The sequence below is a fragment of the Schistocerca americana genome, chromosome 2 (genome assembly GCF_021461395.2).
Source record: "Schistocerca americana isolate TAMUIC-IGC-003095 chromosome 2, iqSchAmer2.1, whole genome shotgun sequence".
NCBI classification, from domain to species: Eukaryota; Metazoa; Arthropoda; class Insecta; order Orthoptera; family Acrididae; genus Schistocerca; species Schistocerca americana.
The window spans coordinates 635,525,265-635,669,443 of NC_060120.1; the positions used below are offsets into that span (position 1 = coordinate 635,525,265).

The window sequence follows — 144,179 nt, forward strand, 5'->3', positions numbered from 1 at the left end:
GAAAGACCCAAGGTGAAACGAAGCTCGAGGTATAGACGACTTTCCATCAGAGCTACTGACATCCTTTGGAGAGCCAGCCATGACAAAACTCTTCCACCTGATGTGCAAGATGTATGAGGCAGGCGAAATATCCTCAGACTTAAAGAAAAAAGTTATAATTCCAATTCCAAAGAAAGTATGTGGTGAATACAGAAACCGAAAAGCTATTTACAAGTTATACAGCTACCAGATAGCAATTATAGGAGTCAAGGGGCATGAAAGGGAAGCAGTGATTGTGAAAGGAGTGTGACAGGGATGTATCCTGTTGCCAATGTTATTCAATCTGTACATTGAGCAAGCAATACAGGAAACCAAGGAAATATTTAGACTATGAATTAAAGTTCAGGGAGAAGAAATAAAAACTTTGAGGCTTGTTGATGACATTTTAATTCTGTCAGAGACAGCAAAGGACTTGGAAGAGCAATTGAATGGAATGGGCAGTGTCTTGAAGGGAGAATATAAGATGAACATAAACAAAAGCAAACCAAGGATAATGGAATGCAGTAAAGTTAAATCAGGTGATGCTGAGGAAATTAGATTACGAACTGAGACACTTAAAGCAGTTGACGAGTTTCCCATTTGGGCAGCAGAATAACTGATGATTCTGAAGTAGAGAGGATATAAAATTTGGACCAGCAACAGCAAGAAAGACGTCTCTGAAGGAAAGAATTTAATTGTTAGGAAGTATTTTCTGAAAGTATTTGTATGGAATGTAGCCATGTTTGTAAGAGAAACATGGATGATGAACAGTGTAGATAAGAAGAGAATAGAAGCTCTTGAAATGTGATGTTACAGAGGAATGTGGGAGACTAAGTGGGTAGATCACGTAACTAATGAGGAGGTACCAAATAGAATTGGGGAGAAAAGAAATTTGTGGCACAACCTGAATAGAAGAAAAGATCAGTTGATAGAACAAATTATGAGATTCTGAGACATCAATGGATGACCATTTTAGTAATGTGGGGGGGGGGGGGGGGGGGGGGGTGTTAAGAATTGTGGAGTGTGAAGGGATACCAACAGATGAATGCAGTAAGCAGATTCAGTAGGATGTAAGCTGCAGTAGTAATCCCGAGGTGAAGAGACTTGCACAGGATAGAGCAGCATGGAGAGCTGCATCAAACCAATATTCACACCGAAGACCATTACCACAGCAACAGCAACAACAACAACAACAACAACAATGCCCACAGCTGCTTACCACTATCTGTTGCACTATTTCCTCTTTCCATCAACTGCAGTTAATATTATCCACTGTAATGAGTCCTATTAGTTCATTTGCTGAATTTACCCACAAGAGCCTTCAATGTAGATGGAATGAAGTTTATTTGTTGAGTATACACAAACTACACAGTTGTAATCAGTTATCATGCTCATCAATATAAATCTTCATTTGCTCTGTCCAAAATGTATCTCAGAAACAGCGCAATTTTAGATGTGGACTGAGTGTGAGCATTAATTAGTTTGCTTTCATCCAAGCACATTTAGAGTTCCAAAGTTGAATCAATGATTTTCAGTAGCATTCAGTATTCAATTATCACTTAACAATTCATTATGCACCATCTTGTTCAGACACAGTAGTAATATTTGGTGAATCTCAGGTAGACAGCATACAAGTTTTCTTACAGAAAAGTAGGTGCCAGAGAGCTTTCGAACACTTGCCATGCCTATTAGTGCTACTGTGTTGTGAAGATGCCATATACTTTTCTTAGCTGTTTGGCAGGGCCACACACCTGTTTCCCTGCATTGAGGGAGTGAGCACCACATGATAGCAAGTGAAACTGCATGATACGTGATTGTGAAAACTGCCAGCCACATGTGAAACGAGTGATGGGCAGCTAGTGCTATTCACATGGTTTCACCATGCAGTGCAGTGGTCTAGCAAGTACATAGAAATTTAACTAGAATAAGGATTGTGAATCTCTTGTACATCTCAAGCTATGAAATGAAGTAACACACACAAAGTTTTAAATGTACGTATTCTGTCTGTCTTCATATATTATAGTGACACAATTTGAACTAAGAATTTGAACAATAGTTTGCTTTCTGTAGCCTCGCAAAATAATTTGACCACCATTCACAACTTCCCACCAAGTCTGTAAATGATGAGGCAGTATGAGGATACCACACAAAGCAGAAGGTTTACACCTTGTAAGAAACTATCACTGATGTGTATTTCGCAAAACTGAATAGAAATGAATATACAAAATTTTCTGATGAAAACTTCAACATTGTTTGAAGACATGGAATATGAATATTTAAGTATACAATAATTAATTTTCAAACAATGGAAAATCCATTATGGAATAACGTCAATATTATGAAAAGGACGGATTTGCTACTCAACATATAGTGGAGATATTGAGTCACAGACACACACAACAAAAAGACTGTCAGACAAGCAAGCTTTCAACCAAAATGGCCTCCATCTGAATCAGACCACACACACACACACACACACACACGGAGAGAGAGAGAGAGAGAGAGAGAGAGAGAGAGAGAGAGAGAGAGAGGGTGTAGATGGTAAAGTGCCGCATGTGGGAGCAGAGGTGCAGTGGTTAGAGGGTGGAGCAGCTAGGTGCAGTCAGGAGGTTAGATGGAGGGCAGGGTAGGGCGGGGCGGGAGGGGGGGGGGGGGGCGGCAGAATACCTCAGAGAGAGGTGGGAAGGTTAGTGGGTAGGACATTCCTCATTTCAGAGCATGACAAGAGGTAGTAGAAACTTGGTCCAACCCCCTGCACCTAGCTGCTTCTCCATCTTGTCTATGTATGCCTCCAAAAGCAGCACTTCACCATCCACCACTCTCACTCTGCTGTCCCTCCCCATCCCAGTCCCTGCCTCCTCCTTACCCCTACCACTCAGATTGCTTCTCCCATCATGAGCTGCAGCTTGCAGTCTGGCCTCAGCAGCTAGAGACTGCAGTTGTGTGTGGCTGTTAATCGAGCATGTGTGTGTGTGTGTGTGTGTGTGTGTGTGTGGTGTTTTTTGTCCAATTCAGATGAAAGCCTTTTAGGCCGAAAGTTTACTTGTTTGACAGCCTTTTTGTTGTGCCTATATGAGACTCAACATCTCCGTTCTACTGTATCAATCTACCATTTTTATAATATTGCAAAATAATTAATTTTAATTGACATAGTTTCTGTAACTAGTTTCCTTTCTGTAAACAAAGAGATCTTTATACACTGATATCGTAGGACTCAATGTGTCTTGGACTTCACTACACTGTAATAATCAGTTGCCATTTGCGGACAGCATTTACAAAATCATATTCAATGACCAGGTTCATCATCATCACTTACATGCAATAACCATGAGATATAAACTTTCCAATTAGCAGCTGTTACAATTCGCCGTACACTTTTACTGCTAATCCACACTTCAAATGCCCATTACATAGCAGACATCTGTGGAGGAGTAACAGACTTTTGCAACACGAGGAGCAGGACTTGTGGTTGTATGTGGTCTTCCAGATCTTCCTTTACCAATATCACAAATTGTTCAAAGAACCTCAAACTTATCAGTAATGTGTTTAATTTTTATGTGGGTTGGGGGTTCTGTTTCAAACTCTCACAACCAGTGACAGTGCACCAGCATTATCAAACTTCATAAAATGCTTCAAAAGGCAATTTCATTACATGAATGTCAAGCATGCTCCAGTCACTTTGTTTCTTCACTATCAGGAAGAAAGTACAAATATCTGTTGAGCAGAAGACCATATTAAACATACTCGCAATTCAAATCAATTGACAATATCGATATCCCAATATAGTCACACATACCAACTTTAAATACTTTTAAAGATTTAAATATGTTTTGGGTTCACTCACTGACATAACTGAATAAATTTTCAGGAATGTGTCTGTTATGGTTAACAATTTCCTGCTATTAGACAAGTAGTAAGTGACCACAAAACAGTTTCCTCATTAAGTTCAACTTTGTATTCCATGGGGGCATACAGTCACACTTAAATTAGGGATTATCTTTTGTTCAGCCTTGTAATTCACCACTTTCTTCACTGGAGAGAGAGAGAGAGAGAGAGAGAGAGAGAGAGAGAGAGAGAGAGAGAGAGAGAGAGAGAGAGGGGGGGGGGGGGAGAGGGGGGGAGGGAGAGAGAGAGGGGTGGAGAGGGGGGGAGGGAGAGAGAGAGGGGGGAGGGGGAGGGGGAGAGGGGGGGGGGAGGAGGAGGAGGAGGAAGAAAAACTTGTAGCCTCTGTTTTCAATAAAGTTGTAGGCCCTACACAATCTGCAGCATCAATGGAAATGTACAAGGGGGAACCCAAAAATAATTGGAATTTCTTTCTAGAAATCATATACTTTATTGTGTTCAAATACAACTTTAATCTCCTTCGAAGTACTCTCCATTAACATTAATACACTTGTCCAAACGTTCATTCTAGTGTTTGAAGCACCTTTCAAATTTGTCCTCTTTGATACCTGCTAGCACTTTCATGACATTGCATTTTACGTCTTCCACATCCGCAAAACGCTTCCCTCTCAAGTCTCTTTTCATCCTCGGGAATAGGAAGAGGTCTGAGGGTGCTAAATCCGGCAAATAGGGCGCGTGGATCAAGGTAGTCGTCTTCGTAGAGGCCAAAAACTGGCGAACGCTGAGAGCCGTGTGTGTGGGAGCGTTGCTGTGATGCAGGAACCACACTCCAGAATCCCACAAAGCCGGATGTTTTTGTGACAAACTTCTGTGAAGTCATTTCATAACCTCCAAATAGAATTGTTGGTATACTGTCTGGTTTTCAGGGACAAATTCAGAATGTACAATCCCTTTGATGTCCAAAAAAACAGATCAACATCGTTTTCACATTTGATTTCACTTGTCGAGCTTTTTTGTTGAGGAGCTCTTTTTTCGTTGAGGTGAAACAGCTGACTTCCATTGTGATGACTGTTGTTTACTTTCTGGATCGTACCCATAGCAGCATGACTCATCACCTGTAATGATTTTGTTGAAAAAATTTGGATCATCTTTGAATGCGTTCTTCATTTTGAGACAGGCTTGAATGTGATGATCCCTTTGATCTCTGGTAAGAAGCTTCGGCACGAATTTTGATGCCACTCTTCGCATCCCCAAATCGATGGTCAAGATGTGCTGAATAGAGCTCCAGGATAACCCGGACAAGTTCTCGAGTTGGTTGATTGTCCTGCGTTGATCTTCACTGATGAGATCACGGATTTTGTCGATGTCTTCGAGCAGTTGAAGGTCGACCAGAAGGGGGCTGATCTTCAACCACCATTTCTACCTTTTTAAACCAAGAAAACCATTCGTACACTTGCGTTTTACTAAGAGCATGGTCTTTGTAGGCTGTCTGAATCATCGCAACAGTTTCTGCTGCGTTCTTGCCGAGCAAGAAACGAAACTTCACTGCTACATGTTGTTCGTAAGAACTAGCCATTTCCTCGTGTCAAGTCTGCACTGTACGCACACTCAAAGAACTGCCAGAGAAACCACACTTCTCACTGTTGGGTGACACCGTGTGGTAGAATGACTCAGCAGAGCTCCTACTACAACCCTCCGGCGGCGCAACCTGCTACTACAAGTACACGATGTGCAGCATTATGATTCTGGTTACTTTTGGGTCCCCCCTCGTATATCGTCCTTAAATGATGAAGCCTTATGGTGTTTGCTTTGGATATTTTTAAATTTTGCTCCCAGTTATCCGGTGACCATGCTTACTGCAGCTAACAATAGATTTTCAATTGTGCCTACTGTGGCACTGAGACATCCTTAAACAGAAGAAATGAAATCCTACAAGGAACCAGTTATCATAAAAAAAACATCTACAAAAAATGCAAGAATGAAATATTGTTCTTTTTTATCTGTTAAAATTATATTGAGCCAGATATTTTGTCCAGGGTATGTATGAAAGTATCTCCACATGGAGATGATTTCTATTATTTCATGTATCCTACAATTGGTAAATATCCCCATAAGATTACTGCAGTACTTATCTTGACTGGCAATGGTGAAACAACAAAATTATGCAAACACATGCAAGAAAACTACAAAGCCTTTGTGGAACATAGAAAGACACATTTTTCTTTAGATGTACAATATGGAAAATATAAAAACTAATGTTCCTCATAACTTCTAATTAATTCCCTTACAGAAATTCATATAAAATGTTTCTAATGTGAGATTTCATGCATCCCAACCACCGAGTCCAAGAAATAATTTTTATCCGTATATATCTTTGCTTTAAATATATTTGTCTCAGTCTCTGTTAATAAAAATGTGTAACATTCAGAACTGCCTTTTGCAAATTAGCTACAGAAAAATTACCTTTTAATTGATGACAGAAAACTTGCAGTAATAAGATTTCCTTACTGCTGAACTATACTTCAGTGCAGAATTACAGTACCACTACCTTTTGTTTACATTTTCACAAAAAGTGAAAAAGTGCTCTCTTAATGAGGAAGTAATGGCAAAATTGAAACTTCATTAGTTCACAGATGTTTGCTGAAATGCTCTTACACACATTTAACACACTGATACACAACATTGACACAGGTTTTACTTTCACCACCATCAATATTTTTCATTATTTATTGGACACAAGAGTAACATGTGAAGCTGTGACAAAGCTTTAAAGAAATTTGTGCTTGAGCCAGCATTGTCGGAAACTTTTGCATAATTTAATACCTAAAACATACATCATTTGGGAAAGACTGGTTACAGCACAACAGCTGCAGTTGTTCATTGAGTTTACTACTTGAACAAAAGAAAGAAAGCTTTTCTTTAAAGCAAATAATATTGTAAAGTTATTTTATCTGGGGTCTATTACAGAGAAAGATTTGCATTACAGAAGATTATTAATAACTTAAGAGAAGGCTCAAAGACTTGTTCAGATTATCTATTGAAGATTTACAGAAAGCAATTTCGTAGGCACACTGGATAAATAATTTATTAAAACAGTTTTCAAATCTTAACTGAACAGTGTAATTACCTATGACCTAAAATTGCACATGTGCTTCCCTCTTACAACACCAAACACTGTAGAAATGAGCTCAACAAGCTCATCTTATGTTCTTCCCAGTGTTGAATACACAATGACCTTCATATATACCACAGAAGGGAGTACTGAGGGGGAAAGGGGTGAGGTCAGGGGAGTGGCCAGTCCAAGGGACTGAATTACGTGGACTGCTCTTCACATGTCTGCTGCAGTACGAGAGAGAGAGAGAGAGAGAGAGAGAGAGAGAGAGAGAGAGAGAGAGTAAAAATCAACTTTGTAAATGTCAACTGGAGATAATGAAGATGACTGATAATATATCAAGTAATAACACAGCTGCACACTGGCGCACAGACTATACAGCCATGATGTGCTTCCTTCAGTCGTCATTACACCCTGCACTTACTTCCTCATTCCACAATACAGTTAACATAGTCAGCTACAATTAACATTATAAGTTTTTTGGCTTAAGTTAGCTGTGCCAGTTTGTCAAGATTCACAGATAATAGTCAGAACATCAAACTGGTAAAGACTATGGAAAAAGAGAGGGACAGTGAAGAATTAGAGAAACAAAATGCCTAAGCAATGATTCTATCAGTTACATAGGTAGTGCGGGAAAAACATGTAGGAAGAATGAGTGACCAGGCTTGATCAAGTTTACAGAGCTATCTGAAAAGATGCACTACAAATAACTTGAGTTTTAAAAATTGTTTTTCATGTTTCATCATAAAAATTCCAAGAACGGTATGCGATCCTCCTAGCTGTGTAGCAGTTACAATAGGCAGATGGATGCATGTGTAATGAAAGTTACTTCAAAAACTGAGATCAAGTTTGGGGATGATTGTATGAATATGAATGCATATAAAATGTGATCATTTATTGCTTCAAATGTTCAATAATTTAGCAAAGTTGCAAGAATGCAGTGACTTGGGGGGAAAGTACGGGTTTATCAATCTATTCAGTTTACTAGACAATCCTACAACAGTATCACACATAGTTCATAATGAGCAAATACTGCCAGATGTTGTGAAGGCAGTAAAGAATGTACGTGTCATGGCCACAACTAAATTTGGGACTGTAAATTTCATGAAACATATTATGACTAATCATTACACAGACAGCAAATGGCGCATTAGCAATTGAGTCCCTTTTATGTAAAATTTCTCCCAGGAATAGCTGGAGAGTAGCTCTTACATTAAGTGCTTCTGTGCTCCATACATCAGTCCTCTATAGGTCAGTGGCTGCCTTCTCCTTATTTTATGAGCTTTACAATTTATCATAGACGGTGGTGCCAACACCTTTAAATCACTGTCCCTCGTAAACTACAGTGCCTGTATAGCTTCATTCACTATCTTAATGTTGTTCTCAGTGCCACCTTTAACCCGAAACTGGTATACTTTAATCTTTATGAAAAGGCTGAATAGGCCATAAAACTAGGTCATCTTATGATTACATTCACAAGATATTCAGAAAATGCCTGAAGGATTCACTCACAAAAGTTCTAGCCATCTCACTGCAAACGTCAAGTGTGTTCAAAGTCTATACTACTTACACGGGAAAGTCTGAATTGTCATTGGAAATGAGTAATTCATCATTAATAGGAAACTAATTCTGATTATTCGTGATGAAATTGTTATAATAAGTATAGTATATTTTACCAGTATATCAAGTATTAAGCTAGGCTGGTCAAATTGAGTTTGCAAAAGTGCTGTTTGACCACACGGGTGATTTAACATGTTGCCAGCCGAGAGGCCACTGGTGGACACAGCGGAGGTTCACACCTGACACTGTGTGCCCACTGGTGGCCACACGCTCTAATCTGTTTAGTACAGTATGTCCTCGGTTGGCATGTAAAGCTAAAAAAAAAAGTTCAAAATGTTGAAAAAGGTTTTATAACTGCCTTCCTGTAAAATGGCATCAGTTTCATCAACAAAAACAAATGAATGCACAACATTGCAGTAGACGGTATATACTGTACTAAATATATTATATGTACTGTATATATAGTATACTGCACTAAACATAGTGGAGCACGTAGCAGCCAATGGGCACACGGCGTCAGCTGTGAGTCTCTGTTGTGTCTGCCAGTGGTCTTGTGACAGTTAATATGTTAAGGACACAAGTAAATTTCATGAAACCAAATGAGAGTAAAGCAGAAATTAGTGAATATGTTCAGGAGTGAAATCACCTAGTTGGCTCTATGCATATGAGTAGCAGACAAAATTCAAGACACACTGTTTCTGAGGGAAGTGAAGTTGCATATGAGAAGACAAATGTTAGTATTCAATTACTTACATCTTATTCAAAGGTGTCAACAGATAGTTACACAAATCATAAGTCTATGAGTGGGGCAACCAATGCGAAATTTCCCAGAAGCAAAAAATCAAAATTCAATGGAAAAAAAGTTCAGTCTTCTTTTTGACTGGTGCCAAGCAAACTTAATTTGATTGTGAGCTTAACAGAACAACAAATTGTTACTGAATTATTCTGTTTCTTGACTGTTTTCTCGGAATCTGACAAAATGGATGCTAAAAGCACCCCAGGTGGTCTGTATATTTGCTAGTTTTGTGAAACATTGAATGCCTTTGGACACTAAAAGGGTTGCAATGATCAACTTTAAATATAAATCCTGATAACTGCTGAGAAAACACTTCGTGGTCACAAAAAGTTGCAGTATTTTTATGGCCACAAATATGGTATCTTAAGATACTGTGCTGACATGGTAGGAGATGAGCAAGGTATTATTTCTTTATTTTTATTCATCCAAGAATTATCTCACAATGATATAGGAATTGCCATGTAATACAATAAAAGAATCAATAGGTCAAAATAATTACACACAGAATATGTCAGTATCCTCTATGAGGATAGGAAAGATGGTCAGTCATGGCCTTGATGAAGGAACCATTCCTGCATCTGCCTGAAGTGATTTACAAAAACTGCAGAAGACCCAAATCAGGACAGCTGGACAGAGCAAACCCCATCCTGTGAATATGAAGTTAGTGTTTTAAAAGCTTCACTACCTCATTGGGTTGGTCCCTATTACACAATATTCTTTGAATTATACACAAGTTGCTCCTAATAACTTACAATGTAAGACACATTATCATCACTGCGAACATTATGGACACCATCCATTAACTTATGGGCCATGACGATACTCCTATGTCCCTTGTACTAACTCCAGTCTTTACAGAAAACTAACTCCAGGGTCACCAAAAATCATCTGTACTCCACGTTTATTTCCCGTCTGGCAATTGTTTTACTACACATTTATCAGCAGATGATGTGTGAACCATCTCTACCTTTTGCACCCCGTTTTCCAGGTAAGACTGAAGCCACTTGTTCACTATTCATCTGGCACCTAGTGCTTGTTTAGCACTATTTTATGTTCAACAGTGTCAGAATCCTTGGACTAACACAGTCATCCTAGTCAGAAGCTTCCAGAACCACTTTTGTATAGGCGACATTGTACTTCTTCCACTTCAGAAACCAAACTGTGCTTTGTTAGAGGGGCTGTAGTATTATCCATGTAATTTATTAGTCTATCCCTCATGATTGATTCACTTATTTTTGAGAATGAAGACAGTGGTGAAACTGCCCTGTCATTTTTGTTACTTTCTGCATTACGTTTCTTCAGTAAGATCACAATTCTTGCATGCTTTCTGTACTCTGAAACAATACTTAACTAAAGGACTCTCATTATGGCTGTTAGTGAGTCTTGTATGCTGTCTACGCCTGCCTTCCGAACAGACTGGAACCTCAGCTACTCCTGCTCAACCCCCCTTTTTTTTTTTAATTTCTGTATTGTCTTCCTAACTTCAATCTCTGTTGTGGAAAACATCTTTGTGCTTGCTGTGTTAAGTCATTGTGGGTGCTACATGTGTTTTAGTTAGATATCTCCACAAATCCTCCACAATACTACAGAAACAGAAATTTACAAAAGTTGCCATTTCCTGAGGATTTTCTATTTTTCTACTCCCATCTTTGATTAGTATGTTGTCATACTTGCACCTATCTTTTCTAGTTGTTGACATCCTGCACTACTTTACTTATGTTTTCTACCTTAAATATTATTTTATCCATTTACTGCAGCAAGTAGTAACTTCCTATATACAGAAACACACACACACACACACACACACACACACACACACACACACACACACACACACACACTTGTGATAGTAATCTAGAAACTGTAGATTAGTATAGTACTTGAGAAATTTAAATGTGTGGGAAGACTTTCTAATACCTGTTGTTATCCATTTATTTCCTTAGCTGCAGCTGTAGAAGAGGTCACTTTTGAAAATGTCTCCTATACCATTAATTTAAGCCATGTGCAGAATATAGAGAACTTAGCACCTACATTTTTTGCACATACACCCCCAGGTTTGATCTGCCAGTGCTCTTGAAAAGTAGGTATTTTATATTCCTTTTTCCACTTTGTCTGAATGGAATAACAACAAACTAAACCATTATTTAACTCTGTGCCAGGTACGCAACATTAGAAAACTGTCAGCTACAATTCCATCTGATGGTAAGGTGGGCAACTTATATATGATCATCTCCAAAATAATCACATTACAATGGACATGACAAATGGCATTGCAGTGACAAGGATGAAAAGGGTGAAATTCAAGCCTACATAAACAGTGGCAGATGAATGTAAACTGCTCTCCTTGGTGCAGAACCCCACAATTTTATTCTTAGAAATATAAACCAGTTTAAGCAACGATTTGAATTTACAAGAACGTCAGTATTTAAACTGGCAGACATTTCCAGAAGAATCATAGGAATTTTAGTCACTTACACTTAATCTGAAAGTGTGTTCACCAGATATGCACATTTAATTTTGGTTAGGCTATTAAGTATAAACCAGTCATATGCTGATCATATCGTTTTTCTGTGAAATATCTCACAAAGAGAAGATCATATATTAAATAATGTAACTGCTGTCACATACTCTACTCTGTTCTGAGCTCACACCACCACCTTACAGGTGTGCAAAAAAAAAAAAAAAAAAAAAACACACACACACACACACACACACACACACACACACACACACACACACACACACACACACACACAATTATACACCATTACAGCTGCTACTTATCAACAGCTGTCACATCCTTCAGGGTCAAGTGTCAATGTTCTCGAACTACTCTGCCCAAATGTGTTTCTGCCAATGTGAATTTAGCTACAGAGTGAACATTAGAACTAAGTAATTGGGTATTCCTATACACAAGTTGTACAGCTCCACAGTCAAATCAATGATCTTCAACACCACTCAACCTTCACTTTTATACTGATTATGCACAATCAGTTTCAGTCACAGTGGTAACACTTTGTGAATTGCTGGGATACAGCATGTACTTTCTCCGTGGAAATCACAGAAATTCCATGCCTGAAAAGGAATCCCAGTCTGAAATTCACTGCAATATCTGCAAGACCCATCAGTTTTGCCATGTTACCTTAACTACATGAAAGGACCAGGCACCTGTTACCTTGCACATAACACTCACACGCATGAAGGTGAGTGTGAGAACTGATGACCTGGTGAAGCTGAGTCATGGAAAAAAAATGAGGGATGGGGAACAATTGCTACTCGTGCAGCTTCTGCATGCATATGCAGTGCATTACCAGGCATTCCCTCCCAATTACTCCCTCTCTATGAACATCAGTGAGATATCCTAAGGACAGCAGTGTGTAGGAAAAATGTCATACTGGTACCACATACTAGCTTACAACTGCAAAAGAATTTTCTCTACAAGTTCAAATACCATGCACAACTTAATCTGTAGTGTCCAAAAATTGCAGTCCCAATTTTAACTGAGAACCACAGCTGGTAATTTCTTATACAGTTAGTGTGTGAATTTTCAACAGCTCATACAAGGGTACTACGGGAGTTAGAAATATGTCCTGTTATGAAACCATGACCCTTCAGTAACCACAAAAAATTCTGGAAATTTGGGGATGGCAACATACTCATAACTGAAGAACTGTCAGAAGTACTGTTTGCATTAAAGCTCAGGCCGTCCCCCAGCTTTAACTGCTCCATTATGGATTTAATTTCTCACCATATAGGAACTGCCAAAGGCTCACGTGACTGACATAAAATCCATGGATCACTGCATGTGTGTTCATTTTTGGATTGGCAGCTCCATGTAACTCTGCAAATTTGAGGGTCTATGTTGTTCTCCTTAAACAGGGTCGATATTTTTCCCCAAGCACAGGTCCTGTTAGCTCTGTCTATGATCAACAGCAGTGAGCATTGGTTTGCTAGGAAGTTGTCTATTGAGGTACTTCTTCAGGCTTGTCCGTAACACAAACGTTGATCAAAAGTTCTGCAAATGTATAACTGCCTTTCACGAAGGCAGACTGTTTTCACAGAAGTTGAAGACAATCTGCAAGTACAGACATGCAGTGAAACAACATGACAAGAAGACAACTGTACACTGACTAAGACACACTAGCCTTCCATCTGCAACAGTAACATACCATGTGACGGAAGGAGAGATAAAATATCTCGCAGCACTACTGATACTCCATTTTTCATTTTTGGTCATGGAAACATGTTCAAAATGTCACCCTCTATAAAACCTCAAGTTCTGAAAACTTCAATCGGTCACATCCAGTACAGTAACTGCAATATAACTTGCAAAGTGAACTTTTAAACTGATTCATTTTCACTGAATTCCTATTCAGTGTTTCAATAACCTTACTGACAGTCTACACTACAAGTACACAACCATGACTTGTTCAGATCAGTGGAACCAGCTTCATACATGCAAGCTGCACATTTAACAAGTCACAACAAACTAAAGACCATGCTGTGTCAAAATACAGAGACCTTATTTAGGCTATATAAGGATATTGATAATAATTGCAGTACACTAAGTGTGGTGCTTTAGTTAGTTGTGGGTAAACAATTATCAAAAAATTTATTTAAATAAGAATATATTAACTGATTTTCTAGACAAACAATGTCAGTCCATATACAACATATTCAATGTCTAGTAAGAGCAGATAGTGCCAGGGGAAATAGTGACCGTTGAAATTATGTTGATCGAGACAGCCACAAATCGCAATCAGTATGTTTTATTTTTACCAGATTCCCTCTATAATCTTACAAGAACATAATCAGAAACTCTGGAATTTAATACAATGAAGCATGATGATACTGAACATATTTCATTTAAAATATGGAAATTTATGTTTAGAATACAGTAGTTGGCTGGTTACATTACAAAATTCACATTGCTACTAGAAATAGCAATTTAAATTTCAATTGCTACTTTTATCACCATATATATAGAAATGTCATTTCTCTACTGGACAGACTTTCACTGTGCTATGATATCTGTCAAAATATATTTACAAATACATCGAGAAAAATAGCCTGTTCAATAATAATACTACATTACCTTTGATACACACTGCTACTGAGATTGCAAGCACGGTTGTACACCAAACTTAATCTCCAGTGCCAGCAATGCAATCAGCCAACTACTGTCTTTTAAAATGTAAGTTACCATGTTGTCCGAGTGGCCAGATATAGTGGTCATTGTGTGTGACGTGTGCTTGCTTGTGTGAATGTGTGTTTTTTTCTTTTCTGAAGAAGGCTTGGGCCAAAAACTTACTGTATAATAGTCTTCTTGCTGTGGCTGTCTGCAACTCAACATGTCACCTTTATGGTAAGTAGCAATTTATCATTTTTATAATTGTTGAAGTTACCGTATTGTAAATGAAATATGTTCTTTAATGTCAATGTAAGATTCCATATTGTCACACACTGTTATATTAAATTCCTGAGTTTCTGATGATGCTCTTGTAAAATTATACAGTGAAACTGGTAAAAATAAAACAAAATGATTGAAACTTGTGGCTGTCCTGATAAATTACATTCAATGCCACTGAGCTATAACTTCACTGTAACCAGAAAACACACACACACACACACACACACACACACACACACACACACACACACACAAAGGTGTAACACACAAGCCTGTATGAATTTATGAGGTAAAAAACTAATTAATAGACATTTAGGAAAGAGGAATAACAAACGACCCTTTTTTTTTTTTTTTTTTTTTTCAATGACGCAGTGATTGCAATGTGAAATCTGTATTTACAAAGCAAGCACATGAAAAATTTATTCACGCTGTACACAAATAACTTCACACAACAAGGAAAGAAATAACAAAATGTATCAAAGCTATAATCTGAAAATTCACAAGAACAGATAAATTATTTCACAAAACTCCTGAAACCAAATTACAGTTAACAGACATTGCTATCAAATAACTTCACAGTTTAATATTTTCAATTATTTCCAAAATCTTGTGAAAATACCACTGCTCACTTTAGGCTACAGAGAAACCCATCATTTTTACAATTAGTTGCACAAATTAATGATACAAAAAAAGTTACCCCACAATTTATAGTGAGTAAATGATAACATCCAATGTGAAGTACATTTCATTAGAGCATACATCATAGGCCACACAAACTAAACTTTGCACACAACAGAAGTAAATTTACACTTCTGATAAAGGTGTAATAATCGAATCACATGTTTCTTCTCTTTCAATGTTTCGTAAGACCTACCCTTTGTAGTCTTACCCTGAAGCCATATCAAGAAGTAGCCAACAAAAAGTACTTACTGCTTCAGATTAATCGCATGAAATGCCGGAAACAACACTGTAATGATGGGGGGAGGTGTGCTGGACAACAACACACACTGGTGAGTAGCTTTTCTACATAAAATATTGAAAGAAGAGGGAAGAATTGAGGGAATAAATCTGCAGCAAAGATATTCAATTTTCTTACAGCATGGGATCAGTAGTCTGTATGCTCTATGAACTCAAGCAGAAGAAAATGTAATGAAGAAAGAGATGAGGTTATTGAGGAGATGGATTGTGTTTTAAATCTTGGGAAACATAAGCAGTCACTGATGTGTACACATATTTGACTTAAATAAGATAAAATGGAAGTATATTACACTGATATTTTTGATTAGAAACCAAATCTTTCAACTACTTGCCCAGACTTATTCCAGATTATATGCACAGACAATTTCCACAGCATTCAAGAACTCAGTAATACACTTCAATGGGTCCACTACCATTACAAAACAACATTACGCACAGGCTTGTCCTTGAATTCTCTAGTCGTCTTCTTCTTCTTCTTCTTTCCTTCACGAACCTTTGACCCATTCAATCTTTCTTGAAATTAAAAATATCTTAATTCTTTGATTGATTTGCTTATTTTTGTGATGCCCCAGTGAACAGGCAAGAGTTGTCACAAAATGACTCAAAGTGTGCACATCTTAGCAACATAATCCACATAATTACAGAATACATAAACCTGTATGGATGAGTGTTATATAACTACAATGACTGTAGCAAAGCAGTGTGCTGTTTAGGCACTTAGTCTAATTTATCTCATAGTCTACATTTTATTTTGGACTTGAGGCGACAGGTCTCACAAGAAGCAATTTGTACTCAGCTGACTAGCTTGGGGCACTCTGGTATAAAACATGCACACACGCACACACATGAGAATATGTACAGCCTCATAATGTGGCAAATAGCAATTCAGTTAGTACACCTTTTCAACTGTCATACCTATGAAAACAAGTACTTACAATTACGGACAAATCAATCTTGCACAGCCAGGTAACATTTGATTGTATTTGTAGATACAAGACTGCAACAATACCATGGTGTTTGTTTATAAATAAAAAAAGAAGAAAAGAATAAGAAAAGAGCACTTTCAAATTTTCAACTCTTCATTAACCCATTCATTCACAACACATTAAAGTCCTACAGGAATTGGTATGGAATTTATGTTACCTTCAATCTCGGCACATATCAATTTCATATCAAAATACAAGTCAGATTTTTTTTTTTTTTTTTTTTTACAATTTTATGTGCAAGAAAACAATGTTTCCATCGAAATGAAATCAAACATAAGCTTTTTTTAACTTTTGCAGTCACAACCAGCACAGTTTTTGTTTTAAAACTTGCAAAAATAGATTAGTTATGCACTCGATGTGTAGGTCCATACAAGCTACTCCTGGCAGCACCATCGATGAAAGAGTTTATATATAAGGCAGTTTATGAGCCATAAGTAATTAAGTGTATAAATAAGTAAAGCTACATAAACTATTAAGCAACAGTGATGTTTTGGAAACATGGTATGTAATAAAAAATATGAAATGATGATGTACTATAGTTTATCTAAAATAATCTTTGGATTAAGCTTCTAATTTTGTCACAGATACAAATATGCAAGCAATTGACAATAAAAAAACTGTATACAAGAGCCTATCATAACAACCTCCACAAAAAACACTGAACAGTCACCGGCATCCTTATACTCTTGCGCAGGTTTGCAGTTTCAAATACGTCAATTGTAAAAAATAAAACACCAAGCATTCAACAAACCATCTTCACCAACATGAACAGTATTGCATTAATTGCTCTCAGTCAGCCACATCACATCTCATTTTTAAAAATTCTGTTATTATTAAATATATATGTATATGTAATTACAAAAGCGATTGTACGTGAAAGTCTTTTTGGCCTTTAAACAAGGGCACAACTCTGCTCATGCGCAATTATCATCACTTCACTAAATTTGTTATAGTTCTATTGAGTGCTTTCAGTCACCAATATAAAAGTAAAAATTATAATTAAGAACTACTTACATCCAAAAAAATGCTGTGCTGCACCTTACCCTTTGGTCCCTGAAGGCATAATCTGCTTCGAATACTGCCTTATCAATTCCAGGTGGCGTACTAATATATTTCATATATTTACAACAGAGCAATAAAAGTAGTTTGGTTAGACAAAACTAACCACCATTTCCTTTGTTACACTCACTGATTCATTAATTACAGTTCATAAAGTCAACACATTCAGGGAAGAAAGGGCAAACAGTTTTTCTTCAATTTAGTTCCCAAAAAACTGGGAACAAATGACCAAACATTAAGCTCCAGACTCATCCTCGTGAGATTCCAGATGCAAAAAATGGCATAACTTAAAAAAAGTGATGTTGTATTTAGTAGGTATAAAAGTATGTTCAACAAAGATCTTTCTCCTGAGAAAAGTCTAGGCACAAGCCCAGTGTTTCACCTCACGTTCTCTTTTGTGCCCACTTAAAGTCATCTGCTCTCGGCTTACAACCAGTCAAGAATTCAATCACACACTCCAACATTTGCCAAAAACGTATCTTCTCTAATGGCCAGTTAAGCCACCCTGTAGTTATGCAAAAATAGGTTTCGTGAGGTGCAACATGGTGAATCCGATGATGTCTTCGTGGGAGTATTATGTGATACTCTTGTAAAAGAACAACCCAACGCGGCAATCCAAAGTATGTATGTGACCACTTGTGGATCTGAAAATAATAATAAATCAATGAAAATACAAATTTAATTCTACATTAGTTTATTTAAAGTTTGAAGTGCAGTCATTGGACTAATATATATAATCTCTGAAGATCCTTAAATACGGTAGGGTGAGCAGGATATTTATAGCTTAATCATTCAGGACAAAGGAGGCATGGGAACTGCATGCTGATCCCCTATTCCCATATCTGTTACAACTGTTTTCATGCAGTCTAGCTTACCTCTCCACGTTTACTACATTCTTCCATAATGGGTCACAATTTCATTTCGATTTTCTCAAGCTGGTCTCTACTACTGCAGATTTACATATTTCTCTATATTTTATGTTCCATATGCAATCATCACAGCATTCAACCACAGTTAGGACTGTCTGGTCAACAGTTCCTTTGTGCAGTTACCCTCTTCTGCTGGTCTGAGACCAAAGTAGTCTTTCAGGGGTCATGACATATTTAATCTCTGGTGGCAGTTATAATCCCAGTTTCAAGACACACGTTTGTAGTATGCGGCCTGCTTTGATGAACGTAGCAACACCGTGTGCAAGATGTACAGAAGGAATCTTGTATGTTCCATTCCATCTGACTATACCCTTCAATTTTAGTACCAGCATCTAAATGAGTTCCAATTTTGTTCAAACTTATTCTTCTGGAAGTATCATATCAAATAATGGGAAATGTAGGATGGAATAATGACAACATTAAGAAAAGGATAGATTGCTATTCACCATGTAGGTTGGTTGTTTGTGGGAAGAGACCAAACTGCGAGGCCATCGATCTCGTCAGATCAGGGAAGGAAGTCTGCCATGCCCTTTCAGAGGAACCATCCCAGCATTTGCCTGGAGCGATTTAGGGAAATCACGGAAAACCTAAATCAGGATGGCCGGACGCGGGATTGAACCGTCATCCTCCCGAATGCGAGTCCAGTGTGCTAACCACTGCGCCACCTCGCTCGGTATATTCACCATATAGTGGGATGCCGAGTCACAGATAGGTACAACAAGAAAGCTGCCGAACACACAAGTTCTCGGCCAAAAAGACCTTCAACAAATAAACAGACGACGTGCAAACGCACAAGTGACCACAGTGTCTGGCATCCTTTTGGTTGAAAACTTAAGTTTTTCATAGTATTTTTTGTTGTGCATCTGTGACTTATCATTTCCACTATATGGTGACTAGCAATATAGCCTTTTCATAATACTGTTTTCTGAACATCTGATTTACGTGCTCAAATTCAGACTCTAGGTTGTCATTATTTAACATCTGTAAAGACAGTTCACTTTTGCACTGGAAGATAAAACACTCCCCCTAAAGGGAAATGAGAAGGGTCACTATGTCATCCTGTGGTGCACTGTAAGCCTAAACACAGACTTGTGAAAAAAGTTTTCACAATCCAGCATAAAACAAAACTGTGTTAACAAATCTATATACACAGTAAAGGCTAGCTTGTGGAGTTCAAACTGGTTTTCCTGAATCATGCGGTCAGAAAAAGCAATTTTAGTAAGATGTCAACTAATGAAGCTTTTAGGAACTAAAATAGATGGAGGAGAGCTCTAATAATGAGAAATCTAAAGAGGCTGGCTGTAATTGTCCCTTACTTGGAAAAAAAATAGATCACACATAATACAGGTAATGACTGAAATTGATATTGTGATTTTTACCAAAGATCAAACATATGGTGCGACCCAGGGAAAACGACTATGTTATCAGATACTAGGAGGGGCCTCTGGATGTTTAAAACTATTTATCATAATTTTGCCTTGTTAAAATTCACACCCATTCATTAAAAAATGCATATCTTAGTAAGTACGAATGTGATCGGAAATCCACGAACTATGACGAAACTAGTAAGAGATACAGACTGCGCGCCAATGTCGGTAGTTGGCATTAAGAGCTCTTCCTACCTTATTCGATGGTAGCCATGCTCTCGGTTACGAGTAGTTTGTGACATGAGTGTTTCATTATTGATCTAATAGGAATAAAAGTGATATTATGGCATTCTGAATGTTAATTTCAAGTAAATAGATACCCCAAAGTTGACCGACAGCAATTTCAGATAATTAGCTTCCACCAACAGACACATCCAATGCGCCAATGAAGAATCTGCATGGGATGACATTTACGAGAGCTGCACCGCGCACAGGTAGGAGGAAATCTGACAACACGGCCCACCAAGGCGGATCAAGGAAGGTCCAACTCACACTCGCAAATTCCGGGTGGAAATGCTGACCAGTCATACTGTACGTCACATATACCACCCTCTACGGACCCACGGCTAAGCTGAGTAATACCCATGTGCTTGTGGTGAAAATTACACAGACAAAACTATTCTAAATGTGGGATGAATAAACAATGAAACAAACGGTGCTTACGTGAGAACTAAATAAGTCTGGAATGGCAATAAAGGGAGGGAGAAATTGTTGAAAAATCCTAGCTCATCATGCTTTGTACTAGAAATATGCAGTTAACAAACGAATGGAAATCCAAATTTGTGACAGTAATAAACAGAAAACGAAATAAGTTTCTGGGTGTAGCCTTGGGGGTAGGGGGGGCGTGTGTGTGTGTGGGGGGGGGGGGGGGCAGATGGGAGGGGAGGGGAGGGTACAAGCACTAGTTATGGAAGGTAAATTTTACAGGACAAAAGTTAAAAGGTATGCTATGTATAATGTAGGGACCTCTGGCTATTAGCACCACACAGGTAATTATTATTTAATGCTGAATTTCACTTTAAGAACTTTTAGGGCGCAAAACTTCTATGGTCATTAGCGCCCAGCCCGTGACGTAGGAAACAGGAAAAAACGAAATTTAAAATCAGCAGCAAGGGGAACAAAGTCATAAAATTTGAGAAACGAAAGGCAGAAGGAATGCTTAAAAATCCACTATAGAAAGGGGTTGGTTGTCCCCCCAAAAAAAAAATCAAATGACTGACGTCATTTCACTGTCACTAATAAACTGTAGAACGCGGTCAGCTGAGCGCGTGTCATCTGCTAAAATCAACGATAGATCAGGCGATAGCTGTAGACGGGAGCGTAACGGATTAAAATAGGGGCATTCAATTAAAAGGTTTCTGACCGTCCACAGCTGAGGGCAGTGGGGACAGAGTGGGGGAGGATCACCGCTTAAAAGATGTCGATGGCTAAAAAGACAGTGCCCTATCCGGAGTCTAGCTAAAATTACCTCCTCCCGACGACGCGTTCGGGAGGAAGAGGTCCAAGCGCAAGGAAGGGCTTTCACTTCCCGCAATTTATTATGGGGAAGTGTTGACCAATGCGAATGCCATAAATGAGCAACTTGGCGACATAAACCGCTCCGTAGATCGGTAAACGGAAGAGACTGAATAGCTGGCCGAGGAAGAGAGACTGCAGCCTTGGCCGCTATATCGGCCGCCTCATTCCCACAGATACCAGCGTGTCCCGGGAGCCAGAGGAACGCCACTGAGACGCCCCCCAGGTGGAGCAAGCGCAGACAGTCCTGAATCCGGTGGACCAGAGGGTGCACAGGGTAAAGAGCTTGGAGACTTAGGAGAGAGCTGAGAGAATCTGAGCAGATTACGTACTGTATCCGCTGATGGCGGCGGATGTAGTGGACAGCCTGGAGAACAGCGTAAAGCTCCGCAGTATAAACCGAACACTGGTCGGGAAGCCGAAAGTGATTTGGGGTGTCGCCAACAATATAGGCACTCCCTACACCTAACGATGTTTTCGAGCCGTCAGTGTAAATAAATGTGGCTTACGTCATTTGTGCACATAGAGCAGCAAATGCCCGACGGTAGACAAGTGTAGGGGTACCATCCTTGGGAAATTGACATAGGTCTCTGAGCAAGTCGATCCGGGGACGGAGCCAAGGCGGTGCTGTACCCCAAGTTGTCAAGAAGGTTTTAGGAAGCGGAGCAGTTGACGGAAGCGGACTCCCGGGGGTAGTAGGGAGGAGGAGCGGCCTGCATACCTGACATCAAAGGAGGTGTCGAAAAAAAGGTCATGGGCTGGATTAGCAGGCATGGAAGACAGATGGCTAGCATAACGACTCAGAAGGACTGCCCGCCGATTGGACAGCAGAGGTTCAGCAGTCTCAGCATAAAGGCTTTCCACAGGGCTGGTGTAAAAAGCTCCAGACACTAAACGTAATCTACGGTGGTGGATAGAGTCGAGACGCCGAAGAATAGACGGCCGAGCAGAGTAGACTATGCTTCCATAATCCAATTTCGAGCGCACTAAGGCGCGATAGAGGCGGAGAAGGACCACTCGGTCCGCTCCCCAGGAGGTACCATTCAGGACACGGAGGGTGTTAAGGGAACGCAGACAGCGAGCCGAAAGATAGGAAACGTGGGAGGACCAGCACAGTTTTCTGTCAAACATAAGACCCAAGAATTTAGCGACGTCGGAAAACGGAAGGTTGACAGGACCCAGATGTAAGGAGGGTGGAAGAAACTCCTTACGTCGCCAAAAATTAACACAAACGGTCTTACTGGGTGAGAAACGGAAGCCGGTTTCGATGCTCCACGAGTGGAGGCGATCGAGACATCCTTGAAGACGTCTTTCAAGCAGGCTGGTCCGTTGAGAGCTGTAGTAGATCGCAAAATCATCCACAAAGAGGGAGCCCGAGACATCAGGAAGGAGACAATCCATAATTGGATTAATGGCGATGGCAAACAGTACAACACTCAGCACGGAGCCCTGGGGTACCCCATTTTCTTGGGAGAAAGTACGGGAGAGAGTAGTGTTCACCCGCACCCTAAATGTGCGCTCTGCCATAAATTCGCGAAGAAAAAGGGGCAGCCGGCCTCGAAAGCCCCAAGAGAACAGTGTGCGGAGGATGCCTGTCCTCCAACAGGTATCGTATGCTCTCTCCAGATCAAAAAATATTGCTACCGTTTGGCGTTTCCGGAGAAAATTGTTCATGATATAAGTGGAGAGAGCAACAAGATGGTCAACGGCAGAACGATGCTTTCGGAATCCGCATTGGGCTGGTGTTAGAAGACTGCGGGATTCCAGCCACCAAGCTAAACGGTAATTCACCATACGCTCCAAAACCTTACAGACACTACTCGTGAGAGAAATGGGGCGATAGCTAGAGGGGAGATGTTTGTCCTTTCCAGGTTTCGGAACGGGAACGACAATAGCTTCCCGCCAGCGCCTGGGAAAGGTACTGTCGGTCCAAATTCGATTGTAAAGGCGAAGGAGGTAACGCAGGCTATGGGTTGATAAATGCAGCAACATTTGGACATGGATACCATCCGGTCCTGGGGCGGAGGAGCAAGAAGAAGAGCGGGCATGTTGGAGTTCCCGCATGGAGAAAACAGTATTGTAGCTTTCGTGATTTTGAGAGGAGAAAGCAAGATGTTGCACTTCCGCTGCACGTTTCTTCAGGAGAAACGCTGGCGGGTAATTTGAAGAGCTCGAAATCTCAGCAAAGTGCTGACCCAATGAGTTAGAAATTGCGACGGGGTCCACTAAGGTATCATGCGCGACAGTGAGCCCAGAGACCGGGGAGAAACTAGGCGCGCCTGAGAACCGTCGAAGCCGACTCCAAACTTCCGAGGAGGGAGTGAAGGTGTTAAATGAGCTAATAAAGAATTTCCAGCTTGCCTTCTTGCTATCGCGGATGACGCGACGGCATCGCGCACGGAGCTGCTTATATCGGATACAGTTTGCCAAAGTTGGATGGTGACGGAAAATGCGAAGAGCACGTCGCCGCTCACGTATTGCGTCACGGCATGCCTCGTTCCACCAAGGAACTGGGGGGCGCCGGGGCAATTCAGAGGTGCGTGGTATTGAACGTTCCGCAGCTGTGAGAATAACGTCGGTAATATGTGTGACCTCATCGTCGACGCTGGGAAAGCGACGGTCATCGAATGTCGCTAGAGACGAAAAAAGTGTCCAATCGGCTTGGGCAAACTTCCAGCGTCGCGAGCGCATATATGGCAGTTGAGGCTGCAGTCTAAGAACACATGGAAAGTGGTCACTCGAGTGTGCATCATCAAGGGCGAACCATTCGAAGCGCCGAGCTAGCGGAACAGTATCGACCGCAAGGTCCAAATGAGATAAATTTGTCGTGGAGGCAGACAAAAATGTGGGGACCCCAGTGTTGAGGCAGACTAGATCCGCTTGGTGGAAGACGTCTAGCAATAGTGAGCCACGTGGACAAGGATGTGGAGATCCCCAAAGCGGGTGGTGGGCATTGAAGTCCCCAACCAGCAAATAGGGGGGTGGAAGCTGATCAAGAAGATGAAGGAGATCAGCTCGTGCCATTGGTGTAGACGATGGAATGTACACCGTACAAAGAGAGAACGTGTATCCAGAAAGGGAAAGACGGACGGCGACAGCTTGGAAGGAACTGTTTAAGGGGATTTGGTGATAATGGAGAGTATCGTGGAGCAGAATCATGAGTCCTCCATGGGCTGGAGTGCCTTCAACAGAGTGGAGGTCATATCGGACGGACTGAAAATGAGGGAGAACAAAGCAGTCATGGGGACGCAGCTTTGTTTCCTGAAGGCAGAAGATGACCGGCGAGTAGGATCGTAAGAGGATCGACAATTCATCCCGATTGGCTCGAATGCCGCGGATATTCCAGTGGATAATGGACACAGGGTGAACAGAAAATGGAGGAACGTGACCAAGGGTGCTGTCAACTCAACGACTGCTCAGAGCTTGCGACCGACAGCATGGAATGGCATTCAGTCGAAGGTAGAAGATCCTGATCCATAGGTTGGTCAGGAGCAGCTCCAGCCACCAACGATCGGCCAGTTGACCGGCCACCAGCAGTGCGCCCCGGCGACACAGAAGACGGCCGAGGGCGATTTCCGCCAGGTTGTGCTGTAGATGGGACACGCCTTGGCGGAGAAGGAGAGGAACTGTGTTTCTTCGTAGCCTTCTTGGAAGTATGTTGTTTAGATGAAGGAGGAACCGATGGTTGTGAAGTTGCGGTACGTAAAAACTCTTCACGAGAATGCTCTTTTTTCGAAGACTTGGCGTCTGACTTTTGGGCTCGAGATTTAGCAGAACCCGACGAAGGGTGAGCCATAGAGTGGGCGGGCGAAAGTGGTGAAGTTGAACGGGGGATCTTTGCGCTGGCCGATCTGACGACCGTGGTACTAAAGGTGAGGTCGCAAGTCTGCGTGGCCGCCTCCTTTGTTGGCCGAGGAGAAGCAAGGACAGAGCTGTATTTTCCTTTCTGAGGCACAGTGGGCTGTCGACTGGCGAGTAACTTTCGAGCAGCAAAGGTCGACACCTTTTCCTTCACTCTTATTTCCTGGATGAGTTTTTCGTCCTTAAAAACGGGGCAATCTCGAGAGGAAGCAGCGTGGTCACCCATACAGTTGATGCAGCGAGGGGATGGAGGTGGACAAGCACCCTCATGGGCACCCTTGCCACACGTAACACATTTGGCCGGATTGGAACAGGACTGGCTGGTGTGATTGAACCGCTGACATCGATAGCAACGCGTAGGGTTTGGGACATAAGGGCGATCGGAAATTATCTCATAGCCTGCTTTGATTTTTGATGGGAGTTGAACTTTGTCAAATGTCAAGAAGACAGTGCGGGTTGGAATGATGTTCGAGTCAACCCTTTTCATAACCCGATGAACAGCTGTGATGCCCTGGTCAGACAGGTAGTGCTGAATTTCTTCGTCAGACAATCCATCGAGGGAGCGTGTATAAACGACTCCACGCGAGGAATTTAAGGTACGGTGCGGTTCCACCCGGACAGGGAAGGTGTGGAGCAGAGAAGTACGCAGCAATTTTTGAGCCTGGAGGGCACTGTGTGTTTCCAACAACAGGGTGCCATTCCGTAATCTGGAACAAGACTTTACAGGACCCGCAATTGCGTCGACACCTTTCTGAATAATGAAAGGGTTGACCGTGGAAAAGTCGTGACCTTCGTCAGACCGAGAAACAACGAGGAACTGTGGCATCGATGGAAGAACCGTCTGTGGCTGAGACTCAGTGAACTTACGTTTGTGAGCAGACATAGTGGAAGGTGAGGAAACCATTGCGGAAGAATCCCCCATGATTACCGGCGTCTCCGATGGCGCGCTCCTCCCTTGTGGGGGCCCTCACCGAGGGCACACCCGCCTTAGGTGATTGTTCACACCTCAGGTCACACCTCCCGACAAACGGACGGAGGGACCAATCGGCACTTGCGGAAGGTATCAGCTCGGGTAATCACCCCTCCCTGGGCCTGGCCGTTACCAGGGGGTACGTACGTGTCCTACCTGTCTACCCGGGGCGGGGAATTACGCGTTACCCCGTCACCGGCTACGCATGGAAGTGCGTGGGTCGGCCTTCAGACACGCACAGGGAGGAAGAAAGAGACAGGGAAAGGAAAGAAGAGAGGTCTCAAACGCCGCAGCGGAGACAAGGGTAAAGAGAAGAGGTAAGGAGAAGAGGTAAGGAAAAGAGAAGGACGAAGAAAGATGAAGACATACAAGCAAGGAAGGCGAAGAGGGCGGTACATTTACAAGCGTCCGTCTCCGGACGTAGGCACAAACCATACTCCCCAGAGGGGGAGAAAGGGAAGGAAAGAGCCAGAGGTGAGGGGGGGGGGGGGGGGGGGGAAGATGGGGGATGGGGAAGGATACGGAAAGGGAAGGTATGCAGCCCGGAAAGGAAGGAAGGCCACATTAGTTCGGGGTCCCGTGCTCGCTACACACGTATCCACAAAAGAGTTGTGGATCCCCTGGGGGGACTTTAAGAACTGTCTTCTGGCTAAGACAGTTAACGAATTACACGAATAAGCAACATGTAATTTTCTAGCAGCTACAGACTTGCTACCCATGTGTCAGATTACAAATTCTACGTTCCAAGGATTTCTTCCTGTCATTTATCATATCTTTGATCTCTCACAATGACTTGTATACATGGAAAATGCCAAGTTGCACTATGCTTTCTATTTACACTGTAGATCCTCTATAGCTGACTGGATAAATCACTTGCAAGGTTAGAGGAAGGCAGTGGCATACTGTCTCAGATACGATCAAGCCTTGTAAAGCACTGTCATCATCAAATCAATCTTTAACTTGATCATAGCTTTAATTTAGCTATAGAAACTTTAAAGCTAAACATACAAGGATATTTAAAGGCATTAATTTATTGCAGCCCAGACAACATATTCTCCTTCCACAAAGATATGGGACTTATAACAGAATGTTAATCAAATAGTAAATAATTTTACATAAAGACAGTGGACTTTGAACAGCAAACAGAAGAAGTCCACTTTACTTTAAAGAGTTAATACAAGAAAATAACACAAAAATGCTGCACATACATTGTGGTAAAAATGACAGTGGCTATGAAACAGAAAATAACAGAAACCATTAGCTATATTAACACATAGAAATACAAACAATACTTACTAATACCTTAATAGATTATGTTACATATATTTATTTATTGGCTTTTTTATCTCTGATAACATGTTACACTACAGATATCAGTCAAGTCAAGTGCACTATTTTTTATGCACAAAGAGAATAATATATAATGTAGACTACATGAACTAAATGTATGATGATGATAAAAGTGTGTGCTGGACTGACACTCTAACCAGGGACCTTACTCATTCACTGGCATGTGCTCTACCAACTTTGCTACCAAGGTGTGACACACAACCAATCCTAAAAAAAAAAAAAAAAAAAAAAAAAAAAAAAAAAAAAAAAAAAAAAAAAAAAAAAATTGACATGTTCCACATCCATGAGGATCTCCTCAGCACGGGTCTATGGAATGAAAACTAATCTAATCTAAGCTTTACTTCAGCTGGTACCTCATCTCCTACCTTCCACACTGCACGGAAGTTCTCCTGTGAAACTTAAAGGACTAGCACTGTTGGAAGAAATAATACTGAAGAGACATGGCTTAACCACACCACGTGGGATATTTTTGCAGAATGAATTTTCTCTCATCAGCAGAGTGTGTGCCAATACGAAACTTCCTGGCAGATTAAAACTGTGTGGCGTACTTAGACTCAAAACTGGGACCTTTGTCTTTTACTGGCAAGTGCTTGGAGCTAGAAGACAAGGTGCCAGCAAAAGTAAAGCTTTGAGGATGGATTGTGAGTCATATTTGGGTTGCTTGTTTGGTAGAGCAATTGCTCACAAAAGGCAAAGTCATAAGTTCAGTGAAAAATTAATTCTGAAACTTCCCCCCAGTCTGTTGCTAAGCCATGTCTCTGCAGTACCCTTTCTTCCTGGAGGGCTAGTCCTACAAGTTTCACATGGCAAGTTCTGTGATGGTTGAAAGGTAGGAGATGTAGTACTGGCTGAAGTAAAGCTGTGACGACAGATTGTGGCTCTTGCTTGGGTAACTCAGTTGGTAGAGCACTTTCCTACAATAGGGAGAGGTCCCTGGTAAAAGTCCTGGTACAGCAAGCAATTTCAATTGCCAGGAAATTTCATTAGCAGTGGATGCTCCACTGCACAACGAAAAATGTATCTATGATAACTTTAGAAGTCAATATGTAAAGCAAATAAATGTGTGACATTGTACACAGTAATTTACGTATCTATGCAATCACTAATTACATAAAAATGTCAAAATGTAAATATGATCAGAAGGTTTGTTTAAAGGACTATATCCTCAATAGCTTTCATTTTTACACAGAGTTTACTGAAAAGTTTCAGTACCATCTAGAATGCACCCCTCTGACAAATTCTGGTGTTTGTATAGGTTGTATAATAGTTTTTGCTGATTCTGGTGTTATGGTCATGGACATACCATTTCATCTGCAAACTTTTGTTACTGTCTATCATGTTTGTTTTGAAAAATAAAATGGTTTCTTTTAAGTATGTGCATGGTAATGGAAGTATGTTAAGTGTTATGAAGCCAGGTTTGCACAGTTCCCTTACTTCACTTGCTGCTATTATTTTAATGGCCTCCTCCTGAATTTTCAATGTTCTGAGTGCTGCTTGAGTGTTTCCCCAGCATGCAATTCCACAGTTCAGATGTGACTAAATGTAAGCATAATATGGCAAACTCCACGATGGAACAAAAACAACAGTAATAGGGAAAGGGTGAAGAGCTACTCACCACAAAGGAGGCACTGTGTGCACAATCAAAATGAATGCTAGAAATATTCAGCTGACTGAGTAAGTCCATCACACATTCACACAACCACAACTAATACACATGGCTACTGTCATCTCCAGGCTCTGAGGTAAGCAGTAATCTTTGCTGAGGTGGGTAGTGGCAATAGGAGGCTTGCAGCCAACGATGAATAATTTGATGGTCAGCACATCTGGGAGCATCACATGAGCAAGGCAACGATGCAGTAACAGTACACAGGACTGGGTCACTATCCAGCTTCAAAGGTGCACCCATATCATTAGCAAGTACAACCGAGGACTGGAGCAACTGAATCACAATCTCTGCCAGAGTTTCAACCATCTCCCATAGAGCCCTGAAATGAAAAATGGGCTCCCACTATCTACCTCATCCCTCCCACAGTGATAGTCCCACCCACTGAGCCTAAGCAATATCATTGTTCGTAGACCTAGATGCAAGATCTGTCCCACACATCCTCACACTACCATATACTCTAGTTCTGTCTCACGAATTTCATACCTCGTCAAAGGCAGAGGCAGCTGTAGAAGCAGCCATCTTCTCCGACAAATTAGCTACAACCACTGTGCTGCATTATACATATTCATGACAAATAACAAGTTGTCTGTCCGCAGGATGGCTACTGACTGGCTAACTGGCAAAGAGAGAGCTGGACCACCCAGTTGCTAAACATACTGCCAAACGTGATATGCTTCACTTTAACAACAGCTTCACAGCCTTTGCCAATTGGATTCTTCCCACCAACATCAGCTTTTCTGAACTCCACAGGTAGGAACTCTGCCTGCAGCATTCCCTTGTTGCCCTAACATCCCCCCTCCCCTCCAACCTTCCCCACCCACAACCCCTTTGCTAGTCCCTGTCCTCCACCTGCCTATCCCCTTCCCTTTCCAACACCAGTACTACATATGCTTTCTATCCCATCAACACACTTACATAGTCTTTTTCCCTTCACTACATCTCTTTGCCTCTCCCCTCCTCCCCTTCCCAGTGCAGCCTCCCCCAACACTGCACCTAACAGCCCTATCCTATTCCCACCACATCCCTGCACACTCCCAGAGGCAACACTATCATCTTCCCACACCCAACCTGCTATCCCTCTCCTTCACAACCCCACACCTCTTCTATTCCCCCACTACCCAGCTCAGCAAAGATTGCTGCTTACCTCAGTTGCACTTGCAGTCAGCTTTTAGCGTCCAGAGGCAACAGTGGTCATGTGTGTGAGTTGTGATTGTGTGATAGTTTTTTTACGTCTGACGAGGGCCTTAGTATGACAGCTGACTGTTTCTACAATTCTTAGTATCTATTTTTAAAAGGATAACAAGGATTATTTATTATTCTTGAATAGAAAGAAGCATCTTAAGGACTCTGGCACAGAGATAAAATTTATAGAACAGATGACAGTAGAGGAAATTTGAGTTAATCCTCTCCCTAGCTGCCATTAAGTGTCAGTCTCTGGATATAAATCAAATATTGTAGCCCTAGGGGACTTTCCTGAATTTAATAACCCTCATTTGAATCTCCAGATTTGGTTATTTTTCTGAACCGCCAATGCAGATCTGTAGCTAAGTAATCCTAAAGTAGCATTAGTTTTTATGTTCATGTTTATCTTATGCACAATATTACTGACTACAAAAAAATTACAAATTATGCTTAGCTTGTCACAGATTTAGTCTGTGTTTTTTGTGTATTATTTGCCTGCTCTGTTGTAGGCTGGTGAGATTCAAAACTGCTTATCTGATGCCTTTTCTTCACTTCTTCACCATCAGTCACAGGTCTTCTATGAGTCTGCTGTTATTCCCTGAGTAATATGTTGGAGGCCTGACTTTAGTTGTTATCCATTACTGTCTACGTTGAATCTTTAAAAGAAATTACCACACTAACACTTCGCTTTGTTGTGCTCCCTGCTTTTATGTTACAGTGTGATACTATATGCTCAAGTGTTTCCTCTCCTCTGGCCATATTTCACACAATCTGAATATGCAGAATCCATGCCATGTCTAATTAATAATTGTCCAGGTCAAACCTAGTCAGGGCACCTTTCACTTCTTAACAGCTTCCTCAATGATGATGAATAGTGAATGTATTCCTTGGCCCATTGCGCTTTGTTCCCTTCACCTTGGTGTTGCCTGGGCACAACTACTGCATCATCATTGCTGTTTGTTGATACTATAGTATGTATTTTGTGAAGTCAGTTTATCAGTTGAGATGTAACTCGGGTAGAAAAAAATGAGATGGTGACATGTCAGCATGACAAGTAGCTGTTTCCACTGCAGTCTTTCACCATCTTTTACAATGATGATCACAGGCCCAGGCTCTTATCAAAATTTTTGTAACCATAGACAGTTGAGAAAGGCACTCAGCAGTACTTTCTACAGTGCACATCACTTCTACAAACAGCAACAAACAAATATGTACAAAATTACCCAAACACTGGATTTAAATTAAGGAAAATACAGACATTCTTAAATTTACTTGCATGTCTGAAAGAACAGACACTGTTGATGATCCACAGTGGTACAAAATAATTCCAAGTTTATTTCCTGACTGCAAATTCTTTGATCTTAGCTGTATTAGGCATAGATTCACTACCTATTAGCGACCTGTGAAAATTTGTGCCATCCGTGCACACTCCCGGTCCACCACAAATTTTCAGGTGTCACTAATAAGCAGCACATCAATATACCTAATACAGCTGTCACAGTATTTGTAGTCAGCAAATAATTCCAAATTCTGAAATTTGTTTGGCCAATTTGTCTCAAGATGTTTACTATGAAGATTGATAATGCACTGCTAATCATTAAAATTTCAACACCACGAAGATGACATGCAACTAATATCAAATTGGCATGAAATGCACTACTTGTTTGGATATGCAAGTGATAAGCATTTCAGCATGATCACACAAAGTAGGTATGAGTAACACTATCGACAATGAGTGATGATAAGATAATGCTCAACTGTCTGTTGTCCACGCTATGTTGACCTACCGCAATACAGACGACATTTTACTGTTACAGCGAGCAGCCTGGTCATTGTATTATGATGTACCCTCATCTGTCATCCAAGCTCAGTTTCACTATGCCCTGCAAGGGTACTAAATTTCACTCCATGTTTAACCACAAATCCCCAACAAATTTCATCATGTGCACTTTCCACTATACTGTATAAGTATAATTCCATTATTAAGTACCCTTCCTGATGTTATAATTTTAATGACCAACAGTGTGCTACAAAAGGGGTGGCCTACAAAAATATTTTTTTCAAATATTAGGAGCCACAGCTTTATTAGGCTGTTGCATCAAGACTTATTTTGTTCTGAAAACATACGAAGCGTTAAAATTTATACATGATTGGTTAAACACTGCAATTTGTGTGTTTCAGCAGTTTGCCCTAATGGAGAAGAAAAGATATGCCCAGAACAAAAACTGAGCATAAAACAGCTGCCTCTGTTTAGATTTACTCTGCTAACTGCAATAACCAACTTAATAAGATTTAAGTACCATTACATAACTGAACATAATTTTGAGTACAAAATTTACAATGAACTAGTTGTAAAAACAAAGATACATTGTATGTCAATGAAACACTTTAAAATCTCAATTATTTCACTATCTCCTCTAAGCAAAAGCCTCCCTCTGAGCCATCAGCCATCCTTCCTGAATCATCCTTCCAACTTCTCACTTATTTTCTTCTCTTGCCCACTCCACCTTGACACAATTCTGCCCAATCTACCTTCCGAACTGGAGGCATTATGTTTTCAGCCAGTACCATGTAGCTTTTTTGTTGTGCCTATCTGCAACTCAACATCTCTGCTACATGGCGAGTAGTAATCTATCCCTTTTTCATAATATTGTTAATGATGGTGACTTGACAGATATGAACAAAATTTCTGATGGTATCATTCTGAAATTTATGGACAACCCATTGCAATGAATATTAAATTATATTTTTAGACAGACCATAAACGTCTAAACCATCTTCATCTGCAGAGTTTTCTGCTACATTTCAGTGTAGCATCCACTTCTTTATACACATTTTTCCCCCATTCTACTGCAAGAATGAGTTAGAAAAGTCTGTTCCAGTTGTTCGAGGATACTGACGCACTGCTTTCTGAATGTCCTCAATTGTCTCACAGCACTGACTTTGCACCTGTTCTTTCATAGAACAGAAAACATGGTAGTATGATGGCGTCCACAATACCGCTAGCAGTTTGAGGCCACATGTTATTGTGATGCAAGATGATCCTCAATGGATGTTTACCATGGAATGCGCAATGATGTGTGTCTGGATACAACAGACAACATTTACTGTCTCTCCAGGGTTTGGAAAATGCGCCAGAATGCAAATCCTCTGCACCCACAATATGCTAGCCATAACTTTCCCAGCAGAACACACTGTCCCCAGTTTCTTTCTTGTGGGTGAATCTGAATAAGTGCTGGGCCACTCCATATTGTGGTGTTATGTTTTGGGCTCATAATGATGGAACCAGCTTTTAATACCTATCACAACACTCATCACAAGGTTGTCTCCATTTTGACATCTCTGAAGACAACATCAGATGGTTATTTTCTTAAGTTGGTAGTCCACAGTCAATGAGCATAAACACAAGGCTTCAGTCATTTCTTGAGTTACACTACATCCTACTGATAGTTTTGTAATGATTTCATTCACAGTGACATGGCTGTCTTCTTTTGATACAAATACTCTCTCCCTCTCGTACTATGAAGGCAGTTCAAGGGTGACTGTTAAAAGGTTCATCTTGGATGCTCATGTTCTCATCTTTGATACACGTCATTCTTCCCTTAGACTCCTGGCACACTTACATGGACACTGAAGAATGAGAAATTTAAGCAGAATACTTTGCATCTTTAATAAGGAATTCAATGATGGCACACTGCCCAAAACAAAATATCAATGTTCACCATAACCTAAATATAGCCTATGCGCAAATAATAAAAGATGATGACACCACAATGTCTCAACACATAGTATGAAGTTTTTAGATTATGATAAAGTAGTGATTTTTCCTACACTGTTGGAATTGCAGCTGTAACAAAGGATTGCTTACTACTTTCAGTTCAAAACCCTTGGCCAGGTAGGTTGGTTGGTTGGTTGGTTTGTTTAAAAGAGGAGGGAAGGGACCAAACTACAGGGTCATCAGACCCTTGTTCCGAATAAAACAATGCCACAAGTGTGAGAATAAAACAAACGAGACTGACAACTCAAAACAGATTGGAAGGAAAAATCACAAAAACAATGGAAGACAACAAACATGTATACAGACAAAAGGGGACAAGAAAACCACAAATGCAAGAAATGGGATGAAGAGATTAAAAACAACAAAGCATATTACCATGGCTGGCTGACCATGAGAATAAGAAAGGAGAAGCCAGCCTCTCTGTAACACACTAAAACCTCCACCCTAGAAGCACAAGGATGGAGGACACAGAGGGACAAAGGACATGCTATAAAACTTAGATCAAATGATAAAACCCACACTCACGAATAAAACATAAAACTAAATCAGCCGATGAGGCATTGTCAGATAAAATTAGCGGCAACAAGTTCAGTAACCCAAGATTTCGTGGCTGAGCAGCCAAAGTGAGACAGTGCACCACAATATGGGCCACTGTCAATCGGCGGCCACACCAACACTCAGGCGGGTCTTCACGGCACAGGAGGTAACCATGCGTCACCCAAGTGTGGCCACTGAGGAGCCGGCAGAGAACCACAGAGTCCCTGAGAGAGGCCCGCGTGGAAGACTTCCACACATTCGTAGTCTCCTTAATGACACACAGTTTGTTGTGTGTACTGTTATGCCATTCTGTCTCCCAAAGCCAAAAAACCCTACAGCATAAGTCAGAACGCAGATCAGGTTCACAGATGCCCATCTCCAGAATTGGTTTCCGCCTAGCCTGTTTGGCCAGCCTGTCGGCAAGTTCGTTGCCTGGGACGCCGACGTGTCCTGGGATGCACACAAACACCACTGAATGAGGAGACCGGTCCAGGGCATCGATGGACTCCTGGATGGACACTACCAAAGGATGGAGAGGGTAGCACTGCTCGATAGCTTATAGTCTACTCCAGGTGTCAGTCCACAGAAAAAACGAGTCTCTGGGGCATTAACGGATATACTGAAGTGCACGAGAGATGGCCACCAGCTCTGCAGTGAATACACTGCAGCTATCAGGCAAGGAATGCTGTTCAAAATGGCCTCTGGACGTAGGTGAAGTCAACATGACCATCAGCCATCGAGCCATCGATGTAAAACACTTCAGAGCCCCGAAACATATCAAGAATTGAGAGGAAGCGACAGCAGAGAGCGGCAGGAGTAACTGAGTCCTTAGGGTCATGCGAAAGGTCCAGATGACACTGCGGCCTAGGTGTACAGCATGGAGTTGGTAAAGGGAAGGACTCCAGTTCAGACAGAAGGGTTCGCACGTGAACCGCAATCAATAGCCCTGACCTGTGCCGCCGATGAGGACGATGAACTTCCACAGGTGGAAAAAGGAGATGGTAATTCGGATGCTCAGGAGAACTACGAATGTGTGCAACATAACCGGAGAGCAGTTGTGCACGTCGGATCTGCAATGGAGGGACTCCAGCCTCCACCAGGACACTGGTCACCAGACTCGTTCTAAAAGCTCCCGTCGCTAGGCGAATGCCACAGTGGTTCATTGGGTCAGGTACACGCAACACTGAGAGCGCCGCCAAACCATAAACCAGACTCCCATAGTCAAGGCGGGATTGAACAAGGACTACACAGAACTGCAGCAGAGTACAGCAATCTGCACCCCAGTTGGTGTTGCTCAGGCAGCGGAGGGTATTGAGGTGCTGCCAGCACTTCCACTTAAGCTAACAAAGCTGAGGTAGCCAAGTCAACTGGGTGTAAAAAACAAGTCCTAAAAATCGATATGTCTCCACTACAGTGAGTGGATCATCATGAAGGAAAAATTCTGGTTCCGGATGAATGGTATGATGCCAACAGAAGTGCACGACACACAACTTAGCAGCCAAAAACTGGAAGCCATGGGCAAGAGCCCATGACTGTGCCTTGTGGATGGCGCCCCGTAGGCACCACTCAGCAATACCAGTAATGGTGAAGCAGTACGAAATGCAGAAGTCCTATGCATACAGAGAGGGTGAGACGGACGGCCCTACAGTGGCTGCTAGATCATTAATGGCCACTAAAAATATTGTCACTCTATACACAGCCCTGCAGGATCCCATTTTCCTGGATATGAGGGGAACTATGGGAGGTGGTGTCATTTGCTTTGCGTAGATCAAATAAGATGGCAACAAGGTGTTGGTGTCTGGAAAAGGCAGTTCGGATGGCAGACTTGAGTGACACAAGATTATCAGTGGTAGAGTGCCCCTGGTGGAAGCTACCCTGACATGGAGCCAGTAGGCCATGTGACTCCAAAACCCAACCCAAGCCAATCCAACCGCCAACACACCATACGTTCCAGCAGCTTACAAAGAATGTTGGTGAGGCTGATGGGCCGATAGCTATCCGCATCAAGCAGTTGTTTACTGGGTCTGAGCACCAGAACTATGGTACTCCCCTGCCATTGAGATGGAAAGATGCCATCGCACCAGATCCGGTTGAAGATCACAAGGAAATGGTACTTATAGTCAGATGAGAGCTGTGTCGGGGCATGTGCAAGTGCACTGAGGAGCTCCCACTCCGTAAATGGGGTGTTATAGGGTTCACTGTGGCATGTAGTGAATGAGAGGACTTTCCTTTCCATTCACAGTGTGAGGGTGCGAAAGGCTGGGGGTAGTTCTCCGACGCCGAGGATCGAGCATAGTTATCAGCAATCACGTTGGCATTGGTACACAGCACGCCTTTGATGGTAATGCCAGGGACACTTGATGAGGGTCTGGTACCCAAAAAGACGTCTGATCTTTATCCAGACTTGGGAAGGTGATGTATGGCACCCTATGGTCGACACATACCTCTCCAAACACCCCTGTTTCCGTCATTTTATAAGCTGGCGTACATGGGCATGGAGCCGCTTAAAGGCTATCAGATGCTCTAGGGAAGAGTGTCATGTATGTTGCTGTAGGGCTCGCTGATGCTCTCTAACTGCCTCAGCGACTTACGGCGACCGCCAAAGGGACTGTCTTTTGCTGGGGGCACCCTAAAGAGCGAGGGATTGCGATGCAAGCTCCACCTGACACTATTATAGCCGCTATGGTTCCTGTAATATTCCTTATAGCCGCGGAGGGCAGGGGTCCGCATTGCCAGGAACCAGGTTTCCTGGAGGACAATGCAGAAAGCAAGTGTACAGCTTAACAGTTGCCGTAGCTCAGCCAGGCAGTGGAAAAACTACTGCAATTGCCTGAGTAGTCTATATCCATTGTGTCTGAGGGTCCGGCGAGATCCAGGTTCTCAGCAGATGTCAGAATCTCCACCCCATCTGCTGACACAGAGTTTGTACGTTGCAGTGGTGTGGGTGCCACTGCAAATTCCTTGCTCTTGGTGGTCTTCTTTTTCGATTTCTCGTACTGTTCCTGGGATTCCCTGGCTGGGAGGACTTCACTGAATCAGTCTCCGGGACTGAGGGTGAGTGTGAAGCCCTACGACCAGCTGCTTTTGGGCTTTTCAGACACTGGTGGCTGTCACCTTTCCCAATAGCAGAAACCTGGGAAGGGAGTGACCCAAGAGACCCCTTCCTAGCAAAAGGAGCCAAAGAAGCCTTATGCTTTTCTGGCTCAGAAGTGGGGACTGAAATCCCCGATGGTTATGGGGGAGAGGGGGGGGGGGGGGGGGGGGGGGGGGGGGGAGGAGGGTTGCTCCTGAAGTAGGTGGTGCCACAAGCGAGTAATGCCTGTGACTAGGCAGAGGATGTTGTTTTGATAAAAACTGACCCAGAGCGCATTTTGGACAAACCCTCCACCTCCCCAAACTTGTCCTCCAAAAGCCCCACAAAAAACTGAGGTTTCATGGACATGAAAGATTCCCCATCAACTCTCACGCATAACTGGTACCGGAGTAAATAAGCTTCACTGCCATCCTTAGTCTGGCGTTCCTCCCACGCTATGGCCTGGGCTCATACTTCTTACCATTAAAGTTAGACTTTGCCCACTTAGAGACTGCTGGCAGCAGACCACGAGCAAGAGATGACATACTACACTTCATTGCGTGTCATCCGCCCTGATGCCACCTACTCTGACCAGGGGAGCTCCCCACAGGTGCCTCTCAGCCGCAGCGAAGGCCACCTGGCAGGATGGCCATTGCCAAGAGTCCCGATGCCACAGGATGACGGGCTCAAATGGCTCTGAGCACTATGCGACTTAACTTCTGAGGTCATCAGTCGCCTAGAACTTAGAAATAATTAAACCTAACTAACCTAAGGACATCACACACATCCATGCCCGAGGCAGGATTCGAACCTGTGACCGTAGCGGTTGCTCGGTTCCAGACTGTAGCGCCTAGAACCGCACGGCCACTCCGGCCGGCGATGACGGGCATCTACTCCTTGGCATATATGGGGAGTTAACGGCACAGGGATCAGCAGAGTGATCCCTGTGTTGTCAGGCGGCTACAACCAACAGGGCACACTGTGGCCCCACCACAACGGACTGGCTACTGTGCTGGATGAGGTGCAAAGAAGTTCATGGTCATCGTCGGCACAGAAAGTGACACTGCAGAGTGCTTGGTGGAAAACGCACACAGGAAGGTGTCCTCGCCCAAGAGATGTACAATGGGCGGGACTGCAATGTGACAACGAGTAAGTGGGCTAAAGATCTTAATGCACGATGGACACAATGCACCATGTAAGGTGCCCTTCCTCAATTGGCTTGCTCTTTGGGAAAATTTTGAAAAATGGAGGTCAAACCTTACAGGGGACCATCGCATAAAGGCCGAAACGTGTGAGACTCCTTTTAGTCACCTCTTACGACAGGCAGGAAAACCTTAGGCAGGTACATATGTGCTCATGGATAATTGCAGTATCAAGTAAACCTTTTTTTATTTGTTTAACAATGAACTAACCGCAATAACAAAGGAATTAAAATATTGGTGCCAGACAGATACTAGTAGAGCTGAGATCAGTGAATACACAACAGCCCAGTTCCATATTCACATTATGGCAAACTGAGTACAACTGAGAAAAAAATAATCCTTGCCATTTTTATGCATATGGCAATAAGGCATGAGCTAGACATGGGGGACTCATTGGGGTCAGCTGCAAATTTTACCCCTGTACAATGACAACTTCTCTTCAACCCACTGACTGGAAAATTACAAAATATCTATCTCATACAAGAGGCCCTAGCAATTTATGAAATTATTTGTTCCTTCTGTAGAAGAGTATATCTTATAACCAATAAATCAAGGAAATATAGTACAAAATTACACATCTTAGATGAATCTAGAAAAGGGAACATCTGGAATTTTTACGCTCATCATAAAATAGACAATACATTAAACAAATAATGGTACTAATATTATGCTGTGTTTTGCCAGTAAGCTGCTGAATTAAAGTATAGTTAGCAGAGGACATATTTCACACAAATACTAGCTTTGTTGGGGAAGTAATGGAAGTCCTGAAAGGGGTGTCAAAAGTCTAAAGAATGAAAATTAGAATAAGTGAAAATCTTCCACCACAAAATAAATGTTCTTGCCTTGTGCTGAAAGAATACAAGAGAAATTTTGATGGTAAGTGCAGACACACACAGTTACAACATAAAATATTGCAACAAAGAAAGTAACTAATAAAATGAAACCTGCAGCAGTTGTGTACTGCCATCACCAAAACACTGGCATTGACTTTTCCTACCAGCATCTGCAGTAAAGCTACAGGCTTATAAAATAAAGAAGTGATAGAGTTGAAGATCTGCATAACAGAATTATAAAGAGGTAACTTCCTACAGTAAACTTCATTCAGAAAATACATACAGGCTTGGAGCTGGCTGCTGTGGAGTCAACAACGGATTTTCCAAATGTACCAGCAAAAGTAGCTCAGCTATTAGAAACACACTTCTGTTACACTATTACCACTGAACTATGGAAGAAAAAGGACAAACTTATATATTATTATAAGGGCAATCGTAGAAGGGGAGAAGCAGATAAATCAGCTTTGTGAAACATGCTCTGCAGCCAGGAGACCATTATATTTGATTTGTTAAGACTCAGGTCCTAGCTGTCAAAAGCAAATACTACCATAATCTACGCTGAGAGGTGATAAAGATTATTAAATGTGACAAGTTTAATTTGGAGGAGGAGGATATGAAACAGAGTATCCGGATTCTGCAGGTAAGGGTAAAACATATGGTTTCCCAAGAAATTCGTTTAACCATAGTATAATAGCCCAGAATATTCTAATAAGCACGAACGCTTCGTCTGTACAAACTGATCAATGTACACTACTCCAACAGGCACGAAAATGGAAACATAGAAGTCTCCACTACAGAATAACAAAATGCTAGTTAAACACATGACCAAAATGACAGCAACTATTCTTAAACATTAAAAAAAGATAATACATGAAAGAAAAAGAAAAATATGCAAGGACCAGATCTACACTTCTTGGCATAAAATGATTCTTGAGCTAATTTCTACCAACTTTAAACATTATAATATGTTTGTGTAGGGTTAGGTGGTTAACTACTACAACAACAACAACAACCACCGCCACCACCACCACCATGCAAACAAAATCCATCTGCACATCAACAAGCCCAGTTACATTCAGTCTACTTTATTGCAGATGTTTACAAACTCTAGAAGCCATCATACATTGTGAAAATAAGCTAAAAACTGTTGCATACAATTTGATTATACAGCAATCTGCAGTAGTATATGTAGTGAAACTGTCTAACAATTAGGCTGACATACAGACTGTAGCAAATTAATAAGAAATTAGGTTCTAAGAAATTTTGACACCAGTAACACAATAATGATTTCACTGCTCCTTTCTGAAAAATGACAGAAATGAAGTTTAAAACATTCAGTACTCACCTGATTAGTCATAGCTACAAAAATAGCCAACAAAAACAAATAACAGCACCACGAAAATTTCTTCTGTACCTCTTCTTCTGTAAGCGTAATGAACTCCCATGTCATAAAAGCCAAGAAAGGAATTGTCAGCATGAAGTTATCTCCATTAGTTTCAATAAAATCATGCCTTGTAATTGAAGTTGGATCGATGTGATGTTCACGAAAAGGCCTCAGAAAATTCTGCAATAATAATAACAATAATAATAATAATCCTTTGATCATTTTGGACAATGATAGTTACATTTTACTTCAGCATAAAAATGTTGATTTGCAACAATTAAAATTAAAAAACGTTGCCCTATAAATATGCTAATGAAGATAATTTGTTAAAAACGTAAATATATGCATATATTGAAGGACTGCGGCTGTTTTATACATCAGATATGCCCTGTTTATGGAAGTGTCCCTAATTCTTCTGGCAAACAGAATTTTGCAACATATTTATCCATTCAATTTGGTATTAAAGAACAAAAAAGAATAACTTGACAATTAACTGTAACGATATATAGAACAAAAACTTGGAATGTAACAGTATTATGAGAAGGAAAGTTGCTACTCACCATATAGCGTAGATGTTTTAACAAATGGGAAATTTTTTTCCATGTGTGACCCCCCCCCCCCCCCCCAAAGAAACACACCAACACTAACAGAAAGTGAAGCATAACATTCATAAATGACCAGAGTCAATTAAGATAATGCTCGCTAATGCAAAGGTGCAATTAATAGTGAGAAGTAGGTACGTTGCAGTGTTGATGTGTTGACTGAATGGCAAAATATCAACTGGCTATTCAAGATGTGTACACCACATGCCAGCAAAGGATTTTAGTTTTCCAATTAATTCCATATTTGTAAGAATCCAAAGCAATGCAAACATTATACTGCACAAATACTTATCATAAATAATAGTTATCCACACAACAGACATATTTCATAACAGATCAAAGTAAGATAAATGGAAGCCACTTTTATTCGGATCACATTCATGACGGCAATACATGATTCACAATATTTCCAACACTTACTGCTACAGATTGGCACTGATTACTTTGATGGAGATATGGAAATAAATTTTTGCAGACTGTGTTAAAATATTTATTTATACTTTTAGAGTGTAACGTAAAGTCAATTTAAAAGCAATGACATGTAAATTGCGCTATTTTTCTTCTCGTCCAAAAAAATCAAGCAGTTTTATGGCTTTTGTAACAGATGATAGCAACAAGGCTGGCAGGTAAACAACAACAGGAGTAAAACTGCCAGATAAGTGCTAAGGGAGAATCTGTTATTCATGGTAGTAAAACAGCTAAGCTTTTGGGACACTGGGTTGTTTACATGAGTTAATGTAAAATACTCATATTATCCATGTAAATGATAAAAGTTCATTTATCATTGTCAAGCTAAGCATATTACTATGACAAAAAAGAAAGACTACTTACAACATTTGGAACTATTTGTTGAGATGTATTCATGAACTATTATTTTTAACCATGAACTATGCCCACATAATGTGGCAATTTTCATCAAAACAGGTCATTTCAATGCACTGGGCAAACAGTTTATTACAAATGTCTTCCTGAGCTCTTGTTTGGAAGCAAAAATGGTTTAGCTCCTCTGTAAATGCATAGAAAATAACAAAGAAATGTTTTCAACAGTAAAAGGAATAACTGCAGATGCCTGTAGACCCAAATCAGTCCTAGTCTGAAGGTGACCACAATTATTTTGGCAACTACACAACTGTATCGCATGTCATGGCACCTTCTGGAGAAAAACACCAAAACGCACTAAATATGGTTTGACAAAGGTGTCACAACAATCACAAAACTGCATTTGCGCAGTAGAGAGTTTGGAAATGATTGTGAATGGTCATGATATCTTTAATCAAATGAACCTAGTTACTCCCATCAGCCATCACACCAAGTAGTGCTTGGCAGCAGTGGGAGATACAGCACGAATTGTTCCAACTTTTTACACATGTACCAGTTCAAATCCGTTGAGTAGTGTTCCCTGATGTCAAGAAACTTAACCACGTAATATTTTAAACACTACTGAATGGACAATATGCCAGCATAATTTTTTTTCTTGCCGAATATTTTTTCGTAAAGCGGAAATCGCAGGAAAATTATAAATATGTTGATGCAAATTCAGGTTCAAACTAACATTGTGGACATGTAAATTTGACGAGAATGATAAAAAAGTCCTAAATGGCAGGAAAACGTCAAGTCCAGGAATGTAAAAGTGGGGCTACACTGTATATGGTTCCAGAGACCTTTTCAAGTTTCAAACATCTATGATGTATAAATGCAGACTGAAGCGACAAATGAAAATTTGTACCAAGGCCAGAATTCGAACCCAGTCTCCTGCTCACTAGGCAGATGAGCTAACCATGGGCACAGCAGCTTTGCACAACTACATGGTCTACCACAGCATGCCACCTCCTTGATACAAATTCTCATTCACGCTTCAGCCCTCTTGGTATTTCCCCTAAACTTGCACAGCATTGCAGAGGCTCGCCAACTGTATTGGAATAGCACCTAAGCATCAAATGAAATGGGGAATCTTGTCACTTGATCTGATCACTTCAGTCTGCATACATACACTGAAGAGCCAAAGAAACTGGTACACCTGCCTAATATCATGTATGAACCCCCATGAGCACACAAAAAAGTGATGCAACACGACGTGGCATGGACTCGACTAATGACTGAATTGGTGCTGGGGGGAACTGACACCATGAATCCTGCAGGGCCATCCATAAATCTGTAAGACTACGAGGGGGTCTAGATCTCTTCTGAACAGAACGTTGCAAGGCATCCAGATATGCTCAATAATGTTCATATCTGTGGAGTTTGGTAGCTGACAGAAGTGTTTAAACTCAGAAGAGTGTTCCTGGAGCCACTCTGTAGCAATTCTGGACCTGTGGGGGTGCCGCATTCTCCTGCTGGGATTGCCCAAGTCTTTCTGAATACACAATGGACATGAATGGATGCAAGTGATCAGACAGTATTCTTACATATGTGCTATCTGTCAGAGACATATTTAGATGTATCAGGGGTTCCATATCACTCCAACTGCACATGCCCCACGCCACTACTGAGCCTCCACCAGCTTGAACAATCTCCTGTTGACATGCAGGGTCCATGGGTTCATGAGGTTGTCTCCATACCCGTACACGTCCATCCACTTGTACAATTTGTCACACAACCAGGCAACATGTTTCCGGTCATCAATAGTCCAATGTCTGTGTTGATGGGCCCAGGCAAGCCAAAAGCTTTGTGCTGTGCAGTCATCAAGGGCACAAGTGGGCCTGTGACTCCGAAAGCCCGAATCGATGATGTTTCTTTGAATGGTTCACACACTGACACTTGCTGATGGCCCAGAACTGAAATCTGCAGCAATCTGCTGCAAGGTTGCACTTCTAGGTCTTTTTCCAGCCACAGCGATGTCAGAGAATTTGATATTTTACCATATTCCGGATATTCATGGTACACTTGTGAAATTGTTGTATGGGAAAATCCCCACTTCATTGCTACCTTGAAGATGCTGTGTCCCATCATTCGTGCGCAGACAACATTCAAACTCACTTAAATTTTGATACACTGCCATTGTAGCAGCAGTAACCAATCTAGCAACTGCGCTAGACACGTGCCATCTTACATAGGTGTTGCTGACCGTGGCACCATATTTTGCCTGTTTACACATCTCTGCATTTGAGTATGTATGTCTATGCCAGTTTCTGTGAGACTTGAAGAGATCTCTAGAACCATAAAGGTTCATTTGACTGAAGCATCTATGCCTGGATTTCAGGCAGGATCCCCCATTTTGTTTGATGCTGGGGTGCCATTCCAATGCAGTTGGAGAGCCTCTGCAATGTTGTTTGAGTTTCTGGAGAATATCAAGTGGACTGTGGTGTGAATTCAGATCAAGGAGGGAGGTGAGCTACGGTAGTACGTACAATTGTGCAAAGCCAATGTGGCAGGGTGGCACAATGGTTAGCATGTCTGCCTATTGCACAGGAGATCCATATATGAATCCTGTCTTTTGTACAAATTTTCATTCACCACTTCAGCCTGCACATATACACACAAATGTTCTGAAAGTGCCAGAAATTATATAGAAAGAAGTTTTATTAAGTGATTCGTGTATTGCACTTATTTCATCATGAAGAGCTTACAATCCTGTTGCCTATAATTGTCAGCTGCCCACAAGCTTCCTACTCTATGAGTCTCGTATACTTCTATATGAGCACTCCTCTAAGTTCCCATATGACCTTATACCTAGCAGAATGTTACCACTTTCCTTTGCTTCTGTAACTGGTAGAGGGTGTCACTGAAGTTACAGACATTTCTCTCTATTTCTTACAAGTGCTGCATGGACTCACTTGCAGTTCAGTACACATATCCAGAATCCAAACAGGAAGTGACTGACAGTTCTTTTTTTTCTGAAACCCAGACAAGAAAGCTGTTGATCATCACTGAAGAGTATTTTCTCTCACAGATGGTAGGAAAGAACTGCCTACATGGAGCTCTTCCCATGACCTATTTTTTTTACTTTCATTAAATGTTTGCTGACCCCCCGGTAATTGCTATTCAAAAAGCTTTTAGATTTTTAATGTTTCTAAATGTTGACCATTATAAAGCCATCAAATTGCATTTAATGGCTGAGTGACATGTCACCCACAGCTAGGGATGGGGTGGCTCTTACAGTCCACATAACACTCACCGTGGACACCTATCACGAACTGCTCTTTCTAAAAGGTGTAACCAGACTGGGGAGTTGTCCCTCAAGTGGACACACCTAACACTGACTGAGTGACTGAGCAACACCTGTGAGTGGGCATGGGAAAGGTGAAAGATCTTCTCAGAAGGGGGACCAAATGCTGAACTGAGGACATCACTTGGGCTATATTTACTACATCAATTTCTTCCTACAGCATGAGACTGGAGTTCTCTGCAGCTGCAGTAGATGATTGGAGAGCCCCAGAGACAGCAATCATATCACTGTCTGTTAAAATGCAGGTTATAACTGCATATCAACTAACTTCTCCCCATTCATCTGAATATACAACAGTCCTTTAAAATGTGACTTACTGAAATCTGTATGACACAAATATGTGGTAAACTGAAATCTGTACATCACAAACACAGAACACTGGAGGGTCCTCTTGCCTATAATGTCTACTGTATGCAGGAAGCAATCATATGACTGTGTCCTACCTGTTCATGTGTTACGTCCTCATCTCAGTTGAATGTTTAGGAGTGAGCCACTACTGAACAATGGGTTTTACTACCTTATTACCAGTCAATTCTAGCCCATTTTCTTTTTGCTGACGCACAACTTCATGCCTCAGTAGTGAGGAGACAGTGCAAAAGGGAACAGCATGCTGAACCACAGAATTTTCAATGCATGCTTTCTTAGTTGCTAGGAGGGAGTCAGTGGAAGTTGCAACCAATGAGAAGTGAGTGCAACAAGAAGTTGTGGGTTAGTGTTGAATAGGGGGAACTGCGTTTGCAAACGCTGAAGTATTGAATCCGGTTTGTCAAAGTCAGTTAAGAACTTGCATTTAGGTTACAGGACAGTGAAGACATGTTAAACTCAGTTTTCTGGGCAACATGTAGCCGCATGTGTGTACAACTTTGATACTTAGAAATTATGTAAATGTAGCTCAGTTACGAACTTAGCAAAATTTAGCTACCTTGGTGATAGACTGACGCATATTTTTCATTGAACTTTAATAAAGAGTAGTTGTAGGATCGCATTTTCGCCCTTGCTTACCAATTGCAAGTACTGGTCGCAAAACCCAGTTATTTATTTGTACTGCAAAATATGAGTGTTTTGATTAACATACAATTTTATTTAAAATTAAGCTCTGGTTGTCATGTAATAGTTCTTCCAAATCATTAAAACTATAATTGAATAATTTTATGCAGGCAATATTCTGCTGGAAACTTTAAAAAATGCATGGGTGGGCCACAGAGTTATGGAAAACCAGTGTGCATTTAATTTCACACCTGCAAGTTTGCAAGTAAGCACATGCTTAAAGAGGGTTTAAAGATCACAAAGTGCCAACTCTCTCATTACTTGAAAGGCTCTGAGGCTTTCCATGGTCGGTCAGCATTTAAACTGTAACTAATCAAAATGGCATGCTACCTCCTAAATGTTGCTATGATTTGGGAAAGTAGTAGTCAGCTGCATAGCACATCTTGCTTATAGTGAGATCCGTAAAGTCCTAGACATTATCTTGATGGAGAAAAATCCACTAATTAACTTATGGAATGCAGTTTGCTCTGCTGATTTCCTATTTTGGTAGCATCATTTTGGGGGCTGCACCATGTCATGGATGGATCAAGAGTGTAAATTTGTCTCTGTAATGAAAGTAAAAAGAAATTTTCCATTGAGCCAAAGCTGTGAGGGCTGGAGAGCAGAATGAGAGAGCTATGAGTGGAAGTATACAGATTCAGAGATGACTAATCTCAATAACACGTCATTCCTGGAGGAAATACAAGATGAGCCTCACAGCATAATAAAGTTTACCATTAGCAGAAATGGTCAGGGGAATTGTATTATGAAGCTTGCAGATCCTCTTTGTCTAATATCTTCTGAAGCAATAAATACACAGAACACAAAATTATCCAGTGTGACACAACAAGCAACAGCATCAGCTTGGATGCCTGCAATCCTTGGGACTGCAGAGTGGTGGTATCTGTCCCTGCCAACACAAAGCCACTTTGGGCCTGTCAACAGTAAATTCATCCTTGTGGTAGATGGTATAATCCCTTAAACAAATGTCAACATCCTTGAAATGTAATTTCTGCAAACACAAACACAGGAATCCAGGTGCACCCAGAACCCATTCATGTTCCACTACAGTGTGATACTTTTCTTATTGGTAATGTTTTTCTTTGTCTTTACCCCTTTTTTCTGGTGTGTTGGAGAGTTAATAATGGTTAAAAAACCAATAGCAGGGTTTCTGATTAGCCTAAGGAAAGTTGCATTTCCACAGGTCATGCAAGAATGTCATCAAATAATCCATCAGACAGACAGTATGGCGGGGTCAACAGTTTACGCCTGTTAAGCTTTGTGAGCCTAGCATTGGGTCACCTGCCTTAAGTGTCACAAAAAACGTCATGTTGCAGTAGTCTGTCACTCTACTACACAGAACACAGCATCAGAAAACATGGGTATAGATATATGGGAAGTGTCATAACAGGACTGGTTCCCAATCAGAAGTCCAACAAGCCTTTTATTGAGGTTTTGGTCCTCACGCTACATAGGCACTGGTGCAGCAGTTTCTATTTATAATGAACAAACATATTTCGGCCTCAGCTCTCTGCTGCTATTGCTAGTAAACAGGCACCTTTGGGAATATGGTAAACTGCAAATACCCTTGCTAGACCAATTCGAGATCGACTTTACCTACGGATCAGTGACTTGGCCCATTACCTTTATTGTTATCCACAATGGTAATTCAGCAAACCTTTTAGAGTCTGATGCCCTTCAAGCCTTTCATTTTTCAGTCACGGACTCCATACAGTTGGTACGTCCCACAGTCTTCTGTCACTCATTGGAATCTCTGTGCTCATAATTTCAGAATATCTTTGTGGAAGGCCTAAGTTGCACCACAGACTTTCAAGCCCATATAACCTTTAAGCAATCAGCTTCTCCTATATTTTTTCATATACAGATTCCTTAAACCCTATGCTCACAAGTCAAAGCAGAGCTGTACCACCTCACATCTCTTGGGACTGTGTTTCCCATTTCCTCTAGTGAATGGGCCACATCCCTTGTCATCATGATGAAGCCCTCTGGTAACTTATGACTTTGCAGTGGTTTTAAGATCACCATGAATTCAAAGTCTGTGGTCAACACATAACAATTACTATGTCCGGACAAGCTGTTCATGTGCTTAGTAGGGGTCAACACTTCTCTAAACTTGACCTTTATGAAGCATATCACCAGTTATCCTTGAATGAGGGGTCCAGCATATCATGGTTTGTAACACTCCTTTTGGCCTGTATAAAAATTAATGGTTCATTTTGGCATGGCAAGTGCCCCTACAGTTTTTCAATGCTATCTTCAACAGGTCACGTCCACTATTCTGCACTGTTTCAACTATCTGGATAACATTGTCATTAATGGACATACTATGAGTGAACACCTGCATGATCTCTAGGCCCTTTTTGAAAAACTCCAGACTGTGAGTCTGTGTTGCAATCTGCAGTAGTCTAAGCTTTTCCAACCCTTTCATGAGTATCTGGGCCACACCATATCAGAGCAGGGCATCCAACTCCTGGCAAGTCTGGCCATTATGGACCTGTCGAATCCCTCGTTATTGTACGAGCTGCAGGTTTTCCTGGATAAAACTGCTTTTCCCCCCACATTCATTCTTGGACATTCATCACTACATGTCCTCTCTACCTTATCTGCAAGGCTGCTTCCTTTATTCAGTCTCCAATGTGTGACTTGGCCTTCTCCGCACTAAAGGACCATCTCAGGTCAGCACAATGTGTAGCTACTTTTGATCTCAACAAACCACTGGTTTTGGCTCGGAAGCTCACAGTATAGTATGTTTCAGTCTTCACCCATCACAATGCAGATGGCTCAGAGCAGCCACGGGCATTTGCATCCTAAACTTACAACCCAGCACAGCTCCACTATTCTCAGGTCGAGGCGAGAGTTCCAGTCACCAAATTCCATGCTTTCTTGTATGGCACCAAATTTCAACTCATTATGGACTACAAGCCATTAGTTTCATTATTTAGTCCATCCACTCGGGTCCCTGATAAGATGGCCCACAGGCTGCAGCAGTGGGCCTTTTTCCTCTCCACATACAACTTTGACACTAATTTTCAGTCCACTGGGCACCATGATTATGCAGATGCCTTATTCTGATTGCCCACTGGCCTGAAACCCAAGTTTGAGCAAGAGAAGCTTATGCGTTTTCATACGGATACTGTCTCCCGCGAAGCAGTACACAAGTTTCCGATCACTAGTACCTTGCTTGCCAAGTCCACAGCATCTGACCCCATCTTCAAGCAGGTCGTCCACCTTGTCCAGCAGGGTTGGTCATCTCATCCTCTGGGCCGCACTTCTGATCAGCTTCGTAACTACTTGTGCTATTGTCTCTCCATCTTAGATGGGGTCCTCCTCCTCACCATTGGCAACTCCCAGGGCGGTTATTCCTGGGAGTTTGTGGTGGCATGTCTTACAACTGTTACATGAGAGTTGTTGGGGTGTTCCACAGTCTTGGCTCATAGCCATGTGTAATGGCCCGGCATTGACTGGGAGCTTGAGTATTTGGTTGCTGCATGTCCCCAATGCACTAGTAAACAGGTGGCTCACAATACTTAGTTCTTCCCATAGCCTCCAGCAGCCCAGCACAGGGAACGCATCCATGTGGATTTTGCACGTCTATTTCGGAAAGTGTTTTGGCTGACTCCTTGTTACATTTTCACATTTTCCATACATGGTCTGGTGCTCCTCTGGCACTACTGAAGCTACTGCTTACGCGCTCTCAAAAATTTTTTGTGGAAGGTCTCCCAGTTACTCTCATATCTAACAACGGGCCTCAGTTCTTATCTCAGGCATTTTGTGATTTCTATATGAAGTCGGGCATTCACCATGTTTGGCCCCTCCCCCTTTTATCCCCAGTCTAATGGAGAGGCCGAGCACATGGTTTGTACCTCTAAGTCGCAGATGAAAAAGTATCTGCAAGACTTTCCGCACCAAGGAGGCATTACAGTTTTTTTGTGTGTGTGTGTGTGTGTGTGTGTGTGTGTGTGTGTGCATGCATGCGTGCGTGTAGCCTACCAGACCATTCCTATTGGTTCCCTGGCCCTGCCAATCTTCTCAAAAAGCACCAGCTGTAGACGCTGCTCCTTCTCCTTCATCACGGTTCTTGCCCACTGTTGTGTTTCACATACCACTGTTCCCCACCAGGGATGGCAATCTGAGTGTGTGATTTTGGTCAGCACCCCAACAGTTACCGGCAATGATCATGCGTCAGAATGGCTGCTAAGCTTACACGCTCCGAGACTGGAGTCCAGCATCGTCAAAATCCACTCCGAGTCCAGGGAGGCACCAAACACACCCCCCCCCCCCCCCCCCAATCCCAGCCACACGGGTTGCCTTCGCTGGTGCCCCAATTGCTAGTTGCTGCCTAGCCGCTGGTGTTCAAGCCTCCTCCGCTGTCCATGTCAGCACCTCTGCACAATGAGTCTGCACCTTCACAGTCACTAGCAGCAGCTCTGGTGCCCCTCCGGCCAGTGGACATGCTGATTACTGGTTCGATGTCCCCCATGTCACCTCAGCCTGCAGCAGAGTCATCTCCACCTTCCACACCACCACCAAACATCACCATGGATTTCAGCTTGGACTAATCATCTCTGGTGCTGTCATCTCGTGCTCCGACAAGGGGGTGTCAGGGCAGTCAACAGCTTATGTAGTTTGGCCTGGCCAGCCTTGCTCTCAGCCATGTGTTGACATTCGGCCTATGTGTATCAGACTAGTTATGCAGGCACTTCATGTCAAGTGTCTTCTTGCACAAATATTCTAGAAATAATAAAGTGTTGTGTCTGTTACTATCTGTGTGTTCTTGTGGTGAGAACACAAACAAATAAAAGACAATCCCCCAGATTTCACGACAGGTTATGGACCCAGTGATGATGGAGATCAGAGTAAGTACAAAAAGTGTGAATTTATGATTTTAGAAAGACTACGCTTTTCCTGTAAGAAGACTGGTGTATCATGTGTCAAATATGGCTTCGTCAGCAAAAGATGTAGCATCAACCAGTGCAACGAAACTGAAAGGTGCTACACGTTTCTTATTATGGGATCTGGAAATAAATGTGACATTCATGGCAAAGGGCCTTGGTTGGTTGGTTGGTTTAAAAAAGGGGGTAAGGAACCAAACTGCTAGGTCATCAGTCCCTTGATCCCAATAAAACAATGCCACAAGGGTGAGAATAAAACAATGAAGACTGACAACACAAAATGGAGGGAAAGAACAAACCACAAGAACGATGGAAGGGCAACAAACACTTAAATGGAAAATGGGAGAAGAAAACCACAGAAACGTGAGAAACAGATAGAAGTGATTAAAACGCGAAAACAGATTACTATGGCTGACTGACCATGAGAATAAAAAGGAGAAAGGGGGGCAGGGGGGAGGAGACGGTAATTCGGATGCACAGGAGAACTACGAACACGTGCAATGTAACTGGCGAGCAGTCGTGCACATCTGACCTGCAATGGAGGAACGCCAGCCTCCACAAGGACACTGTTCAACGGACTCATTCTAAAAGCTCCCATCACTAGGCGAACGCCACAGTGGTGCACTGGTAGAGTGAACGCAATGCTGAGGACGCCACCGAACCATAAACCAGACTCCCATAGTCAAGGTGGGATTGAACAAGAGCTCTGTATAGCTGCAGCAGCATAGAGTGAACTGCACCCCAGTTGGTGTTGCTCAGACAGCAGAGGGTATTGAGGTGCTGCCAGCACTTCCACGGAAGCTGACAAAGGTGAGGAAGCCAAGTCAATTGGGTGTCAAAAACCAGTCCTAAAAATCAATATGTCTCCACTACAGAGAGGGGATCATCAGTAAGGTAAAGTTCTGGTTCCGGATGAACGGTACAATGCCAACAGAAGTGCACGACACACGACTTAGCGGCTGAAAACTGGAAGCCATGGGCCAGAGCCCATGACTGCGCCTTGTGGGTGGCTCCCTGTAGGTGCCACTCAGCAACATCAGTACTGGTGGAGCAGTACGAAATGCATAAGTCATCTGCATACAGAGAGGGTGAGACGGATGGCCCTAAAGTGGCTGCTAGACCATTAATGGCCACTAAAAATAGAGAGAGACTCAATACAGAGGCTTTGTGGAACCCCTTTCTCCTGGATATGGGGGGAGGGGGGCAGGGGGGTGGGTTGGTTGGTTGGTTTGTTTGGGGAAGGAGACCAGACAGCGTGGTCATCGGTCTCATCGGATTAGGGAAGGACAGGGAAGGAAGTCGGCCGTGCCCTTTGAAAGGAACCATCCCGGCATTTGCCTGGAGCGATTTAGGGAAATCACGGAAAACCTAAATCAGGATGGCCAGACGCGGGATGGGCAGGGGGGAAGGGGACTTTGGGACTTTGGGACTATGGGAGACACCAACTTGGGTACACAAAGTAAGAAGAGACAAGAAATTCTGGATAAAAATTGGGAACGAGCCTCTTACAATGTGGCAAGGATATGACGTTGTGAGGTGGTGTCATACTCTTTTCGTAAATCAAATAAGATGGCAACAAGGTGTTTGCTTCTGGAAAATGCTGTTTGTATGTCAGACTCGAGGGACACAAGATTATCAGTGGTAGAGTGCCCCTGGCGGAAGCCCTCGTGACATGGAGCGAGTAGGCCAAGTGACTCCAGGGCCCAACCCAACCACCAACACACCATACATTCCAGCAGCTTACAAAGAACGTTGGTGAGGCTGATGGACCGATAGCTACCCACACCAAGTGGGTTTTTGCTGTGTTTGAGCATTGGTAAGACGGTGCTCTCCTGCCACTGCATTGGAAAGACGCCATCGCACCAGATCCAGTTGAAGATCACGAGGAGATGTCGCTTGTTGCAGGCGAGAGATGTTTAATCATCTGACTGGTGGAGCCGAATGGGCCCAGGAGCTGTGTCGGGGCAATGTGCAAGGGCACTGTGGAGCTCCCATTCTGTAAATGGGGTGTTATAGGGTTCACTGTGGCACGTAGTGAACGAGAGGACTTTCCTTTCCATCCACCATTTGAGAGTGTGAAAGGCCCAGTAATTCTCCAATGCAGAAGTGCGAGCGCAGTGCTCAGCAAAGTGCTTGGCAATCACATTTGTGTCAGCAGATAGCATGCCATTTACATTAACACCGGGTATACCTGTTGGGGTCTGGTACCCAAAAACTCGTTTGATCCTTGCCCAGAATTGGGAAGATGACATATGACACACAATGGTCGACACATACCTCTCCCAACACTCCTGTTTCCACCTTTTGATAAGCTTGCCAACATGGGCATGGAGCCATTTAAACACTATGAGGTGCTCCAGGGAAGGGTTCCACTTATGCCTCTGTAAAGCTTGCCAACACTCCTTAATTGCCTCAGTGACTCGCAACGACCACCAAGAGACTGTCTTTGGCTGGGGCACCCTATAGAATGAGGGATTGTGTTTTCTGCTGCAGTAACAATGGTTGTAGTTACCTGCTCAACCACCACATCGATGTTACCATGTGGACGAGATTCAATGGTGACAGCAGAGGTGAAGGCTTCCCAGTCTAGGTTGTCACGTGCTCTCCAGTGGATAGATGGGAGAAGGCCAGGACTGCAAACCGAGATCAATGGCTGAATATGTGCCATGTGCCACACTGAAATGTGTAGCGGCCCCAGTATTTAAGAGGCAGAGGTCGAGTTGTGACAGTAATTTTTTGACATCTCTGCCTCGTCCAGTAAGAACTGTGCCACCCCACACGGGATTATGAGCATTAAAATCTCCCAAAAGTAGGAAAGGTTGAGGGAGTAAATCAATCAGTGCAGACAATGCGTTCAGGGGTACTGCACTATCTGGAAGAAGATATACGTTAAGGACAGTTATTTCCTGTGTCATTGTTACCCTAGCAGCCACAGCTTCAAGAGGGGGTTTGAAGGGGCACAGGTTCACTGCATACTGAGTTCAGGACATAGATGCAAACTCCACATGACACAGTTCCCGTAATATCCCTTACAGCCATGGAGCGCAGGGTTCCGCATTGCTGGGAACCAGGTTTCCTGGAGGGCAATGCAGGAAGAAGGTGTAAAGCTTAATAGTTGCCATAGCTCAGCCAGGTGGTGGAAAAAACTGCCGCACTTCCACTGGAGGATGACATAGTGAGGCTGGAAAGGCACGAAGCGAGCAAGGAGGCAGGTTATGCCTCAGGGTCACCTGCTGCCTCCGACTGAGTATTTGTGGCCATTTCTATGGTGGATGAGGCATCAGTGAGATCCAGGTCCACAGGGGATGCTAAGATCTCCTCTGCATCCTCAGATGCAGAACTGATAGGGAGTGGTGGTGTTGGGGCCACCAGAGGGTCCTGTTTCTTAGCAGACTACTACTAAGTTTGCTTGCTCTCTCGCTTCTCCTTAGGTGCTTGCTGGGAAGATTTCTCTGAAGCAGCTTCAAACATGGATGAAGACTGAAGCTCTTCATCCAGCAGCTTCTGGCTCCTCGAGGCACTGGCGAGTGTCCACCATTGCATTAGTGGAGACCTTAGGAGAGAGGGCCCCAAGAGACCCGTTCCACACAAGAGGTGCCGGAGGAGACTGTTGCTTCTCCAGCATGGGGTAGGGGACCAATGTCCCCTGCATTTCGGGGGTGGGGGGTGGGGGTCTCACTCCCGAAATAGGTGCTTTGGAGCAAGATTTGCCCCCTACCACCAAGGGTGCAGATGTATTCTGGTGGCCCGGACGGCCCACTGTTCGTGCCACAGATGGAGGAACCACTGACACTTGGGACAGCGATGATGATGTAGCTGCAGCATATGTCGACGTCAACCGAATGGAGTGTAATCTTTCAAATTTACGTTTTAACCTCTGTGTAAGTCAACTGGTCCAGGGTCTTGTACTCCATGATTTTCTGCTCCTTTTGGAGTACTGGGCTGTCTGGCGAGCAGCTGATGCAAGTGGGTGGTGGTGCACATGGAGTATCTGGGTGCAGTGGACATCCGCAGTCTTGACATATGGTGCTGAAAGTGCAGCGGGAAGACATGTGCCCAAACTTCCAGTTTGTAAAGCACTGCAAAGGGGGAGGGATGTATGGTTTAATGTCACAGCGGTAAACCAACACCTTGACCTTTTCAGGCAATGAATCACCCTCAAAAGGCCAAGACGAAGGCATCTGTAGTAACCCTGTTGTCTTTGGGTCCTCTGTAAATGTGCCAGATGAAATGAACACCCCGCTGTTCTAAATTGGCGTGGAGTTCGTCGTCAGACTGCAAGAGGAGGTCATGATGGAAAATAATCCCCTGGACCATGTTGAGGCGTTTATGGGGAGTGACGGAAACAGGAATATCACCCAGCTTGTCACAGGCGAATAACGCTTGGGGTTGGGCTGGGGATGCTGTCTGAATCAAGACTGCGCCGTTTCGCATATTGCACAGCGCTGTCACTTCTCCAAACTTATCCTCAAGGTGTTCGACGAAAAATTGAGGCTTTTTAGGTAGAAGAGAGTCGCCATCAGTTCTGGTACAGACTAAAAACCGAGGCGAATATGGCTCCCTTCATTCTGTAGCTCTACATTCCACGGTGAAGCGAGGGAGGGAAACTATTTGGCATCATACCTGTCAACACTGTTATCTATCTTGCCCTTCTTAGGGACTGCTGGTGCCGTACGGTCACCAGTAAGAGATGACTTAGTCCACTTCATTGCGTATCATCTGTGCTGATGCCACCCACTCCAAGCAGGGGCTCTCCCCACGGATGCCACCCAGCCACAGCAAAGGCCAACTGGCATTATGGCTGTTGCCGGGAGTCCTGATGCCCCAGGAAGACAGGCATCTACTCGTTGGCATACCTGGGGAGTTTAAAGCTCAAGGCATCAGCAGTGCGATCCCTATGTCATCACAGGGCTACCACCAAATGGGTACATGACAGCACCACCACAACGGACTGGCTACTGTGATGGATATTGGGTGCAGAGAAATCCAATATTGTCATGGGGCAAAAGAGGACAGGAGACAATGACAGAAGATGACATACTCCAGAAAGTGTCCTCGCCCAAATAGTTGAATCGCAGTTGAGATGCAAAGCCATGACAAGAGGTTCAGGAGATTGAATCTAAGGGCACTATGGATAACTCATGCACAACATAAGGCATCCTTCCCCATATGGCCCGCACTTCTGTAGAATTTTGAAAGCGGCAGGTCAAACCACAGAATGGGACCTGAACGAATAGGGCAAAAAGTGTGAGACACCTTTTAGTCACCTCTTACAACAGGCAGGAATACCTCTGGCCTATTCCAACCCCTGGAACTGCAGGGGGCGGCAAAGGGCCTTGGCAGATATGTTACTAGTAATAACAAGAAACCTGAAAATGAATCCAACTGGGTAAAAAAAGATTCACTTGCAAACTACTGTATTTTGAGGACCATAGATATTAATGTTAAAACACATGTCCTTACTTCTGAAACATTTAAAGAAATGTACAATACACTTACATAGATATATAGAACACAAATCACCAGGAGACTCAGTCACTTTTGACAAAAATTGAAATATGACCCCCAATAATGATTGAGTGCAAACCCTAACATTAAGACTGTATCATTTTGAGGGAGAATATTGATGAAACAGCACTGATATAAAAAATAACAACAAAGTTGCCAATGAACATAAATATTTTGGAAGTGCTTGGGACTACTACTAGTAAGGAGGATAAAATGATGGAAAACCTGAAATCAAGACTTCACTCTGAAGAAGACAAAAATGAAGAAGAAATATGTATTCCATTCAAAGAAGCAGCCTATAGGAAGAGATATCAGAGTAGGAAGTTGAGACATTGGTGAACTGTTTTGGATGTGGAGGTTCATGTCACAATGTGAGTCAGTGTAAAAAGAAATGTAGTGCTACCAAGAACACAACACGTAGTTCTACATGTGGTAAATATTGTTTGGGTGAGTTGGGCGATAAGGAACTCCCTCCAAGCAAATGGTGCAAAAACACACATTGTGCAGCTGAGAAATATTACCACAAAGAGAAATATGAGAAGATGAAGAAAGTGCCAAAGACAGTTCTTCTTTCAGAGATACTTGTGACAGAAAACCAAGACAAGGCAACTAATAAAATATATACTAAGTCTGTTATAGATAGTGGAAGTAATGAGCAAATGTCACATAAAAGGAAACTTATGTCAGATGTGAAGATACAAAAATTAAGATTGCAAATGGGCATTTCATGTGTTCTAATCTTGTTGGTGAATCACAAAAGGTGTTTTTGACAAATGTGTCGCATGCTGCTGAAAAAATGTATTGCCAATAAATGCCATTGCTGAAAAATGAGGCAGTGGCAATATTTGACATGAAAAAGGTGCAGACTATAAAAGACGGACATATCATTTTGGAACGCAAGAAATCACAAAATGCACTGCACATAAAAGCAGACTGTAAAACAAAAATGGAAGTGACTACACAAAAGAAGAAAGCTATTCAGTGGCATAAAAGGCTACGAAATCTGAATTTCAATTATCTGAAGAAAATACCAGAACTGTGTGATGGTGTTAACAAAATTGTCTCAGAAGAGGACATGCCTTGTTGTGAGACATGTATCATGGCAAAGTAAGTAAGAAAACCACTCCAAACTGTACTGGACAGAGCAATGTGATCTCTTGAGATTATTCACACTAATGTACACAAACTTATCACAATGAAAAATATTTTTAACATGTCTTTATTATTATACATATTTCTTGAAACTGTACCTTTTCCACAAAGATGAAACATGACTATATAAGGAATATGTAAGCAAAGGTGAAGATCATTTCTCACTCTGAAGACAGAGAAACATAAGTTGTGACAGAGGAGGAAAGTACAGAAGTACTTACTTTATAGAATGGAATGAAAATTAAGGTGTAGTGAGTGTTAAACAAAGTGTCTCTCAACTTAATTGTAAGACAGAATAAATCGTATTACTCTCATGAAAAAAGTAAGGGCCATGTTGTTTGATTCGAAAGTTGGAAACAAAATATGGAGCCACACAGACTTGCCTACAGCTTATCTCTTGAACAGCTCAGCCCTACTACAGCTGTCTGTGTGACCCCAGCTCAAATGTGGTAAGGAAGAACAAATTTGTGAAGATTGGGCATTATTGGATCCATGGTGTTCACAAAACAATTTGGGAATTTAGAAAAAACTCAATGTAAGAGCTGAAAGAGGTGTTTCTTGTAGGGTATACAGACAATGGCTACGTCATCCTATGTCTGAAAATTATCTGAATTAAGAAATGTTGCGTTTATTCATTAATATGAAGACAAAATGGAAAAGAAAACCTAAGAGAAGCAATAAATCTAGCTGTAGAAAACTATTTCTCAAGGAGGTGGAGGAGGAGGAGGAGGAGGAGGAGGAGGAGGAGGAGCCAGAAGAAGAAAGATGATTCAGAAGAAAGAAGAGAAACTCCATAAGATAAAACACACATAAAGAACCAAGACATGAAATATTTATTACGTTGATGTCATGCTTACATACAAGGAATGCATTGAACATGAAAACAAGGAAAATTGGATGAGGGCTACAAATGAAAAGAATGAGTCATTGAGGAAAAATGAAACACAGACTCTGAGGAATAAAGAAACTGCTCACGGAAAGAAATAATTATGGGAAGACAGATTTCCAAGAAAAAGGATAATTGAAAGTCCAAAGCTAGACTAGTTGCAAGAGGATGTCAACAGGATCAACTAAAATTGGGTTTTAAAGGTATTTTTCGTTTTGTTTTCCCTCATATTCCTATTTGCACTTGCTGCATAAAAACATTCGATAATTATGACATCTGATGTCAGAGCAGGCTTTCTTACTGTCAGCTGATGTCCCTGACATACAAAGCACCTGGGAAAATATGCCTGTTCAAAAAGGCACTGTATGGATTGAAACAAGCTCCTTTGCAATGGAACATGAGACTGAGCAAGTTTTGTAAGAGTGAAAACCTTATCCAACTGAAATCTGACCACTTTGTTTACAAATCAGGTACTGAGAAAAAAATGTATCTTGTTGTACATGTACATTCTGTTTGGAGAACACATCTGTCAAATGAAAATTCCCTGCAAAAACTGAAGAAAAATTTTAATATAGCAATTGATAAAGAACCAACAATTTATCTGGGACTTGAATTAAAAAGAACATAACAGTATTCAATAAGAAAAATAATATGCTAAAGAAATGGTAAAAACATACAGATAGGAGAAATCAAAAACTGTAACAACTCCCATTTCAACCCAAGGGGAAATTGAAGAAATCAATGCACCAAAGTCAGACTTTCCATATCATGAAGCAATAGACAGTTTATTTTATTTAGCACATAAAACAAGATTGGATATTGCATATGCAGATCAATGAGTAATCCAAATCAGACAGACAATCAAAATCTGAAGGGAACTTTAAGATACCTGAATTCAATGACTGGGAGTGGAATAATATACTCATCAGAAGAACAAGAAATAGTGGCTTCTTGTGATGGGGATTTTGCAGTTGATAGGAAAGAGATAAAAGTACAATAGGATACATATTTCTGTACAATTATTCTACAATCAGTTGGCATCGCAAGAAACGTCGTGTTGCTGCACTATCTACTACTGAAGCAGAATACATATTTGCTTCTCAATGCTGTCAAGAGATGGAAGTTTTGAAGCCTTTCATAGAAAAATTGCTGGATAAAAACATGAAAATGGAACTTAGTGTTGATAACTAAAATCACATCAAACCTGCAAAAGAAGCAAGTACAGGGTAGCGCATGAAATGTGTTACCATTTTGTTTTTGAATATAAACTTTATTGTCTATACAATCTGAAAGGAACATATACTACAATGAAGAGCCGTCCATGGACATTTGTTCTAACTCAACACATGCTCAATATGTCCACCATTTCGTTTCCTAACTTGCTTCAAACGAACACAGAAGTTAGTGATTACCCTACGGCACATGTCTTCCGTAATTTCACTGCAAGCTTGAAGAATAAGTCTTCTGAGTTCCATTAAATCACGTGGACGTTTTGGGAAAATTTTTTCCTTTAGGTACCCCCAAAGAAAAAAGTCACATGGATTGAGGTCTGGACTATTGGGGGGCCAATTTTGTCCATCATTGAAGCGACCTGGATATCTGAGTGAAATGATCTGCATGTCAAAATGCTCGTGTAAAAACTCCAACACAGTGTTTGCAGTATGTGGCCTTGCTCCATCTTGCATGAACCACTGCGCGTTGAAGGGCAAGGCAGTAGCAAGAAGCTGTGGAATTTAATGGGGCTCAGAAGACTTATTCTTCAAGTTTGCAATGAAATTACGGAAGACATGTGCCATAGGGTAATCACTAACTTCAGTGTTCATTTGAAGGAAGTTAGGAAACGAAATGATGGACATATTGAGCATGTGTTGAGTTAGAACAAATCTCCATGGACAGCTCTTCATTGTAGTATATGTTCATTTCAGATTGTATTGATAATAAAGTTTATATTCAAAACCAAAATGGTAACATTTCGTGTGCCACCCTGTACATTCATGTTAAGTATCATTTGATCAGTGATGAGCTAAATCATGGCTGGTTCAACATAAAATACTATCAAACTCGAAAACAACTAGCTGACTTTCTAACTAAACTTCTCCATTGTATTGCTTTTGAGAAAACTGAAAGAAAAGATTATGTTTGATTGCAATTACAATCTTTTGTTTGTTTAAAAGGTACATTTTCAGGGACTATGGTTGCAAAGGTTTTGAGAGACAACACATTGTTTTGTTTAAGGGAGTGTGCTGAGAGTTAAAGCAGAAAGATGATATGCATAGAACTTCATAACACAGACAGCCACAGCCATTAAACTTCATAATGAATGGAAGTAAAACGAACCACAAGACAGCTGTAACTGGTGATTTCTTTATTGTCACAACCAGTTTCGTTGAATTAAAATAGCATCCTCAGGTGGAAATAGTATCACATTAGTGCCTCAAGATGCCCCTAACATTCATACTCAAAAACCAAACACCTGAAGAAGGGAAGTCATAAAAATAAATTGGGGCAAACAGTGTGGTGGCTCAATTGCGATGATTGCACGAGGAACAGCACAGAAGGTGGTCACGTGTGTACCCGGTTTTGACAATAAAGAAATCGTCAATAGTAGCTGTCTTGCTGCTCACTTTATTACCATTCATTAAAGATATTGTTGTAAACAAAAGCAATACATGTCTGCTAATGTAAGGCCATATCTAGTATGGTGCACTGTTTCTGTCATGTGGTATCAATGCACTGTTTCTGTAATAAGCTGGCAACACAGTTGGTTGCTATTTGAATAATAAATGTAATCAGTCATTCCCTGTAGCCTCGTGTTTCAATGTATTTAAAAAAAAAGTACATGGTACATTTGAAAGCACAATAGACAATATGCTCAGACTAACCCTTACAAAATTAAGGGATAGCACATTGTGTTTTCTCTGACCACCAGCCCCCCAATATTACACTACTGGCCATTAAAATTGCTACACCATGAAGATGACGTGCTATAGTCGCGAAATTTAACCAACAGGAAGGTGATGCTGTCATATGTAAATGATTAGCTTTTCAGAGCACTCACACAAGGTTGGCGCCAGTGGCGACACCTACAACGTGCTGACATGAGGAACGTTTCCAACCGATTTCTCACACACAAACAGCAGTTGACCGGCGTTGCCTGGTGAAACGTTGTTGTGATGCCTATTATAAGGAGGAGAAATGTGTACCATCATGTTACCGACTCTGATAAAGGTCGGATTGTAGCCTATCGCGATTGCGGTTTATCGTATCGCGATATTGCTGCTCGTGTTGGTCGAGATCCAATGACTGTTAGCAGAATATGGGATCGGTGGGTTCAAGAGGGTAATACAGAACGCCATGCTGGATACCAGCGGCCTCATATCACTAGCAGTCGAGATGACAGGCATCTTATCCGCACAGCTGTAATGGATCGTGCAGCCACGTCTCGATCCCTGAGTCAACAGATGGGGACGTTTGCAAGACAACAACCATCTGCACGAACAGTTCGACGATGTTTGCAGCAGCATGGACTATCAGCTCTGAGACCATGGCTGCGGTTACCCTTGATGCTGCATCACAGACAGGAGCGCCTGCAATGGTGTACTCAATGATGAACCTAGGTGCATGAATAGCAAAACGTCATATTTTCGGATGAACCCAGGTTCTGTTTACAGCATCATGATGGTCGCATCCGTGTTTGTCGACATTGCGGTGAACGCACATTGGAAGCGTGTATTCATCATCGTCATACTGGCGTATCATTCTGTGTGATGGTATGGGGTACCACTGGTTACACGTCTCTATCACCTATTGTTCGCATTGACGGCACTTTGAACAGTGGACGTTACATTTCAGATGTGTTACGACCCGTGGCTCTACCCTTCATTCGATCTCTGCAAAACCCTACATTTCAGCAGGATAATGCATGACCACAAGTTGCAGGTCCTGTACAGGCCTTTCTGGACACAGAAAATGTTTGACTGCTGCCCTGGCGAGCACATTCTCCAGATCTCTCACCTACTGAAAAGTCTGATCAATGGTGGCCGAGCAACTGGCTCGTCACAATACGCCCATCACTACTGTTGATGAACTGTGGTATCGTGTTGAAGCTGCATGGAGAGGTGTACCTGTACACGCCATCCAAGCTCTGTTTGACTCAATGCCCAAGCATATCAAGGCCGTTATTACGGCCAGTGGTGGTGGTTCTGGGTACTGATTTTTCAGGATCTATGCACCCAAATTGCGTGAGAATGTAATCACATGTCAGTTCTAGTATAATACAGGGTGTTACAAAAAGGTACGGCCAAACTTTCAGGAAACATTCCTCACACACAAAGAAAGAAAATATGTTATGTGGACATGTGTCCGGAAACGCTTACTTTCCATGTTAGAGCTCATTTTATTACTTCTCTTCAAATCACATTAATCATGGAATGGAAACACTCGGCAACAGAACGTACCAGCGTGACTTCAAACACTTTGTTACAGGAAATGTTCAAAATGTCCTCCGTTAGCGAGGATACATGGATCCACCCTCCGTCGCATGGAATCCCTGATGCGCTGATGCAGCCCTGGAAAATGGCGTATCGTATCACAGCCGTCCATAATACGAGCACGAAGAGTCTCTACATTTGGTACTGGGGTTGCATAGACAAGAGCTTTCAAATGCCCCCATAAATGAAAGTCAAGAGGGTTGAGGTCAGGAGAGCGTGGAGGCCATGGAATTGGTCTGCCTCTACCAATCCATCGGTCACCGAATCTGTTGTTGAGAAGCGTACGAACACTTCGACTGAAATGTGCAGGAGCTCCCTCGTGCATGAGCCACATGTTGTGTCGTACTTGTAAAGGCACATGTTCTACCAGCACAGGTAGAGTACCCCGTGTGAAATCATGAAAACGTGATCCACTGAGCGTACGTGGAAGAACATGGGGCCCAATCAAGACATCACCAACAATGCCTGCCCAAACGTTCACAGAAAATGTGTGTTGATGATGTGATTGCACAATTGCGTGCGGATTCTCGTCAGCCCACACATGTTGATTGTGAAAATTTACAATTTGATCACGTTGGAATGAAGCCTCATCCGTAAAGAGAACATTTGCACTGAAATGAGGATTGACACATTGTTGGATGAACCATTCGCAGAAGTGTACCTGTGGAGGCCAATCAGCTGCTGATAGTGCCGGCACACGCTGTACATGGTACGGAAACAACTGGTTCTTCCGTAGCACTCTCCATACAGAGACGTGGTCAACGTTACCTTGTACACCAGCAACTTCTCTGACGCTCACATTAGGGTTATCGTCAACTGCACGAAGAATTGCCTCATCTATTGCAGGTGACCTCATCGTTCTAGGTCTTCCCCAGTCACGAGTCATAGGCTGGAATGTTCCATGCTCCCTAAGATGCCGATCAATTGCTTCGAATGTCTTCCTGTCGGGACACCTTAGTTCTGGAAATCTGTCTCGATACAAACATACCGCATCACGGCTATTGCCCCGTGCTAATCCATACATCAAATGGGCATCTGCCAACTCCGCATCTGTAAACATTGCACTGGCTGCAAAACCACGTTCGTGATGAACACTAACCTGTTGATGCTATGTACTGATTTGCTTGATGCTAGTACTGTAGAGCAATGAGTCGCCTGTCAACACAAGCACCAAAGTCAACATTACCTTCCTTCAATTAGGCCAACTGGCGGTGAATCGAGGAAGTACAGTACATACTGGCGAAACTAAAATGAGCTCTAACATGGAAATTAAGCGTTTCCGGACACATGTCCACATAACATCTTTTCTTTATTTGTGTGTGAGGAATGTTTCCTGAAAGTTTGGCCGTATCTTTTTGTAACACCCTGTATATTTGTCCAATGAATACCCGTTTATCATCTGCATTTCTTCTTGGTGTAGTAATTTTAATGGCCAGTAGTGTATCTCCATCAGGACCACATTAAGTACAGCACGGTAGTATCAGCACTAAACTGTAAGGTTATCACTTTGCTAACTATTCTCTAATGTAAGTATAAATATTCGCTAATTTTTACCTTTCCAATGATGGGAAGTTCCACTGATCCCCATGTGTCAGCTCCCCAGTGCACCAAACCAGACCCCAGATCGGCAGTAACAATACCACATAATGCTGCTGTAAGTATCGTGCTGAGATTTTCCAGTCGAAAATGGATTACAATGAATATGAAGTTCACCAGCATTAAAGTAATACAAATTCCCACGCAGATACATTCCTGCGTTCTTTTACCTGCAAAATAGGCAATATAAACACCCTTTAAGCATACAGTTTTGAGAAGTGAGATGTTAACAGCAATTCTACATACATGCATAAATCTGAGAAAAGACAACAACTCATTATATAGAGAAACAATCTAAGTTAGCACAACTGATGTTCATTAAACTGAGCTAGAACGTTCACCACATTAACTTGTTCATGTTGTTCTTGACAGCAATATGAGTTTTCTATATGCCAAGTAAGCTCTTTTTATCATTACTATACACACATCAAAATACAGACACCATCGACTCAGTATGCCAGAAATCAAACTCTACTAACACAGGCATTATGTATTATGTGAACATTGTCTGCACAAGTTCTACCATTTAAAACACTTATTTATTTATTTTGAATGAAAGACAACAAATCATGGGCATTACTATCACACCAGTTGCTGCTGTCAATTTTTCCCTTTGTTTATATTGAACACTGGTAAATGTGTACTGTCAACCAAAGACTATTAATGTACTTAAAAAAAAAAAAAGGAGGAAGAAAGATATAGGGATACACAAAGTTAATCTGGACATTCATTAACAGTTTCACCTAGCTTGATTTTCAAAACAAATTTAAATAAGAAGAAATTTCTGTTACAGGTTCCATTCTTTTACAAGAATTTCATATCTATTTTCCCCTAAGTCTATGACTGAATTCATACACTTAGAAATGTGTAAATTTCGAAAGGCACTTAAAAACACAGAACTAACGTGTAAGAGACTGACATTTAGGGATAAGAGTGAAGTTCCATAACTGTACCAGTCCAAAGACCAGTTTTTATGCCTCAAACTTCAGTCAATGACCAAATTCACTATCGCTCCATGTCACAGGATGTGTCCCATCAACTGATCCCTTCTTTTAGTTAAGTTATGTCACGAGGCTTTTTGCTCCCCAATTAGAATCAGATCTTCATTACTTACTCTATCTATCCATCTACGCTTCAGTATTGTACTGTAGCCCCACATTTCCAAGGCTTCTCTTTTTTTCTTGCTTTAACTGTTTACTGTCTGTTTCATTTTCATACAAAGCTACACTCCACACAAACACCTCCAGAAAAGATTTGTTAACAGTTAAATTTATATCTGATACTAACAAATTTCTCTTTCAATGATACTTTTCTTACTACTGCCAATCTGCATTTTATATCCTCTCTACTCTGGCCATTGTCAAGTATGCTACTTTGCTATCCAAACACTTTCAGTGTCATTTCCTAACTTAATTCTCCTCCGCATCACCTGATTTAAGCTCCATCAGTAAGAGTTAGTTTATTTAAGTTCATCTTACAAACTTTTTCCAGACTATGCATTTCTTTCACCTGATCTTCCAAGATCTTTGCCACAACAAATCGAGTTACAATACCATCTGCAACCTGTAGTTTAACTTGTTCTCCCCAAACTGCAATTCCATTTCCAAAATTCTCATTGGTTTCCTTTACTGTACGCTGAGTTAACTGATTGAATAACATCTGGAATAGGCAACAACTATTACTACTTTTTCAATTTGTGCTTCCCTTTCATGCAATCTGAATCTTACAAGTGCAGCTTTGTTTCTGTACGAGTTGATCCCTGTGGTTTATCCCTGCTACTTTCACAATTGCTATGAGTGTACTAAAGTCAAAATTGTCAAGATTTTTCTTAATATGCAAATGCTATCAATATGTCAGTTTGGCTTTATCAATATTTCTCCACAGCTACATTGATATTTCCCACAAGTTGGCTTCTACCGGTCTTTCCATTCATGTACAAACAAAATGTGTTACTATTTTGCAATCGTAGCTAATCATGTTGTTGATTTAGTAATATTCACTCCTGTCACCACCCGCCTTCTTTGGAACTGGAATTATTACATTCTTCTTCATATCCATGGATATTTTTTCTACTGCATGTCTTGCATAACACATGGGATGGTTCTGTCTTGGTTGGTTCTTTCAAGGACCTCAATAATTCTGAAGGAATGTTATCTACTTCTGGTTTCCCTACTTTATTTGCTGAATTTTTATAATGTCTCCTTTCATCAATCCAATATCTTTTATTTTATCACATTTCTACTGGACTTCGTGTTTTGGCCAGGTTGATCCTTTGCTTCCTTAACTATTTTATCTCATCTACATCTACATTTATACTCCGCAAGCCACCCAACGGTGTGTGGCGGAGGGCACTTTACATGCCACTGACATTACCTCCCTTTCCTGTTCCAGTCGCGTATGGTTCGCGGGAAGAACGACCATCCAAAAGCCTCTGTGCACGCTCTAATCTCTCTAATTTTACATTCGTGATCTCCTCGGGAGGTATAAGTAGGGGGAAGCAATATATTCGATACCTCATCCAGAAACGCACCCTCTCGAAACCTGGCGAGCAAGCTACACCACGATGCAGAGCGCCTCTCTTGCAGAGTCTGCCACTTGATTTTGTTAAACATCTCCGTAACGCTATGACTGTTACCAAATAACCCTGTGACGAAACGTGCCGCTCTTCTTTGGATCTTCTCTATCTCCTCCGTCAACCCGATCTGGTACGGATCCCACACTGATGAGCAATACTCAAGTACACGTCGAACGAGTGTTTTGTAAGCCACCTCCTTTGTTGATGGACTACATTTTCTAAGGGCTCTCCCAATGAATCTCAACCTGGTACCCGCCTTACCAACAATTAATTTTATATGATCATTCCACTTCAAATCGTTCCGCACGCATACTCCCAGATATTTTACAGAAGTAACTGCTACCAGTGTTTGTTCCGCTATCATATAATCATACAATAAAGGATCCTTCTTTCTATGTATTCGCAATACATTACATTTGTCTATGTTAAGGGACAGTTGCCACTCCCTGCACCAAGTGCCTATCCGCTGCAGATCTTCCTGCATTTCGTTACAATTTTCTAATGCTGCAACTTCTCTGTATACTACAGCATCATCCGCGAAAAGCGGCATGGAACTTCCGACACTATCTACTAGGTCATTTATATATATTGTGAAAAGCAATGGTCCCATAACACTCCCCTGTGGCATGCCAGAGGTTACTTTAACGTCTGTAGACGTCTCTCCATTGATAACAACATGCTGAGTTCTGTTTGCTAAAAACTCTTCAATCCAGCCACACAGCTGGTCTGATATTCCGTAGGCTCTTACTTTGTTTATCAGGCGACAGTGCGGAACTGCATCAAACGCCTTCCGGAATTCAAGAAAAATAGCATCTACCTGGGAGCCTGTATCTAATATTTTCTGGGTCTCATGAACAAATAAAGCGAGTTGGGTCTCGCACGATCGCTGTTTCCAGAATCCATGTTGATTCCTACATAGTAGATTCTGGGTTTCCAAAAACGACACGATACTCGAGCAAAAAACATGTTCTAAAATTCTACAACAGATCGACGTCAGAGATATAGGTCTATAGTTTTGCGCATCTGCTCGACGACCCTTCTTGAAGACTGGGACTACCTGTGCTCTTTTCCAATCATTTGGAACCTACCGTTCCTCTAGAGACTTGCGGTACACGGCTGTTAGAAGGGGGGCAAGTTCTTTCGCGTACTCTGTGTAGAATCGAATTGGTATCCCGTCAGGTCCAGTGGACTTTCCTCTGTTGAGTGATTCCAGTTGCTTTTCTATTCCTTGGACACTTATTTCGATGTCAGCCATTTTTTCGTTTGTGCGAGGATTTAGAGAAGGAACTGCAGTTCGGTCTTCCTCTGTGAAACAGCTTTGGAAAAAGGTGTTTAGTATTTCAGCTTTACGTGTGTCATCCTCTGTTTCAATGCCATCATCATCCCGGAGTGTCTGGATATGCTGTTTCGAGCCACTTACTGATTTAACGTAAGACCAGAACTTCCTAGGATTTTTCTGTCAAGTCGGTACATAGGATTTTACTTTTGAATTCACTGAACGCTTCACGCATAGCCCTCCTTACGCTAACTTTGACATCGTTTAGCTTCTGTTTGTCTGAGAGGTTTTGGCTGCGTTTAAACTTGGAGTGAAGCTCTCCTTGCTTTCGCAGTAGTTTCCTAACTTTGTTGTTGTACCAAGGTGGGTTTTTCCCGTCCCTCACAGTTTTACTCGGCACGTACCTGTCTAAAACGCATTTTACGATTGCCTTGAACTTTTTCCATAAACACTCAACATTGTCAGTGTCGGAACAGAAATTTTCATTTTGATCTGTTACGTAGTCTGAAATCTGCCTTCTATTACTCTTGCTAAACAGATAAACCTTCCTCCCTTTTTTTATATTCCTATTAACTTCCACATTCAGGGATGCTGCAACGGCCTTATGATCACTGATTCCCTGTTCTGCACATACAGAGTCGAAAAGTTCGGGTCTGTTTGTTATCAGTAGGTCCAAGATGTTATCTCCACGAGTCGGTTCTCTGTTTAATTGCTCGAGGTAATTTTCGGATAGTGCACTCAGTATAATGTCACTCGATGCTCTGTCCCTACCACCCGTCCTAAACATCTGAGTGTCCCAGTCTATATCTGGTAAATTGAAATCTCCACCTAAGACTATAACATGCTGAGAAAATTTATGTGAAATTTATTCCAAATTTTCTCTCAGTTGTTCTGCCACTAATGCTGCTGAGTCGGGAGGTCGGTAAAAGGAGCCAATTATTAACGTAGCTCGGTTGTTGAGTGTAACCTCCACCCATAATAATTCACAGGAACTATCCACTTCCACTACACTACAGGATAAACTACTACTAACAGCGACGAACACTCCATCACCGGTTGCATGCAATCTATCCTTTCTAAACACCGTCTGTACCTTTGTAAAAATTTCGGCAGAATTTATCTCTGGCTTCAGCCAGCTTTCTGTACCTATAACGATGTCAGCTTCGGTGCTTTCTATCAGCACTTGAAGTTCCGGTACTTTACCAACGCAGCTTCAACAGTTTACAATTACAATACCGATTGCTGCTTGGTCCCCGCATGTCCTGACTTTGCCCTGCACCCGTTGAGGCTGTTGCCCTGTCTGTACTTGCCCAAGGCCATCTAACCTAAAAAACCGCCCAGCCCACGCCACACAACCCCTGCTACCCATGTAGCCGCTTGTTGCGTGTAGTGGACTCCTGACCTATCCAGCGGAACCCGAAACCCCACCACCTATGGTGCAAGTCGAGGAATCTGCAGCCCACATGGTCGCAGAACCGTCTCAGCCTCTGATTCAGACCCTCCACTCGGCTCTGTACCAAAGGTTCGCAGTCAGTCCTGTCGACGATGCTGCAGATGGTGAGCTCTGCTTTCATCCCGCTAGCGAGACTGGCAGTCTTCACCAAATCAGATAGCCGCCGGAAGCCAGAGAGGATTTCCTCCGATCCATAGCGACACACATCATTGGTGCCGACATGAGCAACCACCTGCAGATGGGTGCACCCTGTACCCTTCATGGCATCCGGAAGGACCCTTTCCACATCTGGAATGACTCCCCCCGGTATGCACACGGAGTGCACATTGGTTTTCTACCCCTCTCTTGCTGCCATATCCCTAAGGGGCCCCATTACGCGCCTGACGTTGGAGCTCCCAACTACCAGTAAGCCCACCCTCTGCGACCGCCCGGATCTTGCAGACTGAGGGGCAACCTCTGGAACAGGACAAGCAGTCATGTCAGGCCGAAGATCAGTATCAGCCTGAGGCAGAGCCCGAAACCGGTTCGTCAGACAAACTGGAGAGGCCTTCCGTTCAGCCCTCCAGAATGTCTTTCGCCCCCTGCCACACCTTGAGACGACCTCCCACTCTACCACAGGTGAGGGATCAGACTCAATGCGGGCAGTATACCGGGCAACCACAGTCGTAGTCCGATCGGGGGATGCGTGGGACGAGCTGGCCGTCCCCGACAAACCCCCATCCGGACCCCCACAGTGATGCCCATTGGCAACAGCCTCAAGCTGTGTGACCGAAGCCAACACTGCCTGAAGCTGGGAGCGAAGGGATGCCAACTCAGCCTGCATCCGAACACAGCAGTTGCAGTCCCTATCCATGCTAAAAACTGTTGTGCAAAGAACATCTGAACTAATCTACAGAGAGCACAAACAATCGACACAAAATTTAAACGGTTATTAAAATACAAGATTGCCTAGTAAATGCAGTAATGCTGCTACTTGCACACTGCTGACACACTGCTCGGCGGCGGAAGGAGACTACGCGATTTTACACTATTCAGGTACTAAAACGCGATGCTACAACTCTCAAATACTATAATACGCCCAAAATTTATGAATTAAACCATGCAAGTACCAAAAACACGCAAAGAAATTAAGAATTAAACTATGTAACAAATGAGTGAGCTACGAGTATACGACTTGCTGCTGCTCTTGAAAGTTTCCATTCATTTTCTACTGTATTCCTTTCCCGTTGCAGTGAATCTTTGCCTAATGGTCCTTTTAAAACTCTCCATAGCCCCTGGTACTTTCAATTTATCCGGAGTTCACCTCTTTGATTTCCTACTTACAGAGTTTTAGGGCTTTTTAAAGTTGACAGAGGTAGCAAATCATAATTGGCAGACCCTTTGCTTTGTCTTCACTTTAATGTTTATGAAATCTAAAGACAACATTAAAGATATGCTAAAACAGTCATTACCAGCTCATTTTTGACACTCAAAGAACTCTCAATGGATAAAATAATTCATTAAATACTCAAGAATACAACATCAACAGTGAAATTACCAGATGGAACCTCTGGTACTTTTAAAGCAAATACACCACATACACCAACACAACAAGAAGACTGCCTCTCCTCGACTCATTTTTAACATGTGTATTACGTTTGCTGTGTTATCAGCAAATAGGAAAGGGATATCAAAGATATAAAAGTACAAATGTTACAAAAACTAAATCATTGTTAAATTAGTAGTGTTTGCAGATGGCCAATTAATTAGGGCTGATGCTAAAGGAAAAATTAAGTATGATGTATGAAAAAATAAAATAAAAATAAAACTTTAAAAAACAGTATCATCTAAGACAGGTCTCCAGATATCACATGAGATAATGTATTACTTAAAAATTTTATGTCAATATAGTTCAGAAGTTCAAACTAAAAGAATTTCAGTCTTCACTGACCAACATTTCCAACCACTAGCCAGAAATCTAATCTATCATATTAAAGATATCAACCACTTTCTTCACCAACTCACCACCACACCCATCCCTTCACCTCATGGATTCCTACTCATCATTGTTGATGCCACTTCCCTGTACACTAACAACCTTCATGTCCATGGTCTTTCCACAACTGAACTATGTTATTCCTCATACACTTACTGACTATTTCCTAGTACACAACTAGTTCTCCTTTGAAAGGAGGCTATACAAACAAATCTGCAGTTCAGCCATGGTTGCCCACAAGGCAACCCCGCCCCCCCCCCCCCCCCCCCAATTTGACTTGTTTATGGGATGTCTAGAAGAAACCTTCCTAGCCTCCCAAAACACCAAATTTCCTGCCTGTTCAGGTTCATTCAAGATATCTTCATGATCTGGACTAAGGCCCAAGAAAACCTATCCCGACTCCTTCACAACCGCAACACCTACTCTCCTATTCACATCACCTGGTCCTCCTCAACCCAGTGTGCCACCTTCCTGGACATTGACCACCTCCTCTGATGGCTCCAGCCATACCTCTCCCTATTAATCCCATCAACCACCAACCGTACCTGCATTTTAACAGCTGTCATCCCTTCCACACCGAAAACCCTCCCATACAGCCTGGCCACTGGGGACAGCATATCTACAGTGACAAGAACTCCCTTGCCCAGTGTCCTGAAGGTCCCACCAAAGCCTTAACAGACAGGCAATATCCACCAAACATAGTCTGCAAACGGATCTCCAGTGTTGTGTCCCCCCACCCCCCACACGCACCCAATCCTCCCACCGCCTCCAAGAACCAGCTAGAGAGTGACCCCTTCATAATTCAATACCACCCAGACTGAAATAACTTAACATCATTCTTCATGTCTTTATCTATCATCATGCTTTGAAATGAGGGACATCCTAACCAAGATCCTTCTCACCCCTCCTACAGTGGTGTTCCATCACCCACCCAACCTCCTCCACAGCCTATGCCACTCCCAAACCCAATCCCTTGTGACAAGGATCATATCCCTCTGGAAGACCCACGTGCAAGACCTACCCAATACACCCACCCACTACTTCCTATTCCAGTCATGTTACAGGCTTATCCTACTTCATCAGAGACTGGGCCACCTGTGAAAGTGCCAAGTCATGTATCAGATCTACTGCAATCATTGCACAGTTTTTATACTGGTTTGGCTACCAACCAGCTGTCCACCAGGATCAACAGCCACTGCCAAACTGTGGCCATGAGCAAAGTAGACCACTCTGTGGCACAACATCCTGCCGAATATAACATGCTTGATTTCAATGGTTGCTTCGTTACCTGTACTATCTAGATCCTCCCCTCCACTGCCAGTTTTTCTGAATTTTGCATATGGGAGTCAACCTACAACACAATCTCTTATCCCAAAATTATCTCAACCTCAACTTACAGTTATCTACTGTCTCCCACATACTCCACCCTCATTGTGTGCTGCCCTCTGCCAATGCACCATCTCATCTTTCCCCCTCCCGGCTACTCTCCTTTTTTCATTTCCCACCCCACCTTCCTCCCCCCCCCCCCCCCCTCCCCTATCCACCTACCTGCCCCACAGCCAGCTAACACTTTGCCTGGCAGTCTTCATGCCTCCACCTAGTCCCTGGATGTTTTGCCATTCAGCACTCTTCACTCTGCTATCACTGCCCCTCCCCCACCCCCTCCATAATGCTGCTTTTCTTCAGTGGGACTGTGGTCCGAGCTGCTCGAGATGGCAGTCATCAGTGCGTGAGGTGTGCTTGCTTGTAAGAATGTATGTGTGTGTGACACAGGCTTATCCTACTTCATCAGAGACTGGGCCACCTGTGAAAGTGCCATATATAATAGAGGGAAACATTCCACGTGGGAAAAATTTATCAAAAAACAAAGATGATGTGACTTACCAAACGAAAGCGCTGGCAGGTCAAAAGACACACAAACAAACACAAACATACACACAAAATTCAAGCTTTCGCAACAAACTGTTGCCTCATCAGGAAAGAGGGAAGGAGAGGGAAAGACGAAAGGATGTGGGTTTTAAGGGAGAGGGTAAGGAGTCATTCCAATCCTGGGAGCGGAAAGACTTTTTTTGATTTTTATATATATATATATATATATATATATATATATATATATATATATATATATATACACACACACACACACACACACACACACACACACACACACACACACACACACACACACACACACACAGGGTGTTACAAAAAGGTACGGCCAAACTTTCAGGAAACATTCATTACACACAAAGAAAGAAAATACGTTATGTGGACACGTGTCCGCAAACGCTTACTTTCCATGTTAGAGCTCATTTTATTACTTCTCTTCAAATCACATTAATCATGAAATGGAAATACACAGCAACAGAACGTACCAGCATGACTTCTAGCACTTTGTTACAGGAAATGTTCAAAATGTCCTCCGCTAGCAAGGATACATGGATCCACCCTCCGTCGCGTGGAATCCCTGATGCGCTGATGCAGCCCTGGAGAATTGCATATTGTATCACAGCCGTCCACAATACGAGCACGAAGAGTCTCTACATTTGGTACAGGGGTTGCGTAGACAAGAGCTTTCAAATGCCCCCATAAATGAAAGTCAAGAGGGTTGAGGTCAGGAGAGCGTGGAGGCCATATAATTGGTCCGCCTCTACCAATCCATCCGTTACCAAATCTGTTGTTGAGAAACGTACGAACACTTCGACTGAAATGCGCAGGAGCTCCATCATGCATGAACCACATGTTGTGTCGTACTTGTAAAGGTACATGTTCTAAAGTTTGGCCGTACCTTTTTGTAACACCCTTTTGTCTTTCCCTCTCCTTCCCTCTTTCCTGACGAAGCAACCGTTTGTTGCGAAAGCCAGAATTTTGTGTGTATGTTTGTGTTTGTTTGTGTCTATCGACCTGCCAGCGCTTTCGTTCGGTAAGTCACATCATCTTTGTTTTTAGATATATATTACGCATATCTGGAACCCAACATGTCATGTTTACACTAGTAAAAATGTTCACTAGAAATAAATAGGACACAGAACAATTTCAGAGGTACAGTACTCCAAACAACTTGAAGAGATAATACTAGCTTCAGGACTGGACATCATGGTCAACAAAGGAAGACTTATCAATCTTCAAAAAGCATATACATTAACATGAAATCACTACAACAAAAAAGTAAAATGAGAAATTGCAACAGTGCAAGAAAATAGATGCGTGGGAAGTTTTATATGGAATAGGAATAATGTATATCAAAGATAACACTATAGTTTCAGAAATTGAAAAACAAGAGAAGAAAATTCTTTGAAAAACATATGGCTCCAAATAAGAAAAATTAAACTTGTAGCGAAGGATAAGTGCAATCCTCTACACCCTAAGAGAAAAGTTCGCCGACACCGTACAAGAAAGAAACATTGAAAACCTACTAACAGGTTTATAAAATGAACAACAAAAGACTTGTCAAAATTAAATATAGACAAAATTAACTAACTAGTAAAAAATTTAAAAAATGAAGGGCAGAGACATCGTGTTTAAAATCCTGAAGTCACCACACATATTTGAAAAGTGATAACATTTGGCCAGAAGAAAAGAAAAAGCAACGCAGTGAACTGATGAAGAGAATCTGGGAGGTTGGGAAGACAAAAGCCACCAGGTCTAATAATAAGTTTCCTGTATATGCCTTTAATGGGGGAATGGAAAAAAATAATGGCTAGATGGATGGACACTTTCCAAAAATATCTTTTTTCAGATCAGTCATGAAAACCACTCCCAAATTATACTCAAAACTAAGAATAAAAACAATGGGATTAACGAACACTGAACGTAATTTTGAAAAGGGGGAGGGAGGGGTATGGCAATGTGTAAATGAGGTTATTCCATCACTGTGTAATGTTTGTCCAAAAGTGCACCATAATAATTTTTGTGTAACATTCTGACTTCTTGTTGACCAATACAAAACTGAATTCAATAATAGCAGTTAACAAATTCACCATTTAGCAAATATATTTTCATAAACCAGGAGGTAAACTGATAATCAGCAATAACAAGGAAATCAATGCAATATGAAATAAAACATACATTACTTTTCCAGAATCAAGTATGATGAAACATTGTTCTCTTAATCTCCATCTTTCTCTGTGTTTTTCATAGCACCTGACCATTTACGTGTCCCATGGTGACCTCTGGCATCCAAAAGTACATGTGCTACTGTGACCCATTGCAGGTTTAATGGCACAGATTAAGCAAGAGTGCTTGACGCCATAAAGAGGGTCACTTGCAGTAACATACTGGCACAGCATTGCCCCATAGCACCCTTTGGGCACCATTGATCAGCACTTTGCTAGTTACTAAAACCATGGACACTTCAGCAAATGGTAAATGTGACGTTTGCAGGAGCAACACAACAACGAACCCACTATGGCATTTACAAATGCTGGCCATCTCTTTAGGCAAGTCATCGTATCACATGTTACTGATTAAGTATCCAATGCAGTGTGCTCCCACTTGAGGCTGCTCTGCTCTATCATCTTGCCAGGTCCACCTGCCACAGGTTTCAGCTGGGCCTAAGGTCCAAGGCTTGAACGGAGGCCTTCCTAGCCACTAAAACAGCCCGTTATCCAGCAGTCCCATACTCTGAGCCATATTATGCTGCCGCATCAGTCCTGATGTAGCTAGACTGCCAGTGCAGGATGCTGACTATGCCGGATCACACCAAGCCTATGCCTAGCTGAGCAGTGCAGCTGCCCATGACCACCTACAACTCTTCGCAGCCTGGTGTGTGGGTCAAGAGATTATACTGTCTTCGAGTGGCTTCCGACTCATCCCGATCCACTATCCAACGATCCTCCAGTACAGCACACCCACACCCTCTGGAAAAGCCAGACTAACTTGTGGTTCCCGAAGAGTTAGTTACAGGGGTAACAGTCTGTACAACTGTAACTTTGTAACATTAGTGAACATGATGTTACTATGCTGGTGCTGTGGACAGCTGAAAGCGAGGGGAATCTACAGAATTTTTTTTTTCACCCACACTGCCATTTGGTTCTATTATTGTTTAATTAATTACGACCCAGGTTTTGGCCTTTTATGCCATTTTCCAGTGATTGGGTTTATATTTTTACTAAATATGACGTGCTCCCACTATTATTTACTGATCTTTTACAAGATAATTATCTTACATCTGGCATTTCGTGAGAAGCCAATATTTTTCTTAATTTATGGCCAATTTTGAGCTTGATGTCGTGCAATGTGTGTTAGCAACATCAACTCAATCACTTGAAAATGGCACAAAAGGGTGAAACATGGGTTGTAAATAAACAAACAACAATACAGTTAAATGGTGGCATGTTCATTTAAAAATTATTGTATGACTGCTGTTTGGCAATGTCAAAAACTGTATACAGCTGTTATGTTTCCTGAGAACATACTGCTCTATTGTACGGTTGAATATGGTGGCATCCTCTAGACTAAATTATTCTGGAGATAAAACAGTAATCCCAATGGGCTCTCTAGTAGGGTTACTCAGGTAGATGTCGTTCAGAAAAATCTAGTATTCTGTTAATCGGAACAGAGAATATTAGATGCTTAATATTAATAAAAATTATTTAAAGAAGAATGGTAGAAACTAACCTCAGGGTTGATCTGTTTGAGTTCAGGATAAACTTTAAGAACACACAAGGCAGTATTGGCTCTATGACTTATAAGATAAGTTGACAAAAGGAAAACCTAAGCTGATGAGCCTAAAACTTTTGATCACTGTCCACCACAAGACTGAAGGCTACCTGGTGGCATTGCTAGCATGTGATGTGAAAAGGGAAGTATATAAGCAGAGCACAAATGAATGGGGAATTGTTCTAGTGATTATACAAGCCGAAAATGGGGAAATATACCAACATAAAAGACTTTAACAAAAGCAATACTATTATGGCCCAATGCCTGACAATGAGCATCTCAGGAACAGAAAAGCTGGCCTAGTGTCTGCATGCTACTATTGTAAGTATCTATGGAAAGCGCTTGAAAGATGTTGAAGAGGGAGTAGCTGATAATGTATTAAATTTCCAAGCGTCATCACACGACATGGAGGTTGGAGAATAGGCTACTATGGCAGATCTGATGACACAGTACAATGCTGGTGCATGCACAAGTATTTTGGAGCACACCATACAGTGCATTTGTTGAGTGTGGAGTTCCGCTGCAGACGATCCCTGTGTTTTCCCCACACTTACATCACCAATTATGACTGCAATAGCCATGAGATCACTGAAATAAGACCATGGATCTATAGAAACAAACATCTCACCAGATGAAGGGAGACCACGGTATGACTGCTGTAAAATTGAAATGGATGAAGTTTGCAGTAGGCATACAGAGATGAAAAGACTTGCGCACAATGGACCAAAATGGAAAGCTGCATCCAACCTATCTTAAGACTGAAGAAAACAAAAATTATTCCATTCCATCTTAGTGTGATGGTACAGCAACCTACTATTGCAAATATTTGAAAAACAGTTGTAGGTTGCACAATGATGTTTATTAACTTAACAAATACATGTTTCGCCTGGATTTATTGTATTACTGTATTATCTGAAAACATTAGGGGATGACGGCATTGCAATAAACCCGGATTTATTGTAATGTCATCATACCCTTATATTTTCAGATAATCTGATGACGCCTGTCTGGTCAAAATGCATCATTCTTAAGTATACAAACAATACTGTGCAACCTACAACATTTTTTTTTAAATAGTATAAAGACAATGACATGTTTTTATTAGTTTTTCAGTATAAAAACTGGATCTATGCATTTCTTTCCAGTTTCACTCCTTCTCAGTAATGGTATAACTTTGTGCAGGAGCAAATGTTCCACTAATGAAAAGTTAGCCAACCTCCACCCTCCAGCCCCTCCCAATTATGTTTCAGCCTGATGCTTATGGTTCTTTAATTGTTAAGTGACCTTTTGTTTCATTGATCCATTTATTATTAAAAAATATGGCTACACCTTCATTGGTCTTTTGTGTCTAACTCAACAGCATATCAGCAAGTAACTGTAAACTAATGTGATTCCCTCAAATTTCTTTTTAGACTACATGATAATCATTACACCAGATTTCCTTTGTTTTAGAATTGGTCGTAATCACTATATAGGTATATCTAGATGAAGTAGAAGGGGGTACCAGAAATATTTATCAATAAAGGTGGTCACTTATGAAATCATCATTATGTTAGCTTGAATATTTTCGCAATGGAAATGCAGTTTTATTAATGAGAAGGAAAAGGGTAGGGTCAGTGGTAGGGGTTTGGGAGAGAGAATGTGAACTATGCAACCTGTCCAACAAATGGCCTGCATGGCTCCTCATTCTCATGCATGTGTAGTTGATGTTGATGATGATGATGGATGATGATATCATACGGCACAGTGGCATGGTACAAGTCTTTCAACTGGATACCACATTGATGACTTTTGTGTCCCTGTGCAAATCGCACCCAACATTTCCAGGCACTCATTCATCCAAGTATTAATTGGGCATGGCACTGCTTAACTTCAGTGATCAGGTGAGAAGCAGTATATCTAACATGACAAGACCATTGGCCATGTTTATATTAGATGTGTAGATTGCCGAATTGTTTTGCTGGGGTTACATGCTAATGAGCATTTTATAGTGACAGTTACTCATGTCCTTGCTGCATTTACCTTGATACAAAATTACACACACACACACACACACACACAGAGACAGACACACAGACAAGGGTAGGGGTCGAGGAAGATGCTGTAGTACTACCTGTGAGAATGTATAGGAACATGGTGGGGACAAGATGTTGGGCTGCTAGGTGCAGTGCTAGAGAGGAAGGAGAAGAGAGAAACAGAGGTAGGGACTACGTAAGTTGCTGGGGGAGACAGATGGCTTATGTGTGTGGTTGGACTGGGAGCAGGAAAAGAGGCAGCTGGAGGACACAGACTAGCAAAGGTTAAGGTAAGGAACTGGCTGAGAACACTATTGGGTGTAGAACTGTTCACTTTGTGGACACCAAGTTGCTGAACATGCTCTACATCACCACTCTACTGAATCAAGCACCTGCTACAACATGCAGACTATTTGGATCCTCCCATTAAATACTAGACTCCCTGCACTCTGGATGTGGCAACTTGCACTTCAACATATCCTTTCATACTGACACCCTCCTGTTGTCACCCCCCTCTCTCTCTAATTTTCACTATACCTTTTCTTCCTCTGATCCTGTATCTACATTTACAACCCCACCCTCCTCCCTTTCAAATTACTCCTTAATCCCAATCTCATTTCCCTTCTACTTCTTAACTGCACTATTCATACCATTTCTCCTTCACTTCATCCATCGTTATTCCTCACTGTGCGACTGGACTACTATTTTTGGCCTCTTACCCCCTTTGATGCCTCCCCTTTCATCTTTGTCTCCCCTCATACTCACAACAGGTGAATTCTCACACTAGGGTCAGAGTGATCTGCCCTCTCCCTTTAACACTGCCCAACACATCTGTCTCTCCTGCACAATGAAGAAACTAATAGTTCTTAAAGCATACGGTACCTGTTTTTATTTTTGTTGGCAGTACTAAATATTTCACTTCTTCAATGCAAGCACCAGTAATTCAGTGTCACAATTTTAGCCTTCTGCAAAGAAATTTCCTTTTGATATAACATCATCTTAGTTGTTATTGGTCACAGACATTTGAAAACAACCAATCCATTAAGCGGGAGTTTCTAGTTTTAAGTTTATGTGCATCACATATCAATTAAATTTATTGGTAACTCTTGCACAAACTCCAGAGTTATAATTATAAATGTGTAGGCTACATACCATTGTTACAGTGAACTATTTGATGCAGTTTCTGCAAGAATTTCATGTATGGTGTTTATCTACCTGTATTTATTATTGTCAAAACATTATCTGTTCAAAATATTATCTGTTCTGTGAGATACACAATGACTCAGAAAACAAAATTGCCTGTGTGGAAACTACCAAAGATGACTTAAAAGTTTTGCGTGGCAGGTACTACACACTTGCAATAATTCTCAAAAATACATTACAAAGAACTGATCTTGAGCAATAAAATAGGTTACTCAAGATGAGAGCATCTGAGACAAGGAAACAAAGTGTTTCATCTTTTTTTGATACAAGTGGTGTAAAGTAAGATGACAGTGACCAGTGCTGTCAGTGTATGTTACAAAAGGTGTGGTTAAGAAAAGAAGATACATACAATACACATTTCACATTATCAAGGAAATCTACCACAAAACTAAATTTAATACGCCCGCATAAAGAATTGTAAACATGGGCGATTTAATAACTTTAAGAAGATAGTAACTAAAACATGAGATAGATGAACCATCACCACCTCTCTCTCTCTCTTTTTCAAATGACATATAGAAGTCAGTAGAATGTCAATGCCTTCTGCAGCAGCACTTTCTTGTAACTGAATTAACCAGCTACAAAAACACTTATTTGCTTTCATAACTGATTTAATGTCTGGGGGCAGTCTGTCTGTGATGGTTGTCACATTTTCAGATGATCTGGAATGGTGTGTGTTCTGCATGGACGCAGTTTGAGCTGACCTGAGTGCACAAACACCTAGGAACCATATTGATTCTGGTGAACTGACTCCACACCACTGTCTTTGAGTACACCATCTGTGAAGAAACTATTACCTGGGTGTAGGTAGACCATTACAAATTCTCAGGCATTGACAGGCACATGATATTGAAGGACCATATACATAAACTCTGCTTAAAAATAAGTACACATTTATTAGTAATAAGTAAAAGGTCAAATAATGTAAATGTAAACATACTATATAAAATGTACTATGGCTTTATCTACTTGTACCTTTCATATCTTATCCTAATAACCATGTGGGTCTGAAAGCCTGGACACCAATTCTATGACTGACATGTCCCCAACCTCCACCAGTAATATTATCAGGGAAATGGTACCTAAAATTTACTGTGGAATCTGAACCATGTGCCATTCACAGCAAATCTTCATCTCATTGCAAGGGAAGGTTGCCTTATAGGAAAAACGAAATATTCTGTGGTCAGACAAGGGTTCAATCCTGCAACCTTTTGGTTTCCAGGCACACACTTTACCACTAGACTGACAAGTCTGACTTATCTCGTCCTTATATAGACGTATGTTGTAGATTCACATGAATTAAGATTGGTGGAGCTAAAGAAGAAAGAATTACTTATTTGCTAACTAAACAATCCTGTGAAAATTCATCCACAGTAGTAAATATATTACATGTGCCCTCACTATATAAAATACAAACAAAGATACTGTTATGATTTGTTGAACAGGAATCTTCATAATTATATTACAAGATGTATGTAGGAATCATTATCATACATAAGGTAAACAGTTTCATTTAATTGTTAAGACTCTTATAAGTGCTACTTGCTTTTTTTTTATATATATATATATATATATATATATATATATATATATATATATATATATATATATATATATAAAGCACCTCCCAAATGGCATAAAAGAGAGACGATACTAGTTTTACAGAATCAAATACAAAGGGCGTTTAGGATCAGTATATCCAGAATGAAAGAGTAAACAGAAGCTAGCATTAAGCCTTCAAAATAAAATTAAGAAATACACAAAGTATGAGATTTCATGCAGCCTGACAAAGCAATATCTTGAGGAAGGTGGAAATGAGGACCAAGAGTAGAGCTGACAATACAGGGGAAAATACAGGAGAAGAAGAACAGTGATAATGATACACTATCCAGTCACATTACTGTAACCAACTGTCAAAAGACTGAATAACCAACTTTTGCAGTGTGGGCCATGGAATACATAAAAGGAAGAGTCAATGTGGTTCTGGAAGGTATCGACAGGGATGTGGAGCCACGTTAATTTCAGGTTTCTCATTTGAGGATCCAGGGCAAGAACAGCCCAACTGAGGTAGTCCAACAGATTCTTGATTTTGTTTAAATCCTAGGAGTTTAGTGGCCATGAGAGTATGATAAACTCTTCCTGGTGCTCTTTAAAACACAAATGTACACTGCGAGCTCTGTGATGTGTTGCACTGCCCTGCTGCTACATATCATCGTGTCGAGGAAAAACAAACTGCACATAGGGGTGGACACGGTCCCCAGGGACAGGTGCATACTTGTGTTAATCCAGTGTGCCTTCCAGAATGACAAGATCACAAAGGGAAAATAAAAAAAAAAATATATTCCTCAGATCAACAACGTCCCTTCTCTGACCTGGACATTTCTGATGATTGTTGCAGAGTGTTTACTTTCAGACATTTCACGCCATTCGTGCCGTACACACCAACAATGATGCGTTCAAAGGAGCATAAAATGTGAATCATCTGAAAAGCCCACCTGTTGCCACTCAGTTGACTTCAAGTTACAGTATTGGGGTCCAAAATACAGCCTTCGTTGCTGATGAACAGCAGTCAACATGGATGTACGAACCAGGTACCTGCTGTGGAGACCCATATGCAGAAACATTTGCTGAATGGTCATCAAGGAGACATTGTAGGTAGCCCCTTGGTTTGTTTGAGCAGATAGTTGCTCAAAAGCTGCATGTCTGTTTGCCCATACACATCTCCACAGAAGTCCTTCCTCCCCGTCATCTATGGCCTGTAGTGTACCACAGTAGCCTTGACACTGGTTTTGGATAGCACCTGTTTGCCATGCATGGTATACTTTAACCCAGTGGCACACAAACAGTTTACAGATTTAGCCGTTTTGAGAATGCTTCCACCCTTGACCCAAAAGCTCAGTTTCCACATTACAACAATGACTCCACCATTCTCCACATCCCCGAAATGCTTTAAATACCCTCCACTGCTAGTGCTGCCACTTGCCATCTACGACTGGTTATTTCACATTGACCCACAACACAGGCAGAGATCACATTACTGTGACTGGATTGTGCTATAATAAATAACAATAACAACAACAAAAACAACAATAATGATTTTTGCTTTAAGCAGTGAAAGAAGCCAGGAAAAATCCAAACCTGAATGGCCAGATTAAGATTTGAGGTCACTCTTCACAAAACAAAGTCTACTTCTTGTTCGGTAACACATTCCATCCAGGATTGATCATCAGTTCTGATTTCCCAAGTGATCAAGCTAGAGGGTTATAGTGAAACTGACAAGACATTCTGCAATACAAGTACGAAATAGAAAGAGGAATTCTTGAAGGGATTGTCCTGAAAGTGCCACATTTGGTTAGTGAAGTAACAGCTGGAAGCCTTTGAGGTGAGCTGTATGACAGCAGAAGTGCAGGGAAGCAGTCCAGTTCTCAATGAGAGCTACCTCTTTAATACCAGACTACATCTGCCCTGTTTGGTCTCCCAATTAAGCCACAATTCTTCACATCAAAATTTGTTTTCAGTTAATTTAAGTTTTGTATCAGTTTTGTAGTTCTGTGAGAGACAGCAAGGGACTTTGCAGAGCAGTTGTACAGAATGGACATTGTCTTGAAAGAAAGATAAAAGATCAACAACAACAAAAGCAAAACAAGGACAATATGGTGTAGTCAAATTCAATCAGGTGATGCCGAGGGAATTAAATTGGGAAACAAAACACTTAAATTAATGGATGAGTTTTGCTGGTTGGGCAGCAAAATAACTAATGATGGCCAAAGCAGACAGAATAGAAAACGTAGACTGGCAATGACAAGAAAAGCATTTCCAAAGATGCGAAATTTTTTAACATCAAATATAGATTTAAGTGTTAGGAAGAGTTTTCTGGCAGTATTTGTATGCAGTATAGCCATGTATAGATATGAAGCATGGGTGATAAACAATTTAGACAAGAAAAGAATAGATGCTTTTGAAACATGGTGCCATAGAAGAATGCTTCAGATTATATTGGTAGATCATGTAACTAATGAGAGGGTACTGAACAGAACTGATGAGAAAAGAAATTTGTGATACAACCAGACACATTCTGAAGACATCAAGGGACTGCCAATTTCCAATTTAGCTTTGGAGGGGAGAGAGAGAGAGAGAGAGAGAGAGAGAGAGAGAGAGAGAGAGAGAGAGAGAGAATCTTAGAGGGAGATCAAGAAATAGATACAGATAGCACTAGTTATTTGGAAACGAAGAGGCTTGCATAGGATAGAGAAGAATAGTGAACTGCATCAAACCAATCTTCGGACTAAAGACCATAACTTCAGATCTGTTCAAGCTGCTATTTGTTCTGTTGCTATTTACTACTTCCTTTCCATTTATTTTGTAAGACTTTTAGTGTATTGAGAATCAAGAGCCTAATTTCATACAAACCATAAAAGCTGGTTATGATTAGCCTTGAAATTATGTGAGCCAAAAGAAACACGCGGCTCACATTTTGAGCCAACTTATTTTTTAACATAAATGGCTTACAAAAAATAGCTTGGTGGGATCTCAAGTTTTCCTTTGCCTTGACTGATACCTCAATAACGGTATGCTACACAAGAAATGAAGTACATATAAAAACTAACAAGCTGCTTAATAATGTCTGGTGTGTATTCATTTATCAAGGAATGGAAGTGACGTTAGCTGCATTCTGTCAAGAAATTTTATTTCATTTTATTCTAGATTTAACGCAACGTAGATCTTTGTAGTTCAGCATCGAAAATGAAACACTGCTTTGGACTTATAAACAGAAATGAGAGGACTATGCAAGCATCAATACTCTAATAAAGTTTCCAAAAGTATAGTGATTAATGGGTTCACCATATATGATCCATGTCATTTAGTGACATAAAGGTTCCGTCTCACGGTAATAAGATCTTGGAGGAATATTGCCTAGCTTTATGGTTTCGTACACACTAATAAATCATCCCTGATGGCATCTTTTGTTGACGAGATTTCACAGAAGCTTTACACAAGCTTTATTTAATATTGATGGATTACATAAGATGTCGAATGTCGGACATCTTCATAAGCAAATGCCAAAACTCAAACGCTACACATCAGCACATCTCTTAGTTTTTTTTTTAATGAGAGCTTCGGACCGGCATTAAGGTGGGCGTGTTGCATCTCGTATGTAGCGTCGAAAATTTGCGATGATTTAGTTATTTCCTGAACGTCAATAACATAAAATGACACCTGCAGCTTTGTTGGGGCCTTCTTTAATACCAATATTTGTTATTACAGCAACAACAAACAAAAAACATATCATATTAATATTTTTATTTATTGGCACTACAGCTTACCTCTACTGTACAGGTTAGCTAACTCCTGCGCGCCTTTGTGATGAGGGCCCCACCTTGGAATTATTTTTTCTTCGTTGGTTACCGCCGAATTGGCGTTTGGATCATCTTCTAACATAGAATTTTCATATATTTGTTGCTCTGTCTTCACAGGCGCTAAGAAGTTGGACGCCATACTATTGTGGACAACAGCACTAGTCAAAGTAATTTCATTACATTCCATATTTAATCTATTTCTCACAACCTGAAGATAGAAAAGTTCCACACCTCTTTCCCACAACTCGCTAGCATGTGGTGGACACTATTCGTTGACTGTACTGTAGCGTATAAAAAATGTGCCATTACAAACTGGACTCCGACACTTGTCACTCCAACACTGGGAATGAACAGCTGATAGCACCTCGCTGTGGGTCTGCCGTTCGCCGCTGGGCGGCGCAGCGCTGCGACGAGCAGATTAGAAGCTTGTTGCCGACTAGCGGTAGAACGAACGCAACGATTGATAGCCGGGGATGACTGGTACAATAACTGTAAAGCGCAGTGAGTGCTAAGTGAGCGAAACATCAAGAATTTACAAACATGATCGGACATCCAAGTTAATAAAGTTCCAGATTCAGAATACTACAAGCTGACACTTCCCTTGTCCGTTCGTGCTAACACTATTACGCCAATGAGAGCGTCAGGCCGTACAAGATCTTACGAGCATTAGGGTACTTTCTGCGAAGAGAAATGTGTGACTTGTCACATCAGAACGGTTTTAAATGATAGTCTTTCTACCCACGTTAAAACATCACACGTAACTAAGAGATGTTACTGTTATTATTGTTAATACGACACATTTCAATGAACCGCTCATGCTTCAGTGGAATGTACATTACCAAATACACTGATTATTTTCATACATAGACACTGATAACTTAAATTCTATAAATCTGTCACTTCATATAGTTTCAATCTTTAGAAATACAGATATTGTTGTGTGTCAGGACAGGAGTGTGAAATATCTTTGCAATCTGTTCCACATTCTTAATCCCATCAGCCTTTACATGCGAAGGAGAATCTGCGCATTATCTTGTTCCAGTGTAGCTCATCTATTTTAAGAGATTGGCCTAAACTTTGAGCTCTCTGCTGTTCCACAACATGTACAGTATTTATAATATTAGTCCATTCAATGCAGCCTGCACACCCTTAACAGTCGTTGCTCGATGAATTTTCCTTCGTCTTGCTAATGTATGCCATTCCACGATATTTATTGTGACAGAGACGCTACTAAGGCTTTCGAAAGAAAATATCTGATTTTGTCGTTTTTCTTTAAAGACTCGAGAAGTGTTTTCTGTCTGCTCCCGATACAAATGCGTAATCTGTGGCCAAAGGCAAATTCGTTGGGATTACAACACTGAATGAAAGTCAATAACGAGAACAAGAAAGCAAAGGTACAATGAAAGTCGAAATCTAACAAGCAGAAAGGCGTCACTCATACTAGCTCATTCGACGAGCATAAACTGAATCACGGCTATCTGGCTGGCCCAATTGCTACGAAAAGCGTGGACCATGTTACATGCCACGCATGCAACTGGTGGTGATGATCTACCACAAGCTGTAGCGCCTCTGAGCAACGATCGCTATAGGTCATTGGAGGAGATATTAGATTCCTCCCCACTGAAATCAGCACCTAGAGCCAAAAATGTCCCAGCTTATGCCAGTGCCGGTGAGAGGGTAAGGGGTCAAGGGGAAGGAGGGAGGGCGAGTGGAACAGGAAAACACCCCGCCGCAGATCCAGAACCATGGGCTTGAAGCTGGCCAATCAAGGGCTACTACCTAAGGACTGAAGGGGTGGCGAAAGTGACAGTGCACTGGAGGCAGCAGATCGTGCCGATACAACAGGACTGAAGGAGGATCAAGGCGGAGAGAGCGATTATGCTTCCACAGGATAAAACACTGTCATCGTCTTACTGACTCTCCAGCGAGGTGCAGGGTGAGGATAAGAAGCACAGCTGGTGGTAACCCTGATGTCTAGCCTGGGTCTTGGTGGTGGTGCTGGGGTGAAGGTGCATGCTACACAGGACACAGGAGGGCTAACAGGGCGTGATTCTGGCATCCATGCTGTATTTCAGCCAGACTGATTCCGATTATGGAGGTGGACCAGTATGTTGTGAGAAAGCCATGCAGGACTTCCACAGCTTACAATGAATGCAAGGCCTTCAGCATCTTTGTCTTGAATATATGGGCCACCCACTCAGCCTCCACATTGGAGGCAGGGAGAAATAGGGTGGTAGTCAGGTGTCAGATGATGTTATGATGACAGAAGGCCTGGAATTGTGCCAATGTAAATCAGGGTCCGTTAGCTGATGCCATTGTTCATGGCGTTTCCTTGATGGTGAATATTACTGTGAGGGCATGGATGGTAGCAGTAGTGGTAGTGGATGACATTCGTGCCACATTAGGGAAGTTTAACAGGTCCTCCATCATCAGCAGCCACATAGCTCCCTGAAACAACCTGGCAAAAACAACATGGGCCCTCTGCCATGTGTGGTCAGGACAAGGCCATGACAAGAAATTTTGTGCAGGGGCCACCTGACTGAGGGAACAGGAACAACTGGAGTGGCACATATGTTCAATGTTGCCATTAATGCTGGGCCAATAGACATGCCACCAGGCCAACATCTTCCTGCACATCACCCGTCAATATAAGCATGAAGGAGCTGGAGGATGTGGGCCAGACCAGGGTCAGAATGATGTTACAGATTTTAGAGTATTCTGTGACTAATGTTAAAATACCCTTTTTAGCACTGTGTTGATGACACTTCGTGAAGTAATATAAGTGTCTGGGTCGGTTAGCTTGAAGCAGTGCTCTAGCCAACCCTTCTGTACCATAGGGAAAATTTTCTGCTGGTCCAGGTGACAGGACGATGGCGCGGCTATCTGTGTGTGGTCAGTGCGAATTCAACCAGGGTTTGTTGAAGATGTTAATCCAGGGCAAAACAAAATGTTTTCTGGTAACTGATTTCTGTGTCAGGGCCAAGAGGAAGACAGGATATGGCGCCTGCACTGAGGTTATGGACGGTTGGGCTAAAGTGGATCTCATAGTGGCACTGATTTAAAGACAATGGACAGTGTTTCTGAGTGCTTATAACGATACCTAAACAACGAAATTAATTGTTTGTGGTCTGTTGACAAGTGGAATTTCTTGACCCCCATAAATGATTGCTAAAGCCTCCTTCTCAGTTCATGAATAGCTGAGCTACGCCACAGTCAACATTTTGGAGGTGAAGGTGATTAGCCATTCACAATCACCTGACGGCTTATGGGACAGAACTGTAACAATCCCATACTGGAACGCGTCTTTACACGTGTCAATGGCAGATCTGATGCACTTGGAATCAGACTCGGTGCCATATTGAGATCATCTTAGAGGTGCTAGATAGGTGACCAACTATTCATATTTGATGCCCTTCTTGTGCAGCTGATTTAGGGGCTGTGCGATTTGTGCCAGTTGCGAAATATAATTGGTATAGTACACGATTTTACCCAGCAGTGACTGAAACTGTTTAAAGTTAGTAGGGGTTGGCACATTGGTTATGGCACTTTTGTAGTCACACATGGGCATGGTACTCTTATGACTACGAATGCGCTCTAGGTAATTGACACTGGGGATAAAGAAATTGCACTTGTCCATTTGACAGCATAAATATTTTTCCTGTAGCCATTTGGAAAGGGGTTCAAGATTTCTGTACTGTGCATTGTGTGTCCATCTCACAACACACAGTAGCGAGCAAATTCTAACAAAATTTTGGCACCTTTGAAGAATTCATAGGGATGTGAGCACTAGAATTAGGTGCACACCTGAGCGTTGGTTTAGATATCTCCTTGTAAAAATTATGTAGAACTTCAAAGTCCGAAAAAGGCACCTTATCAGACACTACATGGACTTGGTCCGATACTTTGAAACCAAAACTGATGAAGGTGTCTAAGCCGAAAATTTATCAGCAGCAGGGGAATACACAACAAAGTTAGACTTTTTTGTACTTAGCTGCCAATGACAAATCTCTGAGGAGCAGTAAGACATGATTGAGTGCTGGGCCCTTTGCAACATAGGAAAGCTGAGCTGCTGATATGTGCTCCCATTAATTAATCGCAAGGTAGCACTGTTGTCCAGAAAACAAATATCAGGCCCAAATTGAGCTCCCATGTCTCGATTGAAAGACAGCCCACAGTTGCACTAAATTATCTTTATTTTAAACCTTGGCCATGGTTTCATGTGAAATCTTCTTCAGAAGCCCTGTTTTCATAATTTTTAAAAACGTGTCCATATACAATTTCGTAACGGTTGCTGTTGTCGCTGCCGTGATGAAAATAATGAAATATGTACCTGTCCAGGTAGTGAAGGCAGCATATAGGTATATGCACACGTATTTAAAAATTATGAAAACAGGACTTCTGAAGAAGGCTATATTATTACAACTAAAACCATGGCCTAGGTTTAAAATAAACATAATTTAGTGCAACTGTGGGCTGTTTTTCATTCGAGACAATTTCGTAGCGGTTGCTGTTGTTGCTGCCATGATGAAAAAAAAAGATGAAAATAATGTCATTTGTGAAAGCTTGCTGAGCTTCAGAAGATTTAGCAATTTTGAGCACTTCACCAAGATTTGGACTGGACAGAGCAAAAGCTTTTGATGTGGCCTCCCTGTTGGGATCAAGGTATACAACCACATACTGAATTAATGATTTTGCATACGACACTTCACAGTTCTGACACTTGCTTGCAAGACGTTGCAAGTCAGCAGTCCATGCTATACAAGATTGTTGTGTATGTCTGTGATTAAGCTGTAGCCTAGTCATAGTGTGCAGTCGATTACCATAGCATTCAGTTAATAGAGCGCAGAGATCACTGAAAGAAATTCACTAGGGTCCGAGAATGGTTGCAGTTTCTGCACCACTTCACACAGTAGAAACGACTACTGAAAGACGAGATCAGTGCACTTTTCTCTCTATTTGAAATGCTATAACAGTTCATTTCAAAATCATGAAAGTAAACTTCCCAGCTGTCTGAAGATTCACCAGAGGCAGCAAACGGCGGTGAGGAGTATCAGTGGCTGCCAACTGAAATTGTTGTTGCTGCTCAGACTCGAGCTGATGCTAAAATTGTTCTTGGTACTTCCACTACTGCAGTGACAGCTGTTGCTGCCAGAGTTATAGAAACTAGGGATCCGTACACAGGCACCGACTCCATAGGGCCTGAGGGGCGAGCCCCCTCAAAAAAAATTCGTTTGGGGGGGGGGCAGAGCCCCGCCAATAATTTAAGAAAATTATTAGTTATATTGTGCTTTGTAAAATCACAAAATTATCTTGGAATTTTTTATTTTCCTTGTTTGGCGATAGTTACCTTTTAAAATACATTCAGTAATGAGTCAATAATTATTACGGTAGTAAGTGGTGTGAACCATGATAGTGTTTCGGTGCTGCGGGCACACTTAGAATTTGTCCCGGTGAGCGGACCTTCGGGCGCTGCGGCCTCGGTGACATCAAAAGGAGTAAGTAGAAGCTCCTGGAACCCTCTGCCTCACGTCGCCTTGACGCTTCGAGACAGTGCGACGCCGCGGCTGTATAAAGCTCACCCTGCTGTCACAGTCTTTCACTGTGGAAAGTTTAATTCAGTGAATGCTATAAACATGTTTAGTGTTCCGACTTTAGTGGACTATTTTATATGACTATATTTTATTCATTTACTTTAGTCTCTTAGTGTACTGTGAATTAAGTTTGCAATGGATAAATTTGTTACCAAAAAGGCGCACTTGGAAGTCGGTGATACTGCAAGTCAACCCCCAACAATTATTGTGTCGTCAATTGCTTCGTCGTCTTCAAGAGAGAACCGTTCACAGCCGAAACATGGACAATCCGGTAAGGGAAGATCATTTCAGAAATTTTGGTTGATCAAATATACATGGCTATAATATGAAGCATCTACCGAAAAAAAGTTTTTTACAGAACCTGCAAAGAGGCTGATGCTAAAAATCTATCACAATTTTCTTCAAAAAAAGAAGATACATTTACTTCCGGGTGGTTGGTTTTTTAACTGGAAAAAGGCTTTGGAAAAATTCAGTCTTCATGAAAATACCTTTACGCATAAAGAAGATGTTCTGAAACTAAATTCTGTCACTAACCAGCGTGGCGTCCCAGTTGAATAAAGAGGCCATTTAGCTCTTGTCACAATTTTTACTACTATGCAATTTCTATGCCAACAAGGACTAGCAATTAGAGGACACGAAGATGTAAACTCAAATTGTTTTCAATTGTTGGAGTTTAAAGATTGATTAGGGCGTTCGGGTGTAAGTGGACGTCCCACGATATTCAAAACGAGATCATTCGTCTCCTAGGAAAGTTTGTGTTGAGAAAGTCATTGGCTTCAGTCAAGAAGACTGAACAATTTTCTATTATGGTGACGAAACAAGTGATTCTTCGACTCACGAACAAGTGTCATTTTGTATTCGTACTGTTGATGATTCCGTAATCATAAACGAAGACTTTATTGGCTTATAAAAGACCCCTAACACTGAATCACAAACTTTGTTTAGTATTTTAAGACGTTTCTGCTCGTCGTGATTTGTCAATGGATAACTTAAGAGGACAGTGCTATGACGGTGCCTCTAATATGAGAGGTAAGTTCAAAGGACTAATAAAGTTAGTTTTGGATATACAACCAAAAGCACGTTATGTACACTGCATTGCTCATAGTTTAGACTTGCCAGTTGTAGACAGTCTCCCACATCGTACGTGTATGAGGGATATTATGGATTTAGCCAAGGACTTAATAAACACCGTAAGGGAATCCAATAAAAGGATGGGACTTTTCAGAAGCATACGCTGTGAAAGCGCCATAGACCAAGCTGGTCTATGACCCCTTTGCCCGACTCGATGGATTATGCGAGCTTTTAGTATCTTGAGAATATTGAAAAACTTTGAATAACTTGAAGAGTTTTTTGAAACATTTTCTGCAGAGGACAAAACAGATTACAATTGTGCAGGCTAACTTGGCTCAATGTGGGAATTCAAGACTTATTTCTTTTTACGTCTTTATTGCCATGCAGTAAACCCAGTGGAGGATGTCAATGAAAAAAAAAATCAGTGCCCTCATTTGTTGTTGATCTGGAAAAATTATATGAGGGCTTGATTTGTATATTGAATGGAAGGTGTGATAGTTTTGAACGCATTTGGGAATTGTGTTTAAAAGAAAAACCTCCACAAGTTGATGATCCTTCGCTTCCTCGGAATCGAAGTATACCAAAGAAGTACGAAAACAACGAAGCCAGCTCACTGCACACTTTCAAAACCCCAAAGGAATACTACAAAGCTATTTACATTGAAGTTTGCGAAATGTTGCAATCTTGCATTACTGAGCGGTTTGCTTCAACTGGAATCACACAGGTCAGTGCAGTTCAACAAGAGTGCTTGCTTTTAGTAAACAGAGGTGAAACGAATTTGGAAAAATCAACTGTGTTTTTCAAAAATGACCTAGACATTGAGAGACTGTGCTTACACTTGAATATGTTAGCCGATATCGCTAATAAATAACAACTGGTCTTAAAAAACATGCATGATGTAAGAAAGCATGTTGCACAAGAGCCTGCAGTTGAAGAAATGCTATGTGAAGTAGTGAAGTGCATTAAGCTTCTCCAAGTAGTTCCAATCACGACAACAACAGCAGAATGGTCATTTATCGCCCTTAGACGTCTGAAGTCATATCTCGAATCAACAATTGGACAGAAGAGATTGAACAACTTGGCTGTTCTTCATGCCCACCGAGATGGTTTGGATGAAATGGATATCCGACCAGTCATCAACGACTGCATATCCAGTAATCCAGTCAGACGGTCGACAATTGCACCTTTCTAATAATCGCATTTAGAGCAATATTAAAAATCTTTATAAAATAGAGAATTAAATACATTCACAATGTTAAATTTTCAGTTTCGAAATACTAGTACTAGTTTAGTACTGTATTATTATGTTACTATAGTACTGTATTAGTTATTTTCAAATACTTAAATATTTTAAGGGTGTAAGATCAAATTAAAATTCGCTATTTACATACTTTTTGACTGAAAGTATTAGGTATACTGTATTAACTATATTAAAACATTAATTCTGAGATATTGTTTTTATTTAATGAACCCTGAGCCTTATTCAAAGTAAACTTAAATTAGGTATTTCACTTATTAATCAAAGTGTTACTACTGTGCGACAGCAATATTTTATGTTTTATTCTTTTAATGATAGTTTAGGATTTATTTAAATATAATTTCAGTCTTTCCAGAGCTATGTATTCACTGCTCTGTGATAGTCTATAAGCATGGTAATTACTGTAAATTAAATTAGCTTTTTACGAAAATACCGTGAGTGTGTGTTTTGTTTCTTTTTTCAAAGCCAAAATATGTGTCAGACTTGTCGAGTTTCCCGGAGTGTCGAGTTATCGAGAGTCCAGTTTTCGGTGTTCTAATGTTGATCATATGACTCTAAAATGCTTGAAAAAATTTTAAAACTCACTATTTTCGTCTAAAATTTAGAAAATTTCCCTGGGCAAGACCCCTCCCCCCCAGTATGCCCCCCCCCCCCCCAATTTTTTTTATTAGTCGGCGCCCTTGGATACGTAACACTGGCACTTTGCTCAAACGCATCACTTCAAGCAGAACAGGATAAGACCTCGTCGCCACTTTTCTGTTGCTTCCGATGCAAACATGTAATCCACGAATAAAACTAGTTTCGTCTAGAGCAGAACATGGTTGAAAGCCAATTATGCAACTGAGAAAGTCCAGGTACAATACGGGGCTGAAATCCAATTAGCAGAACGGCATGGTTGATGAAAGATCATGCAACTGACTGTATTGGACCGAATCATGGCTGTCTGCTTGGCCCCGTTGCTGCTCGGCTAGAGTGATGGATGTGCCCTGCTGGCGGTCGTCGACCGTCAGCTGTGGCGCCTCTCAGCCACGATCGATATCGGCCGTTGGTGGAGGTATTAAATGGTGTGGAGAGTGACTGTGTCTGGATGACACAATCTAACTTCACTGAGGACAAACAGACTCATAGAACATTAACCTAATCCACATCCAGTTTGGAGGCTGTAACCTCCCCAGAGAAATTTGAAAGTCAATGACAATTAAATGTTAACGAGAATAGAACCTAGTGTAGCCTCCCCAGCAAATAAAATAATTTATTGACAGTGACAATTAAATGAGAAACAGCAATCTGAGCCAAATGTAAGCTGCCCACAAAAATGAAAGTCAATTCAATAAAAAATGAAATCTCAGTGACAATGAAAACGCAAATAGACCGAAATGTCGATCTTAGGCCCTGTTCTTACCTCAGTAAAATTGCATCTGCTCTTATTTTTTGCCATAGCTTGGAGGAAATGCATCGCAAAAATTCTTTGAACTTAAGTAATTTTTTTCTTTAAGGAAATGCATGGGAAACTTTCTTTCAATAAAAAGTTTGTTTTGTTAAAATGCTTGGTTTGAAAACAAAATTATTATTGGGGCGATTCTTGAACAAATTAATTACACTTAAGATACATTACATTATCAGATGAGCGCAATGCTGCTTCATTACCTTATTTAAATAATATACCTCGTCCTGAATCTTGACCAGAGGGCCATGTCGACGCCCGCCGACTCCTCACACAACTCCGACTGTCTCTCGCGCGCTACTAGCACTGACTGAGTGCAACTAGCAACTACTACTACCGACTCCCTACATGCAACAGAACTCTCGCGCGGTCAAGCGCAGACTAGCCACGATAAATAACTCTCTGGTCAGAGATTCTGTCATGCCTCGCCGTCGCTGTACTAAATACATACGCGTTTCAAGGCATATATCCACGTCTACCCAGGATGAGAAGAAATCTCGCCATTTGCACTGTGGTGGATGACACTATCAAAAACGCGAGCTGCACGCACTTGTACTCACTGCATTGTCGCGAGGAATTATCACGCATATCACATTCTAGAAAGCAGACAATTGTTGCAGAATTCTCTACTGAAAAGCCTGACGAAACATGCGAAAGAAGCCTGCAATCTAACCACTTTTCCGTCACGTATCACAAAAAAAAAAAAAAATAGTAACTCTGGCAGTTTCAAAAGAGAAACAAAATCTTATAGTTAAGATGTGGACTTCGCAACGTTTCATTATCTTAACGGCTTTGTTTATTTATTTGTTTTTATTCCAGCGAACTTCTGTGTCTCCGACACAAGGCTATGAAACACGTCCTGACATAGTTTTAATCTTATTTAAGTTAGTTAGCATCTGACGTTTAAAGTACAAAATTGTGATGTCATCGTGACAAGTACTGACTACAGTGCTCCAATCATTGCGGGATAGAAAATTGCATTTAAGGTCTCTGTCTCTTACATACCCTTTATGAACCATGGGCCTTGCGTTGATGGGATGGGTTGCGTGTCTCAGCAACGCAGATAGCCGTACCCTAGGTGCAGCCACATTGGAGGGAAATCTGTGGAGAGGCCACAAAACACGTGGTTTCTGCAGAGAGGGGCAGAAGTCTGAACGATTGACTGATCAGGTCTTGCAACATTAACCACCACGCCTTACTCTGTGCCTCTCCCCCTCCCCCTCTCTCAAGGACACATAGCTCTACTTTATGGCTTGAATGTCATGGCATCCTTTTGGGTAAAGTATTCCATAGGAAAAATAGTCGCCCATTCATGTCGCCACCTGGGGACTATTCAGAAAGATGCTATCAACAGGAAAAACAAAACTGGTATTCTGCAGGTCGGAGTGTAGAATGTTAGATTCTTTAAACGGGTAGGTAGGCTAGAGAATTTAAAAATGGGAAGTGGACAGGATGAAGTTACATATATTGGGAAACAGTGTAGTTGGGTGGACGGTAGCAAAAGAACAGGACTTCTGGTTAGTGGGTATAGGGTTATCAACACAAAATCAAACAACGGTAATGTAGGAGTAGGGATAATAACGAATAAGAAAACAGGAAGGCGGGTAAGCTACTATGAACTGCACAGTGTACGCATTATCGTAGACAAGATAGACAAGAAGCCAACATCTACAGAACTGTAGGTTTATGTGCCAACTAGCTCCACTGATGATGGAGAGATTGAAAGAATCTATGATGAGATAAAGGAAATTATTCACATAGTGACGGGTGGATGAAATTCGGTAGTAGGAAAAGGAACAGTAGGAAAAATATTAGGAGAACAGGAACTGCAGGAAGGTAACGAAAGAGGAAGCCGCCTGGTAGAATTTTACAGAGAGAACAGTTTATCATCGCTGAAGCCTGATTTAAGAACCATGAAGAAGGTTGTATACGTGGAAGAGACCTCGGAACAATGAAAGGCTTAAGACTGATTTATACGGAGTAATGTGTCCATAGATGCCTGCTTTCCGAGTTATGGCCTTCAAAGCAATAGTATTCCCGGAACCTTTTTGCTTCCTGTGGGTAATTTCTGCGACAGAAGACACTAACAGGACAGTTAACTCTAAGGCAAATGTTATGCTGAGTGTTGTGTTTGGATGTCGAGACGTACTCAGATTAGGAGCTGGCAGAAGTGCGTTTTATGTACGGTGATGTGGACGCAATGCTGTGCTGGTCTGTACTTTGTATCGGGAGAGCTACCCACAGTGAAGGTGTCCAGATCGGAAGACACATCATTTCCGTCGAAGTCTGTGCGCCCATGGGAAGTACGCATCTCCTGGTTTGGAAAGGGGGCAACCAAGATCTTCAACTCCAGAAGCAGAGGAAAAAAATCTGGATTCTTCTGTCAGCACACGAAGATTATGATTGCAGGTGAATGCTGCTCAAACTGTTGTCTAGAAACTGTTGCAAGAGCAGCAGTTATAACGTTATCATTTGTAATGCGTACATGCCCTTTTAACAGCTGATAACTCTCCTCGAGTTACGTTCTGCCAGTGATTCTTGCAGCAGTAAGTTATAAATTCCAGCTTTCCTGTCTTAGTGTTATTAACAGATGAATCATGTATGGGCATATGAAAAACCACACGCAGCTGTTCCATCTCATCATCAAATGCGATTCTCCCTCAACATGTGGGCAGTTATTGAAGGAGATCAGTTAGTAGAACCCGATGTAACTGTAAATAGACTTATGGGGCAGGTTACACAAATGTCCTCGAAAACACCATGCCTCATATTTTTGAAGACACTCCATTGATCATTCATCAACAATCTCACTGTTTGCACGATGGCACTCCTGCACATATTTGTCGTATGGCTCACTGATGCTTGGATCGAATGTTTCCTGACTGATGGATAATTAGCCTCCTCGCTCATCTGATTTTAACCTTATCGATTTCTACTTCTGAGTCTATTTAACATATTTAGTGTATTCATTCAAAGTGTCTGACTTGGGATTCCTTTGGAACCGAAACGTGGAAAGGTGTAAGGAAACAGGCATTATCCCTGGAATCTGGGAACGTGTTTGCAGCGCCATTAAAAATTGATGTGAGGCCTGTGTTGAAGCAGGAGATGAACACTCGGGTTTTCTTTGAGCGATTCGTAACGGTGTACTTCCAGGTGTTCTGCTGAGTTGCTGTTTCCATTTAATGTACAATGTTTCGATGACCGACCCAGCTGTCCTCTTCAGGTGCTGCAAGTTTTCCTGTTGTGTGTACTCTGTCTGGAACAGGACACCAGATTGTAAGAACCCCAAGGCTCTTGTTACGACATGGAAACAGAGAACGACAGGAGCGCTTCTAGCGGCCTGTCAGTGAACTTCGAACACGGGAAATTTTGGTGCTTTGCGAAATACGAGTATCAGATGCTAATATTTTTCATTTATACTTTAAGGGGGCGTCGTAGTCTGATGGTAAAGTGTGTATTTGGGAACTTTTTTCTGATCTTACAAATTAACGTATGCGATAAATCTCAATCAAAACATATGATTAACGTCCACTACTTGCGGTTCTACACATATATCTACATAGAAAGTCTCCAAGCCGCCGTACGCTGCGTGGCAAAGGTACCATATACCAACAGTCGTTTCTTTTCCTGGTCCACTTGCAGACAAAGCGAGGGAAAAACAACTGTCTACATGCCTCCGTACGAGCACAAATTTCTCGTATGTTATCTTCGTGGTCCTTACTCGAAATGTATGTTGGCGGCAGTACGATAGTTCTGCAATCAGCTTCAAATGCCGGTTCCCTAAATTTTCTCAGTAGCATCCATCGAAAAGAATGTCGCCTTCCCTCCGAAGATTCCCATTTGAGTTCTCAAAGCATCTCCATAACAGTTGCCTGCTGTTCGAAGGTACCTGTAACAAATCTAGCAGCTAGCCTCTGAATTTCTTCGATGTCTTCCGTTAATCCGATCGGTGCGGTTCCCTAACACTCGAGAAGTACTCAAGAAGAGGTCGCACTAGCGCACTATGGTCCCCTTTACAGACGAACCACACTTTCCTAAATGTCTCCCAATAAAGCGAAGACAGCCATTCCCCTTCCCTGCCACAGTTCTCACGTGCTCGTTCCATTTCATATCGCTTTGCAACGTTACGCCCAGGTATTTAAACGACGTGATCGTATCAAGATGGACACTACTATTGCTGTATTCAAACATTACTCACTCGCACTAACTTACATTTTTCTACATTTAGAGCCAGCTACCATTCATCGCGCCAACTAGAAATTTTGTCTAAGTCATCTTGTATCATCCTACAGTCACTCATCTTCGACACCTTCCCGTCCACCACAGCATCATCAGCAAACAACCACAGATTGCTGCCCAACCTGTCCACCTCATCTTCTGTGTATATGCAAAATAACAGCTGTCCTATCAAACTTCACTGAGGCACTTCTGACGATGCACTTGTCTTTAGCGAACACGCGTCGTCGAGGACAACGTACTGTGTTCGATCAGACGCTGAATAAGTCTTAGAGCCACTCACATATCTGGGAACCTTATCCGTAAGCTCATATCCTTGTTAACAGTCTGCAATGAGTACCGTGTCAAATGCTTTACGAAAATCTAGGAACACGAAATCTGCCTGTTTCTCTTCATCCACATTTCGCAGTACATAATGTGAGAAAAGGGCAAAAGTTCGCAATCATCAAAAATCTTGCAAATGACATCGTGCCCGCCTTTTGACTGTAAAATTATTTATTTGTGAAAGCCAAAATCACAATTTCTACCGTGTGGTCAGCAACAGATGAAAATAATAGCGCGTTAGTACTGGTCGAAACTAAAAATCATCTAATATGACATGACACAGAAGCTGGTTTCATCCCTTTCTGTCCCTGGTTACAACTTACCTGCGTGTGTGTCGCACTCTTTGACTTGCATTGTAAATATGTTGCTCATACTCTGCTGAATTTTTTCTCACAAGCGTAACAGAATATTCGGCTGAATGAACGATTTCGATTTTTTTTTTTTTTTTTTGTTTGTTTCATGTAGAACAGAAGCTGATTTGATCACTTCGTTTTCTGTAGACCCATGTCTCTTTGTTACTGGTTATGAATGCTTATGCATGGGGGGTTGCAAAATTTGGTACCACAAGGAAGCAGCATGTTCCCTGCAGAATGATCTGGGGCACTGTAGTAGACCAAAACCTCCCTTTTGGACAACATCCTGTGATGTTTAGTTGTGATGGCCACCGGTGACCTTCTTAGAAATTTTCGATAGTATGCTACTGCGAAGATTGGCTCTTAGAGCGTAATATGTCAGGACTGTACCGTGGCACTCTGAAAAAAAAAGGAAGAAACACTTAGCTTCACTTTTTCTGATGACGGTTAAGTCTTCACCTTTTTCGGCGGCTGTGGACGCACATGTTGCGTCTGTTTAGTTCGCAGTTCTGCTGCCGTCTCGGTTCGACGAGTTTTCTGAACGGTTGAGAGCAGCCGCGGAACACAATGGGCAGCAACCTTTATCACGTTCAAAATGTGCTGCAATATGTTGGAAACTGACCAATCACTTTTTTCATTATCGTCTCGATTGTGATCCGTCGACTTCCAGCGTGAGTCCTCCACTTCTCTTGGGATCCCCGTACTTCGTAATTCAGGCCCCTCTGACCACACAGGATGCAACTGTGACGTCTCACCACTGTTTTATACGATGGTACGCTATTGCGGTATACGTCCACCAACTCGGCATGGATGACTGCAACGTTGAAACGCAGAAAACAAATTACCGTACTGTAGCCCATTTATCAATAGTATGTGCCATTTCGTTTCAGCTGCTCTGCGGTACTTGAGAGGGAGGATGGGGGGGGGGGGGGGGAGGGAGGGGGATTTACATGTGTACCAGGACAGCAGTCGTTTATCTGAGAAAAATAAAAAAACATTAATAAACTTTATTATTCCGAGGTAATAATTATAACTTTATGGCTACGCCTCGTATAGAAAACCGTGTGGACTCTACGAAGAGATCGGTGGAAAATAGAGGAGCAGAAAGACAGTTGTCGAAGGGGGGAAGTAGACAGATCAGCTGTAGAGCAACGCGCTTTGCTGAGAGGAAACCACAGGATTGTCTTTCATAAGGCCCCAGTCTTGGCAGCCACGAACGGATTTTTCGGTAGTTTCTACGGAGAGACTACACACGCCATTTGTTTTAATTGGAAGAAGGAGGATGTGTAGCTTACTGAAAGTAAGTGGATTAGTGCTTAGTCTTCGAGGCTGAATTATACCTACAACGTTAACAACAACTGACTACGGCAATGACGTCACTTCTTTGGCCCGAGCTGCACAAAATCTGTGAGCCAACCGCACAGCAGCCTGCAGAATTTTGATATGTATGACACTTCCGGTCACGCAACGTATTATATTAGATTTTATTCCATAAATATTAAAGGCTTTTTCTGTCATTCTCTTCACACACACACACATTACTCACGTGGAAACAGTCACAACAAGATGAGATTTAACAACGCCACTGTAATTGATTAGAAACTAGTTTAATAAATCGTAATGGAAATGATCGTGCAATGCCTGTGGCTGCTGCCGACGTTCGATTGTTTCGTCCTTCTGGTGAGTCAGTTGAATGTATTTCTCCCGTGCTTTCTATCTCTAGTTTTGCAACTCTCTCTCTCTCTCTCTCTCTCTCTCTCTCTCTCTCTCTCTCTCTCTCTCTGTGTGTGTGTGTGTGTGTGTGTGTGTGTGTGTGTGTGTACGTGCGATTGTGTAGGCGCTTGCTCTCACTGTAATCTGTCTAATTTTTTTTCTCGTTATAATCCTGTTACTGCGCCGATTAGTGTGTCTCAGCATAGTATCCTTCTATCATTTAAAACCAGTCTACCGGCTACTAATATTGCTGCTGCAGTTACATTCGTTGAAAGCACATTCGGTGACCACCAACTTGCTATGGACATTTGAGAAACAACTGTGTACGTAGTATTTTCTATTTCTCCACTTTTTCTTTGCATTTAAATTTTTCTTTCTTTCTTTTGGGCACCTTGTCCTCGGAGGCCTCGTGGCATCCCCCCGTTTATTCAAGCCCCTGGATATTTCGAAAAAGATTACAGGCGGAGTTATTATCTTTAGACAGGGAAATGATCACACAAAATTACACTACCCAATCAAAAGTATCCGGACATCACAGTGTATTGCGAAATTGACCACTAGATATCACAAGAAACGGACCCTCTAGTATAACGGGTCGGTCAAGAGATCGCAGTGACTTCGAATGTGAACTAGACGTTGGATGTCACCTAAGTAACAAATATATCAGGGATATTTCAACCCTTCTAAAGCTGTCCAAATCGAGTGGTTCTGATGTGATTATGTAGTGGAAACTCTAAGGAAGAACCACAACTAAACCAAGGCCAGGGAGAACTGTCGGACATGGACGGTCGGCCACTGTGGCATTAAATCAGCGGAGGGAAGCACTCGAGAGTTCCAAAGTGCTATGGACTAAAAAAAAAAAAAAAAAAAAAAAAAAAGGTACAATGGTCGAGCAACTCCTCGTATGTAACACATTTATGTAGTCATTGCTAAGCGACGCTTGAGGTGGTATAAACAGTGAAGCCACTGGACAGCGGATGGCTGGAAACGAGTGATATGGAATGATGAATCACGTTATACCTTATAACAATCCGATGGAAGGGATTGGATGTGACGAATGCCACGAGCATGTTATTTGCTGTGAACTGTAGTGCCAACAATGATGTAGAGGGGGTGGTGTTACGGTATGGGAGTGTTTAGTGTAGTTAGGTGTGGTCCCCTTATTGCGTTTAAGGATGCACCGAATGAGTAGGGATGTGAACCAACTTTACAGCATTATGAACTGTGAACAGTAGAGCAGACGATGATTGTGTTAGCATGACAATGCGCCCTGTCATAAAGCAGCGTCTGTGAGGCAGAGGCGGCCGCTGTGGCCGAGCGGTTCTAGGCGCTTCAGTCCGGAACCGCGTTGCTGCTAAGGTCGCAGATTCGAATCCTGCCTCGGGCATGGATGTGTGTGATGTCCTTAGGTTAGTTAGGTTTAAGTAGTTCTAAGTTCTAGGGGACTGATGACCTCAGATGTTAAGTCCCATAGTGCTCAGAGCCATTTGAACCATTTGTGAGGCAGATGTTTGTGGACAGGAACAATCTTGAAATTGATAGGCCTTCCCAGAGCCCCGAGCTGCATGGAAATACACTTGAAATGAGTGAGAATGTCGACTTCGCTCAAGACTCCAACATCCAACATCACTGTCTTCTGTGATTTCGGCCCTTGAGGAAGGATTGGGTGTCAGTCTCCCTCAGACATTCAGACAGCTCATTGAAATTGTCTCCAGTAGATTTCAAGTCATCAAAAGACGAAGGATGTACACACCTCGTATTAATGTTCACTGGTAAGTGTCCGGATACTTTTGATCAGATCGTGTTTATGGGTGGTGTTACAAAGTGTTCCATTTCTAATACAACTTGTATGTTAAAGACTTGGCTGAATCTAGACACGAAACATGTCAGGCAAGTGGGAATAACTATAAAGTTTTGCTGCTCGTAATTGCATACCAGCTGCACGATAATAGTCAGGGAGAGGCTGCTGACAGCCAAACAACGTAATACATAAGAAGGCGTACTTTTGAATTATTTCGGCCCATATACCTCTTTCTCCGTTAACACATCACTGCGCATATCGCTGTTTGTCTTTCAGCCGCAGCGCTTCACAGCCAAACGGACACGATACGGAACTCTCACACTTCACTATGTGTCATCAGGAAATCCGGGAGTATTTCGTCAACGGATTTACCAGAGATAAGTCACATTTATTTATTCGTCCGTTAATGACACGTAGAATTGCATGGATTTGCTGGCCGTAATCAGCTGAAGTACTTAACTGTCTTATTCTTTCATACTGTAGGTGACAGTACTATCTGCATAGGACAGTACAATTAGCTGCCTTTAGTTTGTCGTATCATTACTGATTCACTATTTTATCAGGGAGTGCGATCTATCAAAACCCAACATGAACCGCGGGAAAATATTAGAAATAATTTCGGTTCGTTTGCCTCAGTGGCTCAGTAGGTCGCAGTTAATAAAGACAACACTGAAAACTGCTGTTTGAAAAAGGGGAACGTATCAGCTGCTGAATCGGGCTCAGGAAGAGCAACGTCAGGATACGGAAGAAGAAAAAGTAGCAACGGCTTTTGCACTACTAACAGGACTGATGCCTCTCACCTAGAAAAAACTATAAGAAGCTTCCATCATTTTTAACTATTGCAGACTGCTTAAAAGTCCCCATTCTACGAATGCTGCCATTTTTTATGTGTAATTTAAGAAGTTTATTTGCAGTCCTAATACAACAAAGAACTATTCAAACATGCGGCTGTGTAAAAATTGTGATTTCTTTATATAATAACAAGGAAAACTGAAGGGTAAAAGTAAAAATTAAAAAAAGACGTAGGTAAGTGTGCGACGACAAATAAAAATGTTTGCGCTTCGATGAGAAGTCCGACCTGTGATCTTCTTCTGTCACTTATCGCTTTTGCTACTCTGGCAATGAGTTGTTGATTTGAAAGAGGCGAAGTTGCACCGTGGATCGGAGTCCACGTTAATCTGTAGCGCCCGTTATAACTGGCTGAAAAAGTCAGCTCAAAAGTCGGAGAAAGGCAACGGCCTATCATGTGCAACAGCTCCACGTCTAGTAAAGCACTGCGGTGTTCAAACAATCCTTCAGGAGGACGGCTTTACCTTTTTTTCCCATTCATAAAAGAATGCATACTCCGATATAAAGCGATATATCCAATAACAGCGTTCTGTGAAAAACAAAATAAACAACTCAGCTAGACACCGGAAAACGTTTTTTCGATTAATTTGATTTTCTACGATAGAAATTTTCGGGACTGTTCTCCGTGACCAAAGTCGATGGATTTGGTACAGTAGAATATTATTACTTATTAGAAGCGAATCCCTGATCAGAGAACAGCCAAAATTTTATTGCTCACTGCAGACTCTGTTGACAACAATACAGTTTTACGGGTAAAAGTAAATGATGAGAAGAGCAAGACCACTACTGTACGGAGGTTGGACAAAAATGTTGAAACACAGCGAGAAATGCGAGCTTGAACATAAATGCAGATTCTAGTCAAGTCTGCGAGTTGCACTGTTCTATTTGGCCACGAACGACACCTGTGCAACGTCCTCAGTACGTTGCAAGCGTCAGTCACGGTTCGAACAGTGTTCTGTGTAGTTATGATTGCGTTACGTCAGAGCTAAGTGACTTCGAACCAAGGTGTTGAGTGATCGTCAGATGGTCATGGAAGAGAACTGTGACGAAAAATAAGAGGACGACAGCTGCAGAAGTCGCTGCAGAACTGAATGTTGCACTCGCGAACCCTGTACACGCTTCAGCAACACGAAGGGAGCTACATAAGTAGGGAATTGCAGTGACACCTGGAATTCCAAGCCCACACATCAGTGACACAAATGCCTGTAAAAGGAAAACACAATGCCGAGCCAAAAAACCCTGGTCTGTGGACCAATGGAATAATGTCATTTGGTCGGACGAGACTTGTACACTGTTTCCAATCTCAGGCCGAGTTTACGACCAAAGAGGGAAGGATGTCGGAGGCTCCATATCATGGTAATCTATTGGCTCCATGGGTACTCTGCAAGGTCACATTACTGCCAAGGATTATGTGATTATTGTGGCTGATCAGGTCCGTCCCATGGTAAAATGTTTGTCCTCCAAAGGTAATGCTGTGTACCAAGGCGACAGGGCCTCTGTTCATATAGCTCGCATCGTGCAGGGCTGGTTTTGTGAGTACGAGGATGAACTGTTGCATGCAATGGCCCCTATCGACAGGGGATCTCAAGTTGATTCCGTATTTCTAGATTTCCGGAAAGCTTTCGACACCGTTCCTCACAAGCGACTTCTAATCAAGCTGCGGGCCTATGGGATATCGTCTCAGTTGTGCGACTGGATTCGTGATTTCCTGTCAGGAAGGTCGCAGTTTGTAGTGATAGACGGCAAATCATCGAGTAAAACTGAAGTGATATCAGGTATTCCCCAGGGAAGCGTCCTGAACCTCTACTGTTCCAGATCCATATAAAAGACCTGGGTGACAATCTGAGCAGTTCTTTTAGGTTGTTCGCAGATGATGCTGTAATTTACCGTCTAGTAAGGTCATCCGAAGACCAGTATCAGTTGGAAAGCGATTTAGAAAAGGTTGCTGTATGGTATGGCAGGTGGCAGTTGACGCTAAATAACGAAAAGTGTGAGGTGATCCTCATGAGTTCCAAAACAAATCCGTTGGAATTCGATTACTCGATAAATAGCACAATTCTCAAGGCTGTCAATTCAACTAAGTACCTGGGTGTTAAAATTACGAACAACTTCAGTTGGAAAGACCACATAGATAATATTGTGGGGAAGGCGAGCCAAAGGTTGCGTTTCATTGGCAGGACACTTAGAAGATGCAACAAGTCCACTAAAGAGACAGCTTACACTACACTCGTTCGTCCTCTGTTAGAATATTGCTGCGCGGTGTGGGATCCATACCAGGTGGGATTGACGGAGGACATCGAAAGGGTGCAAAAAAGGGCAGCTCGTTTTGTATTATCACGTAATAGGGGAGAGAGTGTGGCAGATATGATACGCGAGTTGGGATGGAAGTCATTAAAGCAAAGACGTTTTTCGTCGAGGCGAGATCTATTTACGAAATTTCAGTCACCAACTTTCTCTTCCGAATGCGAAAATATTTTGTTGAGCCCAACCTACATAGGTAGGAATGATCATCAAAATAAAATAAGAGAAATCAGAGCTCGAACAGAAAGGTTTTGGTGTTCGTTTTTCCCGAGCGCTGTTCGGGAGTGGAATGGTAGAGAGATAGTATGATTGTGGTTCGATGAACCCTCTGCCAAGCACTTAAATGTGAATTGCAGAGTAATCATGTAGATGTAGATGTAGATGTAGATCTCCCCTGGCCAACACAGTGACCAGTTTTCGGTATTATTGCGCCTTTATGGTCTACGGTGGAGAGCAGGGTGCGCGATCGCCATCCACCTCCATCATTGTTATCTCAAATTGCCACTAACTTGTAGAAGTAATGGTATGAAATTCCCTTGAAAACCATGCAGGAAATGTATTTATCCATTCCGAGACAACTGGAAGCTGTTTTGAATGCCAGATGTTTTGGTACGCCGTACTAGGCACGGTATTGTGTTTTTCGTGTTTTCATATTTTTGTCCACCCGCTGTAAATGCTGTTCAACGAAGTTATCACTATTAACGATGTTCCTGTCTCATTCGCACACTGGTTTCAGTGTATCTTCAACTGTAATGTAGATTAGCGTCATTCACAGTAAGATAAAGGTTAATTTTATTAAGAAACATTTAATTCGTATGTTCTAAATACGCAATTTGTTTATTGCGTTAGACGGTGGCGATGAATCGATAGGAAAACTATTATGAAACAGGGACATATTCAGTCAATTTCCTATCCTTTCAGTATCGAAGTGAGAGAGAATATAAGGAAGCCTATTGTGTCACTGTGTTATATACAAGGTGTTCGCAAATTCGTGTTACATGTTTCTAGGACTTGTGGAGTGAGAACATAATATTTTGAATAGGAGCCCGTGTATGGGAACGTACCAGTTTGGTATTAACGTATAGGCAGGTATTCTGGACGGCCATGTGATTGGTCCATACCCCCTTCCACTGAAGGTAATTGGTTCTACATACTTGATTTTCCTGCCAAACATGTTGAACCCGTTCTTGGAAAGCGTGCCACTGAATGTCCGTCAGAAAATATGGTTTCAGCGTGATGGTGCACCACCTCACTTCTCACATGCTGTTCGGAGACATCGCAACAGACGATACGGTGAAAGATGGATGGGCCGAGGTGGTCCATCGAGTGGCAGCCGCGATCGCCAGAATAACTCCTATGAAATACTTATTGTGGGGTCGTATACAATGTTTAATTTATGAAACTCCTGTAGGGACAAAGGACGATCTGCTGGCACGAGTTCTGGTCGTTGCACTAGAAATTGAAGACACCAGCTAGGAGGAGAGTGTATACCAAAACATGCTTCCAATATACAACGTCTGTAACAACGTTGGTGGTTGCCATATGAGGCCGCTGTTGGAATGTATCAGTACTGTTATTCTGCGTTCTTTTTTGTTTGGAATAATGTAAACACGGAATGCTTAAATGTAAATACAAACAAATGAGCTCAACTGATGAGTGGGTGTTTCGTTATTATGTTTCCTTTCTAATTGTTACCTAATAATTGTACTGCGTCGCGTCTAATTCAATTCCTCAAGCAGAAGTGAGTGAGTTAAACATGTGAATTGAAATGCATGTAGGATGGAAACGATACGTTTCTGGGCATGTGTGTGTGTGTGTGTGTGTGTGTGTGTGTGTGTGTGTGTGTGTGTGTGTGTTCGTGTGTCTGGCGTAGTTGTCCGATCGGTTACTGCTGCTACAACGGCACGTTGTCAAGATTTAAGTGAGTTTGAACATGTGTTATAGTCGGCGCACGAGCGATGGGACACAGCATCTTCAAGGTAGCGATGAAGTGGGGATTTTCCCACACGACAACTTCACGAGTGTACCGTGAATATCAGGAATCCGGTAAAACATCAAATCACCGACGTCACTGCGGCCGGAAAAAGATCCTGCAAGAACGGGACCAACGACGACTGAAGAGAATCATTCAACGTGACAGAAGTGCAATCCTTCCGCAAATTGCTGCAGATTTCGGTGCTGGGCCATCAACATGTGTCAACATGCAAACCATTCAACGAAACATCATCGATATGGGCTTTCGGAGCCTAAGGCCTACTCGTGTCCCCTGATGGTTGCACTACACAAAGCTTTACGCCTCGCTTGGGCCTGTCAACACCGACATTGGACTGTTGATGACTGGAAACATGTTGCCTGGTCGAGTGAGTTTCGTTTCAATTTGTATCGAGCGGATGGACGTGTGCGGGTATGGAGAAAACTTCATGAATCCATGGACCTTGCATGTCAGCAGGGGACTGTTCAAGCTGGTAGAGTGTCTGTAATGGTGTGGGGCTTGTGCGGTTGGAGTGATATGGGACTCCTAAGACGTCTAGATACGGCTCTGACAGGTGACACGCACGTAAGCATCCTATCTGATCACCTGCATTCATTCATGCACGTTGGACATGGTGCATTTCGGCGGACTTGGGCAATTCCAGCAGGACAATGCGACACCCTACACGTCCAGAATTGCTACAGAATGGCTCCAGGAACACTCTTCTCCCCAGACATGAACATATCTGGGATCCCTTGCGACGTACTGTACAGAAGAGATCTCCAACCCTTCGTATTCTTACGGATTTGTGGATAACCCAGCAGGATTCATGGTGTCAATTCCCTCCAGCACTGATTTAGACATTAGTCGAGTCCATGCCATGTCGTATTGTGGCACTTCTGCATGCTCCCGGGGTCCCTACTCAATATTAGGCGAGAGTACCAGTTTCTTTGGCTCTTCAGTGTATATTACAATATATCTCTATTTTTACCCGAGCTGGAGTGAAAATACACTCCTGGAAATTGAAATAAGAACACCGTGAATTCATTGTCCCAGGAAGGAGAAACTTTATTGACACATTCCTGGGGTCAGATACATCACATGATCACACTGACAGAACCACAGGCACATAGACACAGGCAACAGAGCATGCACAATGTCGGCACTAGTACAGTGTATATCCACCTTTCGCAGCAATGCAGGCTGCTATTCTCCCATGGAGACGACCGTAGAGATGCTGGATGTAGTCCTGTGGAACGGCTTGCCATGCCATTTCCACCTGGCGCCTCAGTTGGACCAGCGTTCGTGCTGGACGTGCAGACCGCGTGAGACGACGCTTCATCCAGTCCCAAACATGCTCAACGGGGGACAGATCCGGAGATCTTGCTGGCCAGGGTAATTGACTTACACCTTCTAGAGCACGTTGGGTGGCAAGGGATACATGCGGACGTGCATTGTCCTGTTGGAACAGCAAGTTCCCTTGCCGGTCTAGGAATGGTAGAACGATGGGTTCGATGACGGTTTGGATGTACCGTGCACTATTCAGTGTCCCCTCGACGATCACCAGTGGTGTACGGCCAGTGTAGGAGATCGCTCCCCACACCATGATGCCGGGTGTTGGCCCTGTGTGCCTCGGTCGTATGCAGTCCTGATTGTGGCGCTCACCTGCACGGCGCCAAACACGCATACGACCATCATTGGCACCAAGGCAGAAGCGACTCTCATCGCTGAAGACGACACGTCTCCATTCGTCCCTCCATTCACGCCTGTCGCGACACCACTGGAGGCGGGCTGCACGATGTTGGGCGTGAGCGGAAGACGGCCTAACGGTGTGCGGAACCGTAGCCCAGCTTCATGGAGACGGTTGCGAATGGTCCTCGCCGATACCCCAGGAGCAACAGTGTCCCTAATTTGCTGGGAAGTGGCGGTGCGGTCCCCTACGGCACTGCGTAGGATCCTACGGTCTTGGCGTGCATCCGTGCGTCGCTGCTGTCCGGTCCCAGGTCGACGGGCACGTGCACCTTCCGCCGACCACTGGCGACAACATCGATGTACTGTGGAGACCTCACGCCCCACGTGTTGAGCAATTCGGCGGTACGTCCACCCGGCCTCTTGCATGCCCACTATACGCCCTCGCTCAAAGTCCGTCAACTGCACATACGGTTCACGCCCACACTGTCGCGGCATGCTACCAGTGTTAAAGACTGCGATGGAGCTCCGTATGCCACGGCAAACTGGCTGACACTGACGGCGGCGGTGCACAAATGCTGCGCAGCTAGAGCCATTCGACGGCCAACACCGCGGTTCCTGGTGTGTCCGCTGTGCCGTGCGTGTGATCATTGCTTGTACAGCCCTCTCGCAGTGTCCGGAGCAAGTATGGTGGGTCTGACACACCGGTGTCAATGTGTTCTTTTTTCCATTTCCAGGAGTGTAGTTGTTCCAATCCTCGATTCTTGTCTTTTCTAATTTTTTAGTGTTTCTCTGACGTATCAAGTTCTGGATTGTTTCTTCCAGTAAGAGTATGGCTCAGTCCTTTTCGTATTAGCTGGTACTTCTCGTCTCCAACGGACTCAATGACCACAGAGTGCCTACAAGACTAGCGCTGTGCCCTGCTTCTGAAGAGTCACTCTTCTTAGACGTAACGCTCGATGAATAAAATAGACACTAAAGACGAGAGCCCTTTCCCTAGACACATTTCCATAACTGCATCATTTTTTAAAAAACCCTCCCTCCGTAGCGCCCGCTCAAAGTATATGCTATTATGATTTCAGCAAAATATTGCTCAATAGACTTCTAAATCTCTTATCGCCACACCTGGCAGACGATGACTACCAGTCGATGACTGTCACCATCGCACCTTAAAGAACTTTTCGCTATCGCCGCGGCGACAGCTTTTGTGACTTAATAGCTGAGATAACATAATCTTCTGGATCTACCTGGAATTTAAATCGTTCGTGATCTTATCGACACCTCATGCCCTTTCGAAAGGAACTGTATGCGGTAAACTATTAGATAAACTTCTTGTCAACGGCCATGCAGAAGTGGATACTCTGGTTTCCATCAAATCATCGAAGTTATGTACCGTCGAGTGTGGCCAGTACTTGGGTGGGTGACCATTTGCCGGGTATGCTGTGTGCTGTTGACAGTTCTCCGTTTGACTATACGACAGAGGCGACAGGAAGGCTGGTGGCGTAAAATCCCTTCTTTCTTCAACTTCAACACGAACATGACACTATGCTCTACACACACACGCACACACACACACGAAGTATAGTCACCTACCCTTAACAGATACACTTACCCAAACAGCTCTCATAATTCGCAATGAAAAGGTGCCTGCGGGCGCGAAGGGTAGGAAAAACCTTCCCAATTAGGTGACTGAACCTGCCACTGGAGTCTCCCAGTCTTCCATGCCATACGACTTCACTTTGCTTTTTTATAAACTCTTTTGTTTTCCTAGGCTGTTCCAGCCATTCCTTACGTACAGTAACTTGCCCATGTTTCAGAGGTGTGCAAGTGCGAGCTGGAAACCAAAGGTAGAAGAAAGTGTAATTTGGGCCCAAGGTTTTCAACATCATTACAAAGTTATTTATATTGTATTCAAAACTCATACAAAGATTTTGTGATACATTTAGTGACATAGCCTGCAGCTAACTATGCAGGCCACCGCAACGAACTACGTAGCGCGTGGAAATCAAGATATATGTTAAGTCGATGGTAAAAAATGCTGAAGAGAGCAGACGTCACAACTACAAGTAATGTGAGGGCAAATCTTTAATGGCCATAGCTTTAATGACAAGATACAAACTGCCAATAAGCCCGCCTGACAGCGTATTTAAGTTCTATAGCGGGGCTGGCAGGCGTGAATAACACTGAACCATCACTTTAATAAGTCATACCAAACGCTGACACGAATTAATCACAGAAGAATGGAAAAACTGTTAGAAGCTGACGCCAGGAAAGATCAGTTTGCGTTCCAGAGAATTGTAGGAACACGCGAAGCAATACTGACCATACAACTTACCTTAAAGGGCAGGTACTGAAATTAATTGGGCAAAAAATAAATTGACTGAAAGCAGGGATCAGTTGATAGGACACATCGTGAGGCATGAGGGAATCGTTACGTTGGTGATGAAGGAAAGAGTGGGGGATTAAAATTGTAAAGGGAGACCAAGGGATGAATACAGTAAGCAAACTGAAATGTATGAAGGCTGTAGCAGTTATTCAGAGATGAAGAGGCTGAGACAGGGTAGTGCAGCTTGGACAGTTGCATCAAATCAGTCTGCGGACTGAAGACCACAACAACAGCAGGCTACTGGCCATTCCACTGTGATACGTTTGCTGTGACGCCGTTATCGCGGCTGCTGAAAGCGGACATACTTCGTACAAATAATATCGCCGCGAATCTTCGAGCTGTTTTTCATAAAAGTGGAGTGACACATTACTAGATTACCCTGTGGAGGCCTCAGCCTGGTGCGTCTAAGACGGACGGAGGTGAGGAGCTTCAGTGGATATTGAGGGAAGTCTGGGTCGCGGGTTGGGAAACATGGCTGGCTGTGGTGGCAGTTTTGGATGGTTACTTGGTCTCTCATGAGGTCAGTTCGGGGACGTATCGACATTTAGTTCCCCTGGTCGCACCTGATTTCGATGACGCACAAAGTACACTTGTCCGGCCGCTACTTCAGTATTCTGACGTACACTGTGTCCAGTGACTAACCCAGTGTATGGCGATATTAGCGAGCCCTGACTAGGGACGTAGTACAGCTGCAGAGGAGCTGTGTGAAGACTGGGCTCACTAGATCGGGCGCAGAAGATCGGAAGGTATTCGGTGCCTGCTACCATGCAGCAATTCGTCTGTATTAAGGCCCTGTATCTGTAGCTAGAAACCTATAAAGGCTTCGTCAGAGATCTCAGCCACCATCGTCTTGTTCATTTAGGCCTTGAATGTTTTGACCAGGCACTCTGCTCCCGAGTTTGGCGCAGGACGAAAAGAAACAGTGATCAGACGTATTATGTCATCCTTTTGGCAAAAAGAATGGAATTCAACCTATGTGAGCAGTGGGCCATTGTCAGATAGAATATTTCGTGTCACTCCCTCTGTGACGGGTACTGACCACTCTCCATGTCGTTGATGACATCCAGGCAACATTTTAAGTTAGACAGAGTGTCTGCAAAGAGTAATCACATAGGTTTCTTGAACGAGCCTGTAGAGTCTAGATGTACACGGTCGTACGGCTGATTGTGAGTAGGACATGGAGACAAACGTCTAGTTTGTTTTCACGCTCATTTTTTGGCTGGACTTTACCATACCTTCGATGCTGGCTTAAATTTCTGGCCGCTATACGTGATGTTTTGCCCACTTCTTCATCCCACAACGTGCCTCGTATCGCATCCTGAGATTGGAGACTGGAACGTAGTTCATATCACCATTTGGCCCTTGGACTCTTCTGTGGCCAGTGTAAGTACCTCCTAAGGACGCTGAGTCTGTGGTACATCGAGAAATAGGTCCATAATCACATTTCTATAGGTGGGCAGGTGACAGGGTCAAATAAGATGGGCATAATATGCAACAGTGAGAAGCGTTTGTTCGTTATTTGTTGAGTACAACCACCTTCTGGACCGCCACAGGAAATTTCTCGAGTACCACTTATTTATCAATCTCGTTATCGTCGTTATCAGATCACTTCAGCAGACACAACAGAATGTGTTTGTTTTATTTGCATTTTAGACAGTGAAATGGTCGAGTATAATAATAGTTGCTCAGAAACAGCTCCCATCGTTGTAATCAAATCGTTCAAATGGCTCTGAGCACTATGGAACTTAACTTCTGAGGTCATCAGTCCCCTAGAATTTAGAACTACTTAAACCTAACTAACCTAAGAACATCACACACATCCTCACCCGAGGCAGGATTCGAACCTGCGACCGTAGCGGTCGCGCGGTTCCAGACTGGAGCGCCTAGAACCGCTCGGCCACTTCGGCCGGCCGTTGTAATCATTGCACTGTTTTATCTTATAGGTTCACTAAAGTGTTAAACAGTGAAATTAGTGGCTTGCTGTCCGTGAGCAGGGGGATTTTTATTCTGTGTCAGCAGATATGGAATCATTTGATACCGTAAGTAATAGTAAACTTCTCATTTTCTGTTTGACCTGTGCCGCAGTTATAATTGGAGTCACAAGCGATTACGGTCGAGTTTCGGCTTGTTCTTCCCAAATACGTGACGCATTCTCCGACAGCCAATGAGTGTTCAGGAATGTTCTGAGCGCTCTGCTGCGAATTTCATAGCCAGGGCAAGCATAAAACGAGAGCGTAGCGAGTTATTTAATAATTTTCTATTCCATTTTTTCCTAGTTGACATCGCTGATAGTTATGGTAAGCGACAAATTCTACATAAGCAAGAAAGAGACATAATTTGCAGGAACACACTTTCTTCGAGCGATAAGCACGTATATGCGCATGCCGCAACTATCGCTTGGAACCGACAACAGTGCAGTCGCCGTTTGTGGCTCGACCTGCGCGGACCACCATCGTTCATGAATCAGACTATAGCTTTCTGTACGCATATACAGTCATCTGTTCCCTGTCTTCAAGAGACATATGTGGCAGCATAGTGCCTTTCCCGATGTGCACCTTGTCTGAACTTTTTTCCTGGTGTAAATGTGACCAAGCAAGGAGCAAAATTCAACATCTTTTTAACTTCAATGATGTTGTCGACCACCAGTGGACCCTTTTTTCGAAGCTAATTAAGGAGTATGATACAAGTATATGTACAGTATTTAGTATAAATCTGGCAAAGAAATTTATCCTTGAAGGTATAATTTATCTTGTCCAAGGAATATTAGAACTCATTTATATATTTGGGTGCAGTGTGGACCTGAGACCGTCTTCGTCCCTTATATGATCAAGGTAATAATCACTCATTTGGAAAACCCATGTTTACTTAATTTACAGTTGAAACCACTAATTCTAAGACTATAAAATAGTTATTCAAACTGTCAGTGTTTCACATATCGCAATATATATGTGAGCTATAAATAAATTGAAGTATGTGAATCTCTTCACACGAAAAGTGTTTTTTCCAAATCACAACAATGAATATGTCCTGTTCACATTTTTCAAAAGAAAACCCTTACTAATGACCGAACCATGTAGTAAGGCGCTTAAAGATTTTGAATTCGTACTCAGAAAAAGCGGAATTCAAATCTTCTGGCCATCCAGATATAACATTTGTAATTTTTTAAACGCTTCCACGTTAAATCCTAAAATTATTCCTTTAGCAAATCTCCTGCTGGTTTCCTTCCTTATCCTCATCACAAGAGGTAACGTCCAGCTTCTTGTAACCTCAGTGTAGATGAAACGTTAAACACTAACTTCCCCTTTTTCATATATCCTTTATGCAGCCTGAAATTTAATTTTTGTTATTTAAATTTTCCGTTGGCGTTTAGCAAAGCATGATAATAATCAACGTTTTTTGTCTGATTTTTTATTATTTTGTTGCAGTAATACTATTCGAAGGAAACATGAAATTTCCTGGCCTTGATTTCATATTGGCTCGTACTTAGACGGCGTCACGTAGTGTAGGTATCTTTATGACAGTTAAGGTCCTCAGAATGAGTGAAATTGCAACTCACCATCCTGTTGACATAAACTGCTCTTTTTTCACCTCTTCATTCGATGTCAATATCAAACGATAACGAGATTTGCAAAGATAATGTGATCAGGGCAGAATGTCACTTTATCAATGGTCTTATCAACAAATAGGCCGCGAGCACAGCCTTTGCGCTGCGTCGATAAGGCAGGATGTGCTGGAATACGGTTGAATTTATGACGATAATTACGAATCACCCACAAATTTCACATTCTTGTCTTTCCCCGAAGCGTTGTAACCGCAGAACAATTTATGAGGTTTCAGGTGGACGCGTGGCTTGCTTGAAACTTTTGTGGTGCTATTGCCAAACTTTGTAGATATCCTCGTGTTGCTATCTTCCCATCCGTAGACTAATGATCCATCTCCAGAATGAGAATTTAGAGACTGCTAACATTTCTACATTTCGTATGTCTATGTTTCGTTTATGTAATTAAAAGACATTTCATACATAAACGTTATTTTTAAGTTCTCTTTCACTCTATCGAAGTTGTTATTTTCTGAAGACATTGAAAAACCTCTTTAACTAAGCTAAAAATGATAGACGTTTACAAAATGCACTGGCAAGTTTTTCGAGTAACTGTTAGCCTTTGGCAGTTGTAATCTATAAATAATGTGTAGGATTAGATGCCCATGATTGAGCTATGCTGGTACTAATAGATCATTGACGTACATCTGAGAGTATTTTCGAATATTTGAAGGAAACAGATGCAATTCTGCGTTATTAAACTGTATTTTACATGTCAAAAATTGGCACAAATGTTTTATTTACACGTCCAGTTCCACGTTGACGTGATGTACTTTGTTGAGAACTCCCGTCATAGTATTCTCAACAGAAATTCTTAGCTTTACAATGTTAACAACGTTCGTCTGAAAGTTTTCTGTTGATGTCCTATCACAGGAAACAACGTAGGACGCTAAGGAACACCCACAATTAGTTTTGTTAGTGACAGTCTGGCTCACTTATTGCTAGTGCTGTTTTAGCGACTCTGTTCTACGTTCCTTTAATTAATTTTAAGTTCAGCCAGTGTGTAGTATGTTTATCTACAATGTCCCAACGCATTTCTGCAAAATTTCTATTCATATGTCAATGCTAAAATGTATCCATAAATGTTACACAATGGAAATTCAGTTCTTGGGAGATTTTGTGGCTCACATGAATGTAAAGGTTCGTGAAATCGGAAAATCGTTAGAAGTTATAAAAAAAGGCTTCTTGTAAATAATAATAACGAAAAAAACTCAAAGCGAAACAACTGGAAACTTTTTGATGTTAATCAATACGATAAAAAAAGTTTACAACAGCATGTTGGCAAAACTTAAGGCCATTCAATGAAAATTACGATTACTAAGGTTAGAGCACTTGGAATGAAATCACTCCAATTACCCGTGCAGGCAAGAAAAGAAGAAGAAGATGCCATTACCGATTTCGTTAACAGTCCCAGTGCTATGATAGATAAAATAGATGGAGTCAACAGAGGAAACCATATGTGCTGAGCACGCAAATTATATATTTAACTGGGCAAAAAATAGAGTTTAGTGATAGAGAATTTGAAAGAAGCCGAAAAACCTAATTATTATTTACCAAAAGATCTAGAAACGTGAGGTGAAATATTAAATTTTACTGATGTGCTCAAGAAAGCTAATGGGAGACCATAAAGCCCAAGAAGTGTAAAAAACAAAACAATTATTAAACTGACATTAAATGCTAGACATTGTATTGATGGAGACATCAGCATTCAGCATGAAAGAATAAATAAGCAATCTCTGCAGTGTACATATTATGATAGCTGCAACAAAATAATAGAATGGCTGCGACCACCACTGGGAACATGTCTCACGTGAATGAAATCATATCAGCTACTTCTGAATATAGAGAAAGATGCAGCATGGAATATTTATGGAGACAGTAGTTTGAGACCTCCATAAATTGGTGCAAAAACATAATACTAGGCATGGATGACTTATGGCAAGTGTATCTCATACAAGTGAGACAATATTCTTGAGTAAATAAGGTTTTCAAATGTATTTTAATGGTTATAGATATGTATTTCAAATTTTCCTGGACACCAACGATAAAAACGACTGGGAAAGAAGTTACACAGGTGTCTGAACAAATGCTGCAGATAGGGTTGAATCGCTGCCCTGACAACCTTTAAAACAATCATATTAAAATGCTGGATCTGCACAAGCAGAAATTCAATGCAGGTGATTTGGTGCATGTTTCAAAATACAAGATCATGTTTGTGAGATTCTGTGCGGCAAACTGGACATATTTGCAGTACAATGACCAAACCCAAGAACTTACATTGTAAAGGACAATGAAGGGGAAGAAATTGCTGGGAGTTTTTACACAGATCAATTACAGAGAAGCTCTGAACCTGATATGTTTCTTATTGAGTGTGTCGTAAGATATTAAGGGGACAGTGATTTAAGTAAATGGCTTGGTTTCCCATCATCATGCAAGAATTTGATGAATGGTCATGGTTTGGTTATAGCATGTTGCGGAAACCTCAAACCATGCAGTAGCACAACATGAGTGCTAGAAAGCGCATCAGAAAATGGTAGCGGTATTCTCAATGAGGGCATTATTATTCAGTGCACAGGGTATGTATCAAATGAACCTGCAATCATTTCTAACAAATGAATACACAGGTGTTACGTTAAAAAACTGTTTCTGCATACAGTACTTAACTGTTCCTTTTGTTTCTAGGAGACTTAGATGAAATTACTGTGTTGTGCAAGTGGGTCAAAGCCACAGTCACTCACGTTGACCATGATAAGACAGCTAGCACTGTGCCAACAGCAGTTGTCGATTAAGAGTGAATACGTATGTGTTAATTCAAGTTTGAAGTATTTCTACAACAATAATTTAAACTTGCCAACAACACTTATGATTTTTTATGTTTCTAGGAGACTTAGATGAGATGATTGAACTATGTAAATGGGTCAGTGATGAGGTTGCTGATAATGAGCTTGATGTGACGTCATTCTCCACCCAAATATAGTGGGGAATGGCTCCAATTGTCAATAAACTAATACATAAGTATTAATTCATGTTACAAGTATTTTCTACAGTCATAATAACTTACACTTCCATGTATTGCTTATAAGATTTTTTGCTTCTAGGAAGCTTAGATGATGATGATGGTGGATGTTGATGCTGTTGTTAGTACATTACCAAATATTCAAGCCACTTGATGATGATATGAAATCCATGTAGGACCAACGTCAATGAATTTCTGTGTAAGGACAAGAAATTATTTACATCTGCATGTATCTGTCATATATTTTGGAATTGTCATGATACTTATTAATGTCGTCTTGTTTCTCCTTGCAGGTATTTTGTGACTATCCGGAGGTGGGTTTTCATTAATATCACGCCCCCTTGCTGCACCAGCACCTGGAACTATCTCAATCACCACACAAGCATTCGGGGTCCTCAGATTCACCCTACCAGTGCCTGCAACCACCTCACTCACCCCAGCTGTCAACCTCTACTGCTTATAATGATAGTAACCAGCAGGCCAGCAGCACCTCTCTCATCCATCCTATCTGTTTATGGCAGCAGCACCAAGTTAGTTGCACATCTGCTTTAACCTACTTTTTGGTTCCAGGTTCATTTGAGGATAGGATCTTACGTACCTGTTTAGATAACTCTAATGTAGGTCACCAAGACCATACTCTTTTCCTCAATCTGTTCTGGCAAGTGAGTTCTTCAGAATCGTCTACAATCTGGGATATACTGCCGGTAAGTTTTATGCTGTGAACTAACACACCCCATGAAACAAGAGGGTAATGGTGTGGGAGAGAAAACGATTGTCTATATTCAGAGGGAAAATGGAGTGATATGTGGGGTGTGTCAATCATTGACTTCTGAGACTTCACCTCGGTGCCATCCTGGGCTAATTTTATGATATGTATGAAAGGGTGTCCAGTAAGGCACTCAGCTATATATTCCTCTTGGTTCATACATTAAAAGGAGGTCCTCCTAATTAGTTCTTCCATAAGATATAGTTGAAAAACGTAGGATTATTAACGCCCAAATGAAAGAAGACGAATTTTGCTTTGCTTAGTCATTTCTGGCTTGTAAGAGAAATTACAGCGAACATGCACAGCATTCGATTAGGTACAATGTGGGTCATAATATCATGAAGGGCCAACATCATGATTTCCCAACTGTACTTCAGGACACACATAAATTTGAGAGGCAAAATATGGATATATCAGTTCACGTTTATATCCTGAAGAAGGAAGAAGCCAGAACAAGAGCATGGTCCAGAAAAAGGGGTAAAGCATGAAGTCTTCTTATCCATATACTTTTCCAAACTAGCTAGTCATCAGCCCAGACCTGGAGATTTGCTGCTTTCTTCCAAAGGGCAGAATCATCAATATATATAGATCAAAAACATGAACTGACTTCTTTCCTCCCGATCGAGTAAACAAGACCATTTACAATATTATTCTTCTCCATGTTTCAGCTCGTTTACTTCACGTGAGAATTTAGCAAAGGATTTCTCATATTGCTCTGCAAAGGAACCAGTACATGTGAAAATGCCTACTGAGGCAGACAAGTTTTTAAATTTAATAATGCTTACTATCAGGAGGACTGTCACTTTGTAGTATGTTCAGACTGCGAATGCCTCCTAGCTCCTGCGATGCACTGTGTGGCCAATCTCACTGACTCCCATAGTATCTTCACAGAGCAGTACATAATACATAAGGTGACATACCAGGTTGTATGCACATATGATTCTAGTCCCAACATTTTTTACTCATATTTCAGGGATAATCCTGCAAGACAGCTGCTCCCTGAACTTGAACTACTTGCATAGGCTATTTATCAGATTTACTGCACCAACATCCCCATGACTGGATCACAGGAAACTAAAACATTGCACAAGAATGCAGATGTTGTCATATTTATGGACTGCCAGTAGATGGAAAAATGGAAACTCGATGTAGAGACCATTGTCACCTAACGAGTAAGTTCCACAGTGTAGAACATTATGCATGGAACTTGAAATACCAACTACCACGACACCTACCCATTTTCTTCAACAGTTTGAATGGGTATAATGCTCACTTCTCTTACAGCACTTAACTTATTTCGACTAGATTAATTATGAGGTTAATGTATTCCTGAGAGAGATGGAAGATACACCTCATTCCCCAAGTGAATTACAAAGAACATTACACTGAGATTTCTAGACTCACTCTGATTTATGCACACACTGCATCAGAAACTTGCTAGCAAAATGCATCAGAATGACAAGAGTCTCTCTAGGGTTCCACATCCCATTGGTGCAAAGTTGCAGCTCGTGAGGAAGGAAAGGGTGTCCCCAAACGAATATCTGGATATAATGGAGAATATCGACGAAACCACATTGCCCAACATAACTGCTTGCACTAGCAACCTTACAGAAAATACCACAACAGATGCCAAGTATGGGCATGTAGTGAATGTTTGGCTGGAATTCAATAGCTCTAACCTGGGGGATGGGGGTGGGGGGTGAGTATGGGCAGCTTAATACGAACACCAATGTACAATTACTTTCAGATGTCTTCGAGAAATTCCAGAGTGTATGCATGTCCACACACAAGTTGGATCCTACTGGATTCTCTTACACCGCTACAGTGCTTTAGTGTGATGCCGTGTTGAAAAGGAAATGTGTCAACATCGAATTATTGACAGATATCGAATGCTGCTCTTTTTTCGATTGTGGAATTTGCCGGGACTTTTCCAGTGTGCATAAAGGCACGCTGAGGCAAATGATCCACAAACGGGTGAGGAGTGCAATGTAACAACAATTTGCATTACACCCTATACCTATATGTAAACAATTTATATGGGCATGCTATCCAACAATCTCTGATGACCGGAGGGTTTTGATGGCTGTCAGATGAAGAAATAGTTGGATTAAATAAATTCTCGGATGTGGCTGCTGATTCTGGGGTAAGATGTGCCGTGGAGGTCAAATTGGCATGTCCTGATAGTTTGCCGCTATGTCTGGAGAGCCTTCTGCCACACAATAGATCCACTCATAAGTTGATGACGACGCTGGGAGCAAGTAAAAGGGGGTAAACCGTGATACGCAATACACTACAGAAATGTCCAATACTGTCTCAATTTGGGAATGAAACAGATCAGAGTCGCCCGCAGTAACTGCTGTATACTGTTGTTAATACTGAAGAGAGATCTCTCGTGATGTGTGAATGAAATTTTTTTTTTACATAATGAAAAATGCAGTTTTCGTCAAGAGAGTGAAGAATTTGAGAAACCACCAAAAAGATCCACATAGTTTACCACTGGAAGGAACGTTATGGCATAAGTGATTACATCGCTAGACCAAATTTTAAATGGGGTACTATCTTCAATGAAGGACGTGTCATTTGGACATGCCTAAGATTTCATTTGTGTTCATGAATACTGTTTGCGTTGGTATGTGTGTATTGGACCTATCCACATTCAACATGTCACCATTTCATCATGAGTTTGTGAAAACTTATTTCACAGATCCAAAGCTACTTTGTACGCATTATGACAGTTTGATCTTTTGGCTGAAAGGATTCAACCCATATGAATTAATAAGGTGCCACCCTGACACATTCGACAAGTCTGGATATGTGACCGCTAATTTTTGTGCCATAGTATCTGCAAACAGTAACGTCATCAGCTTAAAGAAAATGAGATCATTGTGTCACAGGTTGTGAAGTTCGCGGGTCTCAGGTCAAATGTATACCATACTGAAACAGGTCCTAACAAAAGATGCGTAAAGGGTGTGTATTGTGTGCCCTCAATAAGCTCAAAATTAATGATACAAGAAGTCCCAGATAGATGGTGCTGAACTGTCCCTCATATGGTGCACCAAGTAAGCATTCATTCACAAGACCATGTGGTACACACTGTATGACAATTGAAAGTTGGTCTGTCGGATCATAATGACAAACGATTCATTTGTGAGGACAGGATCAAGTCCCTCCTATACTCATACTATTTACTCAGATGATAGTGAGAGGGTGGCTGCATTTATTTGTAAACATTATATGTGTGTGTTTGAGTGTATGTGAAAGAGTACAGATCGTTTATAATAGTATAAATAGCCACATGTGTGTAAGGGTTGACTACACACCATGTGTGTGCATAAATCGTATATACTGTGCGGAAAAGAAAAGTGTGCTGTGCACATGTCTGAGGATGTACTTGTATATATTACATTGATTTTTAATTTTTCCATCTGCTGTTAGTCATCAAAGTGACTTTTTTAGTGAAACGTATTTCCCATGCTATGTCTGTCTTTTTAAAACTGAAAAGTTTTTCTATTGTCATAAATACACTCCTGGAAATTGAAATAAGAACACCGTGAATTCATTGTCCCAGGAAGGGGAAACTTTATTGACACATTCCTGGGGTCAGATACATCACATGATCACACTGACAGAACCACAGGCACATAGACACAGGCAACAGAGCATGCACAATGTCGGCACTAGTACAGTGTATATCCACCTTTCGCAGCAATGCAGGCTGCTATTCTCCCATGGAGACGATCGTAGAGATGCTGGATGTAGTCCTGTGGAACGGCTTGCCATGCCATTTCCACCAAGCGCCTCAGTTGGACCAGCGTTCGTGCTGGACGTGCAGACCGCGTGAGACGACGCTTCATCCAGTCCCAAACATGCTCAATGGGGGACAGATCCGGAGATCTTGCTGGCCAGGGTAGTTGACTTACACCTTCTAGAGCACGTTGGGTGGCACGGGATACATGCGGACGTGCATTGTCCTGTTGGAACAGCAAGTTCCCTTGCCGGTCTAGGAATTGTAGAACGATGGGTTCGATGACGGTTTGCATGTACCGTGCACCATTCAGTGTCCCCTCGACGATCACCAGTGGTGTACGGCCAGTGTAGGAGATCGCTCCCCACACCATGATGCCGGGTGTTGGCCCTGTGTGCCTCGGTCGTATGCAGTCCTGATTGTGGCGCTCACCTGCACGGCGCCAAACACGCATACGACCATCATTGGCACCAAGGCAGAAGCGACTCTCATCGCTGAAGACGACACGTCTCCATTCGTCCCTCCATTCACGCCTGTCGCGACACCACTGGAGGCGGGCTGCACGATGTTGGGGCGTGAGCGGAAGACGGCCTAACGGTGTGCGGGACCGTAGCCCAGCTTCATGGAGACGGTTGCGAATGGTCCTCGCCGATAACCCAGGAGCAACAGTGTCCCTAATTTGCTGGGAAGTGGCGGTGCGGTGTCCTACGGCACTGCGTAGGATCCTACGGTCTTGGCGTGCATCCGTGCGTCGCTGCGGTCCGGTTCCAGGTCGACGGGCACGTGCACCTTCCGCCGACCACTGGCGACAACATCGATGTACTGTGGAGACCTCACGCCCCACGTGTTGAGCAATTCGGCGGTACGTCCACCCGGCCTCCCGCATGCCCACTATACGCCCTCGCTCAAAGTCCGTCAACTGCACATACGGTTCACGTCCACGCTGTCGCGGCATGCTACCAGTGTTAAAGACTGCGATGGAGCTCCGTATGCCACGGCAAACTGGCTGACACTGACGGCGGCGGTGCACAAATGCTGCGCAGCTAGCGCCATTCGACGGCCAACACCGCGGTTCCTGGTGTGTCCGCTGTGCCGTGCGTGTGATCATTGCTTGTACAGCCCTCTCGCAGTGTCCGGAGCAAGTATGGTGGGTCTGACACACCGGTGTCAATGTGTTCTTTTTTCCATTTCCAGGAGTGTATATATCAAATTATATTGCAATAGCTAAACTGTAAAAAATTTTCCATTGAAACAAATGGAAAACAATGACAACTATAAAGACTTTATGGAAAACATTTTGAACTATGTACTATAAATTTTGTTATACTCTATTTTCATGCTACTAATCATTACTATTATTACTGTAAAAAAAAGGATCTCCAATGAAAAAACTGGTACCAGACAGCTACAAGCGCTTGTATCGCCGTCAGCAGCGCTGGGCGCGATGTGCCACAAGATGATGCCCATTTCACCGGAAAATTAATGCCCACTGCAGCACTATAAAACTCTCCACGCCGTCACTCAGTTTTCAGTTGTATATTCGCTGTGCTTTCGTATTGTTCTCATTATAAACCTCTCTTTTTGGTCTCGATTTCGCTAAGTCTTATATTTTTCCTCTTTAGATTTTCGTTTCGACTTTGCTATTCCCCCATGGCGTCTCCGTTGTCCTTTTTCTTTTTGTTCACACTCGTCGAGTCGCTGTTGACAACCCCGCGGCCATTCCGTCCAGCCACACTGCGGAGGGGAAAGGGGCTCTTTGGTCATTCCAGACTTTCTGCGGAATCTCGGTCATAATAATTGGCGACGAGGCAAAACATTAGCAAAGTCCCTTGGACACAAAGCTCATGCAACTCTGGAGCAGCAACGACAGCAGCTGCTCCTGCAGCAGCAATTCCAACAGTAGTCCCAGCAAGAAATTGAGTTGCTCCATCAGGAAATTCAGCTTTTGAAATGCAATCTACACATTCACAGTACTCACTAAATACGGGTAGTGGTGACTTCTCAGACAGAAAGCTGCCCACTCGCGATACCGCCTTTTAAGGAAGCCAGAGAAGATTGGGATACATATATGCATCGATGAAACTGCATCTCACCAACGTTCAGGTCCCTGATGACGCTCTCGGATAGTAGGTTTTCTTTGTCAGGCTTGCCAGGAGAGATTTTCCTACTGAAGAATTTGGCTCCCTTCTCGAATCCAGTTGCACTCGCATTCCAGGAGATCTCCACTTTGCTGTTGAATTATTATTCACAATGATTATATGTGGTCGCATTGTTACTCGAATTGCATTAATATCAGAAGCAGCCTGGTTAGTTGTATCACCCCTGGATGACCGAATTAGAAGAATTGAGTCGCCAATACAACATCATTTGTTCGAACCAAGCTTGCAAAACCTCATGTAATGACTTTAATTTGGGATGTCATGGTCCAACTGGTTTTCGATCTAGAAGAATGCATTGCTGCCATATAGCTGGACAACCCTTGCTTGGACGATATTTTGAAAATCGTGCACTCCTTTGAAATCGCACATACACGAAATGAGCATTTCATGGCTCCACCACAAGTAGCAGCGGTCCAGACATCAGGTACTGGAACACCCTTAAATCGTTTCCCAAATGGCAGTGGAGCGACTTGTCGATTTCAGATATGTTGATGGCCTCTGGACAGTCTGTGACGCCACATCAGCATAAGCAGCAGGGTCTGTCACATCCAGACTGCCTCACACATATGGATTGCCCAGCTCGATGGGTGCACTGCACCCATTGTGGAAAAGATGGGTACCTCCAAACTGTCTGGTGTAAACTGTCAGGACAATTGGAGCCAGTTTCACACACATGTCAAGGGACAGTGCATGAACTCAGGTAATTGTTCTCCAGAGTGAACTTTTCACTACCAAGTTATTTATCAAGCTCAGAATTGTGAACTAAGAAGCCCTTTTTCAGATGGACACAGGAACTACCATTTCCTGGTGAAACTCAAAACGTATGCTCCTCTAGGTCTCCCAGACTAGCCCCACCCTCCTGTACATTGGTGACATATGCTAACAGTTCAGTTCCCCCTCAGGGGCCAATTCACAATCGCCGCCACTTACAAAAACGTAACACAGATGGTCATGTTACTTACTCAGCCATCAACACTTTTAATCTGGATGCCTTTTCGTTGTTTGGATTCTCCATCACTGTCAAGGTCAGTTCGTCTTTGACCTAGTTCCCTTATAACTTTCGCCACTTTCAAACCTACATTCGGACCTAGCCTGGGGATGCACTGCAAACTTCCTGCATTGCATGCACTGTGCCACATTTTTGCCAGGTGCGACCTATTCCACATAGGTACAACTTTCGTTCTAGAACACCAGTAATGGTTTCTGTGGATACGAGCAATGATGTGGAGGTCTCCACACAGCCTCTGCAACGTTGGCCACTATCGCCCATGTCACCACATCCCAACACGTTGCCAGACACTCCTGGTTCCTCACACCAGCCAAAGGTCTTAAGTGCAGGGCCACCAACTAGGCCGCCTGTTCACCTTCCGAAGCACCATCCAGAACGCTTCCAACCCTACGCACCCTTTTCAGTGTAGAGGGATCTGGTATCCAGACCCAGCGATCTTGAAAGCACCAGAAGGCTTGGCATCTTGGCTAGTAGGTGGCACTGTAAATCTACGAGCGCCAGTCTCGCCGCCAGCAGCGATGACCGTAAGACCGTGGCACCATGCCCATCTCTCTTGAAAGTTCATCACGCCGCGACTACTTTTTCAGTTGAGAATTCGCTTTACTCTCACATCTTTCTCATTACATAGCGTCGGTTTTATCTGGGATTCGCCAAGTCTTATGTTTTCGCTCTTCGGATTCTCGTTTGGACTTTACTGGTCTGTCGTGGCGTCTCCGTTGTTCGGTTTTCTTTCGGTGTTGTCTTCCTGACCACAGTTGGCGAACCGCTGTACACGATCTCTGACCGCTCGGTCTGACCTCAGCGGGTTTCCTCGGTCGTTCCCGACTTTGTGCAATAGGAATTAATTTGTGCCAATGTGTTATTTACTAGGTCCATGTAAATGTGTTATATGGATGGTATATCGATTATTAATAGGCATATGGTCAAAATTTACTCAGTTGTAGTGGAAGATTAAGGCTGATATGAATAAAAGAAGATTATCTGTTAATCGATAACTGTCATTTAGTGGACAAACTACATTCCTCGTTTCGTATAAATATTTTCCCTCTCCATTTGTCCACAATGCGGTATACCAGACCGGTCATAACCTGACAACTTGGCTCACTGGCTCCAGGACTTTGTTCCAACGTATCTTCGAGCACAGCCGACGCAAACATCAACTATTTGGTGAACGCAACAGAAGCAGCGCAGCGCGTCGGGTAAAACTAGAATTTACATAACGTAGAAAGAGACTAAAATTGCACAGTGCGTGAAGAGTGAAAGGAAAATTAACTGTGATTAAGAAAAAGACATTGTGTGTGAACGTCGACGATCAGAAAGCGTAACGTAACAGATAGAAAAGGGCAAAATACGGAAGAATTTAGCGGAATTGAGGTAGCTGAAATACATATGGACAATAAAGCTGCAAAAATGAGCGCCACAATATCAGAAAGTGGTCAATATTACGAGTAAAACGTTATGGTTGAGATGTCAACACAGACGACACCAGCGACGCGAGCATCTACCGAATCAGTAACTTCAAAGTTTAATAGTGACGATGTATTGCTAATTTTGTAAAACATGAACCCATGGCTTCGGTTTTCTACGATCAGTCCAACCAACGCCGGAGTGGTTGCTGCCAAAGAGCCTCTTTCCATTATCAGATACGAAATCAGTTCTAATGTTGCAGTTTATTGTTGCCATTATTACACTATTATTATTGCTGTCATTTTTATTCTGGAAATGCGCGGAACAATTTATTATTATTATGGTCTTTTTTCTTCTTTTGTTAAGTTCTGAATATTTTATTACATTTTCTACCACAAAGAAAGGTCTAGCTAACTAATAGGTAAACAGAAAAATTCTGAAACCGAGTATACAGATATACAAAGTGATCCCTAGTTCAGACATACATGTGGTAGCTTAGTGCCTTGAGGCCAGATCCACAGATTTCTAGGAACTTCGGCGTACTAGTTGAGCTCGCTCATTTTTCTTTATTACCTTAAAATTTATTTCATCTAAAACAACTATAAATAAATTTCGTGTCAACTTTCAGTTTCTCCAGATAGTAAAAAGTTTCGCAAGAAATGTGGTTACAGCACACGGACAGTTTATACCACTTGCAACCGCCCTACCCTACAAAGAATTTCCCCCCGAAATAAATCTGCAACGGATGGAAATAACTAATTCTGCGATTTCTCTGAAATTATTAAATTGTTGCCTAATATGTAGAATAAAATTCCCTTGTGTTGGGGTGTTCTAACGGTTGTGTGTGGTCTCAACCGATTCTGCATCATAAATCTTCATTTTGACTATTTTTTCGAAAACGGAAATGTGGTGGTCTATGCCGTTCCACCTTTCCACAGCAATTGCTTTATAGCGTCTCCCATCTAGTATGCCAAAATTCATGTAAATTCTCTATTCCTTTTATGTCAGATCTGGCTGCTTCGTCGATCAGCGATGGCGGTTTTCTTGTGGAGAAACCCACCCTCCAGGGCAATTTCATGCAAACGAGCATTATTTTGAAGATCAAAGAGGTTATCATGGCTATGTTAAATGTACACGGGCGTGTTAATACGTCTCCTATAGCGGTGACGTCTCACAAATAGTTCACGTCTCTGAAATGAAAGCCTTAGTGGAGTGCTGGATGGTTAACGAAGTATCACCACAGTATTTCAGATGACGATTCAAAGATAACAGAGAGTTTTTGATCACGCTTGAACGTAGAGTAGACCTAAGTCAAAGGTAATGAAAATCGACAATGACAGTTTCAGACCTAACTGATGTTGACCTTTTTGCATGACAGGGTATTTGTACCACCACACGCTCCACTAACCCCTTCAGAAGCATATAATGTTTTATTGAAAAGTCGATGAAGTTTCAAACTCAACATGTTTATCAGTTTATCTTGATCTGACGGCTTCATTGTGTTTGGAACAGTCGATGACCAAACTGATGCCACTTCTGTAATTGATTCCCCTTTTTCTCGTTTTCAGTACCAGACGGAGAAAATCTTGCGTTTACGTGAAGGAGGAACATTTGTATGCATATCTTATAGCAGTTATAAGACATTTTGTTCCAGTATTGTTGTAAATTATCGTATTGGTAACAATACTTCATTCAGAAGAAAGATTTAGTATTTACCAAATGTCAGTGATCTAACATACTCGAATTTTGACTTGGATCAGTTTTACTGTTCATAGAAAATGATAGTCTATGTTGATGTCTTAAATGCTGAACTCTACTTAAACGTAATTGATGGGATGGATGTTCATGTAACTCCTATGTCTAGAAATTTAAGCGAACACTGCACCTGAGAAGTGTCGTTCTTCATAGAGAGAAACGAGTGACGTTGTACCTGCAGTTTTCTTTACAGAGTCAGTTCTTGCTTGGCGTTAATAACGATACGTATCATATGTCGCAAAAACTCCATTACCTGCTTCAGGAGAAAACATATTAATGTGTTTATTGATTAGATGGATCCATTTCTTTGTTTGGCGTATAGTCCTGAGTTTTGTAATATTATCTACTCAGATTCCAGTGTGAAATACATATTTCAGGAGTTGAGGTAATCCCAGCATTCTGAGTTCTATCAATGTCGACATCATTTAAGCCCCGCTAAACCCACCGAGAAAAAAATTGCGATTTTATTGTGTAAAGGTCTTGAGTTACAAGGTTTCGGTCAACATTGAGAAGTTCAAGTTTTAAGCATAAGAATTTATCGGACGGTATTGTGACAAAATCTTAATTCTGAATGATGATACTAAACTCATCTTCACTAGGATTAGGGTTTAGCATACAATCGGAAACATTGCACGTAAGGGTTCATATTGAGCGCTGACTGCATATTCTTTCAATGAAACTTTGATATAAATCGATTACAAAAACCTGTAATTCTGTAACATTATCATACTCTGATTCCTCATGAAGTGATTTATTGCGAGTCATGTGTTGCGTAGGTCATTAACTACTACTGTTATTGCAGTTAGAGTCTTAGAATGACCCTTTCACCACAAAACCAACTGGATAGATGTAATCGTGCTACACTCGGAGTTGTTCACTTTCGCAGATGTCACGTACTTACTTCCTGGATTGTGCGAACAGTATGACTTTCTAGAAACGCGTTTGTGGGGATATGGCATTCAACACTGTTGTGCTGACTTTTAAAATCAGTATCGACATTTCGGATTCGGATACGTAAAATTTATTCAGGTATGGCGCCAAAACAAGTGACTGAGATTCTGATCACCACTGAGATTATGTTTCGGATAGTCAGCTATTCCCTTCATTGCATTAACCTGACTTTTAAATGTATTCACATTAGCTTGAGAGTCCAAAAGCTACAAGAAGTGGCTTTAATATCGATTAACGTCTTCAAAATTGTAAATGTGGTTTCTCATCTATCATCTAATCACCTGTCAGTTCTCTGTAGAAATATCCGAATGCTGTTATAAATATGAAATCTTATCAGGGCAGCTTCAGAATTGAGCTGTCGGCGACTGTAACATGCCGGGCGCTGTAAATTTTAAAGCGTTTTGAAAATTCGCAAGTTGCTTTAGTATGTGTGGTTGGTAGCTGCTTACTGGATGTCACAGCAGAACGCTGCTACGTCGGATGCTGTCAGTTCCACTCCGCGACTGACCTTGCTCTGATCTCCAGATCGGGCTGTGTGTTCTCCTCGCTTTTGAGTCAGAAACGGAATAGAGATCGATACACCTCGTATTCATAGAAAACATGCTTGTATGAACGTACTGTTGTAATTAGATTGGAGGTCTTAGGTCACCGAAAGAGTCTAAATGGCATACTATGTCGTCAGGTTTAAAAGTATGCCATCTACTGAGTTCTGTCTCCTATGAATAAATAGAGGCAAAATATCTTTCTCCATACCTCTTCACTCCTCACGTCGCAGGAGATAACGAGTCACTGATGAATACACAGCGAAACTTGTTAATACTGAGTTTTTTCGCTAGTTAAAGTAAGCTTAACAGACAAGAAACTTAGACGCTCTCACGAGACATCACGCTAATGACGTGTGACACTGCTTCTAACGTTGATAATACCACCAATTTTGCGACGAGAGACCGAAAGTTTCTTCGTATAGCCGAAACCCGTCTGATCACGATGATTAGACTCCACAGGGCTACCAAAATGCGTGAATGGTGATCGCTATGTTTCACCCACTGTTCCTAACTATCCCAGACGTTTTCTATGGAAATAAGATCGAGCGATTTAGCGTGGCAGTCGATGGGTGATAAGGAGCTTGAGTGTTCAAATCAAATGTGTGTGAAATCCATGAACTCAGATACGTAAATGACTGTGTCGCGCAACGGATTATATAATGAGAAAATTTGGCAATCGTAAATGAGTCCTGGCGGTCGGTTCTCATAAAGTCATTAAAGTCTTAATAACTGGAGGGGTCAGCCACCTACTGAACTGTCCAAATTAATCTCAATTTTATTTACTTCTTGCAAGCACACATGTAAGGAAGGGAAGGCTACACATTAATACGAATAGTCTCTTGTATAAAACATTCACGGACGTCTTGTCATGTGAATTGAGGGTTGTAATGGCCGCGCGGGACTAGCCGAGCGGTCTAGGGCGCTGCAGTCAGGGACTGTGGGGCTGGTCCCGGCAGAAGTTCGAGTCCTCCCTCGGGCATGGGTGCGTGTGTTTGTCCTTAGGATAATTTGGGTTAAGCAGTGTGTAAGCTTAGGGGGTGATGACCTTAGCAGTTAAGTCCCATAAGATTTCACACACATTTGAACATTTTGGCTGTGATGATTATCTCCATCGTCTTCGTCAGGAGCAACTGACTGTCTAAACTGCTGCTGTGGTGGCCTTACATAGCCCATAAACGACTTCTGATTGATCGGTCATTTCGTAACGCTGTCGAAGTGGTGTCAACGTCTGCGCTGTTGGCGCCACCGCTCCCGTTGTAGCGCAACTGTTGCGGTGTATATCTCTACTTCTTCTTCGCCTCGAGACCTCACTTCCATTCACCGCTAAGACTATAATATATCCACTGTCACGGTTGAAGTTCTTCTCGTATCCAGAATGAGATTTTCACTCTGCAGCCTTTTTAATCATAGTATGTAGCAGCCTTGGTCAAAACTTTTGTTTCTTCAAACTGTATTTTGTCTTAGTTTGTAAGGCTGTGCTCAGAAACTGCAGATCTCTGCAATTCTCGAATTTTATTATGCCCTTGATGCTCTGCACAGCGGTCGGAAACGATACGGATAACTTGATCGATGTATTTGTTTCCGCACTCACAGGGCATGTTATAAATCCCAGGCATCTTGATGCCGAACCTGTCCTTAACAAGGCGTAGCATATTCTTCCTAGGAGGTCTGAAAACAGATCTTATACCTTATCTTCCCAGGATTCCGCCTGATTTGCTTCATGTAGCGCTGGAGAAAAGAAGGAATGCAATTGGTGGCTCATCTTGTGAATTTTCAACATAATCACGTTTCATTTTCTTGGAGAACGCTGACCTCACGTAACGCGAACAATAGCCGTTCTTTAGGAACACGTACTTCAGATGATTAATTTCGGAATGCAAGTGGTCCTCGTTTTTGCTCTGAGTACCAACGTATTTTAAACTGCTCTCGTCTGGACTGGACGATGAAAACTCTGGGCGCTTAGATATAAATCAGTGTGCGTCGGCTTGCGATACTCTGAGTTTACCGAGACGTCTGTCCGACGTTCGTTGTACCAAAAGTCTAAAAATGGCAGTCTTCCTTCTTTCTCCGTCTCGACGGTGGACTGCGTGTCTGGATACATACTATTCATATTTTAAACATAGCTGCGCTACAGCAATGGTTCCACGTAAATCAGACTAAGAACAGCCGACCTTTGCAACTGGTCGGCTGTTCTTAGTCTGATTTACTATTCATATGTTTAATAGCCTGTACGCCATGCGGGCAGATCATAAGGTTTCGTCGACATAATGATAAAATGAAGATGGACGAAGGAGAAACACATTTCATGCATATTTTGCAAAATGTTCTTTAAGCACAGCTGCCCACTGCTGGAGGCAACAGAGAACCTATAATTCCGTCCGTCGTTTCATAAAATTTACCGCCATGCGAGAAGTAGGTGGTTGCCATAACATGTTGGAACAACTTCTTTGTTTCAGCAGGAAAATGCTGCGAGAACTTCAACCCTGACATTGGATATAACCTTAGCGGTGCATGGAAGCGAGCTCTCGTTGCAGAGAATAGAGAGAGACATTCATCGCAATGTTTATGCTACTACGGGAGTGGTGGCGCCACCAGCGCAGACATAGACACCAAATGACACCATCTGCGACAGCGCTACGTAACTATAGACCAATCAGAATCAGTCTATAGGGTTTATATGGCCACCACAGCAACAGTTTAGACAGGTAATTGTTCCTGCCGAAGACTTCATTTAACTAAATATTAGACTGGCTTGACAAGGCCCGCAAGGAATACTGACTGTCGTCTCAACAGGTAGTTCTCTAAAATTCGTAATCGTGACTGGCACTAGAGTTGATGCCTCACGATGACAAGATCTGACTCTGCTGCCGCCTGCTGGTCGCAGTAATTCGTCAGTGGTGGCGCGATGAGCTCATTCTCGAGATAACAGGCTGCGGCTCTCTCCATGTCTCTTAGTCAGGTCTGTTTTCTTCGCGTCAGCAGACATTTGTACCAAAATTTTTCAAGTTTCCTTCCTCCTCCTCACAAAGTCCGCACAAATGATCTCCCACCAATGAAAATGGCTCCGCCGATGATTAACCAACAAGATATTTATAAATTGCAGTCGAACAGCACACATAGCAAATATTTTTCAGCTTGTTGAACTTGTTTAAGTTTGAAGCTCTTATACGTGTGCTTGTAGCCTCTGGTATTGACTCCAGCAGTAGGAGATGGAATGTTAGGCAATAGAAACAGGCCATGGACCACTGCCATAAGGTAAAAGTTGATCATATTAATTTTTCCTCGAAGTTGTTTGTTAACAATGGTTAATTATTTTAGAAAGAGTAACATTTCGATTTCTCTCATTTTCCTACATCAATTTACACATCTAAGTCTTCAACAACACTCTGTGAGTCACTAAAAATTGCACGGTAAACCGAGCGGGGTGGCGCAGTGGTTAGCACACTGGACTCGCATTCGGGAGGACGACGGTTCAAACTCACGTCCGGCCATCCTGATTTGGGTTTTCCGTGATTTCCCTAAATTGCTTCAGGCAAATGCCGGGATGGTTCTTTGGTAGGGGCACGGCCGATTTCCGAGCTTGTGTTCTGTCGCTGACGACCTCGCTGTCGACGGGACGTTAAATACTAATCTCCTCCTCCTCCTGCTCCTCCTCCACCTCCATGGCAGAGGATACTTTTATTGAACTACACACTGAAATAAGTTCCTGCACCACTCGTAGCGGGGGACAGCTATGTGGGGAACTGAACGTTTGTGGTTTCTGAGCTTGGAGATTTTTTAGGCATGTTCTTGAGAGATGTACGGGGTCTTGCTTCGAGTGGTGCTAGTTAAGGACTTCCAACATTTTTGTTACACTCTGTACCAATCAAAGAAACCTGTAACTATTCACAGTACTCTTCTTCTGTTTATAGTATTGCTAAGCTGTATCATCATTCCTCAATCATTGTAGAACGTAAGTAGCTTTTCATTTTTAAATTTGGAAAAAAGCTTCAGGACGGCTTTGCGTCAGTCAGAGTAACTCACATCGGCTCTACTAAGACATGTTCATCGAATATCTTATTTTTACACTCTAGGACAAAAAATGACGCATTACGAAGGGTTTATACGAATGGGACGGAAATCGGTAAATATGATGTACATGAACAGACAAACATATGATTACAATTTTAGAAGAACTGGATAATTTTTTCAAGATAAAGAGCTTCGCAAATTGAGCAAGTCAGTAACGCGTTGGTCCAACTCTGGCGCTTATGAAACAATTATTCGGCTTGGCGTTGATTGATAGAGTTGTTGAATTTCGTCCTGACGGAAACTGTCTCAAATTCTGTCCAATTGGAGCGTTAGATCGTCAAAATCCCGAGCTAGTTGGAGGGTCTTCCCATGTTCCGCACGTTCTCAGTCTGGGTATCCCACCGCTGTTCGGGGCGTCTCCAGACACGTCTTCAGTCTGGAATCTCATTTACTGGAGTAGAACTGTCTTCAGTGATGAGTCCCGCTACGAACTGATCCTCGATTAACAGCGATGACGTGTCTGGAGACGCTCCAGACAGCACTAAGATGCCAACCTGACTGTCGCCCACCATACGGTCCGACAACCAGGAGTGATGGTCTGGTGTGCCATTTCTTCTCGTAGCAGAACGCCTTTGTTTGTCATCTGCGGTACCCTTACATCACAGCGCTACGTAGACGATATTCTTTGGCCTGTTTTGTCGTCCTTCACGGCAATTCATCCTGGGCTTACGTTTCAGCAAGATAATGCCCGGGCGCACAGGTCTAGAGTTTCTACTGCTTGTCTTCGTGCTTGCCAAACCCTACCTTGGCCAGCAAGGTCATCACATCTCTCCCCAGTTGAGAACGTTTGGAGCATTATGTGCAGGGCCCTCCAACCAGCTCGGGCTATCTAAGGCGCCAATTGGACAGAATTTGCCGCAATATCACTCAGGAGGACATCCAATAACTCTACGAATCACTGCAAAAATGGATCAAATGGCTGTGAGCACTATGGGACTTAACATCTGAGGTCATCAGTCTCCTAGAACTTAGAACTACTTAAACCTAACTAACCTAAGGACATCACACACATCCATGTCCGAGGCAGGATTCGAACCTGCGACCGTAGTGGTCGTGCGGTTCCAGACTGAAGCACCTAGAACCGCTCGGCCACCATGGACGGCGAATCACTGCACAGCCGAATAACTGTTTGCAAAGGCGGCAGAGGTGGACCAACGGGTTACTGCCTTACTCAATTTGTGAAGCTCTTTCTCTTGAATAAATAATCCAGTTTTCTGAAATTGTCATTTGTTTGTTCGTACATGTACACCACATCTGCCGATTTCCGTCCCATTCGGATAATTCCTTCGTGGTATTTCGTATGCTTTTCAGTTTTAGATGATGTTTTTGTAGATTAAATAAAGTTCTTTTCAACATTAGCTGTGCTGGAAACAACATAGAAATGTGAAGAGAAAGTGTCGTAGAATAACTGAAGTGTGGCAGTTCGAAGACCTTCGTCACAGACAGTAGGTATGAAGAACGGCTGCATTGCTACGTGCGTGTTTATAACACTCCGTAGAACAGTTGCGAATAAACATTGTCAATGACCAGATAAAAAAGTGTTACCTTACGTCCAAATATGGGCTGCGTTAGCCTCTCGTACTAACGAAAGTCGCCGGAATGCTTTCCTGTAGCAGTAATTCGTTTACACTCAATGGTCGACCTTTCACAGATGTAACAAATATTGAGTTAGTGCATTAGTTCGTAGTGTTTTTCCATTCGTGTAATAAACAAAACAGGTATATACCCGCCAGGTTGGCCGAGAGTGCTAATGCGCTGCTTCCTGGACTCGGGTAGACGCGCCGGCTCCGGATCGAATCCGCCCGCCAGATTAACGACGAGGGCCGGTGTGCCGGCCAGCCTGGATATGGTTTTTGGGCGGTTTTCCACATCCCTCTAGGTGAATACCGGGCTGGTCCCCACGTCCCGCTTCAGTTACACGACTCACAGACATTTGAAACACATCCGCACTTTTCCATGATTTACACTAGAAGCAGACAGATGGGGTACTCTGATTCCGTCTCGGGGAGTACGGGGTGGCGGCAGGAAGGGCATCCGGCCATCCCTTCAAATTAACATGCCAAATCCGATTTAACCACGCCAACCCCGCGCACAATGCGGGACACAGGCGCAAGCGATAGAGAGAATAAACATAATAGATACATATAACAGAGACTTTAGTAATGAATGGTAATAATATTTAGATCAGTCTTCCAATGCAACAGTAATTTTTCGTTTCAGCGACTGTAGAAATCATGTGGTTTTGGGGCGAAGAAATCATCGAGCCATGTTCGGAGCGTATTTTCATCCGGAAAGGAAATTTCTTTAAAGTTGTTCGATAGAGCGCGGAAAAGGTCAAAACTCTGAGGGCACAAGATCAGGTGAATAACCTACGCCTCCACAGTGCTTTTTGTCAATCTGGTAGAATGCTGGCGGTCGTTATCGTGCAGTTGCATCACTTCACGCAGTCTTCCTGGTCGTTGTTCTTGGGTTGCGTCTGCAAGACGTCTCAGTCGTTGACAGTAAATGTGAGCAGCAATAGTCCACCACGGGATAGCAATTCGCAGTACACCACTGTCGTCTTCCACCAGATGCATAAAATAATTATCCTTTGCGGATGAGCGCAGGTCTTTGTGTGGAGATTGCTGCTTCGTTTGGGCTCAACCATCCCTTTCTTTTTCTTATATTAGGAAAAGTACAAAATTTTTCGTCACCAATAACGATACAGGATAGGGACAATCGGTGTTATTCACGAGCCAATTGATGACGAGCAAGCAGAGATGCACAATATGGCCACCCGCCGATTTTCGTGATTTTGGCTTAGAGCATGTGGTACCCACATACAAGATTTTTGACCTTCCCCACTACATGCAAATGTCGCAGGATGGTGGTGTGATCACAGTTCATCACATTTGCCAATTATCAAGTACAATGACGTGGATCATTATGGATTAATGCGTTTACATAATATTCGTCAAATCCCGTAGGTCTTCCTGAACGTAGAGAGTCACTAAAGTCTAACCGATCCTCCTTAAAACGGGAAAATCATTTGGTCGCCGTGCTCTACCCAGTGGCATTATCCCCGTAAACGGCGCAAATATTTCTAGCTGCCTCTGCTGCCGTCGCCCCACTACTGAACTCAAACGAGGAATATGCCGGAAATGTTCCGATTTCTCCACTTGGCACTCCATTTTCTAGCGTCTACATCTGCACTCACTATCTCCAAGTGACAAAATGACTATATGCAAACTAAGATAGCAACAGTGAGCTACAAATAACAAATGGCAGTCGATAAATAAACCTATAGCAAGCGGAGTAACAACATGCAAAACAAAAACGCTGCAAACTTACGCACTAATCTAGTAGTTCGTCGTACGATCCTTTGTTGGTAGCTGTTTCTGAGAGCAACGAGCGATATGCCGCAGTGATAGGACAGACACTGGACTCGCATACGAAAGGATAGCGATTCTGATCCCCGTCCGCCCATCCAGACTCAGATTTTCCGTGACCCCTCCACCCCCAAATCACTTCAGGCAAATGCCAGGATGTTCCCTCTTTCCCGTACCCGAGTTTGCGCTCCGTCCTAGTGATTTCGTCGTCAACGGGAAGCTAAACTCTAATCTTGCATCTTTACTTCTGATAGCGTCGTTCCTAAGAAGCAGGCGCCACGTCCATACTCACACTGCAGGGCCGTAGGTGCTATGTCAACTCTTTCTAGTGGTTTACACTGAATACGAAAAAGGTGACATTACTAAGACTTATTGGTACCAGTACACTTCCTCCTTACACTTACTACTCTTACACTTTTATCAGAGCTTTAAGAACATCAATGAATCTCTCTTCAAGGATGTTTCTTATCATTCCAACGCCCTGGATTTGGTGTCTTCAGCGTTATCTTTTGCGGTGTTACGGTTTATTTACTTACTAGTTGAAAATAACCACTTAGCTTCGTCTTTATTTTATTTTGCTTTCTGAAAACATTCCAAATCACTCGAAAACAGTCGAGAACATTGTAAAAATAAACATCAAAAATCATAGAAATGTTATTTTTCACACTCATAAATACTCTCGAATTCTCAAAAATACTTTTAAGTACTCTTGCATCCATTTAATTATTCAGTAAGAACGTAATTTGTAATGAAGTATTCTGTCACTCACTTATTACTTCTTTATAGACCATGAGAATATTCTCAAACATTTGAGAAAATCCTAAAACATCCGAGAACATGCCAAAACATTCATAAATAATATGCGAGAACATTAAAGAAAGGTCTGGAAATTCCGTTTCCTCGCCGCCAATGAAGTAAACTTGTAAAAATTTATACGATTCATTTGACAATGGTATGATCTCACTCTACGACAGACTTTTCCTTTAATCGAAAACACGGGATTGAACTGATGTTCTTCACTGCTCACGGAAGTACCACCAAATGATGTCGCTTCATAGCAAGCATCGTATGCTCTCATGTTTGTTGAAATTAGTTCGTTTCGGGAGTTTCTCCAGTCTTGTTATAATTCTATTAGAGGCAACTACAGTGCTGCTAATCGAATTTTTTCACTCCTGGTGTTTCTCTAACGAACTACTTGCCACGACAGAATTAACACAATTGATCCATTTTGCCAGTGACAACGTGTTTGTGTTTGTTCTACTCTTCAGTGGGATCATAATAGAAGATACTCGACACTTCTTTTGCTTTGCACTTCTCATACACTAATGTTCTTGCACTTGCGATCGTGCCGGCCGCGGTGGCCGAGCGGTTCTAGGCGCGTCAGTGCGGAACCGCGCTGCTGCTACGGTCGCAAGTTCGAATCCTGCCTCGGGTATAGACGTGTGTGATGTCCTTGGGTTAGTTAGGTTTAAGTAGTTCTAAATCTAGGGGACTGATGACCTCAGATGTTAAGTCCCATATCACTCAGAGCCATTTGAACCATTTGAACTTGTGATCGTTGTCTTTCACGAATTTCACTCATTCTAAGTCTACTTAGTTCACTTTGTAATCTTGTTTCTTCAGCGGTTCCTCTGTGTCAGCTTGCTGACTGTCTCACTCGATCCTCTTCTCTAATTTCATGCCGTTGATCGTCCGTTTTCTCTCAAACTATTCATTGTCTTAGGTTGAGAAGCTAAACTCATTTCTCATTCCTGATCTGTTTCATTTCTTTACAGTTGAGTTTCCTTCTTTCCAGTTCACCTTTGCCAAGGTCTTCTCCTCTTTGATCTATTGGCATTCTGTTAAATGTTAACACACTGAAATTCCACTTAATACACTGTTCACTACCTTAATCAAAGCACTTGACATAAATTTATTTCAATTTTCCTTCATCCACTCTAATCGATTTCCAAAAATATAGAGAGCCACGTGTCACACCATCACCTACATTTACCCTTCTGAGCTGTAGCGTATCATTACTTCTACAAGGTAATGGAACATTATAATATTCTCAAAAATACTGAAACATTCTAGAACATTCTCAAACATTCTCGAAGCTTCTGGAAAATTCTAGAACATTCTGGAAAATTCTAGAATATTCTCGAACCTTCTGGAAGATTCTATAATAGTCTGCGATATTCTACGGCATTATGCAGCATTTTGGCCAGTCGGGGACACTTGTGGCACTCGGTTCCCAGCTGCTTCACGCGTTCCCACAAGATGTCGATTGGTACGACGCCGTGTTTTGACATCGTGTCTTTGAAACCAAACCCCTGCAGTTCCAAATCACAGCCTTTTTCATGAATGGAGGATGGAGGGTTATTACACCATGTAACCCCCAAGGGGCTGTGAAATTCGATTGCTGAGTTTTGTCGGCACACACAAACACACTACACTCACTTCTATTATGTATGTTGATTTATTGACCGTGTCTTGTAACCCATATAAAATCATCTTCATCTGTCAGGGAAGGTCAATAATTTCATTATACAGGGTGTCCCATTTTAATCTATACCCGCCGGTATCTCTGGAGAGGCACAATTCTTCAAACAAAGTCTGTAGCAAAAGTTGTAAGGTTTGAAGGGGATCATGGAGTGGTTACCTCGAAATTCGCGCCAAGATCGTCAGACTTAATACCATTGGACTTTTTATTATGGGAAGCTGTGAAGCAGAAGGTGTACTCCACTCTCCCGACGACGCCAAAAGATATGAGAGAAAGAATTTTGACGGCTTTCCAAACAATCTCTCATCAGGCATTGAAAGATGTCGAGACGTTTCCGACAGAGAGTGCAAATATGCATTAGGCAAAACAGACAGTTGATAGAGCATCTGAGATCCTAAATTTCTAGTGAGAACCATGTTAATCAACCCTTTTCAGTGCTAACGATGTGCGAAGTCCGCTGGGCAACCTCCACGTGGTGCACATTGGGTTCCGCTAATGCCGACAGTATTTGCTTTCAGGTTGATCCTTGCTCAATAATTGCAAGTTCACGAAAATTTCACCAATGGAAGAGTTCAGAAACCATACAAGATTCTCACTGAAATTTTTTCCCGATCTCGCTTCGTTCTCGAGATATTGGTAAGCTGGGAAAGTTACAATGAAGTGCCACTTGACAACAAGCCATTGGTTTTTCGAAATAAAAGTTCCCTACAAACAATGAGTATTTTTTCACGTAGAACACGAACTTGGAATAGAAAATAGGGGTTACCATTTGCAAAAATGAACATGATCTTGGTTTTACCTTGAAAACAGGGTTCAAGGTCATTTCGAGGTAACATTACATGACCCCCTTCAAACCTTACAACTTTTGCTAGAAACTTTTTTTGTAGATTTGTGCCGCTCCACAGATATCGGCCGGTATAGATTAAAATGGGACACCCTGTACACAATCTCTTTGCTTCTAACCAAGATTTCTTCTCTGGCTTGGAAATTAATTTCA

General features: G+C 42.1%; 1 protein-coding gene across 3 annotated transcripts; it reads right to left on the reverse strand.

The window, feature by feature from the left end:
- Nucleotides 1–15,208: 15,208 nt before the first annotated feature.
- Nucleotides 15,209–87,695, reverse strand: LOC124595334 (plasmanylethanolamine desaturase). 3 transcript variants are annotated; one of them, XM_047134041.1, is made up of 5 exons: nt 87,554–87,695; nt 87,290–87,462; nt 65,766–65,977; nt 41,431–41,649; nt 15,209–18,406 (listed from the first exon to the last, which is right to left on the reverse strand). In XM_047134041.1, exons 2-5 carry the CDS (start codon nt 87,459–87,461, stop codon nt 18,146–18,148), a joined length of 864 nt encoding a protein of 287 aa, XP_046989997.1. In that variant the 5' UTR covers nt 87,462; nt 87,554–87,695; the 3' UTR covers nt 15,209–18,145. The 3 variants fall into 3 exon arrangements, with proteins under 3 accessions (XP_046989997.1, XP_046989999.1, XP_046989996.1); XM_047134043.1 differs by having other exon boundaries at nt 87,290–87,480; nt 87,554–87,683; XM_047134040.1 differs by having other exon boundaries at nt 87,290–87,680.
- Between the last annotated feature and the right edge of the window lie 56,484 nt (nt 87,696–144,179).

Coding starts and splice junctions, on each gene's coding strand:
- LOC124595334 (XM_047134040.1), bottom strand. CDS start 87,509: ATGGAATGTAATGAAATTACTTTGACTAGTGCTGTTGTCCACAATAGT. Junction 65,978..87,289: donor AGCTAACCTGTACAGTAGAG/GTAAGCTGTAGT, acceptor CCTATTTTGCAG/GTAAAAGAACGCAGGAATGT. Junction 41,650..65,765: donor AACTTCCCATCATTGGAAAG/GTAAAAATTAGC, acceptor TTATTATTGCAG/AATTTTCTGAGGCCTTTTCG.